The 144,179-nt window shown below is 38.1% G+C and overlaps 4 protein-coding genes, 1 long non-coding RNA gene and 1 pseudogene across 7 annotated transcripts; 4 read left to right on the top strand and 2 right to left on the bottom strand.

Moving 5' to 3' along the window:
• Positions 1–26,836: 26,836 nt before the first annotated feature.
• On the bottom strand, positions 26,837–27,388 carry LOC149811572 (benzyl alcohol O-benzoyltransferase pseudogene; annotated as a pseudogene).
• A 12,332-nt stretch (positions 27,389–39,720) lies between these two features.
• Positions 39,721–41,399, top strand: LOC149811571 (uncharacterized). Its single transcript, XM_089992876.1, has 4 exons — positions 39,721–39,744; positions 40,084–40,181; positions 40,539–40,742; positions 40,858–41,399. Exons 2-4 carry the CDS (start codon positions 40,151–40,153, stop codon positions 41,397–41,399), a joined length of 777 nt encoding a protein of 258 aa, XP_089849002.1. The 5' UTR covers positions 39,721–39,744; positions 40,084–40,150.
• Positions 41,400–42,858: 1,459 nt separating this feature from the next.
• Positions 42,859–58,954, top strand: LOC149811570 (uncharacterized). Of its 2 annotated transcripts, none has more exons than XM_089993931.1 (2): positions 42,859–47,775; positions 58,105–58,954. In XM_089993931.1, exons 1-2 carry the CDS (start codon positions 44,811–44,813, stop codon positions 58,764–58,766), a joined length of 3,627 nt encoding a protein of 1,208 aa, XP_089850057.1. In that variant the 5' UTR covers positions 42,859–44,810; the 3' UTR covers positions 58,767–58,954. The 2 variants fall into 2 exon arrangements, with proteins under 2 accessions (XP_089850057.1, XP_089850056.1); XM_089993930.1 differs by having other exon boundaries at positions 58,084–58,954.
• Positions 58,955–63,515: 4,561 nt separating this feature from the next.
• On the top strand, positions 63,516–67,275 carry LOC149811569 (uncharacterized). The gene is made up of 6 exons (XR_016428623.1): positions 63,516–63,638; positions 63,719–63,768; positions 64,427–64,461; positions 66,168–66,258; positions 66,601–66,702; positions 67,025–67,275. It is a non-coding gene; the product is annotated as an uncharacterized LOC149811569 (long non-coding RNA).
• A 12,070-nt stretch (positions 67,276–79,345) lies between these two features.
• Positions 79,346–91,541, bottom strand: LOC149811568 (conserved oligomeric Golgi complex subunit 1-like). Of its 2 annotated transcripts, XM_089993928.1 has the most exons (6): positions 89,322–91,538; positions 86,556–86,762; positions 83,982–84,274; positions 83,559–83,738; positions 80,673–80,853; positions 79,698–80,008 (listed from the first exon to the last, which is right to left on the bottom strand). In XM_089993928.1, exons 1-6 carry the CDS (start codon positions 91,494–91,496, stop codon positions 79,829–79,831), a joined length of 3,216 nt encoding a protein of 1,071 aa, XP_089850054.1. In that variant the 5' UTR covers positions 91,497–91,538; the 3' UTR covers positions 79,698–79,828. The 2 variants fall into 2 exon arrangements, with proteins under 2 accessions (XP_089850055.1, XP_089850054.1); XM_089993929.1 differs by lacking the exon at positions 80,673–80,853 and having other exon boundaries at positions 79,346–80,008; positions 89,322–91,541.
• Positions 91,542–117,259: 25,718 nt separating this feature from the next.
• On the top strand, positions 117,260–120,255 carry LOC149811567 (70 kDa peptidyl-prolyl isomerase-like). The gene is made up of 11 exons (XM_089992875.1): positions 117,260–117,482; positions 117,573–117,650; positions 117,742–117,822; positions 118,384–118,578; positions 118,715–118,831; positions 118,875–119,047; positions 119,137–119,259; positions 119,360–119,506; positions 119,724–119,851; positions 119,906–120,095; positions 120,199–120,255. Exons 1-11 carry the CDS (start codon positions 117,260–117,262, stop codon positions 120,253–120,255), a joined length of 1,512 nt encoding a protein of 503 aa, XP_089849001.1.
• The last annotated feature ends 23,924 nt before the right edge of the window (positions 120,256–144,179 follow it).

Below are 144,179 nucleotides of genomic sequence, written 5' to 3'. Positions count from 1 at the left end.
CCTTCAATGATGGCAAGTCCAAGAAGGAAACCTCTAGAGAGAGCAAGTCCAACACGAAAACCCAAAACCATATATAAGACTCCTGTTGGAAGTAGTTCTGTAATCAAAAGGGACTCCTTGTCCTCATGGAGAAAACAAGTTAACCTCTGTTTGTACCTAAATCTATAAATGGAGGACCGCAGTCTCACGTTGAGTGTGTGAGAGACAGAGGCATCGTGGACGTAGGTTGTTCTGGCCGAACCACGTTAGAAACGCGTTCCTGGTGTGTGTGTGTGTGTGTGTGTGTGAGAGAGAGTCTATTCAGGCGTGTGTTTGTTTTCTCATCCTCACGTGAGTATCATAACTAGAACAAAGCATCCATATATATCACAACCTGCTCATTTAGCCTGCATTGTTTCATCTTTATAAGTTCACATCACAACAAGAGGACAGACCAGGCCGTATTGAACATAGATAAATTGGTATATTGAATCCCCACCGCACATTTCACTTGATCAAGAGATGTCCATGGCGTTGAATATAACCGATGATATGACCAGGAATGATTTCTCCAAACACTTAGCCCGATCCACTTGTATGCTACTCTTTTTTTTATGAGACCTGTATGCTACTCTTATCACCTAAATGTTGGAGGATTCGAAGAACTAAAAGGTATAGTTTAAGAAAATAATTGCATCACCACCTTCATTCCAGTTTTAGATCAAGGCTTCAATGTTCGTTAGAATGTGTAAATGTGTAAGCCCTTTTGCCAAAAATATTCTATGGTTTTATTTAAACGCCTTCAAAGGTACATCCATAGTGACAAATATCGCGAGATTTATGAAAATCTCAGGAAAATATCATGAGAAATTGCCTGAAAGTTTAAAATGGCAATTTCTTGCATGATTTTCAAAATATTGCAAGATTTATGAAAAACACAAATACCGTGATTTAAATGTGATATTTATGTTTTAAACGGCTATTTATCATGAAAAACAGTGTATTTTATTTTTAAATAAATTTTATTAATATTTTCTTATAAAAATATATTTTTTATTTTTTAATTTATTCTTTTATTACCAAGATTTTGCCGAAAAAAATGTGACATTTATGAAAATTTTCAATTTCTCGTGAGCTTTTGAAAAACAAGATTTTGCCAAAAAAAATGTGTCACTATGGGTACATCACAAAGATTCATGGACTTGCGGATTCATCTCACAAGTTTGAATTTTTTTTCAAATGTGGGACAAGATGATACGGGGATTTTAAATTTGCTAATCAATAAATAACACATTTTTTACTGAAATATTATTAAAAAGTGTAGAAATTATTAAAAAAATCAAATAATGGTCATTCAAATCCCTGTCCAAATTAGCAATTCTGCTCATGTCATCAGAGAAACAAATGGTGTATCCCTTTGACATAGCTTCATACGGAAGATGAAACTGAAAAGTAAGATTCATGAAACTTTTGTTGTGGTTTAATGTTATTATTTCATATAAATGAATTTTTTTGAACAAATGATTTGTTACATCATTAAAGTTTTTATTGAATATGGATGTTGTAGCGTAATCTATTGAGTCCGGATCGGGTGCAATATGATTGCACAAATATTTGTGCATTAAGCACCTGATTGCCCTCCATCAGGCCTTGGTCCCCCACAACTGACAGGCCCTGTCCCCAAGATGGAGGGTGATCAGGTGCTTAATGCACAAATATTAGTGCAATCATATTGCAGCTGATCTTTTCACTAATCTATTGGCTTGGGAATCTGGTGAGTGACAAAATATCGTTGTGCTTTCTAAGTGAACTCTCTCTCTCATGCATTCACATGTGTTTGGTAATTGTGGAGCGTGTATGTGTATTCATAATTCATGCACACGCATATACAGATATCCAAAACTAACATGGTCAAGTTTGTTCTTTGGTTTGAGCTTTGGGTTGTTAGTTTAATGAGTTCAAACTTTTAACGAGACAACTGCAAGCTAACTGAAAATGGCCTCTGATCATTAGTATCAATTAAGAAAATATGAGAAGTAGCATAACATTCAAATGAAAACAACTAATGAAATAACTGACCGACATTACAATAAACAAATAGTAACATTAGAACGAGCATGTCAATGTAGATATTCTAATATAGTTTGCATGGTCAGATATGCATAAAATAATAATACTTTGTTTAAGCTAAGTAAAAAAATTTAAGGGATAACTTGTGCTCAAGTTTCTAATAATCCACAGAGAAATGTTCCTAAGAAAATCTGAATATTTATAATACTGAAACTGCAAGGATCAATTAGTTGTCAATTAGTTTATCGTGATATCCTTACACATGGCCACATGACATTTGCAATGCTTCAAGCAAGACTGATACTAGCATTAGCTCAACAACTTTTATCTTAAATGCATTAAGCAGTCATATATTCCAGGAAATGATAGCACAATTGCAGCCACCTTGGAAAGAAGTGGAAGATAATCTGCAGCAATGTATAAAGTTCTGATGATTTTTTCTTCAATTTTTTGGTAATAGGCTTGGGTATGAAGTATGGCCATTAAAATTCTGAAGTTAAATGTTTTTATGCTATTGATTGAAGATGTATACTTATTCAACTGTAATAGCACGATGATTCCTAAATCTCTTTCCCCCATGTACTTACTTTTCTTCTCTATGCTTTTCATTTGATTATCTTTATTACCATTATCCTTTTTTACAAGTGAACTATGTCATAGCACCTTGATGCAGATGACAATAATACGTTCCTCTAGATCAGGGGCAAAGCCAGGAATCTAAACTAGGATGGGCACAAATGCACCTAGATTTTACCTTTGTATACAAGCATATAGAGTAAAAACATAAAATTATACCGGCACACAAACATACATCAAGTAAAAAAAATCAAAACCCTAATTCTTGTATACATCATAAATTATGCATTTTTGCTAATTGATAAAAAACCTAATAATATAACCAAAATCAAATCACACAGTATTCATGGATTCATGCCTAATGGTAATAAAAAAACACATAAAAATACCCTAAAACCATAAACTAAACATTTGTGACACTCTAAAACAAACAAACAAAAACCCTAATTCCCACAAATGTCATAAGTTATGCATTTATTCTAATTGATAAAAAAAAACCTTTAATATTCCAATCAAAATTAAATCACACACTTGGATTCATGCCTAATGGTAATTAAGAAATGCACACACACACACACACACACACACACACACACACAACCCCTAAACCATAAGTAACCATTTATGTCATTTAAAAAAATCAAAACCCTAATTACTATAAACATCATACATTATGCATTTATGCTAATTGATAGAAAAAACTTATATTCTAACCAAAATTAAAGCACAAAATATTTATGGATGCATGCCTAATGGTAATTAAGAAAAAATCCTTAAAACCATAACTAAACATTTACGTCATTCTAAACAAACAAATAAAAACCTTAATTCCTATAAAGATCATAAATTATGCATTTATGTTCATTGATAAAAAATGCCTAATATTCTAACCAAAATAAAATCACACAATATTCATGGATTCGTGCCTAATAAAACACATACACACGCACACACACACACGCGCAAAAAAAACTAAAACTATAAACTAAACATTTATGTCATTCTAAAAAAACATATCAAAACCCTAAATCCTAATAAACATCATTCATAGATATGTTAATAAAAAAAACTAATTAAATATTTATGATATTTGAAAAACCAAAATAAAAAAACTTAAATCCTTACAAAAATCAAATATGGGGGCTTAATATCCAAAATCAAGTGGCCATTAATTTAATCATGCCTAAATGATAATTGAAAAGAAAATAGCACAAAAAAACTTAAAACCTTAATTACATATTCATGTCATTGGAAAAATCCAAACCAATACCCTAAATCATAAAAAAATCATAGATTTATGCTAATTAAAAAACAAATAAAACCCCTAATATTCTATCCAAAATCAAGCATTCATTATTCATGTCTAATGCTAATTAGAAAAACTAAAATCTTAATTAAAAATTTATGCTATTTCAAAAACAATGAAATAAAAAACCTAAACCTAATTCATTATTCTAATAGAAAAAAAAGCCCCTGCAGAACCCTATCAAAGCATTTTGAAAAAAGAAAAAGAGGAAAGAAGAAGACACAACTACTATTGCTAGGGCCGCCTACCAAGGAGGTCACTGGACTTTGCCAGATGTCGGGTGGCAGTGCAGACTTTGTCTAAGAGAGAGAGAGAGAGAGAGAGAGAAGGTCAGGTCTGGGTGTTCCCACCTCAACCTTACACAGGTTTAGGGTGGGCACTCCCCACTCTGACCCAAACACCACTATGGGGAAAATTTTCAGGTCAGGGTGGGCACTTGCCCACCCTAGCCTCAATGTGGCTCTGCCCCTGCTCTAGATTGCAAATATAATACCAGAATCTAACCTAACCTAGTGAAAAAGTAACCATCAATCTACACTTAATCAACCTAAACCTCTTCTCAGGATATGGTCATAGATAGAATCTAATTTGGGCTAGATTCAGAAAATATGATCAATAAGTTTTTAGATCAAAATTTGTCTTGAAACTGCATGGTACGTGAAAAATGTGGGAAAGGTCTTGTTTGGATTATTTTTGGAGCTGGTTTAGTTTGGCTCAACTTGGGAGAGCCACTCGATCCTTCAACTTTTTTTAACTTGGAAGAGGCACTCTATTGTCACAGGAAGATATTCCTGTGATAAAATTGGTTATCAGATGCCCTTGGCCAGTGAGATAGCTCAGACTAATGTCATCTAGCAGTTTATTAAATGAAAGTTATGTTCAATGGGATAACTCATCCAATTTGATTATCGACAGATTTAAAAATTTGCAAGATGTTAACTACCAATCATGCTTGTAACCTGCACATGAACCCAATTTTCATAGAATATTCTCAATATTGTGTCTCATATAGAAAATGAATGTAACACAGTACTTCAAGAAGTCAATTTTTCTTTAGTGGTCTCTCAATAGAGTCCACAATACCAAGACCCATAATGAAGTTTATCCAAATGGCCTCAGATGAAGTCTCGTATAGAGCAATAAATTATGCCTCCATTGTAATACTCACAAATTTTAATGATTCATAAATTCTGAAGAAAATTCAAGTTTTGATTCTGATTCATTCTAGATATGAATTAGAGTTTTAAACCCTAATATTTTTGGTAAGTATTGATTAAAATGAAAATTTGAATTCATAATTGGAATCTTGATAAAATTTTGTAGAGGCTTCTTCAAAAATTGAAATTCAAAGACATTCTTGTTATTAATCAAATCGTCGAGGGAAGCTTAGTAATTTGCCAATTTAGTGGCATTTTTCAGTAAAATACCCAACTATATAATATTAAAATAGTAATTTTTATTTTGGGGACATTTTCAAGAATTAATAGATTTGTTAGGGACAAAACGGTAATTTTCCACCCCAATGGCAGACCCAGTAATTGTTTGAACTACAAAAGGGTGATAAAGTAACTTCCAAATTCTCATATGACATTTCTGAAAGATGGGATTTGAATTAAGGCATAATATGTATAAAAATTAGCAATCAAATAAAATATAATATTTTATATTATTTTATTTCAGAGACCATGGTTTTGGAAAACCACTGGCTCAAAACAAAAAGCAGCCATGGTTTTTCCAAAACCATGAGCTGACATGTGTCACCTCATAGTGAGGAGGTGACACTCAAGCCTTTTCTCTCTTTCACACATGTCAGCAATAAATAATGTTTTAATAAAAAATAGACAAGTGTCTTTAAAAAAATAAATTTTTATTAAACTCAAGTGACAAATGTCACTTGAGTGGGACCCACAGGGGGGCGACACCTCCTCTCCCTCCTATAAATACCCCCTCACCCCTCTCTCTCTAAGCTCTCTTTTTCTCTCCTACTTTATCTCTCTAACCTTGAGTTTCTCTCTCTAGCTTTTAAGCCTAAACCTTCATTAAATCTTAGGTTTTTTCTTAGAAACCCCTTGTAGCCTCTTCCCTCTCTCTCTCTAGACAAGATTTGTTTCTTTGTAGAAGTTTCGATGAGCTAAATCCAGCCCTAGGAGTGTTGTCTGCAGGAGTTCTACTAAATTTAACAGAAAAAACAGATTTGGACCGCGGAAGCGCTGCCCAATTTTTCTAAATCAGGTTAGTACTCAAATTCTTCTTCTGAATTTAAATTTGACCTCCTATTCTTTTGCCTACTTCTCTTTTGAATTCAAATTTTGGTAATTTTGCCAAAATTTAATCCAACCCTGCCTCTAAGCAGGGAAAGTTTTGTTCAATTTTTTAAAATATTTTTAAGTATTCAGAACTACTATAGCAGTGGTTCTGACAAAAAAAATCTAAAAGATTTTTATAAAATAGAGTTTTTATAACATAAGTTTTGGCAAAATTATTTTAAATAATTTCTAAAAAGTAGAATTAATATAGTCGTAATTCTGGTAAAAGTTTTTCAGATACTTTTAAAATTTTGACTTTATTTAGTAGAAATTATATCAATTTTATAGCTATTTAGAAAAAAAATTGATTTTTATAAAAGAAATTCTATCAAAATTTTCAAAATCCTTTTTAAATACCTGAGTCAAATTTTTTAAAAACCCTTTATAAAAATATTTGTAACACAAAATCATGTTCAAATTTTTATAACTCGAATTCAAGTTCAACCCCTTTTTCGAACATTTAAGTTATTACAGAGGAAACTCTGTGACAATTTTTATAAAAAAAATTAAAGTCATTTCTAAATTTCTTAAAAAGATATTTCTTCAAATTTATAAGGAAAATACTGCCCAAAAATTTAATATAAAAACATTATCTAATAAAATAAATTTTATCAGATTAAATCCAAGCATGATCACTTTATCCTATTCTTTATCGATTTACCAAAAATTAAGGTAAGTTATTCTAGCAAAATCTTATAATTTTTATATTAGACATGTTTTTGATGCATGCATGATTATTTAAATCTAATTCATGGTCAAATGCATATTTTAATATATGCATGAATTAAATACCTGTTTTGAATGATAAGATTTCAAATGTTATGATTTTGAATCAAATTTTGATTAAGTACTATGGTTAAGACTTTGATGAATTTTGATTTTGATAAAAAGAAGATTTTTGTAGCATGTTGATTTTTGAAAAGGTGCAATAAGGCACCCATTTGCTTCATGAGTCATGTCTACACACAAACTTAATTTTCGCCTTCACAGGTGAGTACTCATTTTTATAGAGCAAAATTGTGGATGGGTTAGGTACATATGACCCTAGTGTTTATTTTAAAAAAATAATTTGGCTATTGAGCATAGTTTTGATAATATTAAAAGTCCTATAAAAGAATCCTTCAGGCCCATCTAGGTTTAGCCTGCCCTGAAAGGGATAGTGGTACAGCCAGGATTGACATTGTGAAAATGATGGTTTTTTAGAGCAATAGATTCCCTGGGGCCTTTTGTCACTCGGGTTAAGGAGGCCGAGGCCAACGGGTCTCAGACTGTCGCAGTCAATGGATGCATATGATTCATATGTTTGCTCGTCATTGTCGAGAATCTTTCTGGTTGTTGACCGCTCACTTGGGAGCCCGTTTAATTCAAGTATCCGGGTAATCCACAATAAAATAATATACCCCCGGAATACTTAGTCTGAGATTGGAGTGCCCTTCACCGTACCAGGAGGACGTTAATATCAAAACAATAACCTTTCTTTCACAGAATTTGATATGAAAATATGCCTTGTTGATATCACATATAATCATGTTTTGAATTATTTTTAAATTGCCATGTTATTAAATTATTTTAAATTATGTAATTGTTCTTAGATGTATGCATTTTTTATTTTTTATTTACTGAAATCATGCATAATATTTGAATTATATGATTTTGATTAATAGCTTACCTGGTTGTCACAAGTCTGACTCTGTTTTATGAGGATTTTAGGTTCGAATATGGAGTAGATAATATAACAGTGGATGTTGGACAAGAGCGGCATCGAAGAATCTAGATTCCTAAGATCCTGAGATTAATTTAGGATTTATTTTAAATTTCATCCTAAATATTTTAATTTCTGAACCTTAGGTTATATATATAATTTAGATGTAAATTTGTTTTTGCTTTTATTATGGTTTGTGAAATATGACGTGCCCGAGGTTTAAAACCAAAAGCCAAAAACCATTCCCATTGTTTATTAAAAAAAAAATATTTTTATAAGGTTTTAAAATCTTGGGGTGTTACATCCATAGTATGAGCAGCAGTTGTAGACTGCTTTCCGCTTCTTCATGAGACGTCACCACTTGGCAGTAGGAAGATGTATCAAGTAGTGAACTTTCTACTGTTGAGACATCCCCCCAAGTCCGCATTAGAGTATCCAATGACCAGGTGGTCAACCTTTTTATAGGTCAACATATAGTCTTTTGTTCCTTGCAAATAGTGCATGACCTTCTTCGTTGTCTTTCAGTGTGTAATGAGTGGATTAGATTGATATCTACCAAGCATTCCCACAACAAATATGATATTTGGTTAGGTGTAGGTTTGCGCATACTGTAAACTCCCAACCACTGAAGCATATATGACAGTTGTCATCTGAGTCTTTTCATTATCATCTTAAAGACAATCCTTTAGACTCAATGTATCCCCTTTCACTATAGGTGCCAAATCAGGAGAACAATTCTCTATCCCATATATTTTAAAAACCTTGAGGATATAGGATTTCTAAGAGAGGCTATGGATACCCTTAGTTTTATCATGATGGATCTCAATTCCAAAGATATATATGACCTCACCCATGTCTTTCATGTGAAAATGAGAGAAAAGAAAATATTTTGTCTCATGTAGTATGCTCAAATTATTAGTTGCAAGAAGAATAACATCAATATACAAAACCAGAATTATGAACTTACTCTCACTAGCCTTAAGGTATATGCACTGATCAACAATGTTTTCAGTGAATTCAAAGTTCAAAATTACCTTATTAAACTTTTATTACCACTGATGGGAGGCTTGTTTAAGTTCATAAACTAACTTCTTCAAATTGCAAACTAAATTATTCAAGTCATCTACATTGAAACCAGAAGGTTGTTGCATATATACCTCTTCTTCTATATCTCCATTAAGGAAAACAATAAGAGACATGTTATTGAGCAGTCAGTCTCTATTGAGACATCCCACGAAAGTGGGAGGGACCCTCTATCTGAGCCTTCCAGATCTTATATATCAAAGGTCCTCTTTCCTAAGGCTTTAGAGGAACCTAAAATCTTCAACAAGCAGGAAGCTCAAATACAGAGAATGCTTGAGACTTTTGAGCATACTCCTATAAACTTTCCCCTACTTGATATCATTCAACACATATATCATGTTGATTCATAATTAGATAATGGCATGATAAAATTCGGGGGTCGTAGCTCTACCCGTCATCCACACACACTACACACTGAATTACAATTAGGTGTGGACGTTGATTGGTTGTACTTTTTGCAATGATATTTTTAAAACATATTTTTCAATAAAAGTTTGGAAAATCGTTAACCCAAAATATAAAAATCGACTTTCTACTTTCGTGGCAAGTACGGGTCGAATCCTCAGGGAACGGGATAATATTCTAATTATCTCTAAAAAATTTAATTTATTAATATAACAATGTCTACACTGAATTAAAATAACTACAATTAAACTATAAAATAAAAATTAATCAAAGCAAATCCTAAATTAAGTTACTCAAGCCTTCTCCGGATTATAGGGGCATTTTTGTCATTTCATAAATTCAAGCTTTCTCGTGCTTGACGAAATTAACCTTTAACCTGTAGTTTACTTGTCAACCTAAACAACAGAAAATAAGAAGTGAGTAATGGAAATAACTATAATTAGTTCAAAATTATAATTAATTCTAACATTAACTACTAAAACTAAATTGCAATTAAAATAAAAATAAACTAAGTTATAACTGCTAGTTAAACTAACTAATCTATATTAAATCTAACTAAGCTAACTACTGTAATTACACTAACTATTATACAGAAAAATACAAAGAATTATAGAAAACTAACTAAATTAGTGAAATGTTTATTTTGCCCTCGCTATAGTGCATAAATTACCTTCTATCAGGTTTTCAAAAACAAACAATTTGAAGAGCCAAAACAGATCCAACAATTCTGAAATTTATTTTGCTCTATTTCTGACACGTGCAGAAATCAGACCCTTTTTACAGAATATAAAAATTCATCTGGAAACTCCAGATATAAGCGTTTCAAAACTGAGAAAATTCTGGAAATTAACCTTTCCCGAAATTTGAAATCCCGAAAAAACAATTTTTGAAAGATGTTTTAAAACTCAACCAAATCAACTCCGATTGTGTTGATTTTTGGTCTAATGACAGTCAACATATCAACGAAGAGAGTGGAAGTGATTTTTTAGAAAAAACTCTAAAAAAATTCACATAAAATGATGATTGCCACAGACTACAATTTAAGGTTTAAAAGTTCAATTCAAAAACTAATTACAAGTCCTTTCATTCTTGCACTACCAACTTAAGAACATTCAATAACAGAGCAAACCTAACCTACCTACCATTAGAATACAACCGGCAAGAGTTAATGACACTAAAAATCAAATCTAAAAATCAACTTACGTTAGCTTAAAGAAATGAACTTGCTTAACATTGATCGAACAACTAAACCAATAATTAGATTAACTTACCACTATATGTTAGTATGATTAACAGCTAATATGGATGCAGCCTGTTATAAATTGACTACACATGGGATCTACTCCTACATGAATAATAAAACAATTACAGGATGCAGGGACATACACATAAACACCATTTACCTAACTAAACACTAGAATTCAATCTCATATGAACCAACCCTTATTTGAGACATATTAAATACTTTAAGTAATGAACTGAGAATGAAAGAGTAATTGCAAATGACTAATTAACTTGACTAGTATGTAAAATGAATGAATACAAGAGCTACACTACATAAATCGACTAAGTCAATATTGTAAAACAAATTAATAACAATATGCAATGTATTATAACAAGTTAAAATGCTAATTAAAAAGGTCATTACTATATAAGATAGGCTGGCTTGGAATGAGGTGGGGTCCATAACATCTTGCCAAAAACAATTCTTTGACTTTTTTTAACATCAAAATCGTCAACCCATATGGACCCACACAGTTTTAGACTTGCCTTAAAATTTCAATCTTCCTTCTCAGGGCAAGTGTAAGCAAGAATTAAGAAGGTGATTCAAAAATTGAATCACCTTAATTAGATACTCAAAGGATTCTCCTAAGTTGGCATCCTCAAAGAGGACCCAATACCTTCCAATATGGGTTCCCGCGAATTTTAGAAACACCCACACATTGCCAAACTCGCCTCTTCTTGAAAGTTACAAGAATACCCTTTATTCAATTTTGAAATGTAGAATTTATACTAACTTACTTAACTATCTACTAACCTATTTATTGTCTAAATTACATGTAAGGCTAACATTAGAATGCATGGAAAATTTGACAATAGCTATTATTACTAAAATCAAATTACAAAATTAAATTAGCTAACTAAAACTTAGGACCTACCAAAACCGAAATACATTGAACCTAGACTATTCACAACACTTTCCTAACCTAACCTACAGTTCTAAGCTTCAGCCATGGCTGCCAGACCTGTGAGGAAGATGACAGCCACACCCCAAAAAAAAAAGCAAATTTCCTAAGACGCATACAAAAAAATTTTTACCAAACGAACAATTTTAACCACACTAAATCCAAAATTTAATCTACACTAATCTCTGATTAAAACCAGACCTTACTACTGATAAAACACCACTATAAATGCTGGAATCAAATCTAAAAAAAATACAAAACAGCAAAATGTTAACTTCAAAATCGACTAGACATCATCTAGCCAGTTTTGCTAATTTAACGTTTTTCACACACTAACACAAAATGACTTTTCAAATCACATTAAAACTCGATCTTAGAACTACAGAAAACATGATTTGCAGACATAGATTTGCTGTAAGAAAATTTTAGAAACTAAAAGAAATTGAATTTGGGTATGACATAACTCGATAATGGGAGACTCGATCTAACTAGAAGAAAGGGGTGAAGAAGACCAACATCAAGGGTCGTCCGACGATGAAGGGGGAAAGAGCGGTTAATGAAGTTGGTCTGCACACCTAGCACGTCCTTCAATGAGCTATAATCCTTCTTTGCACTGTTGCACCCACCTGGAAGCCGATTTAAGAAGAGGGGTCAAAGAAGGGAGGAAGGGGGTCGTATGGAGAGAGGCATGGCCAGCCCACGTTGGCGTAAGCAACACACCACCGAGGTGAGATTCCACACGGTCTTCAGCACCTATAAAAGAACAACAACAATGCATAAAAGAATACAAAAACAAGGCTTGAAATGAAGAAGGAGAAGGGAAGACACACGGACGATGGGGGGCGTGTGAGAGAGGAAGAGAGAGAGAGGGTTGGGCAGTTTTAAAAACTCCAAAAATGTCAACCCTAATTTTCTAAAACTATTTATATGTCCTAAGTTATACCTAATTCTAAAGTTAGTTCTAACTAAAGGCAAATCTCATTGTTATTTATAAGTAGGTACCTAAGTTCATTACAAAGAGGGGGTTTTCAGAAAATATTCATAGAAAACTCTTTAAGTCATGTGGGTTTATGGATATATACAATTTGGGTCTAGTCCAAGATCCAAGTTTAAGCTCTTGGGTCAGATCTAGATCCAATTGGTCTAAAAATTCGCTCTAAAACCCTAAAAAAGCATTATTTTCCTCAATTTAACTCCGCTTTGAGTGAAATTCAAATAGTGGCCTCTTTGTACCTAAATACATCAATACATGGGTTCTAAACCTTGAAAACACGTAAAAATGAATGAATATTCGATAGAAATGACATGCATTTTATGCGTCATCACTAACATTATTGAACATCAAAAGAAGGGTTACCATAGGGTGAGTCTGAGCCCAGTTGATGGTAATGTGGTTGAAAAAGCAAAAGATGAAACAACATATCTGAGACCTCCCAATTGAACAGGACCTTCAGTCCATTGATCTCATGGACGATTAAGGGTAACCAGATATCCGTCTGGCTGAAGATATAAAATTTAGCGCTTTATGGGAGGCAGCCAATATTGTTGTTGTAATTTTAGTAATCTAATAGTTTTATATTCTTTTTGTTTCATGAGCGTGTATAGGATAGATCATGTATACATTTCATGTTGTTTGGATATGGTTTATGAGTTACAGGTGATAGGGCAGATTCCATGGCATGGATCAAGTGACTTCTACTCTGTCTCTTGCATGTCTTTTGTTCCATAGTGTATATTCATCTAGTTTCATGTAAGCATGGGGGAGTGCCATTGAGGACAATGTCATTCAAGCATTGGGGAGGGTGTACCTTGCACACCCAATTTTTTTTCTTTTTGACCATGTATTTGCACTGATGAAAACTCATAAAAATTAGGCTTTTAAGGAATGAGTCTTAACATATATGAATGTTTTACACAATCTAACATTTTAGAGAATTTTTTTAAGCCCCACGAAAAATATTTTTTGACATAAATCTAGAAAAATGTAGTCATTTACGTGGATTTCAAAGAAAATATGATAGATGCATGTTAGAGTTTTATTTTGAATCACAAGTATGAATATGCACGGTTTATTTTTTAAAACTAAGCAAATTAACAATATTGAAAATAAGAGCTCAAAAGTGAAAATGAGCATACGTTTAGTTGTTTGATCTCTTTGTATTTCCTAATAGCTGGGTTCAAACACAAGTTAAAGTGTTTGATTCTCATGTCGAAAAGGATAATGAAGAAAATCACTTCTTTGTCTAAGTTGATATATGTGGCCTATTTGGTTCGAACGAGTAAAGCCTGAGAGGTATTTACACTTGGTGCCATAAAGCCATCTGGTTTGGAAGCCACCGGTCTGAAAGCCTGTTACACAGACTTTATAGAAAGCCTAATAGATGTTGGCATTGCACATGACAAGAAACAAGTTATACGTAAAACTATAAAAATTGAAGGTCTAGTGACTCGAGCAATTAAGTTTGAGGGATACTTTGTATTTGGTGCCCTAAGGTCGTCTAGCCTGGGGAGTCAGTGACCCAAAGCTCGTTACATGGGTCACAAAAACTGAAAATTTGAAATAGTGCTCAACAAAAAGAAAGAAAAAGTGTAGAAAAATTAAAAATCTAAAAAAAGGAAAAAGAAAGAAAATCAAGAGCATAAAGATAAAGTTCACTGCTTAGGAATATTTTTTTAGAAACATGTGCAGAAAATATATAAATAAGGATAAATAAACAATGATATGTGTGTATTCAATTTTTTAAGAATAAAGCATAAATTATTATGATATTTAGAAAAGTAAAAGAAAAAATTTTATTCTCTGGTGGCATGTAAAAGACTCTAAATATGTTTTGAAAGTATAGTGGCATGAAATATTCGTAAAAACAAACACCTTAGCAGCCTAATGCTTCTTGAATTTGAATCTTTATGCATACATGACAGAGATGTTTGTGGGTAGCATCACTGCAAATTCTCACAAGACCTTACTCATCCACTAGAGTAACCACGGGGTTTAAAGGGCTTGTTACATACGTTAAATGCAACTATAGTTCCTACAAAAGTGAGTTAGGCTTTTACTTTGTTAGTTTGCTTTTATTTTATGTCAGCTTGCTCGAGGACTAACAAATGATAAGCATGAGAAAATTAGATCATGCATATATTTTGCATCTTATACATATATTTTTATGCATGATCCATAGAAAAATTACATTAAAAACTTATTTTTATTAGTGTTTTTGAGAAATTGCTTTGAAGTTCAAAATAAAGATAAAATCACATTTTTAAACCTTTTCCTACATTTTTTAGTGTTTTGATTAGTTTAAGATTTTTTAATTATTAGTCTAATTAGTTTAAAAGTGTTCAATTAATGGTTTAGTCTGTTTAGAAGTGCTCTTTAGGGAAACACGTTTTTTAGAAGTAGGCTTTTCAAAATTTTTAAAAACTAATTGGACTTCTTCTAAAAAATTGTGTAACCTAATTTGTGCTATAAAATCTTATTTTTTAGAAGAGAGGGGTATCTCCCTCTTGAGAAAACATGCCAGCCTTTGCCTTCCTCCCTCTCTTCTCTTCCTCCTTCTCGTTCCCAACCGGTTCTCCCTTTTGCTCTTCATCTTTCTCTCTCATTCTCTTCTTGTTTCTAATCTCTTTTGCCGCAGGTTCTTTTTGTCTGCATTGTCGAAGGCACGTGCGACTCGAAGGAAAGACCATTTCTTCTTATCAACCCCTCTATCAGAGGTGAATCGTGAGGTTTGCTTCTTCTCTCCCCATCTCTCCATATATTATTATTTAGATTAGCTTTTATTTATCTCGTAGAATACATGCATTATATTTTTTCTTGGCATATAGCATAGTTTAATCTTCGTATACTTATTGCATTTAGTTTAGATTGCTTACTCTTATTCATTGTAAAAAGAAAAAGAAAAAGAATATATATATATATATATATATATATATATATATATATATATATATATATATATATATCATATCTAGCATTGCATATAGTGTAGTATAGTTTTTGTCATGTCATTGCATGCAAACTAACACAGATCATTAGGTTTAAAATAGTTTCTTTTTATGATTTTCACGATTTTAAGATAATTTAGGTTTAGAATTAGTGTAGATTTAATTTAGAATAGGGTTTTTACTTTTGGTATTTATTAGATTAAATTATTTAGAACAATAACGTAGCTGATTTTGGTTTTGATAATTTTTTGTATTCTTTTTAATTTATGTCAATTAGATCTGATTAGTTCTTGTTTATTTACAGTATTAAGTTAGTTTATTTAGTGTTTGATTCATGTTCATGACTTCCATTAATTGTTTTAGTTAGTTTTATTATTAGTTAAATTAGATAAATCGATGGAAAATAGATTAGTTTTTTAGTTTTTTTAATTCAGCCAAATAAATTAGTTTTATTTATCAGTTAGTTAATGTTAACTTTAATTCCAAAATCTTTGATTTTAGCACTTAGTTAGATATTTAATCAAGTTATTTCTTAATTATCATTTTTAATCAATAGAATTAGTTAGCCCATTTATGCTTTTTATCATTTTTTGTTTAAATAATAAAGTAGTAGTCATTTTCTTCATAGAATAATCATAGAGTTCTGTAATTTATTTTCATTCAATTTATTAGTTAGTAGAAGTTTAATGCATGTTGGTTTGCTTAGCTTTAATTTCAATTTGGTAGTCACAATAACTTTAGTTTTATTAAATACATAATAGCCATTTTTGTATTCATTTATGTGCATTGATAATCAATTAGTTAAATATTTTAATTCAGTTCATTATTATTTCTAGCATTCATTAGTAGTTAGATTTAGATTTAATTCATTAGTTTACTTCAGCTTTTGATTTCAATCTTGCATGTAAATCGGGTAGGTTAGTCAATTAGCATAGCTGATTCTTTATTTTATTTATTGATTAGTTAATTAGAATAGCTAGCATAGGTTAGTTCTTATTATTCTTTGGTTTCAGATTTGTTAAAGTTAGTTTTACAATCCGTGCAGTAGCTTAGTTAGTTTATTATTAGGTTATTACTTAGTTATTTTATCAAATTCTTGAATTAGTAGTTAGCCGGTTAGAGTGTTTCTTGTTTAGTAAATTAAATTTCTTGAATTAGTTAGTTGTTTGTTAGTTTGACTTCTTGAAAATAAATTTAGTTAGTCTTTATTTATTTCTTATTTGTTAGTTCATTAATTAGTTGAGTTTCTTGAATTCGGTTAGCTTGTTTGCTTGCTTTCTTAGTTAGTTTGTTTTGATTCATTTCAAAATTACATAGTTTGTTATCTAGTTTTTTATTTAATTAGTTTCTTAGTTGTTACATGTTAGTTAATTGTTATTAGTTTGTTATAGTTTGTTAGATTAGTTTCTTGCTTTTTTTTATTGAAATATTAGATTTTGATGTTGTTTCTTTGCTTGGTTATGCTCGTTTTATGTTTTTGTTTTGTAGGAAAGCAGTTGGGCGTGTGATAGGCCCTCAAAAGTACCTTTAAAGAGCTCTCTGAGGTCCCCAAAAGATCTCCTTAAAAGACCCTTCAAGCCCTCAGAGAGTCCTCAGATTGATTAAAACAATTTAAGAGTAAAACACTAAAAGCCTTTTGTAGCATCTTGAGGTCAAAGGGAAGCAGTGAAGATCAAAGGAACTAAAACTCAAGCAACTGAAGACCCTTTTTCTCTTTTCTTTTAGATTAGGTTTATTTAATTCATTAATTTTGAGTTTGTATAAGGCCATTTATTATTCTTTTTGAGCCCTCTTAAAGAGAGTAATTCATTGTAATAGCAAACTACTTTTACGTATTTTTTATTTTAAAGACAATAAAGCTTGCAATTTGTGTGGAATACAAAGTTTTCTTTCGTTCTCAGATTTCAACCCAGATCTCACCCTATTGTGAGCTGGTTTTTATTATTTGGTGTACGGCTTTCACAAAACATTTTTATCAAAAATATCTTTTTAAAAATCTATTTCATTAAACTCACACCAATTAATATTAAAAATATTTTTGGTATTTTTTATATTTATTAAAAATCAACTGAATTGGCTATGAATAGTATCAAAATTATGCTGATACAATGTGTATCCGCCTATATGCACCCATACTGATAACATTGCTTTTTAGTGTATTAAATGAAAAAACATGATTATTGAACTTGGTGTCTTTATGACATAGGCAATAGGGCCATGAAGTATTGGCAAGAATAATTACATGAGCTCATGGTGGACCAGAACAGTGGTAGGGTAGATCAATGGCTGGTAAATGAGCTTAGTTTGTGTTGTTCAGGCTCGGCTCGTGTCAATAGCTGAGCAGAGCCAAGCCTAAGCTAGTTTAATTACAAGTTGACCATGAGGTGACTCATTTAAAAAATATATATGTTTTAAAGTGTTTTTTAAAGTTTGATAATGTATAAATTTTATGCATAATACATTTATAAAATATATGTAATATGCATTTAAAATATATATATATATATATAATATGTAAGATGAGCATATATGAGTTGAGCCGAGCTGAGCATACCATGTTCGCTTGGCTAGCCAAGCTTCAATTTCTGAGTTGAGCCAAATGGCGAGCTGCTCGTCTTGTTTCCCATCCCTAGGTAGATCTAAGATTTTTTTTGAGAAAAAATAATCAATGAAAAATTTTGTTTTACAAAGAAATAATGGGAAAATATATAGAAAATATGTAAAGAAAATAAAAATGCAAAAACATTAAAAATATTAAAAAATTTATTGCATTAATATCATTATATTTTCAAGATATGTAACATTTTGAAAATATCAAGATATTTTCAGGATTATATTGGCTTTTGAAAATATAAGAATAAAATCATGATATTTTCAAAATATTCACGATATTTGTTACATAGAGATCTTCCATATTGAAATGTGGGCCATTAGATTGTCTGATTCAAGAGTCAAGACTATTTGGGTTAATATGTTGCATTAGCACGGTCACATTCTGACCTGCAGGGATAAGACTCTTAAGAACTGCAGGGATACGGATCCAGGTCTGTTGGGTCTACCCAGTTTGCACTGCTACCAAAACATCATCTCAGTAAAATACTACAAATTGAGCTTCACTATGCTTATTTTTCTAATTATTTGAACTTTTGACCAATTAATGGATCAATATATATATAGGGAAATGAAAACCTTCCCAATGGAAACCCTCTCAAACCTCCTCAATGCAAACTTTTTGTTATTTTTTTCAAAATTCTGACCGTACAGGTGTCTTCAACGTGATTGATTTATTATAAATCAACACTTGTATTATGAATTTTAGATAGAAAAATGATATTTGGAGCTTCAAAATTTATGAAAATTGTACGCCATTGATTTTGAAACTTATAAACATATATCCATGAATCAGAATCAAAGGCTCCAAGAACCGTTTCCTATGAAAACAAACATATAGATCACATCTGTGTGGTCAGAATTTTGAAAAAAAAAAAACACAAATCCAATAAAACATCCATTGAGAAGGTTTGGGTTAGTTTTTCATTGGAGAGGTTTTCATTCTCCATATATATGGGTTCATGCTAATCCGTGTGCTAAATGAGTATTTTGGGCATTTCCGTTGCTTTTTATGCGGTTTTGGCCCCATAAATGTGTTGGTTATGGTCAATTTACTAAGAATCCACACCTAGATCGTGTTTTTTTTTATGAAAAAATGATGTTTGGAGCCTCAAAAATTTACAAAGATTTTGGGACGTCGATTTTTCAAACTTTATAAAAACCCACCCATGTATTGGAATCAAAAGCTTCAAAGAGTTGATCCCTCTAAAATCAAGTACATAGATCACATCTGTACGGTCAAAATTTGATAATAAAATGAAAAAAGCCCGAAAAGCCCATTTAGCATGTTGTTTAGCACCAAATGGGTTTAGCACGGACCCATTATATATATAATGTGTTGGGTCCGTGCTAAACCCATTTGGTGCTGATCATGAGTTTTTGATGAAAAAGATGATGTTTAGAGCGTCGAAAATTTATAGAGATTTTGGACCATTGATTTTTCAAAGTTTATAAAAACCCACCCATGTGTTGGAATCAAACTCTTCAAGAGCTGATTCCTATAAAATCAAGTACATACATCACATCTGTATGGTCAGAATTTAAAAATAAAATAAAATAAGCCTAAAAAAACATATTTAACACGCAGTTTAGCATCGACTCATTACTCTCTCTCTCTCTCTCTCTCTCTCTCTCTATATATATATATATATATATATATATATATATATATATATATATATATATATATATATATATATATATATATAGAGAGAGAGAGAGAGAGAGAGAGAGAGAAATGGGTAGGTGATAAATGATAAGTGCTAAATGGTTTTTTCAGGTCATTTTATTTTATTTTTGAATTCTGATAACTCTTTCAATGTTGGATTCCAACATATGAGTGAATTTTTATAAGGTACGAAAAATCAATAGTCCAAAATATTTATAAATTTTCAAGGCTCCAAATATCATTTTTTCATTGAAAATACATGATCCAGGTGTGGATTCCTTGTAAATCAACTATGCCCAACACATTTATGGGGTTAAAACTGCAAAAACATACTAGAAGAGCAGAAAACCCCATTTAGCATGTATCATTTAGCACCTACCCGTCTCTCTCTCTCTCTCTCTCTATATATATATATATATATATATATATATATGAGTGATTGGTAGTTGCTCACAAGTTAGGTGCTAAATGAGCGTGTTGCATGGATTTTTCAGTTGTTTTTTTATAAATTCTGACCATTAGGATGTGATCTATGTACTTGATTTTATAGGGATCAACTCTTGAAGAGTTTGATTCCGACACATGGGTGGGTTTTTATAAGGTTCAAAAAATTAATGGGCCGAAATCTTTATAAATTTTTTAGGCTTCAAATATCATTTTTTTCATCAAAAACACATGATTCACGTGTGCATTCCTCATAAATCAACCATGCCCAACACATTTATGGTGTCAGAACTGTGAAAAGAACAACAAAAGGGCAAAAAAACCCATTTAGCTTGTATTATTTAGCACATATCATTTAGCACCTAACTTGTGAGCAGCAACCAATTTCTCTCTCTATATATATATATAGGCTGCTAATTAAGGTATGAAACAAATGAGTTAGATTCATAGGTGCAAGTTGTATAGACTCAATCTAACCACACATATGTGTCCAACATGGTTTGTTTGCTGAGGATCAAGCCTTGGATCATGTTTTTCTGATGTAAAAATGTGATCTTTTGAGTTATTAAATTTTGATACATTGTTGGCTATTGATTTTTGGATCACTTTAAAAACCCAATTACTTGTTATAATCACAATTCAAAATAAGTTTTCTACTAAACAAACCATGTAGATCACATCAGTAACATTTGATTTACAAAAAATAAAAATAAAAATTGAAGAAAAAAATAATTTTTCTTTTTAGTTCTATACCTTTATTAGTAGCCAATATTTACCCATATATATATATATATATATATATATATATATATATATATATATATATATATGTGTGTGTGTGTGTGTGTGTGTGTGTGTGCTAGTTTTTATAGAAATAACTTCTTAGAGCATTTGATTCCCATGCATGGTATTTGAAGCCTCAAAATTTTATAAAAATTATAGTTGGTTGATATTTGTAATCTTATAAAAGCCTATCCATGCATAGGAATCAAATGCTCTAAGAAGTTATTTCTATAAAAACTAGCACACACACATACATATATATATGTATGTGTGTGTGCTAGTTTTTATAGAAATAACTTCTTAGAGCATTTGATTCCCATGCATGGATAGGCTTTTATAAGATTACAAATATCAACCAACTATAATTTTTATAAAATTTTGAGGCTTCAAATACCATTTTTTTCATCCAAATTGCATGATCCAAGTGTCGATTTCTAGTAAATCATTCATGTTGAGCACCATGCCCATTTTGTAGGTTTTCATTTATATATATATATATATATATATATAACAGCCATAGCAGGTCCAACTATATTTACATCTATTTAGAACGGATATATGTATGGCTAGAAAACACGATTCACAGATCGTGGCTCTGCTAGTGGCTCGGCTCATGCTCATAAAGAGCTCTTTTGAACTTCTAAAATAGGCTGGGTAAGCCAAACCTGAATAACAAGTGGCTCGGCTCACTGTCATAAGACCCTACCAACAGTACAAAGCTACTCTGTGAGTCTGTGACAAACATTGCACTAAAATTCTATATATTATAATGTTACGAGCTTAAGCGAGCTGCATCAAGCCAAACGCCCTTTGTTCATCCTCTGCTTTTTTTTTCGTTAACGAGCTGCTCGTAGCTCGGCTCGCCAGCTACATGAACTGATCGAACAACAAACGGCTTGGCTTGTTTCCCAGGTAATTCGGAAACAATCCTGTCACTTAAAATCTAATTTCTTTACCGCGGAAGGACACCCTGTCCTTCCTCACAGAGTGTCCTTCCTCGTTACACAAATGCAGCCTAAGTAGGGATGGCAGTGGGGTGGGGCGGGGGACAAGGTCTCCACCCCTGCCCCGCCTCAAGATTTTATCCTCCACCCCCGCCTCCATCCCCGGCGGGGATGGATTTTATCCTCTACCCCCGCCTTCATCCCTGTTTCATGTCCTCCATCCCCGGTTCAAACGGGGATGAGGCGAGGCGGGGCGGGTCGAGGATATTGCGGGGAAAAGTGGTCGGGGCGGGGATGAGGCGGGGATCGTGGCAGGGACGGGGCGGGGCGGGGAAAAGTGCACGTCCATCCCCGCCTCCACCCCCGGACGGGGATGGATTTTAACCTTCGTCCCCGCCTCCATCCCCGTTTCATACCCTTCATCCCCGGTCCAAACCACTACAACAAAGCAGTAGATTAGCGACGACCACCTTCCGTCGCTAATCCGTCGCTAACCATGTTAGCGACGGATTAGCGACAACGCGGCGACAGTATGCTTACGTCGCGAATATTTCGACGCTAACTGGCGACGGAATAATTCTGTCGCCAAGTCCGTCGCTAATTGCGACGGAATAACGAGCGCTACATTCCGTCGCCAATCCGCCGGTACTAAACGGCGACCACGGCGTGGCGACGGATTTAATTCCGTCGCTAGAATAATATGAATAGCGACGGAATCATCCGTCGCTAATCCGTCGCAAAAACGAAAAAAAATCAAAAAAAATTTATTTAAAAATTAATTACGGAGAACTGTACAATTTATATTTCCTGTACAATTTATATTTCCTGTAAATAAAAAACAAACCACACAAAAAAATTCATATAACAAGTATCTATAATAATTAATCGTTCCACCTTAAAACTAAGAAGTTTAATTATTTACAATTCAACAATTACAATTAGGAAAAATAAAAAAAATAGAACTTCTTCAACAAAGTCCTCTAATCATCGCCAAGATTTTGTGCGTCTTCTTGTTCATTGTTTTTATCTGTCCCTTCAGCTCCACTACCCTGATTATCGCTAGCAGCCTACACAAGAAAAGAACAGTCAGTATTGATAAACAAAATATAATGAAATAAATTACACACTATATGTGATTCTATCATGTGCTCATGTGTGATCTAAGGCAATAAAAAAACTCTATATGTGATTCTATCATGCTCATATGTGTGCTAAGGCAGTCAAAAAATTGAATATGTGATTATAGCATGTTCATATGTGTTCTAAGGCATCTAAAAAAACTCTATATGTGATTCTACCATGCTCAGATGTGCTTTAAGGCAGGCAAAAAACTATATATGTGATTCGATCATGCTCGTATGTGTGCTAAGGCAGTAAAAAAATTGAATATGTGAATATAGCATGCTCATATGTGCTCTAAGGCAGGCAAAGCCAAAAATTTTATATGTGATTCTATCATGCTCATATGTGTGCTAAGGCATTAAAAAAATTGAATATGTGATTATAGCATGTTCATATGTGTTCTAAGGCATCTAGAAAAACTCTATATGTGATTCTACCATGCTCAGATGTGCTTTAAGATAGTCAAAAAAACTATATATGTGATTATACCTGAGAGGGACCTGGAATCGAAGAAATACGGTAGTTCCCAAAAAATAGATTTTTTCGTCCAATTGTGTTCCTTCCCAAATCCACGGAAGGGTGTAGGACTGCGGGCATCTGTTAATACATCTGGAAAGTATCGCAATCTTCTTAAAATCTCTATGCCAGACAATCTTGAGGATGGACCTTCCATTTCAGTTGTGCTTGCTGTAAATGCATTCTTTTGACGTCGGAACGGATGATCGCTGGGTAGAAATCGACGATGACAATCAAACCAGCAAGGCTTCCTTCCATGCCTCAATCTAAAAGCTTTGGAATCCTCCATGCAGTACGGACAAGCCAACCTCCCATGTGTGCTCCAACCAGATAACATACCATATGCAGGGAAGTCACTGATTGTCCATAGAACAGCGGCCTTCATGTTGAAATTTTGTTTTTTGTGGGCATCATACGTGGTAACACCGTTATCCCACAGTACTTTTAATTCATCAATCAATGGCCTTAGATATACATCAAGATTTTGGCCAGGTGAGGTCGGACCAGGGATCAACAGAGACAAGAAAAGATTTGGACGTTTCATACACAAGCTTGGTGGAAGGTTGTATGGAGTTACAAATACTAGCCAGCATGAGTATGGAGTTGATCTACCCCCAAATGGATTAAATCCATCTGTACATAGACCGAGTCTAACATTTCGCACTTCCATTGCGAAGTTCTGATGAGTACGATCAAAGTGCTTCCAAGCTTCAGCGTCAACAGGATGCGTGATCTTGTTTTCATCGTGTCGAACTTTATTTGCATGCCATCTCATGTGTTTAGCTGTCTTTGAAGATATATACAATCGCTGCAATCTAGGAGTGATAGGAAAGTAGCGGAGCGACTTGTATGAAACTTCCTTTGATCTCGTGCTACCATTGCCTCTTGTCTTTGGCTTGAACCGAGGATGCCCACATGACGGGCATGATATGTCGTTTTCCTGCTCCTTGAAATACAACATGCAGTGATTTGGACAAGCATCAATCTTTTTGTAACCCATACCTAGAGCGTTGATCATAACTTTCGCACGATAGAAATTTTGTGGCAATTTCTCATCTTTAGGCAACATACTCTTCACAATCATGCACAAACGGTCAAAACATGATTGACTCAAATTATACTCGGACTTCAAATTCATTAGTTGAAGAACTGCAGACAAGATAGTGTGACTCTCACAACCGTTCCAAAGTGGCTCATCAGCATCTTTAAGTAAATCATAAAATCTACTAGCTGCATCGTTTGGTGATTCTTCATCTACGACAGTTCTTACATCACTAGAACTCATAGCAGAACCCAGTTCTGTTCCTGCAGCATCAAATATCAAATTCGTATATGGATTATCGTGCACCACATTCACCCGTGCATCAAAATCGTTTCTAAATTCTTCTCCATGAAACGCCCAGTTCTGATAATCACTCACAAAACCCTTCCTGTATAGGTGATGTCTAACGCCATGAGGTTCTACAAATCGATTATTCTTACAAATCTTGCAGGGGCACCTAATCCGACCTGTGGGATCTACCGTACTGACACTCGCCGTTGCAAATTCAATAAAACTATCGACACCATCCATATATTCATGCGATAACTCATTGTCCACTATCCTACGGTACATCCATTCACGGTTTGCAGTCATTCTGTCGTATGATGTTACGAATAGTATCCTAACGAATTAAGAAAAAAACAATCAGAATGCGACGATGAAGAAAATATCAAATTTATCATGCAATATACTATGTCAAACAATAACAAGAATTTTGATGCATGCATTGATAACTTAATATTTTCATGTGCAAACTATTAATGACATGATACAATCATTTGAAGCATGCTTTTATTATAAAATTTCACATGGAAGTCAAAATCAAATTGAAAGTAACTACATGCAAGCATGGATACAATTACATCAAACATTGCAATACATCATAATCATTCATATCAAATAAATGGCAAACATGTACCTGCAGCAAACACACTTCAATATCTCACTAACTACTACCATGCTTAGCATGGACTCCGTACTCCAAAAATAAGAACACTTCTATATTTCTACATTAAAATCATGCTCAGCATGATCTCCGAACTCCAACAAAGCAGTCCTAGATATCAACAACTAAGTGAGTGTGTGAACAATAAAGTGCTGCATTCAATAAATTAAATAACATGTGATACGTTTGCATCACTTACTCACCACGGGTATTTACCCGATTTGCATTGTTTTTGTCATTTACTTACCACAGGTGGCCGAGCACGAGTTGGTTCCGTTGAAAAATCTGCACAAAAACAAAACAAATTAAGTAACAAACTAACTAATCATGAAACAAGATGAAACACTAACTAAAAAAATTAAAACAAATTAAAACAACTCTAACTAATTGAAAGAAGAGAAAAGAAAAATAGTATATATGTTAAGCCAAATCTAACTAGAAGATGCTAATTTAACAAACCAGCTATAACATGTTGAACCAGTCGACTAACATAAAGTCATAGACAATTTCTAATCTGAACTACTTAGCAAAGGAATAGTAAATCAATCAATTAGTTTACTAGAAAAGATGTGAACTCCGTTTAACCACCACTATCATAAAGAATTCAAATAGCCCTAATCTAACTAACTGATTGTGAGAACATTAAATACCAATCTATCTAAGAAAAATATAATTATAAAAGACTAATAGATTGAAATACTCTAACTAACCAGATTTCAAGAAAACAAATTGAAGTAAAACTAACTACCAGTAGACATTAACAAACTAACAAATTGAACAACATGGACAACTTGTATATATACATTACAAAAAAAAATTCAACTTAAAATCCATATGGACAACATATATGCAAACTACACTTAAAACCATATGGACATCTTATATACACATATTACAAATTTTTTTTCAAGCTAATCACATGAACAACATAGGGATCACATAATAACTTTTTTTTTTTTTAAAAAGAGATCACATGGGCAGCATAGGTATCCATAACAAAAATTCTTTTCAAAACAGATCACATATGCAACGTAGGTATCTCATAACAAATTTTTTTTAAAAAGAGATCACATGGGCAGCATAGGTATCCATAACAAAAATTCTTTTCAAAACAGATCACATAGGCAACGTAGGTATCTCATAACAAATTTGTTTGGCAATGAATTGATCTTTATTCACAAAGCAGATAAGATAAAAACAGGTTATGTGGACTTTTGATCAGGGGCGGGTTCGTACAGCATCTTTTTGAGCTCCCGTTCAAAGATCTTCATAGCTGGAGCAGGCAAGGAAATCGGGATCACCATCCCTTCTCCCCCTTCGTTATTCTTGGAGTTGACGTAGAAGCTAACCAAGCCGGGGATTGGGCCGTCACTGCCCTTGGCTGGACCGCCGTACACCGGCATTCCCCAGCCGAGGTCCAGCTCGCTGAACCCGGCATGCCTGATGTCCGAGACCACGAAGGTGCGGACCACCGTGATGTTAGGCCGGCCCTTGAGCACCATGAGGTCCGCCACTGACCTCATGTACTCGTCTGTCACCTCCTCCTTGGCCTTCTTCACGAGCTCCACCGCATAACCTAGTGGGTTCGCACAGAGCTTCGCCGCTATCGAGACAGCTGCCGGGATTACTATCAGGCATTGCCGTAGTACCCCTGCGGCAGCGGCGGAATGTACCGGGACCGCGCGTTGAAGATGCACAACAGGCGAACCTCCTCCTCCGGATCGGGCTGGAGGCCGGCAGTGCGGCACCGCCATAGGCAGGGGGTCAACCCCCCTTGCCAGAAACGCAGGGGGTCGACCCCCCCTGCCGGAAAGCACGGCAGGGGGTTAAACCCCCTCCGTTTCCGGCAGGGAAGGGGCGTACCCCCTGCGTTTAGAAGAAGAAGAAGAAGAAGAAGAAGAAGAAGAAGAATATTACCTGCGCTTCGCCGGACGGTGGCGGGAGGTTGACGGGGAGCGGCAGCTGGCGAGCGGTGGACGGGGAGCGGCGGCTGGCGAGCGGCGGTGGCCGGACGGTGGCGAGAGCCGACGGGCGGGAGGGAGCAATACAGAGAAACAGGGAAAAGAGAAAGAGGGATGGGATTAGGGATTTACGCGATATTTAGCGACGGCTTAGCGACGAAAACATTCCGTCGCTAAACCGTCGCTAAATCAAAATACAAAAACCGCGACGAAATATATACTGTCGCTAATCCGTCGCTAATGAGCGACGGATTAGCGACGACAGAGTTCCCTCTCTAAATCCGTCGCTAAAATGGTGTTCTTGTAATCAAAAGTAGCGACAAAAACATGCAGTCGCTAATCCGTCGCTAAGTAGTGACAGATTAGCGATAAAAGTCGTTTCTTCGCTAATCCGTCGCAAATTAGCGACAGATTCTATCTCTAGCTAATCTGTCGCTAAGTAGCGACGGGAAAAATCCGTCGCTAATTTCCGTCGCTAATTAACAATTTTCTTGTAGTGAACGGGGCGGGGCCCTGCTTTCCCCCTGTCCACTGCCATCCCTAAGCCTAAGGGCACATTTGCATTGCATGGAAGTGAGCAGTTTTCTTAGGAAATACATAGACATAGGCGACCGTGCCTTTTTGGCAGGCCCCACAGTGCAAGGCAAATATGAGAGCTCCCAATTTACACGCTGGACCTCCTTTTCCACGGATTCATTTCCCACGGAGGTGGTCCGATTTATTTTCCGCGGAAGAAGGTGCCGCGGCAGGTGCGGACATGGCACCTTCTTCTACGGGGTGCAAGCACACCCTAAGGAATTTCTGCATGTAAATTAACCACACGCTAAGTTATTGTTTTAGTGCATGATCCTTTTCTATTTAGCAAGGACTCGGCACGCATATCATCATCAAAAGTGAGAGTAACTCAACCGTATAAACTGGAAATACGTCAACTTTTGTTTGAACGATGATTTTTATGAGTTTTTTTTTTTTAATCGACCATATATAGATGTGTTTTGCATGTTTGGTTTAATAAAAACCTGTCTCTTAGATTGTCAAGATTTTTTTAGGGCTTGAAAATTGAAGTTTGTGAATTTTAGCAATTAATATTCAATTCATGTTTTTTTATCAAAAAACACTATCCAAATTCCAATAGTCCAAATGGACCATGCCGAAACCAGGGTTACCGGAACCGCCTAGCTAAAAGGGGAAGCGCGCTTCCGAAGCGCGAAACATCGCGCTTCCGAAGCGTGGGGAAGCATCCTTTTTTTGGGAAGTGCGCTTCCCTTTAATGGGAAACACATTTTCCTTTAATGGGGGACGCACTTCTCTTTAATGGGAAGCGCGCTTCCCATCACGCTTCCCCCTCGCTTCCCCTGTTTTTTCAATTTTTTGTATTTTTTATTTTTTATTTTTATTTTTTTCGCTTTCCCCTCGCTTCCGAGACGCTTCCTAGGTCGCTTTCGAGACGCTTCCCGAATCGGTCCTAGGTGGTCCCACGCTTCCCCGCTTCCTAAAATTTTGAAAGTGCCTCGCTTCCCGCTCCCGCTTCCCGCTTCCCGCTCCCGCTTCCTCAACTGGCAACCATGGCCGAAACATTTGTAAGGTTGAATTTGCAAAAAAAAAAGTTATTTTTATCACAAAGTTCGCTGCCAAAACAGGTAATCTCCGGGTGGGGTCACCGAAACAAGTGTTGAAAATGCCCATATCACATTAAGTCTCATGGTTCGTGGTTTACATATGTTAAAATGTGCTGGTTCTGCCCCACTTTCTCGTTATGCCTTGTTAAGCTAGTTTTAAAATTGTAGTTTTTTGTGCTTTTTCTCACATCTAACACCATAGATGTGATCTATAGATTTTGTTTACTGAGAACCTGATTTTAGATCACTAGAATCTGACACTGGTGATCCAAAATCAATGGCTATGAAAGTATCAGTTTTTTTTTTCATAAAAATATATTTTTCATCAGAAAAACATGATTCAAGAGTCGATTCCCACTAAATCGAGCAAATTAAACACGTCTAACTATTCAAATCTGTCATAAAACACTTCAAACTATGAGGCCTAACGGGGGCCTAATATGTTCAGTTCTCATTTTAATTATCCTTATTAAAAGTGAACATAAGAGGAGGAAGCCAATTCCAATAAATCAGACCTTGTAGCTTGCTTCTTTTTTTAAGCACAAGCACCCTAAAAATCTCTAAATCGAATAATGATTTTTTATAGTGTTGAACTTAATGCTGACTTACTTCTAAGAATAGAAAATTGTCCAGTGGTTTTTTGCAGAAATTGTTCAACATAAAGGCGATTATTAGAAAATAAAAAAAGCATTGGTCTTTTCAACTATTTTTGTAAATTGATGCCATTAACCAAAAAAAGCGATGACGGGCCTTACATTTTAAGTGGTTAAGTACCAAACAGTGTGACAAATATCGCGAGATTTATGAAAATCTCGCGATAATATCCCGAGAAATTGCCTGAAAGTTTAAAATGGCAATTTCTCATGAGATTTATAAAAAAAAAAACATAAATACTGTGATTTAAACACGATATTTATGTTTTAAACAGCTATTTATCGCAAAAAAATCATGTATTTTTATTTTGAAATAATTTTTATTAATGTTTTTGTATAAAAAATTTTATTTTTTAATTATTATTTTTATTGCCAAGATTTTGCCGAAAAAAAAAACGCAAGATTTATGGATTTTTTCAATTTCTCACGAGTTTTTGAAAAAACGAGAAATCGCCGATAAAAACGTTTGTCACTATGGTACCAAAAAAAGCACACAAACCGAGAGCGATGTATTATAGCAATTCCCAATCGGCTGGTACCAAAGCAAAACTAATTGCACACTTTTATGTGTTGCTGCACCTCATCACCCTCCATCATACCACACAGCTGACAGGCTGTATCGGGTGAATCTGATCAGGTGCAGCAGCACACTAAAAGTGTGCAACCACATTGCACGTAATCGCCTTGTAAAATAGTTCTTGGATTTATCGTAAAAAAGCTGAAGGCAAGCAGGTAGACTAGTGGTCTTACTAGCACACGTTTGCGTGAAGCATGGGACAGTGAGTGAAGTTGGGGACAACTCAATCGTTTGCTTTAAGACCAAGTTACAGCTCCCTTGTCACAATCTCTTGTCACAATCTAGCAACCAAAAGCAATATCTCTACTTTTACCATATACATTTGGAGAATGTGGAAAGTGTCCAAGTTTGTGAACTTGGACCTTTTCTACTCTTAAGGGTGTTTGTTACATTCCTGCTAAAGGAAAGTGTCTTTATTGAGAAAGGGCAACTTTGGAGGAAAAGTACTATCCCATCATTCTAAATAGGATGGGTTCCATCCTACATTCAATCCTAGACATTCAATCAATGGTTAAGATTAGTTCACATTTTTTGTTTGGATGTGGATTGTTCTAGCCGTCCAGATAATTCCGTTGGATGGCTAGGATAGACATATGATGGAACTCGTCCTATGTCAAATGATGGGATCCACGTTACTTAAGGCATTGTTTGATGGAGCATCTTGCACCCAAGAAAGACCATAGTTTGTGGCAAACATTAGACATGGCAGACAAGCAAAATGCCATTCTCCGCGTCCATAAAATCGTTCCACAGTCACGCCTGTTACGAAAATAACAGGGAAGGGATGAACAGATTTAAAAAAAAAATCTAGATGGGTGCACCCGACCCTCTCTTTGTGTGCAGCGGGCGAAGGTGCTGAAGCCATGATGGTCAGAGGCGGAGCTGGGGAGGGGCAGGACTGGGCTGTAGCCCAGTCCTGCCTCCCGGAACAGTTTAAAAAAAAAAAATTTAAAGCCGAGTCCTAGCCCAGCCCTGATTCCATATGAAATAGATTTTTATCCATTTTTGTAGCCCAGTCCTAGCCCAGCCCTGACTGCAGCAAATAGTTTGATTTGTCCATATGAAATAGATTTTTATTAATAATTGCAGCCATTTTTTATTTTATCTCAAAAAACAAATTTTCGGGGCCGCTGCCCCCGAACCCCCGACTATCACACCAATTTTTTTTTTTTTGCTACACCCCTGTTCCCCCCCTCACATGAATCCTAGCTACACCACTGATGATGGTTGTGGTGGTTCATCACCGGCACCGAGCGGTGGTAGTGGCTTTGAGTAGCTACTAAGTTTCTGCCCACAGCAAGATACAAATCGCCCACAACAACTTTCAGTGCCCTTTTGGTCATCCTCCTAGCCGTCCATCTCTTCCACGACTTTCTGGTCTCTCCCTCTCCGAGCCATAGTGACAAAAGATTTTATCGGCAATTTCTCATTTTTCAAAAACTCGCAAGAAATTGAAAAAATTCCATAAATCTCGCATTTTTTTGGCAAAATCTCGACAATAAAAAATTCATTAAAATTTATAAATTTTATTTTTTATAAGAAAATATTAATAAAAAGTATTTAAAAATAAAAATATAAGATTTTTTCATGATAAATAGCCGTTTAAAACGTAAATCTCGTTTAAATCACGGTATTTATGTTTTTCCATAAATCTCGTGATATTTTGAAACTCTCGCAGGAAATTGCCATTTTAAACTTTCAGGCAATTTCTCACGATATCATCACGAGATTTTCATAAATCTCGCGATATTTGTCACACTGCTCCGAGCGAGCTCACCGGTCAGTTGTAGCAGACTTAGATCAATTTTCTTCTCTGGTTTTCTCCCTGTGAGAGTTCACACTTTGATTCCGCTGTTTGGGTTATTAGTTGAATCGATCAGTACGAGATCACATTGTTTTCTCCCAATATTTTTTCTTTCCTTCGTTTTCCGGCAAGTGTTTGATTATATGACCCAGCATCCCTACCAAGTGTTTGATTATATGATCAATGGGTTGTGCAATTCCGGCAAGATCGATAGAGCTAAGGAGTTGTTTGATGAGATGAAGAACAGGGACAGATGGAAGCAGCCTCTACAGTCCTTAGTGAGATGCAAAAGAAGGGCATTTATTCCAATCAAATTATACTTCACACAATGATAGTTGGGTATTGCAAGGATGGAAATATGGATGAGACTTTCACCTTGTAGACCATGAAAAAGAAAGGATACACACTGGATGTTTACACATATAGCACACTAATTGGGTCATAGGATCCAAAATGACATTAATAAACATGTAAAATGTTGGGTGAATCGCGGTTACACGATCTAAAATGATAATCCGATCCATTATTCAAGTCTGTCCAAGTTGTTCATACATCGTCATCAAACAACGGACATTTGAAATACAACATTCCAGTGTGGTCCAAACAAACGTTTGACATGATACAATTGTTTGGGAAAGAATTTTGTAAGCCATCAAACATACCCTAAAGGGTTAGGTATAAACCCATTTTGACAGTAAAGCTGCGTTTTTCATTTATTAAGTGGGTCCCATTATATACTTGGGGTCTCTTTTATAAGAAAGGTCGTGAAACAAAGGCTGTAAACTTGGTTATACTCGGAGGGTTTCCAATCATACCCATATTTATTTAGGTTTAACTTCAGCTTTTATGACTTATGATTTGGTAAATTCATGTTTACTTAGGGTTTCCAATCATATCCACATTTAAGTAAGTACAATTTCTAGTGTACTCATATATTTAGGTTTAACTTCCTCTTATATGACTTGTGAGTTGGTAAGCTCATTATTACTTCTTAGAGGGTGGGTCAGGTAGGGGTGGCAAAACCTGACCCGACCCGCCAACCCGCCTCTTAGGCGGATTTGGGTTTAGCTTAAACTAATCTGTTTAATAAACGGGGCGACTCGCCTAACCCGTTTATTAAACGGGTCAGGTTCGTGTTAGGGGTTTGTCAATCGGTCAACCCGGCTGACCCATTTAATAAACGGGTTAGGCGGATGGGTCGACCGCCAACCCGTTTACCCTACCCAACCTGTTTATAAACGGGTTGGCGGGTCGTGTTGGGTTACCCGTTTAATAAACGGGTCGGGTTCGTGTTTGCCACAGCTGATCCGTTTAATAAACATGTCAGGTTCGGGTTGAGGTATGCTGACCCGCCAACCGCCGGGTCAACCCGCCAATTACTCTTTCATGTCTAGAATGTGGGTGACATCATTTGTTTGGTGCCCTCCTTGTGAAAAAGGTCTCTTTTCAAAGGAAAGAGTGCTACTTTCCTAAAGAAGGCAAAATCAGACATCTCTAGAGATACGTGAAGTTTCACCTAATAAACACAAAAAAGCATCTTTCTTATCAAAATGTGTTCACACCTTTCATTTAGTGAAACACCATCTTTCAAGGGAAAGCCGCTTCCCTGAGTGAAGGCTTAAAAAAACTGTCCCTCAAGAGTGCACTACAGTTGGGCTGGTCTGACCCATATTCTGGCCGGATCCAGCTACAATGGGGCTCGGGCCGAACTCAGACAGGCCCTTTAGGCCTGACTTAGTTAACGGGATGGCCTTGTCAGGCCCTATGCATTTTGTGAATCTTAATTGGAACTAGGGTTAGAGCTGTGTATATGAAAATTTCATAAACCATTATCAATTCTAATGGGATACGAAGGGCAAGTTTGAAAGTGAGAAAGATGTAAGAAAAGTTATCTAAAATGAAAATTTTATTGCGGTTTTTTTTCGATCCTTTCAAACTAAAGAAAAAATCTCTCCAAAAGAGTTATTCTAATTGCACTTTTTGACAAGAAACATTCCTCTATGGGGAGAGGTGGATGAATGTATACTACCAAAAGGAAATAGTGAAGTTTACTTAGCACTACCCATCTCATCATCAGTACCACCACCCACCATCTCACCACCACCATCTATCTCACCACCAATCACCATGCATCACCACTCACCACCATCCATCTCACCGCTACCTCTACCACCCACCTCCTAAAAAATGCCGTTGGATAAGCTCAACCACCATCACTACCCACAAAGACTTTTTACAACCACCACCCACATCTAGGGATGGCAGTGGGGCGGGGCAGGGTGGGGTGGGGGACAAGGTCTCCACCCCCGCCTCCATCCCCGGCGGGGAATGGATTTTATCCTCCATCCCCGCCTCCATCCCCGTTTCATGTCCTCCATCCCCGGTTCAAACGGGGATGAGGGGGGGCGGGCGGGGATATTGTGGGGAAAAGTGGTCGGGGCGGGGTTGGGCGGGGAAAAGTGCATGTCCATCCCCGCCTCCACCCCCGGACAGGGATGGATTTTAATCTTCATCCTCGCCTCCATCATCGTTTCATACCCTTCATCCCCGGTCCAAACAGGGCGGGGCCCCGCTTTCCCCCGGTCCACTGCCATCCCTACCCACATCCCAAAAAACTGCCCTCCTCACCATCAATCGCCACCATCCATCACTCACATCTCAAAAAAAAGGTGGTAGAGAAGCTCCTCCAGCACCACAACATAATAATTTTTCACTATCATCACCTACCTTCAGGAAACTGTGCCCAAAAAAGTCCACCACCACCCTCTCCTCCTCTCTCATTTTTTTTTTAGTTTTTTATTTTATTTTAATTCTTTTTGGCCATGGCTTTGTTCTAGCCCAATTTAATATAAGTGTTTTTCTATGAATCACTATTTGTATTGCCCCTGTGGGACTTTTTCCTGTCAGGATACAGATCAAATGTGCTTTACCTGTTGAAAACTGTCTCAGTGCTAGTTAGATCCTATAGATCGGACTCAAATAGTTAATTGGACCTCTTTTTTAGTACCAAACCTGAAACCTATCAAATCACGTATGAGGTGGAGTTAGGTCATACCTAAAACCATTGACATACGCGTAGAGATATGTCATGTTTCAATGGGCACCATGGCATATCCATAGGTATATTACCGATAGCCTATGATGAAACCCGGGGTATGCCTCGTAGGAGCAGGGTGATCCTGTTCCCACTGCAAAAGACTATAAGTGTTTACGTGAAAGGGAAAACATTATATATATATATATATATATATATATATATATATATATATATATATATAAAGAGAGAGAGAGAGAGAGAGAGAGAGAGAAATGGGTAAGTGCTTACCCATTGTTGCTTACTATTTGGTGGTTTGTTTGGATGGCAGGCAATGATGTCACTTTCTCTCAAATTTCGGTCATTTTTAGTAATCTTGTTCATAAAATTCTGGTTGATGTATATGTGATTCTACTTATGCATCTTAGAGACCTCTCCTTCTGTTTGAACAGCGTTCACACTCATCGGTGGTTTCTTCTAATCCAGCGGATCTTGGTTGAGCTTGGTTTTGTTGTTTGTTGCTGGCTGTCTGTAGTTTCTTTTTCTTTAGCTTTTGTTTTTTATATTTTAGTTTTGTTTTTTATATTGTTCGGTTCATGGGTTCAACATTTTGTTGATCTTCATGAGTGGTAATCTCTCTCTCTCTCTCTCTCTCTCTCTCTCTCTCTCTCTCTCTCTATATATATATATATATATATAGCAAAAGTGCAAAAGCAAGAATAATATAGGTTTACACCAACTTTACTTTTTAATTAATATTATGATAAATAATAAGATTTAGTATTTTTTCCAACTCAGACATCCCAAATTGATATCTTCTCTACACTCACAGATGTCCAAACCACACAGGATCTTCTCTTGGAGAATCAAGCATCATTACAGGCAACCTTTCAGTCCTTCAAGACTGAACAAAGAGTCCTCAAGAAACTACGCTCTTTGTCCTCCTCAGACTGAATCTTTATTCATTCGACTGTATTATTTAACGTACCTACTTTGATCCCTCCTTTTTGTCAATGACAAAGGGGGGGGAAACCTACCTCTCCTATTGTAGGAGAAAAATGATTTTCTGAACTTAAACTTTTTATTAATTATATTTTTTTAATACTATCGTCTTATGCATTTTTCATGTATGATATCATATTTAAATCATCATTATACATATGGCTTATTGACAGGGGGAGCATATATTGTCATTATCAAAAAGGGGGAGAATGTTGAGAAACTATATTTTGATGATACATGATATATATGATATGCTTTCATAATGCATATATATATATATATATGATAACTGATAAATACATGATATGCTTTCATGAGATATGATAAATATGATATGCTTTCATACTTGAAAGTGAATATGTTATATTATGATGAGATATGATGTGCTATGTATTTAACGTGTATTTGATGCAAGGTTATTTCACTTAAGAAGAGTGAAGACAACTTGATCAAGTACAACAATTTAATGCAATCATACTACTCTGAAGAAAAAGCTTGATGGGTCATACATTCATAAAGACTATCCATGAATATTAGCTACTTCAAGATGAAGATTTTTTTCTTCTTTAGAGTCATATGTAACAGAACCTTCAGAAGCATGCATATTTCATATTAGACTATATGCTTTAAAATCATACAAGTCATTCATATACAAAAAGTCAAGCTTTCATAAAAAGATACGTTATGTATATGTAGTATTTCAAAAACACCTTTTTGAAATAAATCATTGTACTTCCTTACAAGCATTTATGAAAAAGACATTTTTGATAAGATATAATAGCTCATGATTTCAAAAGCATTAATTGTACTTCCTACAAGCATTTATGAAAAAGACAACTTGAAAAGATATAAAAGCTCTTGATTTCAAAAGCATTTATGTAAGAAAAAAAAGGCAAAATGCATTGATTCAAAATACACAATCGTTCAATTTGAATTGACGATTTGAGAAAATAAATATTATTTTATACACAACTACTTATTGTTGAACAAGACAATTAATTTAAGATATGACAATTTATTTATTTTAATTTAAGCATTAAATATAATTTCAAAAACACTCATTCAAAAAGTGACGACTTATATTTAAAGTCATCATTCTTTTAGTAAGCATTAAATGGTACTTCAAAAGCATTTACTCAAGAAATGACCATTTATAAAATAAAGCACTATGCATGAGAACATGTTTTCATATAAAGCAAATAGGTTTCTCATGTGATGTAAAACAGGTTTATCACTTGATGGAAAATGGGTTTCTCACGCATTTATAGAAGTTTCTCACAAGTTCTAGAAACTTAAGTATTTTTGGTTTTGAAAACGGTTTCTCAAGAATAAAGGAGTTTCTCACATGTAAGTGGAGTTCGGGTAACCTTGCTCCCACCCATCCCAAGACGGCTCACCTAATTGCATGGGTTAACTAAGGGCTAGGGGATAATAATAAGGGAAGAGCCTATCCAGGAACCTAGTCAAGGGAGTGAAATAGTAAGAGGAGGGCAGGTCCATTGAGTGGTTTGTTCTTGATGAGGGCTCCTCGTTAAAAACCAAAAATAGCTATTCACTGGACAAACTAGATTATTTGTAGGGATGGCAGTGGACCGAGGTGGAGGTGGGGGACAAGGACTCCACCCTCGCCCCGTCCCAAAATTCTACCCTTCATCCCCACATGGGTTTTGATTTTAACTTTCACCCCGGTTTCATGTCCTCCATTTCCATTCCAAACAGGGTGAGGCAGAGCGGGGCCTTGTTTCTCTTCAATCTACTACCATCCCTAAAGGTATTTTACTTATTTTACTAACAGAGATCGTGGACGGGATGGGGCAGGGCGGGGCAGAGGAAAGCATATAAGTCCATCCCTGCCTCCATCTCCGCACGGGTTTTGATTTTAACCTTCATCCCCGCCTCCATCCCTGCACGGGTTTTGATTTTAACCTTCATTCATGCCTTCAGACACATTTCATGTCCTCTATTCTTGGTACAAACGGGGCAAGACGGGGCGGAGCCCAGTTTTCCCCTGATCCACTGTCATCTCTAATTATCTGATGTGTATGCCTGAGTTAATGTGTGATGTAGTGACTTGAATGACATTTATTTTACTCCCTCGTTTACCTAGTCAGAATATAGATGCAAATGGGTTAGATCTAGGATGAAGGTTTTTCATTTTTTTGCTGTTTGTACTTCTTGTTGTTTTTTTAATCCTCATGTATTTAGCTATTCTAAATTCAGGCTGTTTCCATCTGGGTATTTTTCCTAAAAAAAAAAAATTGGTTTTCTTTGTTTTCACCTTTTCTTCTTTGTTATAGAATCACGAAAAGGCCAGAATAGGTCGTGCCTAGGAATGTCAATCCCAACCTGAACCAAACCCTATAGGGTCCAGCTATAGTGATAAATAAGAAGACCTAATTAAGACTTGGGTCCAGACCCGAAGGACTGATTAATACATGGACCTGTATAAAGTTTGTGAAATTTTATATCAGACCCGGACCTAACCCAAGTTTCGATTAAGACCCTCAAGTTTTTATTGTAAAAATGATAAAAAATATGGTTTTACCAGGTATGATTCGGGATTGGTTCATGTAGTTCTTATCGGATCTGGGTATGGTTTTTCTTATAGTGGACTTGATTAGACTTGGGTCCTACCAATACCATACCCAAAAATTTGGTCTGGTTTCACCTGAGTCCGAACCAAACCCAACCCATTGACATTGACACCCCTAGCTGTGCCCAATTACTTCCACTTGGTGAACTTCCCAAATTTTTGCTTTGAGAGGAAATGAAATTTATTAGAATCAGAAATCAGAACAAATGCTAGACTTAGCAGTTACAAACATAAAACAAAATGAATTTAGACAATAGAAAATGGAGGCCCAAATCTCTGACCACCCATCCAATGTATATCCGATTTGGGTCAGAATATCAAAGCAGTAGTATTGATAGTAGTATATGGTTCGGGGGAGGATCTCAAAATTCGACACACCCTCCCATTTCTTTATTCCCAAGTTCTCCACCATTGGGGGCTCCGTGTTGTTGGTAGGAGCTGTCACTGCAAGTCTCTTTGTCGTGGGGACGTTGCAGGTTCAAAACCTCAATGGTACATTGAATATTTACTGGTGGGGTCTGCCTAACCTCAGCTTGTAATACTAACGTAAATTGAGAGAGTTCGATTTACTATAAAATTAAGTTACACTACTCTTAGGCACAGAAATCAAGAAAGACAAAAAAAATTGAAAATTGTGTAAACTCAAGAAAAATAATAATTTTTATTCGTCAACTCTTTAAACCCCCTCAAAAACCTATAATGAGTATTTAAAGAAAAACACAATAAAAATAGAGGGCGAAGCTAATCGTCAGTCAAGATTGTGGGACCCACGCGCTGCAGCGTGCTGCTTATTATGATTGACTGGTTGCAGCAATTGACGGAGTCTCTGTTTTCGTTTTAGCCATTTAGTCTTGGTTGGTCGCTCCGGTGAGAATTCTACTCTCTCTCTCTCTTTATAGATATACAGAACTCGTCTTGTCATAGCAAACAGTCTCCTGCTTCGTTCTGATTTTGTTTTCGTCTTTATACCTCTAAGCCCAACTCGTTTTTCCACAGAAGTTTGTCTTTTTTTGTCTTAGTCTATGAGCAGTTTCGATTTGTGTTCTCGATTAGTTTAACCGAATCTTTTGCTGTTTTTATTTCCCATTAAATACACGCCTCTTTGTGTTCCCAACGTCTGTCGTGCTCTGCTTGGTGTCTGCTGCAGACTATAACAAGTCCATTTTCATACACAAATCTCTTGGGTTTTTTTTCTTCTTTCTCCAGAGAAATAGAAAGGGTGTGTTGAATTTGGGGGGTTTCTAAATTTTGGTCCTGAGTGGTAGTGTTACAAATGCAGGAAGACAAACAGAGGACAGCATCAGGCATGTGCTTTCCCCCCACCCTCTTTTCTTATGTAGTTTTTTACTGCCTCTGGTTTCTACTCATTGCGTGCATACAACAGAAAAGTTTAGAGTCTTTTGGTACTTGCTTTTTTCTTCTTTTTTCCAACAACTAAGCTTTTTCTTCCACTTAGCAATCAAAAGCATGGAAATCAGAAGGTGGGTTAGTGGCTTGTAACTTCACCAGAAATCAGGTTCCTTTCAGGGGAGAGGGTGGTGGTGTTCTGGTTCTTTATTCATTTGTTTTTGTGGGTAGTGGTGATAATTGTATGATTGCTTCCCTACCCATCATGCTATACTCTGATTGAATGGCTTGATCTGTGTTAAATGTATGTGCAGAAAGCGACAATCATGGAGTTTGGGTGTGTCACAAGTGTGGCTGGAAGTATCCAAACCCTCATCCCAATGCCAAACACCGGCGGAACCATAAGAAGCACTGCAGAAAGCTTGGTGATTCGAAGAAGAGCGGTTTGGGAGAGCGAGGGCGATCGAGTTCGCCGGATTCCGACCAGGATTTGCCTGAAGAAGAACATGGTTCCCTTGGTGCCATCTTCTGCTCTTCCAATTATAATTGAGAAAAGTGATTGTTGAATCCAAGTTGAATTGCTCATTGACGTGTTTCTTTTTTCTTTTCCTCTTCCTTTCTCATTTTACGTAGTTAAACCCGATGTTGGTGCTGTTAAAAGTAGTGGTTCACAAGAATTTGGGGTGGCGAAAAGCGTGGTAGCAGAAGTTGGTGGGACATCAAGCAGTTTTGAAGAAGAAGAGTTTGCAGATGCAGTTACGGAATTCTCAGAGTTGGCACCAAGTCCCAAGAGTGGATTGATTAAAGTTAGTGACATTGTTATTCCTGATTCTGAGAACAGATCTAGACCAGGATCTGTAGTGCATGACCATGGATCTGTAGCTGTTGAAACAGATGTTGGTGCTACAAGTGCTGAAGGCCAGGTCGAACAGAAACCGGTGTTCGTATCTGATTCTGTTGAAGTTTCCAGGTCGCAGATTAGTTCAAATGAATCGTTACTGACCGAGAGACATGAAGATTTTGTTGGTTTGATGGGGAAACCAATTCATGGGCATATACCGAATATTGTTGGTCTGAGAAAGGATGGGTTAGCTTGCATCCTAGAACAAGATTTATCCAAGACTGAAGCTTTAGACACTGCTGAAGGCGATGTTTCAGGTACTAGTGAAACTTGAAACTGTCCTTTCTGATATCCAATTAAGCTGCATCGTATATCTGGATAAAAAAAAAAAATTGGACAATCATATGTCCAGAGAATTCTTAAGACCCAATTTTTCTGATAACTCATCTTGTATGGAAATGAAAACTGATTTCCATATGCTCTCATTACATATCTCTTCTGGGAAAAAATCTTAAATTTAAATTTTTTTGGAAAGTATTGTCACATGTAAAATTTAAAGTTATAAAAATATTATAACTGTAAAAATCATAAATAAGTGTTGATATCGTGACAATGTGTAGCATAGGTCCCGGGGTCAGGGGTCCTAGCCTCCAAGTTTTACGCTTCCAGCAGGATGATCGTAGGTATGAGTGGCTGAGCCAGCGCGACCAGGTCTTGGTGCCAGGTGCGGTTTCTTCGGGTTATAAATTCAAAAAAAAGTGTTGATATCGTGATAATATTGAAATAGATTTGGGATATTTTAAAATAGATGATATTTTGAAAAGGACGTTTTTTCAGGGTCATAATGGTTTTTAAAAATATAACGTTAAAAACGATATTTTAAAAAATATCACTGAGATTTGCGACTATGCTATGAAATAAGAGCAGAATTTGGAGGTTTCATAGTCTACACAGGAACCTCTTAAAAAACAAGGGAAGATTAAGTTTGCTGAATCCTTGCTATATTATACCAATTGTTGGTCAAAGAAACAGTAAACCAAGATCTTGAAAAGATCCAAGGAGATTTTGTTCTCTTAGTTAAGAAGAAGATGCATGGAAGAATGAAAACCGCATATCCGTCTTTCTATTACAGTAATATATATCTACAATCTACATTCTTTGGATCCCTGAGTCTAGGGATTTTATAAGGTACTTCTATACACAGTTTACAAACAAATAATTCCCATTATGAGCTGGGATCTCTAAGCTGGTAATCACTCTTAGTGAATGATATATTCACAAGATTGACAGCTTCCTAGGTCAGATTTCCCAATATAAGCTGATACTCTTTCTTAATGGTTGCACCATGTGTAACTTCTTTCCCAATATGATCCACTATTGCCCCCAACATTACTTGGCAAAATGTCAGAGATGGAAAATCTCGCTATATTTTGAAAAATCTGGTTTTTCTTGGGAAATTCTGAGGACAATATGAAAAGTTTCTTACAAAATGTTTTCATCATGCCAGACTTGCCAATATTGTGATAAAAACACGATGTTTTCAAAAGTAGGTGCCATTTTGAAAATATCGTACTCCTTGGGTATTACATTGGCATTTGAAAATATTGTAACAAAATTGTTACATTTAAAAATACTATCAATATTCGTGTACATCAGTTGCCACCCAAGTTATGGAAAGAATTGCTTGGAAAACTAATAGTCATCAGCCCATCACTTATATTGAGGGTTAATGAGGTGTATATAAAGGTTTTGGCTTTCGATTGAAACTAAATGTTGTTTCACTCCACGCGTAAAAAGAAATCTCTCTCTTGTGATCATGAAAGTCTGCAGCCGTATAAATCCCAAAAGGATATGGTAGCCTTTACAAGGATGGGCTGAATCAGATTGTTTTTTGTAATGTAAAAAAATGATTAAAATTTTTAAAAAGATTATTAAAATATTAAAAATCGACTAAGGGTTGAATCACCCTTATCTAATCGATTTTGGGCCGATACGATACGATAGGAATCAGCCGATTCAGGTTGATTTGCATTGATACTGACCACTGTGGATAAGCCATAGATTGTCATTTCTTATTCTCACATATCCTCCAAATGGAAATAGTTAGGCCACCTACACTGTTCTTGTCAAACATGTATTTTATAAAAACTTCGCACGTGCCTAACTTCGTTATGTGTTTAAAAATAAGTAATTCCTTTATTAAAGTTAATAGACCAGTTTCTTTTTCCGTATTGTTCTTCTAATGTTCAACTGTCGCTGGCAGTTTTTCTTCTAATTCATTGTTGTTATGATGGATGCCTTTTATGTAAAGCTTAGGCAGCTACGTATAGCTGGTGATGCTGTAAGGTTGACGAGGTCATGGATTTTGGCATTCTGCATTTAGTTTTGGACAAAGATAAGTTAAGCACAAGGTTTAGCAAGGTTTAGCAAGAGGCTGTACAGCTTTGTGGTTTGTGTGGCTTAGAGACTCCACTATGCATAATGAAATCCTGGTAACATATGATTTGTGTGTTACACCTCATATGTGCTTTGACGGTTCTGCCTCCAGGCATGATAAAACTATGCTTAATGAAATCCTGTTAAAATATGATTTGTGTATCGCACCTCATATGTTCTTTAACGGTTCTGCCTCGAGGCATGGTTTTCTTACTAGCTTATGTAGAATAGTGTCTCTTATGTTTGATCGAATTGTCCTTTTAGGAATGTCCAGGGGTCTAAGTTTATGGAATAGCCTATGAATTTTGGTGTGGCTTAAGAAACCACTCCAATGGTGGCATTAGTGCAGCCCTATCAGTAGCAGGTCTGTTTCTCTGTTACACAATCTCACAGCTGTTACCTGTTTCTAGTATACACTAGTTTCCATTGGATCTGGAAATGTTCTTAGCACTAAATCTGCTAAACTGAGAACAAACAGGGTTTGAACTAGACCAGATTCTTCGATAATCTTATCTATTTGATGACTGGTACTCCATATTTGCTTTGGTTATTATCTCTTCAACCGGTTTTGTGAAAAGCATATGGTATGCGGTTGTAAACATGAGAGGATACTGCTTGCTTTCATTGGTTAATTAGGCTAAGTTTCTTACTGTAAATAGTAGATTGAATAAGATGATCAGCTATGAATCTGTCCTCGAGGTATTGAGGAGGAAATACTGTTTAAAAAGGCTAGGGACGAATGGCTACTTTTCTTGATCTTTTAAACTTTTATTTTCTATCATGGAATTTTGTATGATTCATTCAGCAACCTTGCCGCCATTATGGTTGATTCTGCAAGTTTAGCATATGGATTTTTCTAAATAATGTATCTGGTTTTTTGGATTTATGTGCAAATTTGAGGAACATGTTATCATTTGTAATTGGTGATGAAAGATTTCTTTCTTGGATTACTCAGCATGTATCTTTGTGAAGATTCATGTTTACTTCTAGTTCCATATTGATGGTCAAGGTTCATGACTGCATATTTCTGATATTTTCTCATAAAGAAGCACTTGTTTTCCATTTATAGAAATTCCCTCAAGAATGAACACGTGTTTGTGGGTATAACACCAAAGCTTTTTTTCATCAAAATGATGGATGTTATAGATTTCATACTTCAGTCCCTTGGGTGGAAGTTATTAATCTAACATGAGATAGCTATGTGCCTTCACCTGCAGCTGGTGCTCTGAACAAGAAGAACCAATGGCATGTTACACAGCAACAGAGTGATCAAACTTTGGAAGCCAAAGTGGAGCTGCTGGAGGGGAAGATGCCATTGTCTGATGATGCAGTTTGTTTAACAACAGATTCCATGGAAATTAAAGATAGAAGCAGTTCATTTTTATCATCATATGATGCAGCTGAGGCGCAATCTGGGAATTTACTGGGTGGTTCTCTGAGGGATACAAGTATTAAAGTTTGTGAGAATGAGAAAGAATATGCACAAAGTGAAATTCAGTTTGATATGTGTCATGATTATCAGGAGAGAACAAATGAGAATGGAAGTTCTGGAGACCATACCTATGAAAAAATAGAAGGTCCTACAGAGCTTGAAGGCTCTTTGAAGGATAATGTTGACCATTTAGAGGCACCTGGCTCTGAAACCTACTCTGGTACAGAAATTCATGTTGTTGCTCCAGTGATGCAGATCTCTCCAAACGAACTGCCACTTGGTATCACTTCAGGATCTGGGACAGTCAAATCTGGTGTTGTGGATGCTTTATCCTTGGATACTCAAGTTACAGACAAAAGCATGCTTATTGAATCAGAAGTTGGGAAAACTGGAACTGAAAGTGAGCAGGGTGATAAAGCTAATGTGATGCAGGTCTCTCCAAATGAACTATCACTTGATGCTACTTCTGGATCTGGGACAGTAAAATCTGGTGTTGTGGATGCTTTATCCCCGGTTACTCAATTTACGGACAAAAGCATTCTTATTGAATCAGAAGTTGGGAAAATTGGATCTGAAAGTGGTCAGAGTGATGGAATCAAAGATGATGACAGATCAGTTTCCATACTTCCCACAAATCAACCTCTAGGACATGTTGCTAACACAAGTTCTGATGTTTATGAAGATCTGAGTTCAGTGAGACAGGTAATTCCTTCATTTCATACAGTTAGTGAGGAATCGACAAGGACAATTCAGGGTGCCACCAACCTTTGTTGTGATTGTCATGGAAACATGGACAAAAGTGCACCATATCCAGCACTTCCCACATCTATACATCCTGGAACCTTATTGGAGGCTTCTTCTGATGTTCATGAAGAACTTCATGTTGTGAAACAAGAAGTTTCTTTGTTCCCTACTGGTACTGAAGCATCAACAGATACAGGTGACTATCCAGAAGTTGCAATTGCTTATTCAAATGAAGCACATATCACGAGCAGTTCTCCACCAGAAAAAGTGCAACACATAACCCCTGAACAAAAAACCAAAATTGGAGAGGTGGTAGACAGAGAACATGGAGAATGTGTAACAATGCTTTCTCCTACACAAGCTCATGCAGACAATCTCCATGCATGGGCAAGCTCTATGAATAATGTTGTTAGTGGTCATGATGAATCAAATGACCAGAGCAATGCATGTGTGGCAAGCAAGGAAAATTCACCACTGAGCACTTCATCAGAAGGTAAATGTGGAGGTGATGTTTCTCAATTGATCTGTAGTGATTATGCTGGCCAATTGAGTGAACTCAACACCTGCTCATCTTCAGCATCAGGGGATGCAACAGCAGCAACACCAATAATGTCACGGACTGCTGAGTATGTGGTCATAGATCCATGTCAATCAGATAATGGGATAAGCTGTCCAACTGAAAATAGGTTGCAACAAGAAGATCTTCCGAAAATTCATGTTTCAACTTCTGTCACTGATGGGGTTTCAGCAGCATCTGTAGACTCTGAAGGACAAGTAGAGCTTGTACAAGCAGATTTTATTCAAGAGGTGGTAGACAGAGAACATGGTGAATGTATGACTACCATTCCTACTACACAAGCTCATGCAGACAATCTCCATGCATGGACAAGCTCTATGAATAATGTTGTTACTGGTCATGATAAATCAATTGACCAGAGCAATGTATGGGCAGAGCGCAAGGAAAATTCCCCACCGACCATTTTATCAGAAGGTAAATGTGGAAATGATGTTTCTGAATTGGTCTGTATTGATTATGCTGGACAATTGAGTAGACTCAATACCTGCTCATCTGTGGCGCCAGGAGATGCAACACCAATAATGCCACTGACTGCTGAGGATGTGGTCATAGATCCATGTAAATCGGATAATGGGATAAGCTATCCAACTGAAAATAGGTTGCAACAGGAAGATCTTCCAAATACTCATGTTTCAATTTCTGGCACTGATGGGGTTTTAGCATCATCTGTAGACTCTGAAGGTCAATTAGAGCTTGCACAAGCAGATTTTATTGATAAAGAGATTGCCCATGATAACTCTAGAATTGGGATGACTGGTGACCCTAACATCAGGATTAGTGATAAAACTATTGATTTTAACAAAAAGGAAAGCAGTGAGGAACATTCACCAACCATGTCAGAGTTTCTTGATGCATCATCCACCAGTGATCGACCAGACTCAATGCCATACATTCATTCAGATATTGGTATGAAGGAATGTAAACTCTCACCTACTGTTGCTGATGCCAGGGTTATTGATACAAGAGACTACAATGTCCAGAGTGGAGATGCAAATGCCAGCTATTCAGATGAAAAAACTGTACTAGCTTATGGGGAGAAGGACGATCAGAGCATGGATATGAGAGGAATCCCAAAAAAACATGTTGATGTTTCCAGCACTGGACATGCTCCTTTGGCAAAAGAACTTAAGAAAGATCAACTTCCATTGGACTCTAAGGTTGAAGAGAAACTTCCTGAGGAATTAAGATCAAGCCAGAACCATGAGGATGGATCTCAGACTGATGTAAAAGTTCCTGACACAGCATCACAAATCTCCGATGATGAAAAGTCATCCTTAGCATACCTTGCAATATCTGATGGTCCAAGATCTGTTAGTCCCCGTGAAGACAGTAGTGTAAAAGACAGCATAAAAGAATTGATTGAAATGGCCTCTTCTGACAGTTTGAAGATTAATTGTGTACAAGGTGAGGACTGTCTTACTGCCTCCAGATCAAGTCTTGAAACAACTGCAGGAGTCAGTGATACACAGACTTCAATTGGCCAAACAGGCAGGATGGAAGGTTATACTGTTTCTGGTTCAGGTATGCTTTTGATCTTTTATGTTATATTTATTCTCATCCACTGTATAAGGATTGTCCTATTTGGTCTCATATTTTTGCTTCAAGTATCTCTTCAATGACCAAAAATTGCTTTCATATGTTTTGCACTATTTAAGTTACTGCTGGTTTGATATGAGCCTTAGTCCTTAATTTGTTGCTGAAAGAGGTATCAGCATGTGCTTTTGTCCTTAATGGCTTATACTTGTTCTAGGCCCATATTGTGTTGTTTGATAATGGAACCTGAAGGCTAAGAAAGTCGCTAAGCTATTGCATCAACTTTGTAGTTTGGAAAAGCATTTCCAATTATTGTTATTCTTATTATTCATTGCAATGGTGGTTCAGAATGACAACAATGTTGTGGGATGACGTATAGAAAATGGGGCATACCTTTCTTTGGCATGTAATCTTTGCTTGCTTCATTTTCATCTACTTTATATGCTTTGTCATCTAAGCAATATCTCTTCAGTCTTTCACTCTTGACCTCTTTAATCTTTTCTTCTTTTTTCTTGTCTTTTTTTTTATTATATTGATCCACCCTTCAACTCTGTAAGCCCTTGCTCTCATGTTTGATAGAAGACCTGCAGGCTTAGGGAAGAATCTAGATTGCTGCTCTAGATTTAGCTTGAGAGAAAGAGGCTAAGTGGTCTTATTTTGTTTACAAGTTTACAGTGGCAGCAGGACATTACAATCACGATGAGGGGTGGCAATGTGACTGAACCAAAGAAAATCATGTAATATTGGGTTGCTAGAAAGGATCCATTTTTTGTCTTGATCACGATCTGGGGTGTTAAATATTAATAACAACAAAAGACTGCAATATTGAGAGATAACGTTTGTTGGGTCTGGGTTTTGAATCCAGATCCAATATGTAAATTGGTCAGACGTTACCTTCTGTTTCTTCATTTATTTTATTCTTTCCCATACAGCCCTTTTGTATTTAGTCTCTTGTATTGTATTAGATATGGGCAAATATGTAAAACTGCATGTAAGTTAAGTTTTCAATATATGGCAATGCTCTCACACGATATCCCTATTGGGAATCGTTATTTAGCAGAAAAACGCCTTTTCGTCTCTCCCTATTCTTCCTTGTGGCTACTCTGGACATCAATAGATACCAAAATTAACATGTTATTAGAGAAAGAGATCGACTGATCGGATCTATTGATGTATGTTCTAAGAGATCTTGGGTATTTTTCTTTGCTTCTTCTCCAAGTTTCCTCCTCTTTTCCCTTCTTTTTCTTCTCTATTTCTTTTATAAGTCTTAAATCCATTTGTTCCCAATCGTTTCTGGTGCTGCTATTATTTGATTGCATAAGCTTTCTCATCTTAACATGTTTTTTCAATCTTTGCCTAGTCCTTTCTTGGTTGACGTCAATTTCTCAACCTATTTTCTTCTTCTCTTCTTCTATTTTGATGTCACACTTTCTTTCATTTGTTTTTCTTTTGTCGATATTATCTTCCTTCTTGAATCTTGTTCTTCCTTCTTCAGACTTGCAGATTTGAATTCAGATTTATAGTTAAATCCAAGGTTGCTAGACTAGGAAGAGGATGCGGAAAACGATAGAGGAAGTGGATTGGAGGTGAGAAGCGATGCATTTTAAATTTTTAAAATGCATAGGAAGTGAGAAGCGATGAATAAAAAAAGCAATATAAGAATTGAATGGAAATAGAAATGGAATGCAAATAAAAACTAAAATAAAAGTGACTATTCTTAAATTTCATGATTTTTTAGTGTAAAAATTAAATTTTTAACAAAATCTAAAAATGATTTGCCAATTTAGAAAAAGCACATGGAAGTGAGTGAGAAACATGAGAGGAAACACATAAAAAATATGAAAAGTACAGAAAATATATAAAAAGAATAGATGAAGTGTGTAGAAAGCATATAAGTGTGGGAGAATCGAGATTCCCATCAAGTTTCGGAAGCGAGGAGTATCGCGCTTCCGAAGCAAGTTTTCGGGAAGCAGGCTTCCCACCTATCTAAGAAGCCTCCAGTAACTTTGGTTAAATCTTATTTTTTTGTGATTCTTCACCATCACGTCACTTTATCCCATTAGCACATAAATATATTTTTTCATATCCGAAACTGTGAGTTTCTGATGAGACTTTGATCTTTTCCTGTCTATAGTGGTATACCGACCAAAAAAAAAAGGCGGTCAAGTTTTGGGTTATTTAGTTTTTTATATTGACGTGATTGGTCGAGTACTATTGTTCTGGTTTATATTCTTTATTATCTTGGTTCACCTTGCTCTACTTATGGATTCAAATCCTCAATTGTCCCTGTCTTCTACCTTTTTACCTCAATTGGTTTCTGAAAATTTGAACAATGCCAACTTTCTAACTTGGAAGAAGCAAATAACTCCTTTTATTAAGAGTCAAGATCTCTCTGGGCAACTTGATGGGTTCATCATCCCTCCACCATAGTATATCATCAAGGAGGATACAAAGGAGTTGTAATTTCATTTTATTTCATGAATGAAAAAGGATCAGGCTTTGGTTGTGTACATCATTTCCACATTATCACAGAAGGTTCTTATTAAAGTGTCGATGATTGCTTGGCTCTATAATTTTGGACTAAATTAGTCGAGACATATTCTTAGACATCAAAATCTAGGATTATGTTTTTAAAGAAAGAATTTTAAAATCTGAAGAAAGGTTTCATGTCTATTATGGAATACCTTAATAAGATTAAAAATATCACTGATCAACTTGTCATGGTTGGTTACGAAGTATCAGATAAGGATATGGTCTAGCAGATTCTCAGTAGTCTTGGCCTTGATTATCATGTCATCTCTACTACCTTGCAGTATTCAGAGATGTTTCTTACATTTGAAAATCTAAAGGCCAAATTGTTACATTACGAGATGACTCTCACTGTTTATACAGATGCCACTAGTGATACTGAGGAAATTCTGGTCATTAATGTGTCACGTGGTCATGGAAGAGGTAGATATTTTAGAGGCAGAGGATATGGTCGTGGAGGTAATCAGGGATGTCGAGGTATACTTCCCATACCAAATATTTCCCCTAACATTACATCACAAGGGTGACACCTTATTCCTACTTGTTTTATATGGAAGAAACTAGGACATGTTAAAGAAAATTGTTGATTTAAAGATAATCCCAGGTATAATAAAGGGATAACACAATACAAAAATCAAGGCAAGATCCAATTTGGGGGTCAAACAAGTGGACAAAGTAGTGGTAAAGGACAATTACCTATAAATAAGTAGTTATTACTTGTTGCCCTTGTAGGACTCAATTTGAAGCAGAATAAGAAAGGGGGTGTGGTATCTTGATTTTGGGGCTGCTAAATCACATCAAGGGTGATGAGGTTAAGTTCTTGACGTTGATTTCTTATCATAGCAAAGATAATATTGTTACTGTAGATGGGACTAGTCATCCCATCACGTACATTTAGGGATGGCAGTGGGGCGGGGCGGGGGACAAGGTTTCCACCCCCGCCCCGCCTCAAAATTTTATCCTCCACCCCCGCCCCGCCTCCGCGGCGGGGATGGATTTTATCCTCCACCCCCGCCTCCATCCCCGTTTCATACCCTTCATCCTCGGTCCAAACGGGGATGAGGTGGGGCGGGGCGGGGATATTGCCTGGAAAAGTGGTTGGGGCGGGGTTGGGGCGGGGATTAGGCGGGGATCGTGGCGGGGACGGGGCGGGGCGGGGAAAAGTGCACGTCCACCCCCGCCCCGCCTCCGCGGCGGGGATGGATTTTATCCTCCACCCCCGCCTCCATCCCCGTTTCATATCCTTCATCCCTGGTCCAAACGGGGTGAGGCGGGGTGGGGCCCCGCTTTCCCCCAGTCCACTGCCATCCCTACGTACATTAGAAATATGTCAATTCTTTTGTCTTACATTGTAAAGTTGCGTCTAGAGTCTGTTTTGCTTTTGTTGAGTCTGATGTAAGTTGCCCGGTTCAGGTGAATCAATACCCCGAAGGGGCAGCCCGTATACTTGAACTGTAACGCGCCTACGGGCAAAATTGTGAATGAATCAAGCGTGTTGAGCTTTCTTTTGTTCACCTTCATTGTGATTGCTTCTTGTGATTACAATTCTTCTCCCTCTATTCTCTCTTGCTCTCTTGCACTCTGATTACAAGCTTCCGCGACTGGCAAGCGAGCGATAAGTAGGCTTGCGGCGGTAAGGAAGGGTCATCGTGCCGCGCTGGCCTATTGAAGGAAATAGGCCCGTGACAAGTGGTACCAGAGCCCGTTCTCGTGTCGAGGAAGGGACTCCGAAGTCGGTGTCGACAGATGCGTCAACAGGCTACGATTTGTGAGCAAGACATCGTGACACCTTATCAAAACTTGTGTAGCACCAAAGGCAAGGCAGTTGCCAAAGCTGAGGAGATGGGTTCACCTCGGGGCCAAGAGCAAATGGCTGCAACTGTCAACAGGCTGGTGGAAGATATGACTTCGCACGAAAAAATGATTTCATGTACAGTTGAATCATTCGGTGGACTGAATGATGTGGTGGCGAGCCTGCAAGAGCAGGTGATCTTACTGATGGAACAGGTCACTTCATTGATGACAACAGTGGCTGACTTGCAGACTGAAGTAGGGGAACTTCAGTTGAAAAACCGCACATTGCAGTGGACAGTGACCCTAAATGGGGAAAATTGTGAGAGGCTATCAATGATTGATATGCCAAGACCAGCAAAGTTCAATGGTTCTTGCGACAGTAAGGCCATTGAGAACTTCTTGTTCCAAGTAGAAGACTACTTAGATATTCAGAATGTGATGCTTAAAGATCTCAGGATCAAGGCTGAAGCAGCCCTACTGGATGGAGATGCTATCGCTTGGTGGAGGCGAAAGCGCAGTGACATAGAGAGGGGTCAATGCGTGATAGGCACCTTTGACGACTTCGAAATGAAACTGTGTCACTACTTTATATCGAAGAATGCACAAAGACAGGCTTACAGGATGGTAGTGGATCTTAAACATACTGGTTCATTACAAGAGTATGTCAGAACGTTCCAGAAACTTATGCTTGAGGTATGGTTCATTGTGGGACTTCAGCCATGGGCACAGTTCAAAGTGGAAAGGAGTAACCCCAGTACTTTGGAAGATGCATACGTAACAGCCAAGCGCTTAGATGACACTCAGCGTAAGCCCTTCACCCCATCAACCAAAGTCGGGAAGAAGCCTGACCACGGAGGCAAAAAGGATGAGCAACGCGACAGCAAATGTGAGGCGTCGACACGCCACCAATCCGACAAGAAACGGAACTACACAAAGTATAACAACAACAATAAGGGTGTGGTTGTGACATGCTGGTTCTGTGGTGATAGGCATATTGTCAGACAGTGTCCAAAGCATCTTGTAAAGGACTATGGGCAAGCCAATGCAGCGCAGGCAGAATGCAGCGGCACTGAGACTATGCAACTGCGGATGGGAGCCATGTGGTTGATCAATGCAGCTAGAAGTTGCGCATTTGAGAACATGCAGGTTAGCAAAGAACTGATGTATCTCGAAGTTATTATGAATGGAAAGTCTACTTCAGCAATGATAGACTCCAGGGCCACACACAACTTCGTCTCACGGGAAGAGACAAAGCGGTTGGGCTTGAAGCCCGGGCCAAAGCAGAAGACCTTCAAAACAGTGAACTCTGAGGCCAAGCTCATCCTTGGTAAAGCAAGAGATGTGGCTATCCAAGTGGGGAGTTGGGTCGGCAAAGCCAACTTCTTTGTGGTGCCCCTGGACGATTTTAAGATGATTTTGGGTATGGAGTTTCTGCGGAGCCAGAATGTTATGATGTTGTCCAAGTTTAACACGTTGACGATCATGGGGCCAAACTTGTCCCACACAGTGCAGTGCCTTATACAGAAACGCAAGACTTCAGTGTTGTCGGCAATGCAGTTGAAGGTGCCAAGCGTGGGGAACATACATTCTTAGTTGTCATGCGCGCAGAAGAAAAGAAGGTGCAAGCAGCAGTGTCGCCAACCCTAGCCCCACTGTTGGCGAAGTTTCAGGGGGTGATGCCTCCAGAATTGTCGAAGCGTCTACCACCAAGATGCGAGGTCGACCATAAGATTGAGTTGACTCCGAGAGCGAAGCCTCCCGCAATAGTTCTATACTTCATGGGGCCAGCTGAGTTGAAAGAGCTGCGCAGGCAGCTGGACAAGATGTTGGATACAGGCATCGTTTGTCCATCGAAAGGCCCATTTGGCGCATCAGTCCTATTTCAGATGAAACATTATGGCTCCAAGCGATTGTGTGTGGATTATCGTGCTTTGAACAAGGTCATGGTGAAGAACAAGTACTAGTTACCACTGATAGCAAACTTGTTCGATCAGTTAGGCAGTGCCCATATCTTTTCTAAGCTAAATCTGTGATCAGGTTACTGGCAGGTGAGGATTGCTGAAGGTGATGAGCCGAAGACAACTTGTGTCACCTGCTATGGTGCTTATGAATTTTTAGTAATGTCATTCAGGTTGACGAATACTCCAGCCACGTTCACGACTTTAATAAACCAGATTTTCTACCCTTACTTAGACAAGTTCGTGGTAGTCTACCTGGATGATATCGTGATCTACAACAACAATATGGAGGAACATGTCGGGCACTTGCGAATAGTGTTTCAAGTGCTGAAGGAGAATAACCTTTGTGTTAAATAAGAGAAGTATCTCTTCGGGCAGGAGGAGATCAGCTTTTTTGGCCACGTTGTGGGGCGTGGTGTGCTGTGTATAAATGGGCAAAAGGTAAGGGTCATCTAGGAATGGGTTCCACCAAGCAAAGTGCCAGAGTTGCGGTCATTCTTTATTTTGGCAAACTACTATCGGCATTTCATCGAAGGCTACTCCCTCATTGTTGCACCCCTCACAGATTTGTTAAAGAAGAATCGGGTATGACTCTGGACAAGAGTGTGTCAAGATGCCTTTGATGATATGAAGAAAGGTTTAGTGAGGGAGTCAGTGTTGCGACTGCCTGATCACTCAAAACCCTTCGAGGTCCACACAGACGCCTCGAACTTTACCATCGGCTAAGTTATTATGTAGGATGGCCATCCGATCGCATATAAGAGACATAAGCTAAAAGATGCAGAGAGGCGTTACATGGTGCATGAACGTGAGATGACCACCATCGTGTATTGCCTTAGAACTTGGCGGCACTACCTTCTGGGTGTCCAGTTCATCGTCAAGACGGACAATGTTGCCACGAGCTATTTTCATACACAAAAGAAGCTAACACTTAAGTAAGCTTGGTGGCAGATGTTTTTGGCTGAGTTCGACTTTGCCTTAGAGTACAAGGTTGGGAAGACCAATGTTGTGGTGGACGCCTTTAGCAGCAGGGCTGAACTGGCTATTGCCCGTGCGGAGCCTTTCGAAGTGCATTTGGAGGGCGCTTTGCTGAGCTGCATCCGCGAAGGTACGTAGCAGGATTCGACGACACAACACCTTGTTTCTTTGGCACAAGCAGGGAAGACTCAGCGATTTTGGCTACAGGACGACTTCCTCGTGACAAAAGGGGGATGCATCTTCGTACCGCGGTGAGGAAGCCTCTGCCGATAATTGCTCAAGGAGTGCCATGATACATTATGGGCCGGCCATCATGGTCAGGAGTGGACCTTAGCACTCTTTGAGTGCGGCTACTATTGGCCGCAGATGAGAGATGATGTGGAGGGATATGTGCGAACATGCCTCGTCTACCAGCAAGACAAGGGGATCAACCAGAAGACTGTCGGCCTCCTTGAGCCTCTATCGATTTCGGAATGTCCTTGGGAAAGCATATCCATGGACTTCATCGTTAGTCTGCCGAAGGTAGATGGCACCAGCTCAATCCTAGTGGTGGTTGATTTTTTCTCAAAGTATGCCATTTTCATCCCAGCTTCGAAGTAGTGCCCTGCAAAGTTGTTTATAAGGCATGTGGTGAAGCATTGGGGCATACCAAAGAGCATTGTGAGTGATCACGATGCTCGCTTTACGGGCAAGTTCTGACGTGAGATATTTTGGCTACTTGGCTTTGATTTGCTGTTTTCAACAAGCTTTCATCCGCAGACAGATGGGCAAACAGAGCGCATCAACGGGATACTCGAACAGTACCTTAGGCACTTTGTTAGTGCCAATCAGAAAAATTGGGTGAAACCCCTTGACGTGGTACAATTCTGTTACAATTTACGGAAGAGCGAGTCTTTAGGCCACAACCTATTTGAAATAGCCATTGAGCAGCAACCGCTGACCCCGCACACTCTTGCCGCACAAGAAAAGGAAAGGTCATCCTTCGCCTATCAGTTTGTTCGAGACTGACATGAGCAAAATGAGTTGGCGAAGGCATTCCTACATAAGGCGGAAAAGAGAATGAAGAAGTGGGTGGACAAGCATCGTTGGCCCGCTGGGTTCCAAGTTGGGGACCAAGTGTTTGTGAAGCTTTATCCTGGTCGCACAGGCATCTTCCACAGACGGCACCGCGGACTGATCAGAAAGTATGAAGGACCATTCACCATCACAAAGAAGGTGGGCAAACTGGAGTTGCCTCTAGATTTCAAGGTGCACTCGGTGTTCCACGTGTGTAACCTCAAACAGTTCCATACAGATGATGGAGACCCGAAACGTAGCGTGCCACAACGCGCTCCCATCATGCAGAGGGCCCCGACAACACAACGGGCCGAGAAGCACCTCAGTCAGATCCTTCGCCACAAGGTCAACTACTTGGGTGAAGCGAAGAAATACCTAGTGCAGTGGGAGGAAACAACGAAATCTACGTGGAAGCCAACTTTTCGGATGAACATCCGGTACCCGACTGAAGTCAGGGCTTACCATGAAACAGGTGGCGTCGAGGACGGCGCATGATTTGAAGGGGGGAGCATGTTCCCTTGTGACTTACATTGTAAAGTTGCGTCTAGAGGCTGTTTTGCTTTTGTTAAGTTTGATGTAAGCTGCCCGGTTCAGTGAATCAATACCCCAAAGGGGCAGCCCGTATACTTGAACTGTAATGCGTCTGTGGGCAAAATTGTGAATGAATCAAACGCGTTGAGTTTTCTTTTGTTCACCCTCGTTGTGATTGCTTCTTGTGATTGCAATTCTTCTCCCTCTATTCTCTCTTGCTCTTGCACTCTGATTACAAGCTTGTGCGATCGGCAAGCAAGCGATAAGTAGGCTTGCGGCTGTAAGGAAGGATCGTCGCGTCACGCTGGTCTATTGAAGGAAATAGGCCCGTGACAGCTGGAATCATGGCTGAATATGCATTGGGACAGCAGTGCATCATGAGGTTGGCTCTCTGCACCTTTTCATCTTCGATTAGTCTTGCCTGGTGCTTGATGTCAGCATCGGCAAATTCATGGATATGCTACTGTTTAGAGGATCTTTGGATATAGTAGTCACGGGAACTGTTCTTCCTCTTGGTAAGCTCCCCTTGAGTAGAATCATTTAGGTCAAATATGAGGACTGATCAAGGGTGACATGCCCTGATTATCAACATTCCTCATTTTTATCCATATCCTGATTGAAGGCTACTACTTCAAGTTTATCAAGTTGGTTAAAGTGAACCTGTTTCCTAGATCCATTAGGGCCATGGTACTGGTAGTCAGATTCTTCAGGTGGGCTTCCACGTCTGTCTTGTCACAAACTAAATGGATCTTCCCACTCACGCATTTCATATGTTCTTTCTATACAAAATGTCACTTCAAATGCTCTTGATTGGCTCTGACAGTTGCTTCAAGTTTATAGTGATAAAATTGCTTCCTTGATGTTTGGATTTTTCTTCTGTTGTAAAATCTCTATCCTCTTCTTCTATTTAACTTCTACAAAATTTCTACTAACTGTAAATTTTATGGGTCTCCAGTCCAAGTATGTTGGCACTAAAACTTTGTGACGCTGTCAACAGCCATTCTAAAACTTTGTAGGGTCACAAATCTTGCTTTTGTTTTATTCTTTTTTTTTAAGGCAAGCTGGGGTTAGGCAGACCCCTAGCAGTTATACAAAGATACCATTGGGATTCGAACTTGCAACGTCCCAACACAAGGTGACTGGCACTAGCTGCTCCTACCAGACAAGCGGAGCCCCTGTTGGTACTTTTATTATGTTCTTATCGCACACCAACTTTCTAATTTTCTTCACATGTTTCTATTTTAGCCTTCCTAGATCGATTTATGCTAATAAAATATTTGGTTTAGGGGGGAATTTATGTATCTTGCAAAATGTGCAAGAGTTATAACAGTCGCTTCATTTTATATGTATGGGGGTTTAATCAATGTATCTACTTTGACAATCACTAACAATTATTCTGATTGCTATAGTGCTTACCAAACTAGTTTATATGATGTCACTGATGGAACAGGTTGCTCTACTGGAGATGCAGATGCACCATTGAATAGTGATCAGGCAGAGAGTAAAATTCAAATAATAAAGGAAGTAACTGGTAGTGATAATTTGAAGATTAATGTGGTTTCTGAGCCACATCAAAATGCGCATACTGCCGACATTTTTGAGCCACCTTCTTTCATGACCCTGGTGGAGCCCAAGAGAGAAAATACCAAAAACACCAACCCTGCTGAGATGAAACCAGCAGATGCTGCCCAAAATCCAGCCTCTACTGTCACTGAAGCTGCATGGTTTCCTTCTCTGCCTCCATTGGTAAATGACTCACAAGGAAGAAAGAAAAATGAAGAGATCATTGCGAAAGTGGTGACCTCAGGGAAAACGCATAGCCCTTTAAAAAGCCTTCTTGTGGAAAGTACAGAGAAAGGCATGCACCTTGAAGACCATAAGGAAACATCTAAAGGCTATCTTAAATCAGAGGGTGACACCATTCAGCCAAAGTCAAGCTCAGAAACAAAAGCTCCTGAATTGGCATCAGAGAAAGTTTATCCATCAAAAACCAAAGCAAACCCTTCAGCAACAAATGATGGTAGGATGAAGATCAATTCTCCTGCAAGGAACCTCGGCAATAAGAAAGTGAAGCGGAAGAACAGAGGAATACATTCATGGATTACATATGTATGTTGCTCATCTGTGAATTAGCATCAACTAAACAAAGCAGAGAGATTCGTCTCTCTCTCTCTCTCTCTCTCTCTCTCTCTCTCTCTCTCTCTCTCTCTCTCTCTCAGTGTGTTATCTTTCGAAAAGGCTGTTGATATTTTTAGCAAGTTTTGGATATTTTGTAGAATTTAGTGGTACTATTAATAAATTTATGGAACAATTGTATATTTTACCAGGAAAGAGTAGTGATTTTAAGCCTGCGGATTGTTTTCTGTGATCTTTGGTAGACATGGTATGGGAAATATGAAGCTCAATTTTTCTTTATTGCATGTTCTTTCACATTTATTTCTTTATTTTTTCCTTCCCTTGTGAGATAAGCACCATAGGGGCATAATTCAATGCCCTCTAAAAGATTTCAACTATAAGTTCTCCATATGAAGGCTCAACAAATTGAAATGGAGAAATATTCTTTTGGTATAAATAATTTTTCCTTCATGTTCCACTAACACCAAATCCCCCAATCGAGAGCCATTTTGCGTTCCAACCCGATTCCATCAATACCTTTTTTTGACGGAGAAAGCGGAAATGCTTGCTTGACACTGCATATTAGAACTCTTTAAAGCCTGATGTTTATCATTATGCTCAATAAAAGGAATGAGGAAGGCCAACATGAAATGGTTGGAAGATATTAGAACTCATTAAAGCCTGACGTGGATCATTATGCTCAATAAAAAGAACGAGGAAGGTGAACACAGTGAAATTTGGAAGATGTTAGAACTCATTAAACCTGATGTGCATCTTTATGCTCAACAAAAGGAACGAGGAAAATGTTCCCATGCAATAATCATTATTGAAGGTATTCAACCAACTTTTTCATCATTTTGTCCCTGATTCAACGCCAAAGAATTTCTCTTCGGAGCTCAATATAGGTTTCGTAAGAAAACACTCTATGATAGCTCAAGTACTTCGAGTTACAAGCGAGAAATGAATACTGTAATGGATGTATGCACAGGGGCGGAGGCACGTTTACAGGAGGGTGGGCACGTGCCTACCCTGACCCATAAATTTTCCTTAAGAGGGATATGGGTCAGGGTGGGCAGTTGACCAGCGTTTCACACTGGGGAGTGCCCACGCACTCTGACCCACGTTTCACAAGGGCAGTGCCTGGGTCAGGGTGGGCACTGGTGGTGCCCGATGGATATTTGTTTTTTTTGTTTCAATTTGCATGTATTTCTTTCAATTAATTCAGTTCTTATTCACTTATTAATTAGGGTTTAAATTTTTTTTTTGTTTAAATGACATGAATTTGGACTATGCATGTAGGGTGTCATGTATTTTTTTTAATTCTTGATTTTGGTTAGAAATTAAATAATAGAATTTAAGGTTTTTTTTTTGTTTCAATTAGCATAGATGAGAATTTTAGTTTTTTTTTCAATTAGCAAATTAATTCAGATCTTATTCACTTATCAATTAGGGTTTCAATTTTTTATTTGTTTAAATGACATGAATTTGGATTATCGTTTTAGGGTGTCATGTATTTTTTTTTTAATTCTTGATTTTGGTTAGAACTTAGAATAATGGAATTTTTTATTTTTTATTTTAATTAGCATAGATGAGAATTTTAATTTTTTTTCAATTAGCATGTATTTGTTTTTCAATTAATTATGTTCTTATTCACTTATTAATTAAGGTTTCAATTATTTATTTATTTAAATGACATGAATTTGGATTATGCTTTTAGGGTGCATGTATTTTTTTAAAAATTCTTGATTTTGGTTAGAACTTAGAATAATAGAATTTAAGTTTTTTTTTGTTTCAATTAGCATAGATTAGAATTTTAGGTTTTTTCTCAATTAACATGTATTTATTTTTTTGTTTCAACTAACATGTATGTGTTTCAATTAATTCAGTTCTTATTCACTTATTAATTAGGGTTTCAATTTTTTATTTGTTTAAATGACATGAATTTGGATTATGCTTTTAAGGTGTCATGTATTTTTCTTTTTTAATACTTGACTTTGGCTAGAACTTAGAGTAATAGAATTTTAAATACTTACTACTTGTTAGTAATCATTATTATATAATTTTTTAAGAGGTTATTTAAAAAAATTGGTTGGTTAATGATTTGATTAGAAAAATAATTAAATGGGTTTCATTTAATTATATTAATAAAATATGCACATTAATGTTTTTTTTTTGCCATAGGGATAGATAAATTCATTATAACATAGCCCATTTCCCATCAATCTTATTTAATTGATGAGGGAAAATCATGTGAGAAGCGAAGCCGAAAATCATGTGAGAAACGAAGCCTCAATGCAACAATTACCGTAATCAGATATTTATTGAGGTAATGATTGTCATTTCATAGGCACAATGAATATGAAGAATTTGTTAATGGAGAAAACTTTTTTGAGTTGTTGAAGGTTTTTGCATATATTAATGATGATTTAAAAAATATTATATTACAAAATGCTATAGAAAATCTGAAGTTGATATCACCTGAAATATACAAAGATGTTGTGAGAGCTGCTACCGTAGAAGCAACAAATATCATTATTAAGGAACTTAGAGATGCATTTTTTCTATGTTAATTGATGAATCTTGAGGTATATGAGTTAAATAACAAATAGTTATTGATTTGTGTTTTGTTAATCAACAATGTTAAGTAGTCAAGCAATTTTTAGAGCTTGTATGTGTTCATGAGACAAGTGCTACTTCTCTTAAAGCAACAACTGATTATGTATTCTCTAAACATGAGCTAAGCATAGCAAGATTAAATGGACAAGGTTATGATGGAGCAAGTAATATGCAAAAAGAGTTTAATTAACTCAAGACACTCATATTGAGATAAAATGAATCAGTTGTTTATATTCATTGCTTTGCACATTAACTGCAATTAACATTAGTTACTCTTGCAGGAAATCACTTGCAAATCGATTCATTTTTAATGCAGTTTCTAGTGTATTAAATGTTTTCTTAGCCTCATGCAAATGACTTAATCGTCTTTGACAGACATAAGAGATTCAAATTGTCGAAGCAATTGAGTTTTGTGAAATTAAAACTAGGCGAGGATTAAATCAATAAAAGACTCTCAGACGACCTGGTGATACATGTTGGAGCTCTCATTATAATACATTATCAATTTAATCAACATGCATTCTATTGTGATCGAAGTATAAGAAGTTAGTGAAGGAACTTTAAGTTCAAGAAAAATAGGAGAAGCACTTAACTTATTAGGTATTTTACAAAACTTTGATTTTATATTTTGTTTACATTTGATGTGTAATATTTTGGGAATCACTCATGAGCTTTCATAAATACTTCAGCGAAAAGATTCAGATATTGTCAATGCTATGAGTTTAGTTGCAGTATCAAAGGAAAAACTTCAAAAAATGAGAGATAGGGGATGAGATTCTCTCTTGAATAAAATCTATGTTTTTTGTAATAAATGTGATATTGTCATTCCTAATATGACTGATTTATATAAACCTCAAGGGTGATCAAAACGTAGGGCTGAAGATGTTACAATGTTGCATCATTATTGTGTTGAATTATTTTATACAATTATTGATATGTAAATTCAAGAGTTGAACAACCATTTTATAGAAGCAAATACAAAGATAAGATGTTTAAGTACGAGGAATTTATTTTCTGCATTTGATAAAAACAAATTGATAAATCTTGCTAAATGTTATCCTAGGGACTTTTCTACGTCAGAGTTATTAATGCTTGATAATCAACTACAAATATATATCATTGATGTGAGACACAGTATGAAGTTTTCAAATTTAAAATGCTCAACTAAAAAACTTGTAAAAATGATGATAAAGACTGAAAAGCATAATATATTTCTTCTGGTTTATTTGCTTATCACATTAGCTTTAGCTTTACCAGTTGCGATGACCAGTATTGAGAGAGCATTTTTAACTATGAATATTATCAAGACTCGATTGCATACTCGAATGGGAGATGAATGGATAAATAATGCTTCAATTACCTACATTGAGAATAACATATTCGACATTGTTAGCAATGAATAAATTATGAATGGTTTTCAAAATATGAAAATCAATGATTATAAAAGGTATCATTAGAGTAATTATTTGATCTTTTTTAAAACATATTAATATATTCTAATTTCTTATTAGTTTTACTATCTTTTGTTCTTTAAGTTTGTGCTTTCATTTATCGACCTTATCATAAAGATAAATTGGTGAAAGACATAAAAATTACTAAATATGTTTTATGTTCTTATTTGTTTTAAGTGGTTTGTACTTTTTAAATTATTTAAAAAATATTTATGATGTTCTTTGTAAATTTTTTAGAAGATTAACTAATTAGATTATTATTTATTTGTAGAATGTTTGTGTTTCTTTATCACGTCTTGCTGAATGTATTTCAAGATTGAGGCTTGAGCTTAGTTAAAGTATATTATTCATCGAAAGTACTTTCTTTAAATGAATATGTTTGTGTTTGAATGATATATGTTTGTATTTTAACTTTGAATATTTGAAAGAATTTATGAGAAATAAATAAATTTATATTTTTGAATGAATTGATAGACATGTTAGAATGTATTTAAATGAATTTATGTTTGTATTTAAATGCTATTAAAAAGAATTTGTGTTTGAATGATAGAAGTTTATGTTTGAATTTTAAATTTTTTGAAGAAATTTATGATCATAGAATAAATTTATAATTTTGAATGAATTGATTTGCAATTTAAGCAAAACTAAGTTAGAATGACTTACGTCACGGCTTACAAACTATATTATCTAATTTAGCAGCCGAACAAATCACCATTTCCGCTCGATTCCCTCGTCACTAGTGAACGAGCCTATGCATTTATGTGCACCCTGACTTAGATTCTTGGCTGTGCAGTCTGCCCGTGTACATCACAGCTGCCAGACTGTGAGTAGAAAGTCTATCTGAACTCTCATTTTTTGAATTTGATGGTTCACGCCACCTAATTTCGACCTTGCAATCTACAGGAAGAGAGAGATTTTTATTTCTCTGGTGGTCGTGTTTGCTCTGACGGCAGGTATTTTCAGTTAACCGATTCATTCGTTCGTTCATGTTTTCCGTTCATCGTTTGGTTGAGAAAGTTGGAGATCTGAATTTCTCTATCTGTTGATCACAAGAAGGGAAAATTTCGTCATTGATCTTGTTATCCCTTTTATTTTGAGAACATTGCTTATGTTTTCCCTTTTAGAATCTGTTTTAAAACGATTCCAACGGGGGGAAACCGTTTACCGATCACCTATCCGACGTCACATTTGATCGGAAAACGGGAAAACCTAGAATTCCCATTTTTCTCACCAGGAGATATGAAACCTTTGGGAAATCATGCATAGGGGGCGTTTGTTTCATTTCCTTATGAAAGAGGCCCTCTTTCATAGGAATTAGAGCCTCTTTCCTAGAAAAGGTGAAACAAACATGTCCATGGTAAATAGCAGTTTTCCTGTCAAAATGGGTTCATACCTCCCCCATGGGGAAGCTGTTTCCCTCTAAAGTGGCCCTTTCAAATGTAAGAGGCTTCCTTTGGGTAGAGTGTAATAAAGCGATTCGAAAATCTCAGCTTGTCCAGTTCTTGTATCATTTTTTTTTCAAAGTAGTTCTTCTTCTTGTATCATTATTGAAACGTTACCCGAACATCGTTCTCATAATTTTCTCCTCTTTTGTGTTTTTTGATGTATCAGTTGTTGCTAAAAGATCTGGCGATGTCACGGAACTGGTGGAGAACTCACATTTCCTTTTCATAGATGTTCCCTTTTTTCCTTTTTTTTTAATCTGGCATTCTATTGCATTTGGGCTTTTTTGTTGTAATTTGGAATTTTAGTGACATGAGTTCAACGCCTAGTTCAGATTTTTTATTACGATTTTTTCCTTTTGTTGTCCTCTGATTGATGGCTGCTTGGTGCTCGTGCCGAATCAGGGTGTTGCTTCACACAAAGTTAAAACAGAGATGAGTGCGAGACAATGGTTCTTGTTTGATCAAACGATTGCTCATTGTATATGGGTTTATATTGTATTATTATGCATATTTACATGATAAAAAAGGGGATACTCGAGATTGACGTAGATGGCACTAATTTTTTGGCACAACATAACTGGCCACAAACTGCAAAATATGACAAACATGGCCAATTTGCTTTTTTCTTTACAGTATTGCTCTTTTGTTTAGTCAAAATCATGGCACCTGGTTTTTTCAAGCGACAACTTACGTGGTGCCTGATTTTTTCAAGCGACAACTTAAGTGGCCATTTTTTCAGGCGACAAAAGCTTGCCTATATGTGATGGGGCTTAGATAAGTGACCATTATTATTTTGTTTCAAATTCTTTTACAATAAATAGTTGTGAGACAGATTAGATCTCTCTCTTGTTAAAATGATTGTTTTCAAGATGAAGTTATATTGAAATGATGGTCAGAAAAGTATAGATGCATAGATGATTAGATATCAATGACATGATACTCTACTCCTGTCTTGGTTTGTTGCTGTATCCTTTTCATATAATACTTTAATTATGCTGATTTTTTTTTCTTATCTCTAATTGCAATATAAACCAGAGCCTTGTGATATCCAGGCTCACAAAGGTGACAAAATCAAGTGCATTATCGGGTAGGTCTTGTTGCTGTTCCCTTTTTATTGATGGGAGAAACTGCTAGTCCTTGCTCTGTTCTAGAGCAGTTTGCTCCGTAGATGTGTGATTTGGTTAAATTTCTATGCTTCATGTTTTTTCTCCATAATTTTCCTGTCTAACTTACAGCAACTAAAAATAACATTTTGAGTTGTTTTTTTATAGATGATGTCGGTTTATCTACAACCTTGACATGGAGTATAGTTTTCTCAGGAATTTATGTTCTCTTTTTTTAATGCTTAGATATGTCTTGAATAATTTTTATGTAGCCATTTTAGGTGTCTTTCCTCCTTAATGTTCACTTTAGTTTTTGAGGCTTTAATGTAAGCTGTCTGAGATTGATAAAAGCCATATGCAATTTTTTCCTCCATGTTGTAGTTTGTCAATAAGTTGTGCTTGAAAAAGTATGCATAGCAGTTGCTTCTTTTATATCTTTTTGTTTCCTTTCTTATATGGAAGTACCGTTTAGCCTTTGGGCTGAGCTTGGTGTCCAATATCTGTTGCTTCTTCCATCTGCTAAATTTTTATTGCATCACTTAATCTTTGTTCTGGAAGCTTCTGTGAAAATTTTAAAGCTAATTTTCTCTTGGTTCTTAAAAACTTGCTGTCAAGTGAGTTTTCTGCTTGACATCTGAGTTTGTCTATATGAGGTTTTAAGTTCTAGAATGCATTCACTTGTTCTTTTCTTTACCTGTTTTATATGCTACTCAATTAACACCATTTGAAGTTCCTCTGCTTGATTAGGTGATTTTTCTTTTGGTATTTTAATTCAATATAAACAAATTGATTTTTGTGTTGCAGGGTGCACTTACTGATGGAACTGTCTTTGATTCTAGCTATGAAAGAGGTGACCTGATTGAGTTTGACCTTGGCAGTGGTCAAGTAATCAAAGGTTTGTGATGATCCCGCTCTATTAGATGATTTATAATACATATCAAATAGCCTTTATTTAATATTTCTGTTAAAGTTCTATAACTCGGTCTGTGGAGTAGCTCACTGGTAGGATTCAGTCCAGTACCTTCGCTAGTTGCTGCTGCTTGGCATATATGACAATTTCAGCCAGCGAAAACTGTATAAACATGTTCTATCTGAAGTTGTATATCAGTACTTCTGTTTATCTTGTATTTGGCCTCAAAGTTTATTGTTTCCTTTTGACATGAGCAGATTCTCCTATCAATTGTTGGGCAGCTGTGTTATAGCTGTATTTATAATCTTTGCATGCACCTGGCTGCAGATGGGACCAAGGTTTACTTGGAATGTGTGGGCGAGAAAAGAAGGTTGAAAATACCTTCTAAACTTGGTGATGGAGCTCAGGGATCACCACCAAAGATTCCTGGTATGTCCCATGCTTTATACAAACTCAGATTTAAACCTCTGCATAAATCTTTTCTCTTTCGGTTATGTTTTGCAAGGTTGATGGTAGATTTCTGATGGCTTTATCAAAGATATTTTGGTTCTTTTTGTTCTCATCCATGAACCTCCATTTTTTTGTATCTGACATTTGCACATTACATGCATTGTTTCTTACAAACTGCTCATTCTGTATAGCTTTGCTCAATCATATATGTGTGCATTCATCTGCATGCAGAATGCTTTCAGGGTACATTGTCCACGATATGTAATGCCCTTTTGGTGTTAACGTTGATTGGCACTGGCAGGCGGGGCTACTCTGTTTTTTTTATACGGAGCTCCTTGCTGTCAATGGGAAAGGCTCAAGCAGAGGTGCTGGAGATGGCGAGTTATAGCTGATGTAGTTCTCGAAATGGTTACAATGTGTTTTCTGTTTCTCATTTTATTGATTTGAATTTAGTAAGCTTCCTATTCGCTCATGTCCTCTAGGTTCATGACTATAATGGGGTTTATCATTGACTTTGGCAAGAGGAAAACAAACATGGTTCTTAACTTTCTGAAAAAATTCTTCCTGAACAAAGGAAGTTTTGTTGCTGAACAATCTTGCTAAAATACTTGTATCCTGAATTCGTGGTCAAGGCCTGGAAAATCTGAAAGAAACATTAGCTGTTGCTTCCTCATAAATGACCCAAACTACTTGCTGTACTTTTGGGTTTAACTTTTTTTTTTTTTTTTGAAGATGAGAATTCATAGATTTGTCTTTTCTTATGCTTAGCATTAAATGAAAAAACAGACAAAAAAATGGTCGATGCCAGGTCCTGTTTTCTAGAGACTCATTTTCATAAGAGATTTGGGAGGCAAATTGGCTCTTACTTTACAAGTGGTTGCAGGCATCTGTTAAAGCCTGCTTTTAAAATTAAGCATCAAGCTAAGGATCCCAATTTCATATGCTTTGAGCTGGTGCAGGATTCATATAGGATTCTGTCTTTTACCCTACATTAAAAAATTGACGTATATTTTCAAAAATGATGCTTAAGAACTTTTTTTTTATACTTTTAAAGAGATAAACAAAAGATATCTGAAAATTTTACCATTGGGATGTATATGAAATACCAACTTTTTGGCTTTCTTTGAGAAAAGAAAAAGAGGATGTATTGTTAGTTAGTGGTGTATATGTGGAGGTTCGTTTAGTAAATTATTATAGGCAAGTCATGTTAAAATATAATTGACTAATTTATCATCTTAGGTCATATTTATATCGAATTTTTAAACATAGGTTTGTTTTTGAAATATAAGGCAAAAGATGGGACCTTATCTGACAATTTCGTCTGAAAAGGTAATTTATAATTTATCACCTCAGATGCAGCTTGTACTTCGAAAATTTTAATCATGCACTTGTTTTAGTTAATAAAAAAATATGGATCGATATTACATTAAAATTATGATAAAATCTCAAATATGCCCTTAAAAAAATTAATTATTAATGCTCCTTTTCTTTTCCAAGGATAAAAGCCTGATCGCCTTTTTCTTTCACCACTTTGTTGTTGGCATGGTGATGATGTCAGCATATTTTAAGGCTGATTCAGAGATAATGAGATCCAAAACCAAAGTAAGAGGAAATCAAATCGAAACCCCTCTAATTCATAAGCTTCTCAAGCTTGACTTGGCATTTGAGATCAATAAGTGATTGGTAAAAGGTGAAAAATAATATCCTTGTATTAGCATATGGTGTGGTTTGTTAGTCATCATCATTAAGTTTTAAAAAAGTTTCTTTTTTATCAACATAAACAAAATTTGGTCCTTTTTAACAATGTTCAAAGAGAAGCAGCCTTTTAAATTATGACAAATTGTTAAGTGCATTTGAAAAAAAAATCATATGTAAGTTTGTGGTTTTTTATAATTTATACTAGAAAACTTTCCAAATGCCAATCTTTTTCCCTATTCCAAAAGCAACCCATGTTTTCAAAAATGATTTCTCATGTGTTTTTTTCCAAAAATAAGTTAAAGAGGGACTTGAAGTTAATTCATGGCCAAGCTGCCTGTGGCATTGCCCTTTTCTCGACCTTATTTTGATCCAAAAAAAGAAAAATCTTTATCTTGATATGCAAAAGGAGAAATTTAGTAAATTTATTAGAAGTAACAAGTAATCAACCTAGGTCCCTATTCAGTGGCAGATCCAGGATTTTGCTTAAAGGAGGGCAACAAAAAAATTTATAATAAAATAGTCCAAAATGAGGTTATTTTTTGGGCCTCATCCCATATAAATACATCAAATTTGAACACCCAACATCAGAGATTCAGAAATAAAGATAAAAAGAAATTTGACCAAATTAATGAAATACTAAAAGAATAGGTGAAATGGGTAAGCACAAAATATCAAAAAACTCAAATTCTAAATAAATTAACTAATAAACCAAGCAATCAAGCAAGTATTTTGTTGCTTACCTGATTTTTGTGCTTGTTGCAGGGAGAAAGATAGATGCGCACAAAGAGAGACGGAGACAATCAACTATTCAAGAGAGAGGCCCAAGAAAATAGGGCAGCTTGGGGAGGAGAAAGAGAGAGATGGAGGTAGGGAGACAAAGAGAACCAAAAAAATAAGGGCAAAAAACTTGAGGACTATGTCCTTCGTTCTTCACTTTTTACCTTAGAAAATAGCTTTTTCTTTTGCTCAAGGTTGTTTTGCTTTTTTCAGTTTTTGCTTTTCTTAGTTTTTGCTTTTTCAAATTACATTTTTGTCCCGTTTATTTATTACTTTTGACAAAAATAACCATTTTTTACTAGAAAGATTTGCTTTTTCAAATTACATTTTTGTCCCGTTTATTTATTACTTTTGACAAAAATAACCATTTTTTACTAGAAAGACCGACATACTTTGGGGTGTGTTACTGTTGTGATTCCTGCCAAACGGATTATCAAAAGAAATCATTTTATATCTCGTAAAAAAACAAATTTGGCAATAGAAAAAGTACTCGAAAAGAGATATCTAAGGCAAAGAAAATCGATCCAGTCTAGATTTCATACATCCACCAAAGGTATTCCGATGGACAAAAAGTTCAAAATTCCATGTTATCTGGCATCTGACATTTCATCGAGTGCTGTGTCAAGTACCCATATACCAGAAAACCAAGAGTTTGAGCATTGTAGTCGTGTAATGCCGAAGATTTCATGTAGGTTTCAGGAGGCTTTCCGCCGATCAGCAATAGCCAAACACTCCAATCGAGTATGGCTTCAAAGAAAACACTAGACTTTGGGGTTGTTGGTACTGAAAAACTTAACTGAAAAATAAGTTTTTTAAACTAACTAGGATTCCCTAACTGGCTTTTCGAATAAGGGCTTTCTGCCACCAGAAAAACTTCTGGTACTCGAGAACCCAAAAAACAGGTTTTCAAGAACTCAAGAGCCCCATGTATCTAGTTTTTCTACTACCCATTAGAGAGAGAGAGAGAGCCGAATCAAAGATATCAACATTACGACCGGTTCAACAGCCGTTGAAACCGACAAACAAGACAAACAAGACAAAGAACACATAAGCCAAAAATAGATATAAAATACAGATAAAAACCGAGGCGATCAGTCTGGATCCGGGGGAGGCCTTAGCGGCAAGTGGCGTTGAAGATCCGGAAGGCATATGCGTAACGATGCGTATACATCTGCCAAAATATAATTTACTAACTTGTTGAAATTAACCGGGGTCTGCCTGAAAATAGCATTGTTGCGCGACATCCAAACGGCCCACCAGGAAGAGAGCAACCAAGTTCTCCAAATGATCCGCCAACTTTTACATCTACGAACTGGTTGGGGTCCCCACAAGAGGTCTGCAGCGAAAGACTCCTGGCGCACGGACACGACTGGTTTATTCCAGATAACCTTAAAGATATCTTGAAAGACCTGACATTCCCAGAATAGGTGCAACGCAGATTCCTCGGCCCTCTCGCAGAGAACACATTTACTCACAATACAGAAACCTATAGACTTAAGGAAGCTATCCGTCTGCACCCGATCATGCAAAATAAGCCAAGCAAGGAAGCGCGTTCTCGGAGGAGGACCTTTGCCCCAGATAATTCTCATATGAAACCGATTCACACCTGCCGGAAGGAGAGAAAGGTAGGTATCTTTAGTGCGGACGGAGCCATTCGGGGTGATCGCTCTACAAAGGAACTGGCTCTGAGCGACATCATCGCCCTCACCACCCCACACAGCAGACCAAGCTTGAATCCACGATCTCCGCAGATGCGAAATGGGCGACCTAATTGCGTGCTGACCCCCAAACAAAGACTCCACTGATCCATATTTAGCCTGAAGGAAATTCGCACAAGGGGACCCCGATTGATGTGCAAGCCAACTTTGCTTAACAACCAGAACAATACTTCTTAACCTAGGGTCTGAAATCCCCAAACCCCCTCTATTCTGCGGTAGCCTTATCGTTTCCCAACCCACAAGGTGACGTTTTTTATTGTTACCTTGCCCAGACCACAGAAACCTGGTCAATACTCTAGAGAGCTTCTTATTTATCCCCACAGGCATAAGGAACATAGACATAATAAATTCTGGCATCGCATTTAAAACATGCTTGATGAGAGTAAGTCTGCCGGCAATCGAGAGGTAGGAGGCTTGCCAAGTCGAAATTTTAGTCTGAACCTTTTGGAGAGTGGCGTTCCAAGCAACTGATGGAATCCGTGAGAGCTGAAGCGGCAGACCAAGGTAGGAGAAGAAATTATCCGAAGTGGCACACTGAAAGATCTTCTGCCCAATGGCCTGCATATGCGGAGGAACATTGATCATGGACATGCAACACTTATCATTGTTTAGCGAGAGGCCCGACATCGATAGGAAGAAGAGGATGATGAGCCTGACTCTTAACATCTGTTCGATGGATCCAACGCCGAACACAATCATATCATCTGCGTAAGTAAGAATATTGCTCTGAAACTCCTGAACTCCTAGTGGCTTAATAAAACCACACCCCACAGCCCTCTTGAGCAAGACTACAATGCCTTCAGAAACGACGTTAAAAAGCAGAGGGGACAAGGGGCATCCTTGCCGAATACCACGCCCAACCTTGAATTGCTTACCACAGGCCCCATTAATCTGAATTTGGGATTGTGCATTAGTGACCAACTCACGCACCCAGCTAGAGAAGCGCCGACCAAATCCAAAGTTCTCCAACATGTGAAAGAGAAAAGGCCAGTGCACCGAGTCATACGCTTTGTGGAAGTCAAGTTTAAGAGTAAAGAACGGCCTCCCACTGGACTTCATAGAGTGAACCACCTCTGTGGCCAAAATAAATGAATGTTGCAGCCGTCTATGGGGAATGAAGGCAAATTGAGCATCTGAAAAGATCTGATTAGCGACAGATCGCATCCTGGTAGCCAATACCTTGGCGATGATCCGATAGATTCCCCCTAAGACCGAGATAGGACGGTACCGCGCTATGTCCACTAGCGTAGCATCTTTCGGAATAAGAGATACAATGGCCAGATGATAGATAGATGGTAACCGACTGTTGCGGTGGAACTCAGCGAACATACTCAGAATATCACCCTTAACACACGTCCAAAAGGTGCGATAGAAGTCCACAGGATAACCATCAAAACCAGAGGCTTTCCACCCGGACAAAGTTGTAACTGCCGCAAATATTTTCTCTTCTGAAAAGGGCACTTGCAAAGACTTGGATAATGCATGGTCGAAGCAACGAATGAAGTCCGTACCCATCGACCCACCAGCCGAGGGGTTTCTGGCATAAAGCTTGATGAAGAAATCAGTCACCGCTGGTAGAACCTGATCCCCATAGTGGTAAACACCTTCAATGCATATGGAAGGGATGGCATGCCTCCGATGCCTATGAGAGGCAACAGAGTGAAAAAAGCGAGTATTTTCGTCACCCGCTTTAAGCCAAATAGCACGAGACCGCTGCCTCCACCGGATCTCCTCTTTTATGCGCCACGACCGTAAAAGCAGAGTCAGCTCTGCAGATCTAGCATTCAGGCAGGCAATACCTGAGTTCGACATGGAGGCTGAGTCTGAGAGAGACTGGTGGATCGACGACAGCTCACGCTCCCAATCCTCTATATGCTGAAATTTACTGATATGCCTCGAGATAAGCCATGATTTAATTGCTCGAGCCATGCGGCGACACTTAACCACACAACGAGTAGCCGCCCTAGCTGCGGTGCACGAGCCACACCAAGATAGACGGACTACAGACTCAAAATCTGGCTCCGTGATCCACCATTGCTCAAATCTGAATTTGATGTGACAGGAAAAACCATGCCCCCATCGGATGACCAACTGACTATGGTCAGAGACAGATGGAGGGAGAAGACAACAAGAGAGGTCATGTAGCGAGGCCAGCAGAACAGGAGAGACGAGAACACGGTCAAGCAAGCGGTAGCATGGGCGAGCGCGACGATTGGACCAAGAGAAAGCTTCACCATGATGCGGAACAGAATACAGTTGGTTCGATTGAATGAAACTTTGGAACCCAAGCATAGAAGCCGAGCAGGAGATGGGATTACTCGAGTCGGAGGAGGACAACAGACAGTTGAAATCACCCATGATGAGGTGCTGGTCCCCGAAAGACAGAAGGATCCTATTCAGGTCCTCCCAAAACTCCTCTCGATGGCTCGGGCGGTGCGGACCGTACACCATGGTGACCACTGCTGGCATCGGCTTAGCTGGAAGGGGAATGGCGACGGATAGAGAAAACGTGCCTTCATCCAGCTGGTAGACTCCAAGGGACGGCCTCCCAAGGACAAGGATACCACCTGCAAATAGCAACGATGGCTTGAAGAAAGAAATTGCGTCACGCCAGATCTCAGATACTACTGAGCGACAAACCTCTGCCATCTTGGTTTCACAAATAGCGACAAGATCAGGGTTTTCCTGTCGGATCCAACTAGCAAGGAACATGCGTTTTTGGGGGCAATTCAAGCCCCTGATATTCCAGCATAGAATCTTCATGTCAAGAAATCAGGAAATCCCCGCGGAGAGCGGATCCGCGCCGAACGCCTTGGAGATACCCCAACCTGAGATGCAGAGACCTTCGAAGACCGTCGCCTACCCCTAAGTGAGGCGCCCTCTCGCCCCGACCGAGAGCTCTCTCCGATCGTCGACGAGGACAGCGCGGAGACTGGAGGAGGATCAGAAGCACCAACGTCCACCAACGGCAAATCCTCGAAGATAGCAGCGAACGACTCCTCCATCATGACAGAGATGTTGTGTAATTGCAACTGAGAGAGCGATAGATGAAGACGTTGAGCTGCTACGTCCACTGAACAACCCAAAAAAGAATATAGGTGGTTGCATTGAGAATACTGATCGACCACTGAAGACGCTTGCTGAACGGAAGGAACATCTTGCCCACCGAAACCTGACTCCCTGAGTGGATGTAGCACGATAGGAGATGAGTGTGGTCCAACTGCTGCGAAGGAAGGGGGTGTAGGGATGAAACTGCATGGAATTCGACATAACGGATAGGGGCAGCAACGATCACCGATAGCCGACACCACGAACGAGGACCCCTGTACGAGCAAGCAACGTATACTAGGCGGGGCCAGATCACCATGCAGACGCCGATAGGAAATCCCCACAGATACTACACATGTCGAGACCTGAGTCGATGACCGAGGCAAGCACACCCGACCAGAGCAAACCTCGATAGAAGGAGAGACGCCAAAGCCCCTAGCCCTAGAAGCCACCGAGACGCCAAGGCCCAGAGCTCTCGTTGCCACTAAAAGCAAGGATGCATCGCACCAATCAACCAGTCTCGGATCCCTCAAAAACCAGTTGGGGGGCAATCGAAGCCTAACAGACTTGATAACATCGCCATACCCCCCGCAAACGAGCCCACTGCCTCGAGACAACTCATCAATAGGGAGTGAAGCAAAAGGATGATAGTCGCAAACACCACCCCCCAGACATGCCCCAGCTGCCCAAGCACCTCGGGGCGGCCCCCAAAGGCACCAATCCATACCGGCTCTCGAGTCCCTCAAAAGATAGGCGACGAAATCTGACAACAACATGGGAACTGAACGGGGCAGATAAAAACTGCATGCAGGCCCCAAGAAAGGCCGGATAGTACGCTGCAACATATAAGCCGGCACACGAAACAGAGGACCATCATGGAAAAGACCCACGGGCGATATAGCCTTGAAAGACGAGCGGATAGCGTTCCGCGACCCCTCAGAGATCTCAGCTTGGCACGAGAGCCTAGCAACGACCGAAGACGGCGCCGCCAAGGCCAAAGATAGCAACGACCCTCGAGCGACGCTAAACCCCCGCACCCTCCCATTGCAAGAACACCTAGCACGAGGGCGAGGGAAAGCGAAGGGGCAACCCACCATTCTCCTGGCCATAAAGATGCCTCGGGTAACAGAGAAAGGGTTAGCAAAGGAAAAAAGACGCCTGCTAGGAGAGCTCATAACACCCTCAAATCCCACTGAGCACCTAGGCGACCTCCCAAACTTGCAAGAAACACAGAAAGGAGATCCCGAACATCCGGCGGCGTCACACGATGGCGCAAAGACATGCAAAGTATCGCATGATCCAGGGGGGGCGAATTGTGCTAGATGATCACCTTGCCGGACCCGACTCGAACCAAGCATAAATCGCTTACCCGTGAACGACATCGGGCATGACAACGGCATACGCGTTGGCACCCAAAAAACCCGATCTTGATGGCCAGGACGGAAGATGAGGGGTTCTGCAGTTCGGCAACTCTCACCCAAAGCGAGAAGGAGGCCTTGCACCGTGAGCTCTTAACCTTGGACGGAACCCGATCGCAAGGAGGAGGCTGGCTGATAGCACTAGAGCGCCTGCATACCGGGTGACGCCTGGAGCGAAAGGGCGAGGCACAATGAAGGCATGTGTGACGCTTACGAAAATTTAGCGCCAAACAAGCGGCACACCACCAGTCACCCGGCTTAGCCTGAAGGAGACGCGAACCAGAAATGCTTCTTGAGAAGGACCGTTGCCAAGGCGAAACCTCCTGCCAACCGTGGGAGCTGCCTGAACACGGAGAGCAACGGTAGAAAAAAGGAGCTCGAAGACGAGCACCAATGGAGCAAGCCCTTAGTGCTTCAACCCTGACGGCCCGCATGAAGCTACGAACGTCTCGAGGAAACAACGACCCGGAGGCCAGACAAGACGCCAACACCTCCGAAAGCGAAATAAACAAACGGAACGATAGGCGGAATGGGAGGGCAACAAGGACGCCTCGACGACGCAAGGCAAAAGCGAGCCCCCATTCGTTCAAGGCCTCTAGGATTGAAGACAGGGCTAGCTGGTTGGACCGCAGAGAGAGTGAGGGGCATAAGCCCCAGACGAAGGGGGAAGGTGATGGCATTGAGCCAGGCACAGAAAGTTCACGCGAACCTCATCCCAGAAGAGATGAGAGAGAGAGCGGACAAAGATAGAAATGTAGCAAAGATTGAAAGAGAGAGGTCGAGATGTAAAAAAAATCTTACATAGAGGGTCTCTGTGGTTGTGGCTGGTGGGAAACCTCAGCGAGACACAGATCGATGGCACTGCACGAGTGGCTGCGGCCTGGTGGGCGACGGCTTCGGAAGACCAAAACCTCGACCGATGGTACGAGAGGCGAGGGGGAGGTCTGTCTGAAGGAAGATCAAGCAATCGGTCCTTACGTCTGGGAGGGAGATGAAGCCTCCAGGGCCCGTTGGACAGAATCAAAATCAGCCCCCGTTGGAAAGAATCAAAATCAGCAAATGGGAGCAGGATACGAACAAAACTGGCAGAGGACTATTAGAGGAGCAGCAGAGAGAGAGGATGGAGGCCGCAGCAGAGGACTATTTGATGAGCAACAGACCAAATGGAGGAGGGGTGTTTAGGGGTTCAGGGACAAACAGGGAATGGATTGGTCAGGTAGCTAGGGTTGCAGTGGCGGAGGGGTGGGGGTTATCGGTGGGTAGCGAGGGTTTGAGTGGCGGAGGATGTTGGTGGGTAGCGGGAGTTTCAGTGGCGGGAGTTTTAGAGAGAGAGAGAGAGGCAAAGCTAGTGATATCAATGTACATAATACAGGAAATATAGATGCTAATAATGTTCTTTCAACATCATGGCAACAATGTCTATCCTATTTCCATCTTAAACAAATTGATGAAGATGCCTACAGTTCACCGTCATATCCTATTTGACGTGCATGCAATGGTGGGCCGAAGATGGGGTTGCCTGTTGCCAAGCAGGATACAAGCTTTGGACTTGCTGAAGCCGAAGATGGAGTTTTAGAGAGAGAGAGAGAGAGAGAGAGAGAGAGAGAGAGAGTACCAGAAGACTGGTATGGGCACAACCTTTATGAACCTAGATTGAGTTAGTTGCATCCCTCATTTCTAGGTGAATGTTACTATTCAGGACATGTAACACATGAATTTTGCATGAGTATGTGCCTCTTATACGCCACGAAAATGTCATTTTTTAACCTGTGTTTTGTGTTAGCAACCTTGGAATTTATTTTTATTCAAAATTATAAACTTTAATAGCCTTTGTCAAATGTTTTGAACATTCAACTCAGGCGTTGTTCATGTCGATTTTGCCTTGTCCAAAACAATGGTTTTAGACTAACCTGGCTTGTTGGTTCAAAGTTTGAGAGAGAGAGCCGACTGGTCTAAGACCCAACCAGCACACTTGATTTCTCAGATATCCATCTCACAGTATACACTGCTGGCCCAGTTGCCATTGGCCACAGTTGATATGTAACATCCATATATGGCCCATAAGACCTATAAGAAGAGATGGTATATAAGTCCATCAATGTAGCGTGTGGACCATGACCATGTAGAAAGATGTCATCGTTTTGTTTCCTTGATCTCATGTCCGGGCCCCACATAACAAACTGTGAGTTCCCTTACTATCTAGTAGTGAAGTATTTCACAGAGCTCTCCAGTAGCTGCTGATTTGTTCCAGCAATGTCCTTGACTTTGTTGCCATCCTTGTATATCTTGAATGTTGGCACTGAGCTAACACATTCCAACTTTGCTAGGAATGAGCTATCCAAAAAATAAATATCAAGATTATGAGAGAGAGAGGGAGGGGAATGTGGTTTAAGGGTTAGTTATGTGTAGTTTTTGAAAGGTTTAACCTGGCATTTGATACATACATGAAAAGTTAGGTGCTTTTTTGTAAATTATTCTAATCATAAGCAAGCCGTGATCAACCTGGGCCATGGTCACAAATCTCAGTTTTGGGATTTTCTCAGCAAGATAATCTCGCAATATTTCAAACCATTTGTTTTATATATTAAATAGTTTTTGAGGAAAAAAGCAGGTTAGTGCAGGAAGCCTTTACTAAACAGCTATCAGGGTCAAGTTTTGATCCTAGGACCTGTAGGTTATGGATCCACCACGCTGATGAGTTGTTTTATGTATTAAATAGTTATAGAATAAGTAGGTTGCTGCTTTAGATTGGTCCATATCCAAGGCTAACATTTGAAGATATTACTCAGGTTAAGTGACTGAGTTTAATAGTAAGTTACAACATGTCACTTTTTGAAGATTGTCCCGAAAGTTTGGTATGTATCAAGAATTTCAGAAAATGTGGTATCTGACATGGAATGTCAGATAAAGGATGGGTGTGTATCAGGAAATTACCCTAAACTTTTCATTTGTCATTAAGGTATGTTTGGTAACGTTTTACGTGACTCAGACTCTCAAACAATTGAAGGAATGAATCTCATTTGTACAGCTAACCAAACATCAGAAAATCAGCCATGAGAAAAGAATAGTAATATGAAATCACATTTGGGGTAAACTTACTCACATCTCATATGATTCCAAATCACATATTCCACCTTGTCATTTGAAATCATATTACTCCAAATCACATGTGATTCCAAATCATAGTTGTGTGCTTGCTTGCACTGTCCTTCATGAGTCCTGATCGGGTGCAATCACATGGCACAAAATTTGTGGATTAAGCACCTGATCATCCATCAGGCCTTGGGCCCCACAACTGACAGGCCTGTTCCTAAGATGGAGGGTGATCAGGTGCTTAATGCACAAATATTTGTGCAATCATATTCCACCTGATCTTTTCACGTCCTTCATGTGTTCATGTGCAGTCTGTCTCTTTTTGAACTAGCATCTGGCTTGGTTTTGACAAGCAAAAAGTCTCGACTCACTGGGAGGATTGAGTCATACTTGTTATACCTGACAATCGAGTTGGGCTATATTTCTTGGAAAAGAAAAAGGCTGCCTATATTTAGAGATGTAAATGGATTGGACTCAAGTCGGATCTAGGCATTACCAAGCAGGACGTAAGCAGATCCAGACTGAATGGAATTAGATTAGCTAAAACCAAATCTGGATCAAGCTATCTTAAATATATACATTCACACATTTGGATTTGGACTTTCTCAGATTCAGACTTGGATTAAAATACCAAATCAGGATCTGATTATAATCTAATATAATTTTGGATACCAAGTCTGACTAAATGGATCTGGATTCAGGTCAAATATCAGATTACATCCAACCCGTTTGATAACCTATTATTTTTCTTTTTCTTGCTTTTGATTGTCTTTTATTTCAATTTTCTGAAAATCACAACCGTGGTTTAACCTCAAATTTAGGATTTGCTATTAACCATAGACAAACAACTCCCCTGGTCATGTTGGAAGCATTTTTGTTTAAGGGGGCATTTCTTAGATGAGGATTCAGAAAGAAGATGATGGATGTGATATTTCTCTCATTAAAAAATTTTGCCAGTAAGGGGGCAAAAACAACAGAGAAGCGTGATGACAAAGGATACAACAGGGCCCAATAAGTACAAAAACATGCAACAGAAGAATTATATGAGATGCCTTTAACTACTATCTAGGGGCCAGCCTAGAGCAACATTTTGAATGAACACATCAACACCAAAAACCTGGGGAGCTAAATACCTTCATCCTAAAACAAGTAAAAGAACTCCATCGAGTGATCTCTTTCCTTGGCTTCCCACTCTTGTTGAGGTGATGATTATGGCGCTCACAGCTTTTAGAATTTTTTTTCTTTCCAAAACAGCAATATCCTGCCATTCAGTACATTTGCGCTCCTGAACTACCTTGTTCCCAAGAATATTTACATTCAGAGCACACTTTAAGTAGATGATGCATTGCACAATCAAGAATCCGATCTGGCCGCTCCAGCAGTAAGAGATGAAAGAAGGCCAGCTGCCTGAACAGGAAGCATATCTCCAAATCCAAATGTAGACATAGCGGAGGCTGATTTGTCTTTAAATCTGCCTCCATCTGACAGCATAGAACCAAGTTTAAGAGTGCTCTCTCCAAATTTGCTACCAACCTGAGCATCAACACAAATATGAAGTGAACAAGTAGTCCCGCAGTCCGGTAATATATAAGGAAAAAAAAGCAACTCTGACAAAAGAATGACCAAAATTATAAGAGGGAGAATCTTGATAAAGGAAAATTTCCTCTAGGCAAAAGGCCAATAGTGCTGACAGTCAGCTAAAAGAGGGCAACTAGATGGCCAGGATGCTCAGATGACAACCAAATTTATTGGATATTAATTTGGATGAGTTGTCCAAGGAGACATCTCTTACGGTTCCTGATTCATATATTAGGCATCTACCATCTGGTTTCATGGCCAAGCACACTATAACCAAGCCTTGATTGGGGAAGATAGTTGGATTGGTAAGAGTTGCACTATCTGAACCAAGGGATCTTGGGTTTAAGTCCCATTGGGGTCAACCCCAACCTTGCCTATAAAATAAAACAAAAAACAAAAAAAAGAGAGGCCAAATTATTATTAAAGAGGAAAACAGTGCATTTCAACTTCCATAGAGAACCTTGAATTTCATCAATGATGTTGACCCACCTCGTCTAATGCACACTTAGTAATTTCAAGGTGCATTTCAACATCACAGTAATTCAAGGCGATAATTGCAAAATGTCTTTGTAGTCCATCACAGTGGCAGATTAAAAGGGAAAGGATTTTAACCATGCACCTGAGTCATAAAGGACTTGAACAGAGGAGTTGCTGCGGCAAAACTGGAGGAATCATCAAACTCATGTTTTGGGGAATGCTCTCCATTTGAATAAGCTTTCCATGAGCTTCTTGAGGATAACTCATCCGACGAAGATGTAAAGGTTGGAGTGGACGTACCTCTAGATGATAATACTGGAGCACTGATGGATGTTTCAAAGAGAAGGTTAAACAGCTTAAAAGAGCAAAGTGGTCCATCTTCTATACTCTTTGCAACGTGTGGAAAGCAGGTTGCAGATACATAACAAAGTTTACTAACACCAATAAATGATACAAGATAACAGAAAGAAGCAGTAATCTTTGAGCACAAAATAATCATCCCTTACGGTGAGTAAAGGTTGTTTTTATCCACTCTTCTGTGTTTATATATATATATATATATATATATATATATATATATATATATATATATATGTGTGTGTGTGTGTGTGTGTGTGTGTGTGTGTGTGTGTGGAAAATGAAAACCTACAAAATGGGCATGGTGCTAGATGAAACATGCTATTAGATTGGATTTCCGGTGTTTTTCACAATTTTGACCATACATATGTGATCTATATGCTTGTTTTTATAGGAATCACTTCTTGGAGCATTTGATTCCAATGAATGGATAGTTTTTTATAAGGTTTCAAAAATCAACAGCCTACAAATTTTATAAATTTTCAAGGCTCCAAATACCATTTCTTCGTCCAAAATGCATGATCCAAGTGTCGATTTCTAGTAAATCAATCATGCTGAACACATCTATGGGGTCGGAATTTCGAAAAAAACACTGGATCCAATATCATATTTCAATTAACACAGTGCCCATTTTGTGTGTGTGTGTGTATATATATATATATATATATATATATATATATATATATATATATATATGACCTCACAAATGTGATTTACATTTTGTTTTTAGAAGGAACCAGCTTTTGGATTGCCAGAATTCAACCTATGTACAGGTTTCTCTGGCAACACAAAAAACAATGGTTGTAAATGCACCGATTTTTCTCTGACGCAAAAATACTTTTTTTCATCGAAAAAACATGATCTAAGGATTGATTTCCACTAAATCAACCACGCTGAACACATCTACTAGGTTAGATTGAGTCAATACATGTATCATGAGATTCCAACTAGATTGTAGGTACAATCGACTGTATTATATATATACTCTCTCTCTCTCTTTTCCCAAAAAAAAAATGCAGCTTTAGCATCATCAACAGACCCAACTTAATATCTAGATTTCAGCTTAGCATCTGGATAATGGCCATGGCAAAAAGTTGGTGAAACTCTCATGCGAGTAGAATCCTAGAATTAGAGATTAGGACTTTAAATAAAAAAAAGAACGAACTTATGAAGCTAGGCAACTTTAGAATTAATATAGGGATCTGATTTATATCAAAATTATCAGATGATAATCTCATTTTGACAGATTTCTACAACCTCCTTGTATGAAGATTTCCACCCATTGTTGTACACAAGCAACAAGAACAAAATTTCTAACGGGTTAAGCTTTTAGCATTCATAAATAGATCAAACTTAATATCTGGATTTTTTTTTAGGCGAAAAAATGGATCAAGACATATTCTCAACCTCTCCCTCTCTGTGTAACTTATTATGGACCTGCCTATAATTGAATGCTTGAAGACTTTGTCTATGCACATAAATGACAGCATTGTCCTATGAATTAGTGATGATGCCCATAGATAACCTAAACAACAGTAGATGAGTTCAAAGATAATATGAATGTATAAAAACCTTAATACAGTTAAAATGCTACAAATCCAAAATAGAGTTCCTCATAAAACATGATCAATGCATAAGCCCTACAAATAAAGTTGAAGCGGTAAAATGTCCTGAGTGATTTCTCATGTACTAAGGTACCAGGACACACCATTTTACCCTCCGAAAACATGTCAACATGCGTGTCCCCATGTTGACACACGTCGACACCGGGACACACCATTTTACCCTCCATACATACCAGTTTGTATTCAATTTATAATTTATAATTATATTTTCAGTTTATAACTTTATATTTTCAATATATAATATATACTTTAGATATAGCATATATATTTAGATTATATTCAATTTATTTTGTATTTATGTGATATATATACATATATATAGCCGTGTCCCTGTACCCACATTTTTTGGAATTTCTGTGTCCTACCCTCCCCTCCGTACCCGTACCCAGGTGACATAGCTCATGTATTAATGCATAAACCACTGTCACAAAACTATCACAAATATCTTAAATTAGAATATTATCAGTGGATTTCCACAGAAAAATACTAAAAGCTTGAAAATATCAGCAATTTTCTGCATATCATGAATTTGTAGAAATTTCCTACTTTCAATGAATCATTATTTTAGGTACTTGGGCATTCTATAACTTGACCAATTCCTGCTTTTTGAACTATTACAAATTCAACAAAAAAAACTTTTTCCTTCAAAATTCTTGAGAACTTCCTGAGATTTTGCCAAAAATAATTATTTCTGATCTCCTAAGAAACTGCCTCATCAAGAAATTACCAAACTGGTGGCCATGATATGAATAATACATGACTAAAATAATAGACATAAACATATCAAATAACAGAAAAAGTACATCTGGAACTAATAATATCAAGTGATAGAATAAACTAAACTATGCAAGAACACAAATAACTATCAATTCAGCTGATCTTACATCCCCTCAAACTCGAACTATCCAGGTTGCTTCATCAAATACAAGCAATATGAAAAATAAATACTATTTACTTCACAATAGAAGTCAATCAGGCTAGTTCAGCTCAATGCTTTCACTGACAGGAAGATGACATGTTCATGGAAGGTACATGTAAAGACAAACCTGATAGGGAGGTATTTGAATCGTGGAACCGCTGCAGATCTAAAAATATTCGATTCAGCATTTGCAGGCAACTTTTGAACTGTATCAGTATAGAGGCGATTGAGTTGCACCAAGAACCCAAATAAAACTGCATTTCGCTGGTACCATTGCTTTTCATTCTCCCAAAGGTAAGCCTCATATCTGGCCAATCAAGGAATAGAACAGCAGAATGAAAAACATGCAACAAATAGAATTTTGTTGAAAGAAACTGCTTGTATAAAGCTCAAAGACATGATTTGGCGTGACAAAACACACTTGAACAGAATCTGCATCCATAAGCTCCATTGCAGAATCTTGAAGATCAAATTCCAATACCTTAAACTAGTTTCATTTCTGAATTTTGCAGGAAACAGCGACTGCTAAAATAAATTTAGAGAAACTTACGTAGCCCAATCTATTGGATCTATTCTCTGAGAAAATGCACGTATCAACCACTGGACAGTGTTTCCACCAGCAGAGACAGGCTGGATTGAGCTGTGCTTCCTCCGGTAAGGAATCCTTTTCATCAATTCTATGTCTTTTGCACTAGCATTATTTCTCAGGGATGATTCAGTCCCACCAGATAGTACATCAGAAATAAACTGCAAGTCAAATAAAATCTGAAGAATTCCTTTTTCAGACACCTGAATTGTATGGGTCTCTATGTTTGAGATGAAGTTCCCATAAGTAGTCACTGCCTATATACATGGAATCAAGAAAACAATAATAAAAGTGTCAGTACATAAATTCAAGAAAATGCTCAGCAAATTCCTTTATTAGAGAAAGGCCATTCTGATAAAACATCAGAAGAAGCCTAATGGGTAGATAATAATAACAATCAAATTTCCAGAGGGAACTAAGCTAACTAGAACATAGATATGACATCTAACCAGCAAATCTCTTCCAGATAAAATTTTTGGTATATTGAATTGTTTGCAGAAAATGACTATAGAGGCACAAATCAGCTTCCAGATTTGCAGTTTGCTGGTCAAACAGATTGGACTTGATTCACAAACTCTGAAGACATACATGCACGTTTTACCATTATTAACAGTAAACTTCATAGTACTCCTGCACATGTACTATAGTGCAACAAGACCATGGATGTTAGGCACCAGCACAGCCATCCTAGAACTTTGCAAAAAATGCCAAACTCCTTCAATTCTTGGACAAAATGAGTCCGATACTTAGACAAATCTTGTCTATTTTCACTGATTTCTTTGGGGATTTTGGAAGTGTTTCAGTCGTTTTTGGCACAGATGAGTATTAGAAGTGATTGTGTAGTGTTGGCAACTTGGCATTATGAAGAGAATTTGAAGTGAACCGAAGGAGAGGACACAGTTTTGGGCTGTTTTACTCTTTTTTTCTAGTTACTTGAAGTGTGGTTTTGCTTAGAAGGGCATTAAAACACTTGTTCTGGAGTTTCATGGTACTTGATGCATCCTAGTGGCTGGTCCAAAGGTTTGTGTGTATGTGCGGGTGGTGAATGGTGAAGTTATTTGCTAGTGGAGGCTGATTCCATTTTGACTTGGTGTGGGTCTTGGTGGGCATAGATATTCAAGTTTGGGTGCTGACATGACTTTTGCTGAGAGAAGAAACTTGTTTGGAGGTAGGGGTGCACAACGAGCCAAGCCAGCTAGGGCTCGACTCGAGTAAGCTCGGCTCAGACTCATCCGGTAAGTAAACGAGCCGAGCTTGAACAAAAGCTCGGGCTCATTAAACATAAACGAGCCGAGCTTGATCAAGCTTTAAAACTCGATTAAGCTCGTTATGCCCGGTTAATGCAGTTGTCATGAAAAGTTTTACCATATACACAATTTTTATTCCATTTGAATCACAAAAGTTTGCTTTACCCAAGTGGTTAGGGCGTTAAATGTGTTATTCTGTGAGGAGCGGAGTTCAACTCCCACCGTTTACACAGGCTTATTTCAATTTTTTTACAACAAATCAACTCAGCTCGAGCCGAGACGAGCCAGGCTCGAACTTGAGCGGGGCCACGTTCGTAACCAAGGTGGTCAAGCTCAGCTCGAGCTCGAGCTGAGCTTGAACATACCTTTTTTTAAACAAGACGAGCTTTTTGAGCCTAAGCTCAGCTCGAGCCCGGCTCGTGTGCACCCCTATTTGGAGGTGTATGAACAGCCTTTGTAAGAGGATTATTGTGGTTGCTGAGATCCTCTGTTGGTGAGGGTGAATATTATGTGCATGTTTAGAATAGGAAACGATCAAGGTAGCTACCAGGATTATGCATAGAATTAACAATAAGATAATATGGCACTTCCACGAATGGATGTTTAATTACCTATTACAGATAGAATCCTATGTGATAAATAGTATACTATATGCACAAAGCCCCACGATGACCAATTAAGATTAGCTAGAAACAAACTTTAGGTGTACATACCGAATTGATTACAAATATTTAAAAAAATTCATATACATGAATTTCCTGCTTCTTATTCTAATAGAACTTCTGGACACTTGATTGGATGATTTTGGCCATCATGTTGAGGTAGGTTTATCTTGATTACACTCCACGTTATGCAAGTTCTTTTCTTTTTTAATCTAGAATGATACTTTATTTTTTCCAAAATAGTCTTGACACCACCAAGGCTATTGTGAAAAATTCAAAAAATAATATGTATTCATCCTTTTTATTCTCACGAATCATTTCAGAGAGTTGATCACAACTTTTTAAATGTCTAAGACATCCTTATCGTGCCAACCAACAAAAGGCATGAACATGGTATTTCCAACTTGACAGAAAAAAGAATTTCAAATGTGGTAAACATCCAATAAAAGCTAAGTTCACCAAGTTTTTTCCCTTAACAATTTTTGAGATGTCAAGGTGATGCTTTGACCTTGTATATCTTAGTATTTTATGAGTATAGAATATTATCATACATAGCTTAGAAGTCAATGATAGAATATTATAATACATAGATTGCAAAATAGAAAAATCCAGAACAGAATTTTATATACCTTTTCCAGTAGTGTCTGAGTAAAATTGTGCAAAATAACTTTGTCAAGTACATGGCCTCCAACTCTATGAATCTCCTGGCATGCTTGAAACAAGAAGGCAGTGACATACAGTGAAGGCATTGAAGGAAGGGCAATTTTCAACTCCTCCAAAGGCTCATCTTTAGACTCTTTAGACTGATCTTGTTTGATGATAGTTTCTTCCCAGCCCTGAACGAAAGGTTAAAAATAGATAAGTACCTATATAAGGACAAGTAGATTGCACAAACAGAAGAAAATGAGAACTATAATGTGCTTCAACTAGTGATTTAACTTGAAAATGGGAAATGCCCATTGGGAATTCAAACATCTCCATATCCTCCAGAAAGCTAGCAACATGTACCTATAACAACAGCACTGGGAGTGCAGACATTGGACAGTCTACAACTTTAGGAGATCACGCAGGTAACAACAGATTTATATACACCACCAATCATCCTTTCATAAAATTAAAATCCACATAATGATGAGTATATAGCACAAATGGTGTAATATTGGCCCTTGACTTCCAATGAATATTAGATGAAATTATGAGTCTATCTTGACTAATTGGTCAAGCATACCGAGATCACATCAAGCTCCATTGTACCTAAGATGTCAAAAGGCTGAACTAGGATGTCAGAAGCACATGAAATGTATGTTCATCAGCAATAGTTTCTCAATAGGTCCCTTTCTGATCTCCATATGTACATGCACCCACACATAATCAACCTTGTTGCTGCCTCTTTATATCAAAGGGTTCAGCTTTGCTAGGTATTCAATGATATCAACAGGTCATGTCTTGTATGTGGGAAATATATGCCCTTGCAATCATGAAATATTTTGATACATTACCGCCCACATTCTGTGAAGAAGAATAAAGGCATTCTTTTTCCTTTTCAGATTCTTAATAAAGACATAAGGAATATCTTTCCTTAACCTTGTGGGACATGGATCACAACATACTTTGCAAATCAAAATTCTCAGTTCCCATGGGATGGACTTTTATGTTCCACCATCAAACATGTTACATAGGTAAAGCCTGGTATACAGAATAATCTTCAGAAGTCTTTAGTGGTTGCCCCTTCTAGTTCCTTTTGACAACTAAAAGAAGTAGCTCGAATAAATAACACTTTGCCTAATGCCTTAAACAAACAAAATACAGTATATAAAATTAACAGAATAACATATGAAACAAAATACACTTTGTCTAATGCTTATTTAGTTTCAATTTTAAGAGCATAACCTTTTCATTTCATACCACAAGAATAACATGGATCATATGTTTTAAACTATGTTACTTTGGACAATCTGACATGGGTGTCAGTGTGGGATCCAGGTACGAAGTGTCAAATACAGCAGGTCTTGAAAAAATAGAAACTTGAACATGGCTATATATAGATATTTATTTGTTTATATTTATATTTATAAAGAGAGAAGAAAAGAACTAACAAAAAACTAAGTGTTAAAATAAATCATAAAATACACATCCATTTTTCCGTTGAGTTTTGATCATTGATGATCTATATGAAATATAAATATGTAAGTACAAAAATTGGTCATTTTGTTTCCAATACTGGATACTTTGTGTCCAAGACACTAAAAGTGTCAGACATGTGACACACATATTTACTTTTTCTGGACTCTTACACCTTAAAAACACATATGTCTGTGGTGTGTCGAGCCATGTCTGTGTCCAACACTGACACCACAAGCATCCAGAAGTGTCCACATAACATAGGTTTTAATAAGTTAATGAAACATAGTACATATTTTTCCCATTTGATTTGATTTTTCACTAGTTTTTTTTTTGTTTAATTTCTGGTTCAATTCTGATTTTGTTTCTCACTCAATTTCCCTTTCACCTTCTATTAGATTGCTGTTTTATCACTTCCAACATGATTCCCATTTCACTTCCTGTTTGATTCCTGTTTAACTGCCAAGTCGATTCTCTGTGGCTTGCTTCCTATAAATTTAAAATGTCCCATTTCTTGCTTTGGATTCTCAGTCTGGCAACCTTGGAATGGTGTGTGCACACGCACATGTACATGTATGAGAGAGAGAGAGAGAGAGAGAGAGATCATCACTTGGTACATATGGGAGTGAAAGTAGCTTGTTGAATATCACCTAGAAGGGACTAGGGATTGATAAGCCAATTGAGTTTTGCATTAGACTTAGTTTACACATCTAGATATATAAGTTTAAAGTTATGCTACAATTTGAAATCTACAACCCAATGGCAGCCAAAAGAATTTTCCCAAATTCATCAATAACTTTCCTATTTCCATATGACGATAGTGATAAATTCTATTTTAGGTGAATAGCATCAATGCTAGTTCCAAGTACCATTTTATGAAATAGTGTAATGGGACATTAGTCAAATAAGAAATGGAGTTTAAATTCTGCCCTTAATATTTTGAAGAAAAATAATAAAATTCAGAACATCCTCCTATACAAGCAACATGGGATCAAATATGAAGAAGAACTTGCACAATCTGAACATATATGGATCAAATTTCAAACTAGAAAGTTAGACTGATTAAAATACAATCAGTTCCATCTTTAATGAGGACGGCAAAAAGAATAGTCTACATAAGTTTAAATTCTACATAATAGATAAACAAAATACGAAAACAAACATTACAAACTGCAGAATGAAACATCATTGAAAAAAAAATATAAAGTACAATTGTTGCATTTTCTAACCCAGAAATCACAAATCAATATAAAAAAAAAATAACTGCAACGTACCTTCAAAGCGGTAGTTGTGGATAATGCATCATCTGTTTCAAGATCCTTGGCAAGAGACACAGACAACTCATCCGAGACCCATAATATCCAAAGCTTATGTGCCTTGACGCAAAGATCCCTCAAGGTCTTGCTGAGTTCTTCGAGTCTCGGATTTGCATTTTCATCCAATCCAAAAGCTCTAAGACCAGCATGAGGTGATGAAAGGCTTTGCTTTCTAGGACTCTCGAGTATGGATTGCTCAAGAATCCCTCTGGACTGCCTTAAATTTGAAGATCCCTTGATAAAGATCTTAGCTTTTCCTTGACTCGCCCACAATGTTGGGGACCCTAGAATCAATGGAATGTAACTCGAATGATTGCGGAGAGCAAAGCAGAGCCGTCCAATGAGAAAAGATTTCTCAACAATAGTAGACAATTGTTCCTTGTCCTTTACTTGGTCACCTACCTTATTGCCATATTTCTCATTCAAAGCAACAGAAAGGTGTCCAAGCTCCTCTTCAAGTTCTCTAACAATCGCCGCTAGAGCATTGTAGCACTTCTCCTGAATAAAAGGTCCCAGCTCCTTCAATCTAGAAGCAGGTTTCTGCACGTCAGTGAAGCGCAAGAGATCTTCCAAGATGTTCATGCATCTATTATCCACTATATCTCTAATTTGGCTAACTTCCGATCCAAAGTATGCATCAAGGCAAGCATGAAAGTCATTTTCGTCGTCCATCATCTTCATGGTACTCAATCCCAACTTCTTATTACTGGTCCTGTCAGCAAACCAAACACTGAAAGATGGCGAGTATTTGTTCAAACAATTCGGAGTCCCAACCACTCCGCAAAGAGCGTCCTTGATCTTAACATTCCTACCCAAATCCTCAAAAGCCAAATTAATAATTCGCTTCATCCTTCCAACAAATACTCGTTCAAACAGCTCATCCCACAGATTCTTGGGTTGCCCCAGAACAAGTTGGCAGATGCCTTCCCAAGGAGACTCGATCACCAGGCCGTAGTAACTTCTGAGCCACTCCAAGCTCCCCTCCAAGACTTCTTTGCCATCCAATTTCGCTTTCACGTCCTTCTCGGTCGATGCCAAACCATCTCCGCTTCCGAAAGCCTCCACCAACCGACTTCGGCGATCGCTCAAAACAGCGGAATTCACATCCTCAGACACCGATCTGATCCACGACAAGCAACTCTCCGAGATGAACGGTGGATCAAGCATGCCCATCACGGACTCAAGCCCCTCCCAATGCTGCTTCCAAGCCTTCGCCTCCTCCTCCGGATCCGGAATCCCCCCGAACAACTGCGAGCCCGGCGGGGCGCTCAAAACTTTCTTGTAAAACAACGGCAGATCGTTCGACGTGCGAAGAAAGAGCTCCCCGACCTGCCCGATCGTGACCTGAATTATGCCCACCACCTCGCAGAAAACCCTAGAAACAGCGGATTGGGAATCGCCATCAACTGATTGCAAGCGCAGCGCTTGGGCGATCCATGACCTGCGCGAATCAAGGAACAGGGCAAGCACTTGCTCTGGACCAAGCTCATCGACGATGGAAATTGCAGAAAGCGCGTCGGCCAAGAATCCGGCGTTGCTGCCCGCGCAACCGGCGGGATCGAACAGCCTCTCCCTGCTCCTCTGAGAAATCTGCCCTTTGAAGCTCTCGACCAACTGGAACTGAGGCCGAAGCAGCGGGAAATTCGCGAGGAACTCCCTGGCGGGCGATCGATCGATCTGGACGAGCAGGCCGTGGACCTTCCTGGCGCGGAGGTACCGGCCGGCGGCATCGAGGAACATGGATTCATCAAGAAATCCCCAAATGTTCTCCGGCGTGTCCACCAGGTACTTTATCCTGCAACCGATCCCGTATAGCTTCTTCCTCCGCTCCTTGTAACCGATCTGGACGGGATTGGGGGCCGCGCTGGGGTTTCCCTGATCTCCGGCGGAGAGGAAGCGGATGGCGTCGTCGATGCGGCCGAGATTGGCGGAGATGGACTGGGAAGAGGCCTTCATGAGGAGGATAGAGTCGGCGGAGTGGATGAGGTCGCGGTAGCTCCGGCCGACGAGTTGCCGGAGATCCTCCTGCTTGTTCTCGATCTCCTTCCTCGTCGACGCCTCGACCGACCGGATCTCGGAGATCGGCCTCCTCCGGAACAGCGTCTCGGCGTCATCGTCGACGTGCGCTCTCATGATCACGATGATCTGACGAGGGCGCGTGAGGGGGAAGGGAGGGAGCCAGCATAAAAGTGTGGTTTCCAAATTCTAAGTTGATGTTCTTTTTTTGTCACAAGGACACGGATAAAAGGACATAAGACACGCTATTTTGTGTAATTTTCTATTAAAAATAATGTACAAAAAGACACGACACGAAAGCATGCTGAAGTATCCATGTGACAGTCACTCTCTGCCGATACGAATTCGGCGATGAATCGAACTGAATCAACCTTGTACCATTTCGATTTTTGGCCGATTCACACTCATACTAACAAACAATGTTGGCAGGGGTGACCGGATCTGACCCTGACGCCTTGGTACTAGGTCCAGACCAGGGTCCATCGAACCCACCATAAGAAAAAACATACCACAGTCTTATAAAGACTAGATGAACCAGACCCAAACCATACATGGTAAAATAATAATTTTTAATTTCTTTATATTGAAAATTTGTGAATCTTAATCAGAACTCTGATCAAACCCAGGTCTAGTATGAAATCTCATGAACCATACTCAGATCCATAAACTAATTGGACCCCTTGGGTCTGACACGGGTTTTAATCGGACCCTGACCCCATAGTGTTTGGTATGGGTCAAATCTGACCCTAACCCACCATAAGAGAAAAAATGTGCCCAGATAACGTGAACCAGATGTAACGCCCCCAAATTTGTAACTCCTAAATTTTAGGAAAAATTAAAATCTTTTTATGATTAATCTTTTATCAGAGTTTAAAATGATAGTACCAAGATCAAGTTAGCAAACTCTAGGCATGTTACAGGCGAAGTATCCAGCAAATGAAATAGGTCTTCTAATATTTTGGATTTAGGTTAGCATCACCATATAAGTCATTAAAACCCATAACAATTCAAACTAAAGATTTTTTATTGAAATTGTTTATACAAAGGTCTATAAACAAAACACTGAAATGTGCCAAGAGGGAACACACAAAGAGTGGATTCATGACGTCATCGTGTAGTCATTTGTCAATAATGTTCATCGGAGTTTGTACCTCATATCCTCGCCTGATAGGCCGTAAATGTGAATAGGTTAATGAGTCATCTATTATTAAGAGGTTTTACTATATTTGCATATGTCTTACCGTAAAAACCCGGCATATTTCAAACCAAAAAAAAAAGCAAAACACCATCTTTTATATGAGAATTTTATACCAGACCTAAGCCCTACCCTAGTTTTGATTAAGACCCACAAAATTTCAATGTAACAGTGATAAAAAAATATTATTTTACTGGGTATGGCAAGGGTCTGGTTTACGTAGTTCTTATCTAATCTGGATATGGTTTTTCTTATGGTAGATTCGATTAGACCTAGGTCCAGAGCCGACACCACGCCCGAAAATCAAGACCAGGTTTGTTTTCACTTGGATCCAAACCAAACCCGACCCTTGACACCCTTATATATATATATATATATATATATATATATATATATATATATATATATATATATATATATATATATATATATATATATATATATATATATATATCCTACAGCCCATGGGCTGCTGCTGCACTTTAAGAGCAAAGTAAGTTCTACTTTATTAGGTTTCTTAATGTATTGTTTGATATAAATTTCCCACCAATATCTGAATGTATAGCCGATTCAATTGATTTACATATTTAAGAATTCTTTTTAAAAATGCACATAAAGTTTGCTTATTAATAAAAAAAAGTTTCAAAATAAAAACGGCACCTAAATTTTTACACCATTAATCCCTTTAAAAACTGCTTCCCTATTTTTTAGGTGTATTTTTGAAAATATGGTGTTGAGAGTAAAATGGTAATTCCACATAACATTTAACAGCAACCTGGTCATTCCAGGTGATGGTAGTAAACATCTGGGACTTTTTAGTTAATCACGATATTTTTTAGGTGCATTTTTATTTTTATTTTAAAAAGTTAGGTGCCTTTCTTTATTAATCCCAAACTTTAGGTGCATTTATGAAAATTTCCCACATATTTGAATTTTGACTAGGGGTGGCAAGTCTGAAATACCAATCATATAAAGACTCAAGCTAAAACCCGAATCCATAATACACCAACCCATCATACCCGGACCGGTTAGCCCATATGGTTCGTTATTTTTTGAACCCAGCCATGAATAAAAATGGGTAGGTTTGGTTCTAAATCTTAAACCTGATTAAAGAACTGGTCTATTCAAAACTCGACCCAATTATACCTGACCCAATATGTACCAGAACCGTTAACATATATGGATCCATATTTTTCAGCTATACCCGTACCAGACCTGAAACCAAATTAGAATGTGTCAGGTCTAGGTCTAAGTTTTAAACCTGATTTAGAATCGGTTCTTATAGGATCTGACCCGAACAGTACCGACCCATGACACATTTTTTTGGTATAATTTTCCATTCAAAATAGTATGCTAGTAGACACGACACGAGCATAAGTTGGGTATCCCTGTCACATAGCCTGGAATTGCATAACCCAAAAAGAAAAAAAAAATTGAAATTGCAAGGCAATGACCCAGACATCATACATATCTTGTCAATGACTATGCAACGAGAGAATAAGAGCACTTGTGGGTATTAACAGAGAGGGTTGTGTATGTTCGCCCCCGATGATTCACTGAATCCCACGTCCGTGTTCGGGGGATCGAATGAGCGCCACTTATTCATGCACATGGGGCTCGTATTCCCGTGTATGTTGACATAACTTTGCATCGGACTCTGGTGCTGTTGCAAAGACTTAATCACCCTTACTTGCTTTTCTTGCCCTGAAATGACGGTTCGAGGAAATGACAAAAATATCCTTCATTCAAAAGTTGTGAAACGACGGGTGGGGAAAAGGACAAAAAAGCAGAAATTCCAGAAAGTTTGATGTTAACCATTTAAAGTGGAGACGTTCGCCTGCGCCATCTGCTGTAACAGTGCTCCCATTATCAACGTTCCAGTGTTACAAAACATTCCAGTGTCTTCTCTTCATTACTGCTGTCGTTAGGCATCATGGAAGAAAGCAATGATTCACAAACATTCCAACCAGTGCCATCAAGGCACAATGAGTAGCTTTTCATCTCATCATGCTATCGATGAAGAAGGCACGTCGTCTTGTGTGCCATTAAGGCATTGTTTGGTTATTGCAGGTAGATCTTGTTATTACGAAGGTTGGAAACTTATCGATATTTGTAAGACGCTGGGACCTGTTGACAAGAACGCTTGTTTGCAGATTCTAGGAAGGGCCTCTACCCCATCAGGTATCCTACAGTCACTCATCATATGCATTGTATCTCAAACCGCTGTATTAGTAACAGACTCTCGTTTTTGTGAGATACATTTTTGTTAGTTAATATCGATTTGTTTGCTATTATGTTCAAGTTCTTCCTTATCGATTTGTAATTTATTGTGCGATATATTTATCGACCTTTTAGATAGTATGTTTTTGTATCGTCGAGTTATAAGTTATAAAAATTGAACTGCCGTATCGATTTTCAATATCTGACAAATCGCTATACATATCGTTTTGTAAGATATTATATGTTTTGTAATATGTATTTGTAAGATATTTGTACACAGACTTTGAAAACGTTTGGGTGCAGAAACACATCTTGACACGCATGGCGGGACGATTTTCGCATGCATATCGTTGCTCTCTCAGCGACTTCTATTGAACTCGCTTTAGAGTCTCGTGGATATTATAAGAGCATTATCGTCAACACACATGTACGACATGTTTATTTTATTGGCATGGTAAGCGACACGTCGATGCTCAGCACAAGCAAACATCAAACCGCACTTGCTTTGATACTTTCATTCATTAAATCGTTGCTTTGACTTGCGTAACCCTAGTGGTATCCGTTCTTATATGCATCCTGATTAAATCGTAGTAAACCTATGCCGCTTGCTAACGGAAATTGATATATTGCTTACAAAACATTCCACTGTCTTCTTTTATTTGTCGTTGTTGTTAGGCATTAAGGAAGAAAGCAATGATGCACAAACATTCCAACCAGTTCCATCAAGGCGGCGTGAGTAGCTTCCCAGCATCATGCTATCGATGAAGAAGGCATGTCGTCTTGTGTGTCATTAAGGCTTTGTTTGGTTATTGCAGGTAGATCTTGTTCTTACGAAGGTTGAAAACTTATCGATATTTGTAAGACGCTGGGACCTGTTGACAGGAATGCTTGTTTGCAGATGCTAGGAAGGGCCTCTACCCCATCAGGTATCCTACATTCACTCATCATATGCATTGTATCTCAAATCGCTATATTAGTAACATACTCTCGTTTTTGTGAGATAATATCGACTTGTTTGCCATGTTACTGCAAACACAAATTGATATATTGCTTAAAACATTATTGAGCTTATCATCAGGTTGTAATAAAGACGATGTAGCTCAATCAATAGAAAGATCTGGAGAATTGAATATCTATACTTATGACCCAACTGAAGAATTGAACATTTGCACTAACGATGCACATGAAAAGAAAGGTGCAGGCATTAGACCCACTATTGACTTGAATGTTCCAGTGGAAGAAATGCAATTCAATGATGAGGTAGACTACCATGACAGCGCACATAATAAAAGTGTATGCACCGGGAATGTACACGGAAGTACACCTGACTTCAATGTTCCAGGAGAAGAAATGCAATTCAGTAATGATCCTGATTTTGATGTCAGTACACTTAATAAAACCGTAGGAACTGGGAATGTACATGGAATTGCACTTGACTATGTTCTTGTAGAAGGAATGCATTTTAATAACGAAGAAGATGCATATAAATTTTACAATGATTATGCCTTAAAAGTTGGCTTCAGTGTGAGAAGGTTTTCTTGGTCAAAAAATGCACAGGGTGTCTTGGTTAGAAAGACATATGTCTGTTCCAAGCAAGGTTGGAAGAAATCAATGGGAAATCCAACTAGGAGCACGCCAGAATCAAGATGTGGATGTCAGGCGAGATTGGTTTTGAGAAGACATCCGAATGGGAAATTTGTCGTGCGTACTTTAATCAGTGATCATAATCATGATTTATCTGCATCATTTATGACTCCTATGCTAAGGTCACATCGTAAAGTAACTATAGCTCATGCTGCAATGGCTGAAATAGTCGATAGCGCCGGCATTGCACCAAGGAAGACATACAATTTGTTTACCCACATAGATGGTGGTCGCGAAAATGTGTCATTCACACCTTTGGATCTTAGAAACCACTTGAGCAGGAAGAGGACAGATAACATGAAGAACGGAGAAATATGTTGTTTGGTTCGTTACTTACAGAATAAATCAAGCAATGAACATGGTTTCTTTAGTGCAATGCAAGTGGACGCAGATGGATATGCCGTGAATATGTTTTGGTCAGATTCAAGGTCTAGATTAGATTATGAATGCTTCAATGATGTGCTTGTGTTTGATACTACAGTAAAGATTAACATTGAACAGTGGCCATTTGTGCAGTTTGTGGGAGTGAACCATCACGCACAGAGTTGTATATTAGGCGGTGCTTTTGTGTATGACCAGACCAAGGAAACCTTTGAGTGGTTGTTCAGAGTATTTACACAGGCAATGAACGGGAAGCATCCTGAAACTGTACTCACAGATGGTGATCACGCAATTGCGGCTGCAGGGCTTCATGTGTGGCCAGATGCACATCATCGCCTGTGTTTGTGGCATATCTTTCAAAATGCAGCAAAGAACATAGGACACATATTTAATCAGAATACAGGTTTTGACAAACATTTTACAAGGTGTGTACTTCATAGCGTAGACGAGGTCACCTTTAAGTCAGATTGGGACAAAATGATTAAGACATATGACCTTGCTGACTGTCTGTGGTTACAAAATTTATATACAGAAAAAGAGAAGTGAGCATTGGCATATGGAAGACAATACTTTTGTGCAGGTATGATAAGCACACAAAGAGCCGAATCTATGCATGCCACGCTGAAGAAAACCCTGTATTCATGTTTAACAATGTTTCATTTCATGGAACAATATGAATTATTTGTAGACGGTCTAAGACAGAATGAGCTTAAACAAGACGTGAAATGCTTCAATACACGACCTCTAACTTTTGGCATGAAAATATTGATGCGACCTGCAGCTCTGTATACACTAACTGTATTTGAATGGATCAAGAAAGAGGTGTTGCATGTCATGAATTGCAGAATAGAAGAACTGGTGCAAACCGAGAATATGCACAAATACCATATTTTTTGTCAGGGCGAAAAGCATCAGGAAAGGCAAGAAGCGCATGTCACGTATAATGTCGACAACGGAAGGGTAGAATGTTCGTGCAAAATGTATGAATTCAAAGGTATCCTATGTTGTCATGCATTAAAGGCACTCAATCAAGAGAAGATACAAGAAATACCTGAGTCTTACGTAATGCGAAGATGGACGAGACGCGCGAAGATTGAAATGCTCGTTATGGACAATGCGAGTAAATCTGGTGTTGACGAGAAGTGCCACATAGCCTCCCGTTACCAACAACTGTGTAGGTCATTCATGCATGTTGCTGATTTGGCATCGAGAAGCGAAGAAGGCTATGCATGTGCGAGAAAAGCTGCAACGGAGTTACTTGAAAACGTGGAGTTAATTCACATTAAGTCTTTTGCAGCGAATGAATACCAGCCGAAGATAATGGGATCGAACAACGTAGGTCAAAATCATGTCTCGCTTGACACTCCCGAGAAGTTGCGCCGAAGCGTAAACATTATCTTCAACAAGTCAGTAGTGAACGTTGTTGATTATGATGGACATATTCATAAAGCAAAGGGTATCAAAAGAAAACCTGCCTCTGATCGCAGTCGTCGGAGGGCAAAGGGTGCACTAGAATTGGTTGGCAAGAAAAGGACTAAGAAACAACCAACCTGTAATAAAAAACAACAAAGCCCTTCGAATGTACAGGTATGTAAAATATTATATTGCTCCCCATTGCATGAAGCTTGTCAAATAGCTAACTCGTGTAATGTCCATCATGCAGCAATACCCTACAGAAGTACCGGCAAACGTTCAAACCTACATTCCTCCCGACCAGATTTCCGGCAACGATCGCTACAGTTTTACAAGGCTTTTGGTATGTTATCGATGTTGCGAGGAGGTAGGCATTTCTTGTGAAACTTAATTCAGTGTCTAATATTTTCTCTTTCATGACAGGCTACGATGCAGTCGACAGATAGGTTTGGGACACAGGAATCTCGTGTGGGCTATTAACTTAGTTGGCATGCCTCTTTGCATGACCCGATCTCCACAATGCCGGGTTTTTGAAGAGTTTATAGTCGTTTGTCATTAATGACTTGCGGTTCGTGGTTGAATTTGTTCAAATCGATAGATAGCGGGTTTTTGCTTCTAGTTGTTCTAGTTGTTTCAATAATATACCTATGTTTTCTTTCAGCTAGACTGTTTTGTTGTGGTGTTTTTGGACAAGATCTATGATGAACTATTCTATGGTTTTCAAGATAGTTTTTAAAATCATTTGAAAGATACTCTCCTCCGGAATCAACTCTAAAGATTTTTAAATTATCATTAAATTGATTTTTAATCATCATATGATATGTCTTAAACGATGCAAAGACTTCATGCTTATGTTTAAGGTAGTATATCCAACAAAATCTTGAATAATCATAAAAAAAATAACATAGTAAGCAAATCCTCCCTTAGATACTACGGGTGTCTTCGCCTCGAAAGAATAGCGCGCAAAGTATTGGCGAAGACAAATACAGCGATTGTTTGCCATCGCTGATTACAGCGATGCAAATAATCAATAGATAAGGAAAGGATTTGTTGTCATCGTTGGATACTTCGTGCTTTGAGTCGGAGAGCGATCTGTGGCATCGCAGCATAAATCCGAGTGCACAAGTTCAAAAGATTTGTTTGTAAACGTAGATCTTTGTTCGAAAGTCAAGCTTCTCATTTTTCCAAAAATGCAATGATTACAATTGAAATTACTATTACAGAGATCTTTGTCTTCGCAATCGTTGTATTTGTCTTCGCCTCGAAAGAATAGCGCGCAAAGTATTGGCGAAGACAAATACAACGATTGTTTGCCATCGCTAATTACAACGATGCAAATAATCAATAGATAAGGAAAGGATTTGTTGTCATCGCTGGATACTTCGTGCTAATGCAATGATTATAATTGAAATTACTATTACAGAGATCTTTGTCTTCGTAATCGCTGTATTTGTCTTCACCTAGAAAGAATAGCGCGCAAAGTATTGGCGAAGACAAATACAGCAATTACAGCGATGCAAATTATCAATAGATAAGGAAAGGATTTGTTGCCATCGCTGGATACTTCGTGCTTTGAGTCGGAGAGCGATCTGTGGCATCGCAGCATAGTGATTTGTGGGTATTGTTCGAATGTCAAATCACACGTGGAAAACGTATTTTTGAATATTTAAAACTTAATGAGCGGCATGGAAAGACGTATTTTTGAATGCTTCGAACGCAAGCATTTAATTTGGCGGCGTTTATCAAAAAAAGGCGGCATGCGAAAAGCCGTATTTATATTTTTTTTAAACGCAAACAATTAATTAGCTTCGTGCTTTGAGTCGGAGAGCGATCTGTGGCATCGCAGCATGGTGATTTTTGGGTATTGTTCGAATGTCTAATCACACGTGGATAGCGATATGTGGCATCGCAGCGTAGAACGTTGTTGATTATTGTTGGACTGTCAATCTTAGCGTGATGCGAAGGATTGTTCAAGTGTGCTGCGATGTGTGGCATCGCAGCGTAGGACTGTCAATCACTGTGCTGTGATGCCACAGATCGCTATTCAACGATAACCACAAATCGCCATACACCTCCAGTGAACTTCTTCTCCAGCAAATCTTTCGCGTTCCCGACACCTCCACTTGCCTTTTGAAATCATTATTGTCAGTTCTCTTGTGAAAAGTTGTATCCATATATTATAAATAAAAGGCTACTCAATGTGTATTTTCCAACGGACACCCATAAATGTTTGAGTTGTCGTACAGTAGTCATTGATCATGTTGGTTGAGCAGTACATCTTTTAGGTCATAAATAGTCGCACAAGCACTGGAAGGTGTGTTTTTCTTCTACTTCGTGAACCAGCAACAACCAAACCGACAGTTCCTTCATAAACCTGGAGATCCGCCCTCGAACATAGAAAATTATAGTCGGTGAGGCAGACGAATACAGCTACACGACCAACAATGGCGAATCATGGGTATATTGTCTACACATAATCTACATGTTCAGCAAAATCCGTCTCTTTCATGCATTTTTTGCGATTTGTTTTTGTGTACTATATAATGTAATTTAAATATCGGTCGTTGCAATGTCCGCATTCATTTCAGTCGAACATCCACCGACGAAGTTGGGCGAAAACTTAGTCAATCACTCCTGGAGGACATCAACCGAATGCGCAGTGAATTCGCACAATGCAACATGATCAGTAATTTTGTTAGTATTAAACTAGAAGTAGTTGTCTATAAACGTAAGCCATGTGTACGTATGATCAATACAACACCATATTTGCTGCAAACAGACTATATCTGATTTCGTAAATTATATTAAAAGCAACGCACCAAGCCAGACTGTGAGCGTTGTCAGCCCATATTTCATGGTATATCGGTTGTATTTTATGTTGCTTTTCATTATTGATTTAGTCCAATTGATTCGTATGTTAACGTTGGTGTTAGCAATGTTTCTTTCGGTTTGCAGACTATATTACGCCGTTTGCCATACTCCAGTGGATTTCAAGACGGCAAACCTTATTGGGTTAACGGTAATCACTGCAGAGACCTTATGACAAGTGAAAAGGTAAGCAAACAAACCTACAGTACAATATTACAGCTTGACAGTGGTAACAACATTTTTTTGATCTATTTGCAGATACTGATTCCTACACTGTGGCAGTCTGAAAAGCATTGGGTCTTATACGTGATGGATTTACGCGAAAAACAACTATGGTGTTACAATTCGTTGGAAGTTGACAGTGGTTTACGGCTAGACATTTCCCATCTCGTAAGATTCCATCTATATGAGTATCGTGTAGTGTACTGGGGTCATGAATTTACTTTCGGTCGCATTATTCTCAGATCGGTTTCCTCATAGCCATTTTGGGAGTCGATGTCAGCGAGTGGATCTATCGCACGGCATACCATGCTCCTTTACAAGATAATGGCGTTGATTGCGGCGTATTTGTAATGAAGTACATTTAAGCGATATACAATGGTGCAGAACCCTGTTTCAACGCTGTATGTCATTCCTTGGCCTTTGTTATTGGCAATTAAGCGCATGTCTATTGCTTCTAGTTTACAATCTGTTTATGCAGGTTGATATACTCGGATTCCGCGAAGAACTCTGCAAAAAGTTGACATCCTTTCTAATTTCGGAGGAGAAACTGACGGAGGTGAGGTCTAAAAGGCTTGTAATTGATAAATGATGTGCGCTCAACCCGCGTGATTGACAGTCACAGGGTGAGACTGCGATGTGTGCAATGAACAAAGACTTCTAATGTTCGAAATGATAATATTCAACATCGCTATGAAATGTTGTATGCTTAAACATCGCTTTAATGTCGCGTTCTTATTTTACGAATAGTACAAAGCGATACGCTTGGTGGTCTAACGTCAAACTACACTGCTACGACCATGAAAACCTGTGCCAGCATTTGAAAATTGCTTGAATTTTAAACGACGGTTTCTTCAATTATGATCTTACAGACCTATGAAAAAGGTATAGACGGATACGACAACTGCGTCGAAGCCGCCTATGCACTCGATTGAAGAATAAGTCATGTATGCAGGAATTGTCGATTATGTCGGTTCCTTATTCGTGAAGCAAAGTGGAACTGTGTGTTGTGTCATTCAAATATTAATGAAACGTCCTATCACCCTCCGTCAGTTTTCCAGTATATACGTCAGTTTCATTAAACCAAAAGCAAATCTTAAATAAAAAAGCACTCTGCATTAAAGAAAACAATGTCATGCCAGAGGCCTATTCTGAATGGTAGTCAATGCGATTGGACCGAATCTTTGGGTCTCAAATAAATCCACAAGTACGTCTAAAGAAATCGCCTTAGGTGTACATTACCGTCGGTTCATCAATACAGCGATTGCTAAGAACAAACCTTTCTTATTGATAAGTTCACGTAATGCGATATTTAGAAATATCTTTCGCCAGAGAAAAATATGCTGGTCGTACTTGTGCTGGTCGAAAGCACCAGCAACCCAACACAATATGCTGGTCGAAACAGAGAAAAACTACAGAAAATGGGTTACCGCCTGAACTAGGAACCCAAATCTATCATCAAAATTGCACCCAAACACCCAAATAGCCCTTCAAATCAGTCCCAATCTATCACACACCAAAAAATGACCAGATTACAATTGATTTGGGCAAACAAAACCCACCGATAGCATCACAATCACAAACTTTTTGCATTCAGGGTACTGTTCATCAGTTTTTTCAGAAAATACAATTAAATCCACTAAAAATTGAGATTTCATCCGACCATTAAAATTCTTGATTCATTCAATCACAAAAATCAAGAGCTAATGGAATCCAACATCAATCAACCAAAAGTTCAAGACTTCAAGGTTGGTACGGACGTCAGCTGTGGAGAACACAAGCTGAGGTGGGTCCCAGCACGACCGATGCAGATGAAGCTTCTTCCTCTCACCGATCTTCAACAAAGCACCCTTTTATTTTCAATAGAGCTCTGATACCATATTGAAATCGGGAAACCAGCAAGAACAAAAGGAGAAGAGAGGAGAATAGAGAGGGAAGACAACTTAAGCTTCATTAGCGCAAAACTCTGAAAAGGTTACAACATATAGGGGTCGACCCTCTTTTACACTACATGACAAAAATTTAGATACCCACTAATACCTTGAAACATTACAGTTATACACTACATGACTTGGCGGAGCTCCTGCTGGCCACCCTCAGCGCGACTGCACCACTGGGTTACTGTCGAGGAGGACGACGAGAACGGTGATGGAGGGCCTCGTTAGGTTGTACAGACAGAGCAATCGATAGGTTTCACTTTATACTATTTTGTCTGCCGTTCGTTTTAAACTCAATCAATTTTCTGCATATTTCGTCGCGTATTACCGGAATATGTTCCTGCAACAAAACAGGTAATGTGAAATCCAATATATAACAGGAATACCCAATAACATCGGATACGAAGCTCATACAGCGTGAAAACAAGGTTGTTCTCCATTGTATATTGCTTCAATATGCTTCATTACGAATATGCCACAATCGACCCCATTACTTTGTAACGGAGCATCGTTAGCACAGAGCAACATCCACTCACCAATGTCGACACCCATTTGCCCGTTAAGGAATCCCGCCTGTGAAAAAGGGATAATATATTACAGTCCGGTCCACCTCGAATAGCTACTTCACTTTTGGGTACAAGCTTACAAAATGCATAGCATCGCGTTCTACGCCACTGTGGCAGTCCAATGAGTTGTAGCACCATAGTTGTTTTAGCTGAAAATTCATCTCGTATAGGACCCAATGGTCTGGATGTTGCCAGAGTGTAGGGAGTAAAATCTGCGAATCGATAAAATCATTTTTCGGTCCAGAGACTTATCGTGATGGAGATGTTACGAATAAAACTTGAATAAGAGGTTTGTTCACTTACCTTTCCAAATTTTGAAATGTCTATGCACTCATCATCGCTGTTCCAACAAGGTACTGTTGCACGAAATAGCAAGGTTTAACCACCAAGAAACGTGAGTACGTCATGAAAGCAAACAGAACAACAGCGGCACAAACATACCATGAAATACAGACTGATGATGCGTACTGTATTGCTCGTTGGGTTGCTCTGAATGTAATTGACAAAATCATACATTGTCTGGTTGCACAAAGTTACGAACTTCAGAACATGTAAACCGATGACCTAGAAATTGATAGTGGATAAATACTTACAAAATTACTGATAGTGTTCCCATCTGCAAATTCATCTTGCATCTGCTCGATGTCATCTACGAACTCGTCAGGGCGTTGCCGCCCACCCGAGACTGTGGATGTTGCACTGAGTGCACCATGAGCGTGGTATTCAGGATTGGACATTGAAATTATTGTCTACAGTAAACAACACTAGTCCAAATACGACATGAAAAGCCAAATGTTTACTAAACTGCTCAGGCGTTTCAAAGAATATACCTCTTAAGCGCTAGTCCTGGTACTGTGGATGTGGTTGTCTTCTTGTTTAGAGCCGTGCGTGGCCGTTTTGCTGCCATCGTCCACTCCATTGGCAACGTGCCTGGTCGTTTAGCTCCCATCTTCCTATCCGTTTGCTCCGTGCCTGATCGTTTTTCTCCCCTCGTCCACTCCTCTGGCGCCGTGCCTGGTCGTTTTGCTACCATCGTCCTCTCCGTTGGCGCCGTGCTCGGTCGTAGGGCTCCCATCGTCTTTGGCGTCGTGCCGGGTCGTATTGCTCCACTAGTCCTCTTCTTGTCCGCCATGGCTGGTCGTACTACTCTGATTGTCCCCTTCTTCGGCGCCATGCCTGGACAGAGATATCGATGGCACCTTTGCAACGGAGATACTGAAACGTCGTCCAAAGGTAAAGTCCTTTAACGTGCAGCCATTTGTTGAAAACAACCCGCTAATTAATTGATTGCGTTTAAAAAAAATATAAATACGGCTTTTTGCATGCCGCATTTTTTTGATAACCGCGCCAAATTAAATGCTTTCGTTCGAAGTATTCAAAAATACGTCTTTTCATGCCGCTCATTAGGTTTTAAATATTTAAGAATACGTTTTCCACGTTTGATTAGACATTCGAACAATACCCACAAATCACTATGCTGCGATGCCACAGATCGCTCTCCGACTCAAAGCACGAAGCTAATTAATTGATTGCGTTTAAAAAAAATATAAATACGACTTTTTTGTAAAAAAAATGTAGTTATTCAATCATACATATATGTGTTCTAAGGCTGTCAAAAAAAAATTTATAGTGACACAATCATGCATATTTGTGTTCTAAGATTGTGATTTTTTTTTATAGTGATTCAATCATGCATATATGTGTTCTAAGGTTGCCAAAAAAAATTATAGTGATTCAATCATGCATATATGTGTTATAATGCTATAAAAAAAATTCATGGTGATTCAATCATGCATATATGTGTTCTAAGGTTGTCAAAAAAAAAATCATAGTGATTCAATCATGCATATATGTGTTCTAAGGCTGTCAAAAAAATTTCAATCTGCCATATATATGTTCTAAGGCTGTCAACAAAACTTCATAGTGATTCAATCACTCATATATGTGTTGTAAGGTTGTCCAAAAAATTATAGTGATTCAATCATGCATATATGTTTCCTAAGGTTGTAAAAAAAAATTCATAGTGATCCAATCATGCATATATTTTTTCAAAGGCTATCAAAAAAAATTCAATCATGCATACATATGTTCTAAGGCTGCCCAAAAAAAATCACAGTGATGCAATGAAGCATATATGTGTTATAAGGCTCTAAAAAAAAATTCACTATGATTCAATCATGCATATGTGTTCTGAGGTTATAAAAAAAAGTTCATTAAGAATCAAACATGCATATATGTGTTCTAAGTTTGACAAAAAATTCATAGTGATTCAATCATGCATATGTGTTCTAAGGCTGTAAAAAAAAGTTCATTTAGAATCAATCATGCATATATGTGTTTTAAGTTTGACAAAAAATTCATAGTGATTCAATCATGCATATGTGTTCCAAGGCTGTAAAAAAAAGTTCATTTAGAATCAATCATGCATATATGTGTTCTAAGTTTGACAAAAAATTCATAGTGATTCAATCATGCATATGTGCTCTAAGGCTGTAAAAAAAAGTTCATTTAGAATCAATCATGCATATATGTGTTCTAAGTTTGACAAAAAATTTTCATAGTGATTTAATCATGCATATATGTGTTCTAAGGCTGTTAAAATTTTTTTTAGTGATTCGATCATGCATATATGTGTTCCAAGGCTTTCAAAAAAATTTCAAACTTGCACATATGTATTCTAAGGCCCTAAAAAAAATCATAGTGATTCAATCTTGCATATATATGTTCGTAGGTTGTAAAAAAAAACTCATAGTGATTCAATCATGCATATATGTGTTGTAAGTCGGTCAAAAAAAAAATTATGTTGATTCAATCATGCATATATGGGTTGTAATGTTGCCAAATAATTTTATAGTGACTCAATCATGCATATATGTGTTCTAACGCTGTCAATATTTTTTTATATTGATTCAATCATGAATATATGTGTTTTAAGCTTGTCAAAAAACATTATAGTGATTCACTCATGCATATATGTGTTCTATTGCTGTAAAAAAAAATATCTTAGACATTGAATCATGCATATATTTGTGATTAAATATATGTGTTCTAAGGTTGTGAAAAAAAATCATAGTGATTCAATCATGCATATATGTGTTCTAAGGCTACCAAAAAAAATTCATAGTGACTCAATCTTGCATATATGTATTCTAAGGCTCTCATAAAAAAAATCATAGTGATTCAATCATGCAAAAAAGTGTTATAAGGCTGTCAAAAAAATATCATAGTGGTTCAATATTGAATATATGTGTTCTGAGGTTGTAAAAAAAAAAATAATAGTGATTCAATCATGCATAAATATGTTCTAAGCTTTTGAAAAAAAAATTATAGTGATTCAATCATGCATATATGTGTTTTACCGCTGTAGAAAAATGTTATAGTGATTTAATTATGCATATATGTGTTCTAAGTTTGTAAAAAAAAATTATAGTGATTGAATCATGCATATATGTGTTCTACGGTTGTCAAAAAAATTCTAGTGATTCAATCTTGCATATATTTGTTCTAATGTTGTAAAAAAAAAATCATAGTGATTCAATCAAGCATATATGTCTTCTAAGGTTGTCAAAAAAACTTCATAGTGATTTAATCAAGCATATATATGTTCTAAGTTTGTCAAAAAAACTTCATAGTGATTCAATCATGCATATATGTGAGCTAATGCTTTCAAATAGAGAACTGACAATAATGATTTCAAAAGGCAAGTGGAGGTGTCGGGAACGCGAAAGATTTGCTGGAGAAGAAGTTCACTGGAGGTGTATGGCGATTTGTGGTTATCGTTGAATAGCGATCTGTGGCATCGCAGCACAGTGATTGACAGTCCTACGCTGCGATGCCACACATCGCAACACACTTGAACAATCCTTGCGTTCGGCTTTTCGCATGCCGCCTTTTTTTTATAACCGCCGCCAAATTAAATGCTTGCGTTCGAAGCATTAAAAAATACGTCTTTCCATGCCGCTCATTAAGTTTTAAATATTCAAAAATATGTTTTCCACGTGTGATTTGACATTCGAACAATACCCACAAATCACTATGCTGCGATGCCACAGATCGCTCTCCGACTCAAAGCACAAAGTATCCAGCGATTGCAACAAATCCTTTCCTTATCTATTGATAATTTGCATCGCTGTAATCAGCGATGGCAAACAATCGTTGTATTTGTCTTCGCCAATACTTTGCGCGCTATTCTTTTGAGGCGAAGACAAATACAGCGATTGCGAAGACAAAGATCTCTGTAATAGTAATTTCAATTGTAATCATTGCATTTTTGGAAAAATGAGAAGCTTGACTTTTGAACAAAGATCTACGTTTACAAACAAATCTTTTGAACTTGTGCACTCGGATTTATATTGTGATGCCACAGATCGCTCTCCGACTCAAAGCACGAAGTATCTGGCGATGGCAACAAATCCTTTCCTTATCTATTGATTATTTGCATCGCTGTAATCAGCGATGACAAACAATCGTTGTATTTGTCTTCGCCAATACTTTGTGCGCTATTCTTTCGAGGCGAAGACACCCGTAGTATCTAAGGGAGGATTAGCTTACTATGTTATTTTTTTTATGATTATTCAAGATTTTGTTGGATATAATACCTTAAACATAAGCATGAAGTCTTTGCATCGTTTAAGGCATATCATATAATGATTAAAAATCAATTTAATGATAATTTAAAAATCTTTAGAGTTGATTCCGGAGGAGAGTATCTTTCAAATGATTTTAAAAACTATCTTAAAAACCATAGAATAGTTCATCATAGATCTTGTCCAAAAACATCACAACAAAACAGTCTAGCTGAAAGAAAACACAGGTATATTATTGAAACAACTAGAACTTTACTCATTTCTCAAAACATTCCAAAAAGTTTTTGGGCCGAGGCGGCTCTTACATCCGTTTATCTTATAAATCACTTTTCTTCAAAAAATCTAAACAAAACTTCAGCTTTTAAAATTTTATACCAAAAGGAACCCGACTAAAATAGGTTAAGAATCTTTGGATGTAAATGTTTTGTCCTTACCGACAAAAATGACAAACTCTCACCAAAAGTCATTCCTAATGCATTTCTTGGATATTCTGAAACTCAAAAAAGATTTAGATGCTATGATGTTAAGAACGACAAACTATACGTTTCTAGGAATGTGACTTTCTTAGATAACGTTAGTGGTTTTGAGAAGGATGAATCCCATAAAGAGAATATGGATTACTCTTTCTTGTTTAAGTTACTATCTAGAAATGATGATATTTTTATTGATGATGAACTCAATTAGTTTAGTAAAAAAGAAAATATAGATGAAGACAACCATCCTTCTTATCAACCTACTAATCCTCCCATAGAGGAAAGTTTATTTATTACCGAGACCCAAAGTCGGAAAGATGTAATAATAAAGAATTAAAAAGTAAAAGAATTTCACGTTACCGCAACTCATTATACAATTACAACAAATGTATAGCGTGATAAAAAATAAAATCTAGGATTTATTCTGAGTCACTGGACGAATCTGATGAAATTTCATAGACTTGTCTCTCACTTTTTATTGGTGGACCGTCTATCCTGGGTGGCCTCCACGTTGCGAAACCTTGCCTAAGAAGACTGGTCATCATGTCCACCACTGCATTCAATTGGGTCCCCATAGTGCTTACTTCTGTCCTTAATTTCTTATTCTCCCTCTCAATAAGTTCAAACCTTGCGGCAGAAACAATCTTCTTTTTTGGAGCAAGAGTTCGGTCTTCCTCGTGATTTGTTACTGATGGACTAGTCGTATTAACCTGATCGAGGCGACATTTTGGTTGTAGAGGCTGGGCTACAACATGAGAAGGGACAGTTGGGAGGCATGGGTTGACAATTTTCTCAATCTTCCGATTTCGCCGCATTGGTTCCCAATAGCTTTCGAAATAGAAGGGATCAAATTATCGTCCTTCATGATCATACGGTACGGCACAGACACCACCTGAGTTCCAATTAAATAATTCATCCCTGTACCGATCGCTCTAATTCACGTGCCTGCCCCCACCATTATTCATCTTCCTTCTCACCTCCAGATTGTAGGAGAACTCGACTACCTTGCTGTATCTCGGCTTCAAAATTGCAGAATAGCCACAAATCGCGGCCAAACAATCTGGCAGCCTCCGCAACAACGTCTTCATCATCGTCCTCCCCATCTCCATAAGGTCTCCACAAAACCTGTACATTGGTAATTCTTTTTAATAACGAATGACAAATATATTAAAATTTATTTACGCATGATATGGAAACAACGATATGCACTACGGAAGACAATCCTGCAGCGATGTATACTTAAGAATGCTGAACATTACAACGACTTATAATACTCAATGGTAAATGCTGACGCGATTGTAAACAATTTTAGAACATTTACCTCGTTTAATTGCAGCCCATCTAAAATGGACTTAGCATTATAAACTGCGACGTTTATTCTGGCCCAGCGACCGATCTTTGGAAAACCACAAATCGGAGGGCCACACCGTGGACGCAATGGGATAATATGTTCCAATGCCCAGGCCTAACAAAAAAAATATTATTAGCAACGCCACAGACTGCAATGAGATTTGTCTACAAATACCTGAACAAATGGCCAAAATCTGCCAACTGTTTTCGTACCATTACTCGCACGGTGGAGTTGACTGTACAGGTGTGCGAGCATAGCGGCACCCCAGGCATAGTTGTCGACTTCGTCTAAGTCTGCCAGGTACTGCAGCCACATGGAACTTATTCTCGAACCAGAACAATCGAAAAATAATGTAAGAGCAAAAAAATATAGAAGGAAGTCGCGCAACTCTTAGTCAGCTGTTTCAGATGCACAAGTAGCGGAGTGGCCTTCCCATTTATTACGGAAAACTGAGACCTTCATTGATGTGGAATTGCTTCCACCAGAAATACATTGACTCCATTCGTCCATCGACATTCCTAGAAGGGCAGTGCAGTTTTCCCTTGCATTATAGTTTGAATGCCGTAATAGGACAGCACTGCCAGCGCACTTAAGGCCAGTGATCCTCGCCACATCTTCTAGAGTCATGGTGATCTCAAAAGAATCAAACTGGAATGTGTTAGTCTTATCATTCCACTTATTTACCAGGTGAGTCATGGTATTCCAGCAAGTTTCAAAATATTGCTGGTCCAAAAGGCCACCGAAGTGCATATTTCGTAGTCGGTCCTTCTGATATGCACTCAGTTGACCATACCAAGACAGAACTACAGGCCATTGACAGCGACCTCCGAGCTTTTCACCTGGTGCTCTACTTCTCCTGTGACCTCCCTGTAACACAAAATAACATATTATTCCTACAAATTATAAATTACTTCTATTTGTACTTATAAATACTATTCTACTAACCGCTATAAATAATATCGGTTGCAGACATACTATCGCAGTAATCGCTATAAATATCAATACCTAACACAGTAATCGCTATACCAAAATCGCTAAACATATTATTAAATCTTCGCAGACAGGACGAATATATTTACCTTGGTCGCTATTTTCTGCTGTTCTCGCTCCAACCTGGGACTTTCTGGTGGGTCCATTGCCTCGAACTGGCTTTCAATCTCCATCTCTACCGGCTCCACCGTCGCCTTCCTTTCTCTCGCCTTCTTTTTCTCATCCTCCTTCTGCTTCCTTTCTCTGTCCCTATTCTCCTCCTCCTCCTCCTTCTGCTTCCTTTCTCTCTCCTTTTCTGCCTGCTCCTTCTGATTCCTTTCTCTCTCGCGTTTCTCCTTCTCCTTCTCCTTCCTTTCTCTCTCCCTTTTCTCCTCCTCCTCCTCCTTCCTTTCTCTCTCCCTTTTGTCCTCCTCCTCCTCTGCTTCCTTTCTCTCTCCCTTTTGTCCTCCTCCTCCTTCTCCTTCCTTTCTCTCTGCCTTTTCTCCTCCTCCTCCTTCTCCTTCCTTTCTCTCTGCCTTTTCTCCTCCTCCTTCCTTTTTCTCTCCCTTTTCTCCTCCTGCATCCTTTCTCTCTCCTTTTTCGCATCCTTCTCCTTCTCCTTCCTTTCTCTCTCATTTATCTCCTCCTCCTTCTCCTTCCTTTCTCTCTCCCTTTTCTCCTCCTCCTCCTTCTTCTTCCTTTCTCTCTCCATTTTCTCCTCCTCCTCCTTCTGCTTCCTTTCTCTCTGCCTTTTCTCCTCCTCCTTCTCCTTCCTTTCTCTCTCCCTTTTCTCCTCCTCTTCCTTCTGCTTCCTTTCTCTCTGCCTTTTCTCCTCCTTCTCCTTCCTTTCTCTCTCCCTTTTCTCCTCCTGCATCCTTTCTCTCTCCTTTTTCGCATCCTCCTCCTTCTTCTTCCTTTCTCTCTCCTTTATCTCCTCCTTCCTTTCTCTCTGCCTTTTCTCCTGCTCCTTCTGCTTCCTTTGTCTCTCCCTTTTCGCCTCTTCCTCCTGCTTCTTCCTTTCCCTTTTCTTTTCTTCCTCCTCCTCCTTCAGCCGCCTTTCTTTCTCCTCGATTTCTTGTTTCCTTCTTTGCAGCAGTTCTTCCACCTGCTTCTTCCTTTCCCTTTCCTTTTCTTCCTCCTTCTCCTTCTGCCGCCTTTCTTTCTCTTGCAGTTGTTGTTTCCTTCTTTCCTGTAATTCTTCCTCCTGCTTCTTCCTTTCTCTTTCCTTCTCTACCTCCTCCTCCATCTCCTTCCGTTGCCTTTCCTTCTTTTCCTCATTCTCCTTCTGCTGCCTTTGCATTTTCTTAGCTTCCTCGAACTCCAACTCCCTCCTTCGCCTTTCCTTTTCTTCCTCAAACTGAGGAATATTCTGTTCCTTCTCTTCCTCCTTATTCATTTGCCTTTGCCTCTCCTCCGCCTCCTTCTGTCGCATTGCTCTACTCTCCAAGTTTCTCCTATGAGCCTCCGCCATCATATTGCTAACATCCCTTTCCCACTCCTCCGCATTCTTCTTCCTCTTTTCCCTCGCCTGTGCGTCAATCCTCAGCCTTCTTCTCAAATTCTCAGCAATATTTCTTGCCTTTGCCTTCTCTTCGTCATCCTTGTTCTGCATCTTTCGTTCTTCAGAGTTCTTCCTTTGGTCCGCAGCCTCAATATCTGATGGATAATCCTCCGCAAAATACGATTCCAAGGCTTTTTCCCTGTCTTCATCGTTCTCAATCTTAAGTATATTTTGGTATCTTTCAAAAACTTTAGATAGATGGGACTGGCGGATCACTTCTCTAATAGACAACCCATAGAACGACGGAGTATCTCTAATCTGATGAGGCGCAGACATTGCTAACCTGCACAACACAATACACGATCATCATCATTAGAAATCGTCGGAATATTTGGGTTCATAATACAAATCCTTGTATAAGAACCAATCTTCAGATTGAAGAAAGAAAACTTACACGAAACTCACCGAAACGATTGGAATTTGGATATTCTAACTGTAGAGTAAGCAACAGTAACAACTAATACGCAACAGAAGGTGGCAATGATGCTGCGACTGCGCGTAAGACGGAAACAGATGCTCTGGTAAAAAGGAAAGGATGCTCCGGCAACTCGAGATGAAAGCAAAGAATCTCCGGTAGAGTGCTTAGAGCGGAAAAGGATTTTTTTGAACTATTTGTATCATACAACATAACGCTTGCTACATACGCAAACTCTGCGGAACGTTTTCCCGCGATATCGATGGAGGGCAGTTTTGTCATTTTCACGAACCGACGATTTAGTTTTCTAGAAGGAGGGCATTTATGTCCATCCGAGGAAGAGGAACCGACGATTCAGTTTTCTAGAAGGAGGGCATTTATTTCTGTAAATTTTCAGTGATATCTATTGTCATTTCATTCCCCATTTTAACTTCAACGATACATTACAACCACCTGCGGAACGTTTTCCCGCGATATCGATGGAGGGCAGTTTTGTCATTTTCACGAACCGACGATTCAGTTTTCTAGAAGGAGGGCATTTATGTCCGTCCGAGGAAGAGGAAGCGAATGGCGGTAAAGGTTACTTGAGTCTTTGCTGCGGCACCAAATTACGATGCAATATGATGGCGACCCACATGGGGATACATGCCGGTCTGCATCTTATACGTGGTGCGGTTTGGAACCCCCGAACATGAGATCTCAGTACCGGCTCTGTAAATAATTCCGCAAATCGCTATAGCGATTTGTAGTGTCTTCCGCAAATCGCTATAGCAATTTGTAGTGTTATTCAGTAAGCAAATCGCTGTAAATCCTAACCCGAATTAAGACCAACTTGTCAGGGTCATATCTCCCTAACCGGAGGTCATATTCCAAATCCGTAAAAAGTGGTGTCTTCGTTATTGAGTCTAGTTTATTTCTGTAAATTTTCAGCGATTTCTATTGTCAGTTCATTCCCCATTTTAACTTCAATGATACATTACAATCACAATCATCAAAAGAAAGATTGCCCAAGCCTTGCCGGATTCTGCACTGTTGCTTTAGAAATTGTTGGGGTTCTCTCGAGCGAGCTCTCCAAGCAATGGGAGTCCCATCATCGCCAAATCTTCCAAGGTGATCGTCATCTCTCCCCACGGAAACACAAAGGTGTTGGTCTCCCAGCACCATGCTTCAAACAGAGCCCTTATCACGTTGGCCTGTCACTTTATGTTCCCTAAGGATGCCTTCAAAGCCCCGTAGATCCCAACCTTGTTCCAACCTCCTCCGAACTTGGGTTCCAGTCGCCGGAACCAGTCGGACAGCCCGGGCAGCGGCCTCATTGAACCTTCTAACCTGCAATTTCCGGACCAATCTGCCCTGCCGGACTTGATTTCGGCTTCGAGGGGTGGCATTTCCATCGACGTCTCAAACGCCGCAACCTCCTCTTCTTCTTCCACCTCTCAAACGATTGGCTGCAACCGTTGGGCTTCACCCTTCCAAACAACTATGCTCAGAGCAACATGTCAACGTCCCACTGATAGGCAAAACAACATTTCAAAGGTTATTTATCATAATGCCAGCTTTAGTTGAATCTGTTTTGATTGCAATGTTTGAAGCATCTCTTTCTTGCTTTGATTGTTTATGTTTGTTGCTTGCTGCTTAAGTGCTTCTCAGTAAGCAGAATCTGACCCTCATGCTCATCTCGATTGGATTACTGAGATTCCACCAGTAAGATCTGTAGTCCTTTTTGCTGCTAACTCTTTACATTTGCAGGTTGTTTCTTCAAATGATTATAATAATGACAAATATGTGAAGGAGTTCAGTATCAGTGTTTCTAATGCGCTTGCTACTTGTCCTGATCGGGTTTTGCCAACTCCTCGTGTGAGTTGATCATATGTAATTTATTGTTTTGTTCATTATTCTGATCAACTCACACGAGGAGTTGGCAAAACCCGAGCAGGACAAGTAGCAAGCGCATTAGAAACACTGATACTGAACTCCTTCGCATATTTATCATTATTATAATCATTTGAAGAAACAACCTGCAAATGTAAAGAGTTAGCAGCAAGAAGGACTACGGATCTTACTGGTGGAATCTCAACCCTCTAACTCTCCCTCTCTCCCTTCTATTTCTGCTTCTGTACACATCCATCAGAAGATCCTACATTGCTCCATCAAGTACCGACTGACCTGCACATTGACTGTTGTGGGTCCTTACTGATGAGCTGCCTCTAAATTTATTCGACTCTGGGTCCTTACTGCACTTGAAGTTGAGTCGTTGTATTTTTTGTTATTCGGTGGGTGGTGAGGCCCTCCTCTACTCTCTCAAGACTCTTAGCTTGGGCAATCTTTCTTTTGATGATTACAACCACAATCATCAAAAGAAAGATTGCCCAAGCTAAGAGTCTTGAGAGAGTAGAGGAGGGCCTCACCACCCACCGAATAAAAAAAAATACAACGACTCAACTTCAAGTGCAGTAAGGACCTAGAGTCGAATAAATTTAGAGGCAGCTCATCAGTAAGGACCCACAACAGTCAATGTGCAGGTCAGTCGGTGCTTGATGGAGCAATGTAGGATCTTCTGATGGATGTGCACAGAAGCAGAAATAGAAGGGAGAGAGAGAGAGAGTTAGAGGGTTGATGAGCCCCCGGACCCCCCTCCTGTAAGGGCAAAAGGCCATGAACACGCTGGGAGGAGCCCTCAGACCCCCTTCTGTAAGGGTAAAAGCTCTGAATCAGACTTCATAACTCTTCAAGTTGAATGATGCTACCCACACTGGGAAGAGCTCTCAGACCCCCCTTTCTGTAAGGGTAAAAACTCTAAATCAGACTCCACAACTCTTCAAGTTGAATGATGCTACCCATGCTGGGATGAGCCCCCAAACCCTCCTCTTGTAAGGGTAAAAACTTTGAATCAGGCTCCACAACAGTCAATGTGCAGGTCAGTCGGTGCTTGATGGAGCAATGTATGATCTTCTAATGCATGTGCACAGAAGCAGAAATAGAAGGGAGAGAGAGAGTAAGAGGGTTGATGTTCATGGCCTCCTCCAGGGGAGATTTCTTTCTCGGATAATCCTGCAGTGCAGAGACTGGGTCTTAAATAATCATCTTCGGGGCACTTAAGTCTTTACAACCACTCCTTTTCAAGAACCGTCATTTTTTTTTTGCACCAATGGAGGAGAGGGTACTTAAGTCTTTGCAATCGCATCAAACTCCAACGCTAATTAATGGTGACAAACATGGGGATACGAGACGCACATGCTTACATACGTGGTGCTCTTTGGGACCCGATCATGAGATGTAGCTAACTGCCCTGTTCGGGGGGAAACATATAACCTGCTTCGGTATTAACATGACCCCCTTAATTATTATATTGTGTATATAAAATAATAACATACCCAATCAAGAGAATAAACAAGGTGGCATTAGTAAATAGCAGTTTAACCATTTAAGCATCAAAGAATCCATATCATTTTCCCTTGGCATGAACCAATGACAAATTTTACAATACCAGCTGCTAAAATCATTAAAATAATTGTTCAGCTGAATCTTAAACTATTTTCCAATGATGCAGTATCTGGCGTGCCCTGAATATATATATATATATATCCTCCCCGCACCCCCACCCGCACCTATGTGACATAGGTCGAGAGTTTGTCATTTTTAAAAGGATGGCTTAATTGACTTCTTTTAGTATAGGATCACTGCAACCATTTTTTTTATTGTGTAGCTCTTGTGATCTGTGAAGATAATAGTTGGCAAACCAGTTTTGAGTTGGTGGGTTTTGTGGTGATGTATAGAAATCAGCAGTTGACACATTCATCGTTTTAGAAGGCAACGCCTTCACACATGAAGCTTTTATGCTGGGTTTGTCGGCTCGCTTGCTTGTTCCTCGTTTTAGTTACTGTTTCACATACCTAATCATCTTAAGGGTTTCGGCCATTTATCCTTTGTCACATAGCGCACCTCCTGTTTGGAAGCTTTACTGTTTTCTTTCCTTCAATGCTTTATGTGAGTTGTATTTGCACGTAGGGTTCCTGACTGGGGTTTCCGTGGGTCCTTTTACAGGCCAAGTGATCAAGGGATGGGATATTGGTATCAAGACCATGAAGAAGGGAGAGAATGCCATCTTCACCATCCCTGCTGAGCTTGCGTACGGAGAATCCGGTTCGTCTCCGACCATCCCTCCCAATGCCACCCTCCAATTTGACGTTGAGCTGCTCTCCTGGGTCAGTGTGAAAGACATATGCAAGGATGGTGGTATCTTTAAGAAGATCCTCAAAGAAGGAGAGAAATGGGAGAACCCAAAAGATGCTGACGAAGTGTTGGGTAAGCTTGTGCCTGCAACTATCTTGCGATGCTCTATTTCTCTTATGATTGGTTTTCTGTATATTTGTAACTATTGTTCTGTGTTTGCAGTAAAATATGAAGCCAAGCTTGAAAACGGAACTGTGGTGTCCAAATCTGATGAGGGAGTTGAATTCACTGTTAAAGATGGTTAGTGCACATATTGCAGACTATTGTCCGTCAATTGTCTTATGAACAAATTCTTGTTGTTATCACTGTGATCACGTGGCTTTTGAATCAGGATACTTCTGTCCTGCATTGTCTAAGGCCGTGAAGACGATGAACAAGGGAGAAAAAGTGCTTCTCACTGTCAAGCCTCAGTGTAAGCTTTCTTAGTTCCTTTCTTGAAGCTTGTACAATTTCATAGTGAAGTCATGTAGAACTTTGAAGCTGAGGGAAGCCTTAAGGTTTACTGGGTTGTGCGCAGTAATAGTTTGACCAGCTTGTGGTTTTGAGAAAGGACACCATATTTGGAGGTGCAACACCTCGAGCTTGAGCTCATCCTGCATTGCAAGCATGATTAGTTTGGGGTCGTGCAGTAATGCTCTTAAGATTGATTAGCCTCAGCTTTACCTCGACTTTCCCTGGCATTACTGCAAAAGTCGGCTCATCATTGACTAGGTTGATCTTGGTTCTGTTGTTATCGTAACAGTAGAGGCGTGAGATTGATTCCATATGTTTGCAATTATTCTTTTTTGAATTCGACTCTTTTGAGATCAGCGCTGATATTAAGCGAGGGTCTCATGGAGGTACGAAGTTTCCTGCGTCTGTAGGTCTGTGTTGTCTGAAAGGCAGGTTTAGTTTGATTCCCTAGATGTTAGGCCTATGGAGTTGGGCTTCTTGATGGGTAGCCATGATTACTTTATCTGTTTGTGAACTGTAGATGCATTCGGGGAGAAAGGAAGGCCTGCTGCTGGTGAAGAAGGTGTTGTTCCTCCCAATGCTATGCTGAACATTGAGCTTGAACTGGTTTCATGGAAGACTGTCACTGAAGTTACTGAAGATAAGAAAGTGCTAAAGAGGATTCTCGTGGAAGGTGAAGGTTTTGAGCGTCCCAATGAGGGTGCAGTAGTGAAAGGTAAATCTCTGTATTCACAAAAGTCGTGTGCTCGAGGCATGCATGTTCCTTCTTCTTTTTTTGTTAAAAGAGAACTTTTTGTTTGCATGGTTTGGGCTGACGCTGATCCTATTTCTATTCTCATTGAATTTAACAGTCAGGCTAACGGGGAAGCTATCTGATGGTACTGTGTTCATTAAGAAGGGACATGAAGAACTGCTCTGCTTTACGAGATTGAGCACAAATAACTGTAGAACAGTTACTATGATTAATGGTGAACTATCATTGACTGATGGTGAAACCTGTGTTCCGAACAGAGCAAGTTATTGAGGGTTTAGACAGAGCTGTGATGACCATGAAGAAGGGGGAGGTTGGTCTCGTAACAATCCCTCCTGAGTATGCCTTCGGATCTGAATCAAAGCAGGAATTGGCCACTCTACCTGCCAACTCCACAGTATATTATGAAGTCGAGCTTGTATCCTTTGTCAAGGTTGGTAGAATCTTATGTTGTTTGTCATCTGTTTATTTGCTAATTCTCATATAAAAGATGGTGTTTTATCTCGGTTCTTGTCTTCTCAGGGAAAAGAGTCGTGGGATATGAGTACACCAGAGAAGATTGAAGCTGCTCGGCAGAAGAAGGAAGAAGGCAATGTATTGTTCAAGCAGGGTAAATACCTGAGAGCATCAACGAAATATGAGAAGGTATGGATATTCCTTTTTACAGTTTCTTTTCTTTCCACAATATTAGGCTTCACTTTCTATGTGCTTGGCTTGCGTAGGCTAATTTGCATAATTTATGCAGGCTAACAAATATATTGAGTATGATTCCTCATTCGGTGAGGAAGAGAAAAAACAAACCAAGGTTCTCAAGGTCTCTTGCAATCTCAACAATGCAGCGTGCAAGCTCAAGTTGAAGGACTACAAGCAAGCTGAGAAGCTATGCACCAAGGTTGGTGAAACTTGATCTTTCTTTCTTGGGTGGATAGTATTTCACAAATGGGCTATAGCCCTTCTTGTTTGTTGGTCTGCGGCCTTTGGCGTTGGCTGCACTAGTTATGCTTACCACCGTTGAGCCTTCCCTTCAGATGGAAGGCCTATATGGTTTAGTAGTGGTTTGATCCACACTTTGTGATAGTCAAGATGTTAAGGAGAATGAAATGTTGCAGGTCCTAGAGCTTGAGAGCAGGAATGTGAAAGCTTTGTATAGGAGGTCGCAGGCTTACATTAACATGACAGATCTTGATTTGGTAGAGATTGATATCAAGAAGGCACTGGAGATCGATCCTGATACCAGGTAAAAAAAATACTTTTATGAGCTGTTTTCTGTCTGTTTTGTGGCATATTACAGGGCATGCTACGGGTGGGGTGACCTTGGTAAATTCTCAGTTTCCTATTCAAATGTGATTGTCTTCTTTAGGGATGTGAAGTTGGAATACAGAACACTGAAGGAAAAGATGAAGGAATACAAGAAGAAGGAGGCCAAGTTTTACGGGAACATGTTTGCGAGGATGAGCAAACTTGAAGAAATTGAGGCCAATGTATGGATGTCGAACCAATTACGTTATTCTCTTTACTGGTTTTATGTTGTTTGCATTCAGAACTCTAATCTCCCACTTAATGTTGATGCTGATTTTGTTGCAGAAATCTGCAAAACAACAAGGGGCTGAACAAATGAGCGTCGATGCACCTGCTGTGTAACAAAGTCGGTGGGAGCGAAATCTGCCACACCATGGAGGGTTGGTCCATTTCCTGTCTCTAACGTATTTCAGTTTCTAACGTGGGGCCTTATTTCGAGGAGAACTGTGTGACCATAATGTGTTTGAGGTAGTGGTCATGTAAAAGTTCTTGTGGAAAATAATGGAGGCGACATATATTAGATGGTGCCAAATCTAAGTAGATTTTATCCTAGAACTTAATTGGAAGTTAAAAAGATGCCTTAGCTTGATCAATACATAGTTCTTGTATTGAAAAACCGATGATGTTTGACATTAGATAGATTTTATCCTAGAACTTAATTGGAAGTTAAAAAGATGCCTTTACCACTATAGCTTGATCATACATAGTTAATTCTTGTATTGAAAAACTGATGGTGATTGTTTTGTGATTTTGGTTGATAGCCTTGTTCGCCATCTTTGCTTGATTATACATCTTCAATCCGTATTCTGAGTCAGAGCAGATGGTGTTTGTTGTATGATGAGTTGATAATCGATTCATGATTACGTCCCTTGATGAGCTTTTAAGGCTGTGTTTCATGTTTGGATTTCTTGGTCATGATCTAAGGCAATAGGAAAATGGCAAACCGGGAATGGGAAAATGAAGGAGACTGACTATTGGCAGATTCGGTTAGACCCCTTCAAGATTCATTTTATTTGGTTTTGGTTTTTCCAAGATCTCATATGGTTGCAAATAAATGCAGGGCTGGACAGGAAAATGGTAAACCGTGGATTTTTTTTTTGAAGGAAATGTGAGAAAATAGCATTGAAGTTATTAATAACCCAACTAAGGCCAGGGTTGATAAGAAATCAACCCGCAGAGAGATCAATAGATCTAGATAAGCCACAAAGAGAGGGTCAATCTAGTTGTCAACAGATATGCCTCGTCGAGATGAGGCCATGATGACTACTGTGAGAAATGAGCTAGGCGATCTCTATCAAGTTAGATTGTTCAGTGGATGCATTTTAATGTGAAGTCTAATGGACATGAGCTACCTGAAATTGCTTCAATGGACTCAGATTTGGAGTCAGATGGAAAAAGGTAATATCGATTAAAATTTGATTAGCTAATCAGATATGTGCTATACCTAATCTTGTTGGTTTATCTTGGAGATTCAGATGCAGTTGGGACTTTGAATTAGCATGCAAACCTACATTCTGAATCTGAATTTTGAATCTGATCAGATTTGGATTTGGCTAGGTATTCCACCCAAACCTGATTTGTTGATCGATAGATATTCCTATCGATCCTGACATTTATGAAATTGTTCCCTAAAGACCGATTTGCATTGGGGAACTCTTTTATCCTGGACACACTCATTTGAATGAGTGTTTAGGATGCAATTGTTTCACACCTTGGTCCGCATTTGGTGAGATGCATAGGGATGACAATGGAACCGGGCGGGGGCGGAGGACAAGGTTTCCACCCCCACCCCGTCTCAAAATCTTGCCCTCCATCTTCGCACAAGTCTTGATTTTAACCTTCATCCCCATTTTATGTCCTCCATCTCCGGTCCAAACTAGGTGAGGTGGGTCAGGGCTCCATTTTCCCTTGGGTCCACTGCCATCACTAAAGAAGGATCAGGGATGTGGTGGGGTGGGGTAAGGCCGGGATTGGAGACGGGGTGGGGTGGGGTAAGTCCATCCCCGCCTCCATCCTCGCACAGGTTTTGATTTTAACCTCCATCCCGGCTTCATGTCCTCCATGATCCATCCCTTGTCCAAAAGAGGTGAGGCAGGGCGGAGCCCCGTTTTCCCTTGGGTCCACTGCCATCCCTAAGGACACACTGGAATGCGGGGACAAGTGCATCCCGCCATTGGTGGCTTCCACATCCTGCCTCAAATGTGAAACGTGAGAGTCCTGCCAAACCAGGACGCTTTTATAACTTGTCCTCTTTTCGATGTCGGCAATTGTCGCACCCCAAGATAAAGTTTGCTTATAAGTGCACTAATTACCCATCAATATCTAAATGCCAAAAATTTGCTTTAAAAAAAGAAAAAAGAAAAGAGGTACGTACAGGTAGGGGTGGCAAAATCTGACACGACCCGCCAACCCGCTTCTTAGCCGGGTTCGGGTTTGGCTTAAACGGGTTCATGTCTTAAACGGGTCGACCCGCCTAACCCGTTTATTAAACGGGTCGGGTTCGTGTTAGGGGTATGCCAACCCGCCTGACCCGTTTAATAAACGGGTTAGGAGGGACGGATCAACATGTTTACCCGAACCCGACCCGCCCACCAACCCGTTTACCCAACCCTAACCTGCCCGTTTACCCAAACCTGACCCGCCAACCCGTTTACCCGAACCTGACCCGCCAACCCGTTTATTAAACGAGTTACCCGTGTCGTGTCGGGTTACCCGTTTAATAAATGGGCCAGGTTCGTGTTTGCCACAACCGACCCGTTTAATAAACGGGTCGGGTTCGTGTTGAGGTATGCTGACCCGCCAACCCGACACGATTGCCACCCCTACTTACAGGTGATCTTAAAAAACTAAAAAATAAAATAAATTCTAAGAAAAGTTGATTTTGAAAACCACCAATCGATATATCAATGTTTTTCTAATCCCAATTCAAGTAATTAAAGCAACCACTAATGTAATTCAAGCATTTATTACACTCAAATGGTCATAAAAAAGATAAATTGGAAGTGCAATACGAGCAGAAATCCTAACATTTTGATGCAAATTTGTTAGATGCGACCTGGCTGAACTATATTCAATTTTTAGGAAGCATTTGATTGCATTGAATACAAGGTGATTTGTGATGCTAGGATTTATAATACATAGAACTCTAGCTTAACCTCTCCCTCTCCTTCCTTCTAGGGCCCTTTGATGATCTAGAACCAAGCACATGAGATCATCTATCTGCAAAACTAAAGGTTCTAGCTCGTCCCATGCCAGATCTGACCCTCAGTTCTCAAATTCTAAGTAACCGAATGTACCCTGTTTGGAAACTGCCTCTTGGGGATAAAAATAAAAAAGTGGATTTATAATGATCATGGATTAGCAAATCCTTAATGTTGTTTGAGAGCACTCTTTAGAATCCACTAGTAGGGATGAGCAACGGGCCCGGGTCGGGCCGGGCCAATCCTGCTAATGTTGTTTGAATTACTTGCTGTGGAGAACCCAACTCCTCAGTCTGATCGAGAGTCAGACCCTCCAAGGCTTCATAGATGGCAAAATTCCTACACCACAGAAGCAAATCGTGGATAATAATGGCAATCAGATTCAAATTTTGGACTTCGTGGGATATAGAAAATCTGATCAATTGTTGTACGGATGGATCACCGGTACCTTGTCTGAAGAAGAATTTGGATTTATTGTTGGTAATTTGGATTTATTTCAAACCAAATCACGCTGCTCTTAAGTGTTATCACAAGTTCAATTAGATGTATCAGTCCGAAGACACCCCTCAGGCATTGACGGCCATGTCAATATCCGACAATCAGGACAACTGGTGGTTCCTTGACACGGGTGCAAGTTCTCACATAACAGCGGATCCAGGTAATCTCAATCATACTATTTCTTATTATGGGCCCGAAAAGATCATGGTTGGAGATGAAAATAAACTCAAAATAACCCATGTTGGATCGATGTCAATAGATAGAGGGAATGAAAAGTTGAATCTTGACAATGTCTTAATTATTCTAGGAATTAAGAAAAATCTTATCTCAATAAGTCAGTTCATCGTAGACCAAGATCTAACATTTGAATTTTGTGTTGACCATTTCGTGATAAAGGACAGGAGAACTTGGAAACTGATAGCATCAAGTCATAGAAAAGACAATTTATGTCTTGGATCAAATGAATAAAGAGGTGTTCTTCTCAAATCGTCAAAAGGAAGTGGACTTGGATACTTGGCATCGATACTTGGTACATCCTAGAAGCAGTTGATTTTTTGCGCAAACAAAATTTTATTTCAAGTTCAATTAATAAGCACAAAAGCATATCCCTTGAAAAATAAATCTGTTTTTTTTTTGCTCAATTTCGTGATTTTCACAAAATGGTTATCAATTGTTTCCAGAAAAATCTCAAAGATTTTCAATCAGATGATGGTGGCGAGTTTATTGGTGATAATATTTAGACATATCTTAGAGAACATGTGATTATTCATAAAATGTCTTGCCGGAAAACTCTTGAACAAAATGGCCTGGTGGAAAGAAAGAGAGAAGCATTATTTGAATTACGCCTCTCCATGATGTTCTCTACTGAAGTTCCTTATAAATTTTGGGTAGAAGCATTTTTTATGGCTTTTAAATAGACTTCTTTCAACAGCTCTAGACATGGTTTCATCTTTTCAGAAAAAATTCAATATGCAGCCTGACTATTCATATGTGCCAGTTTTTTTGGTTCTCGATGCTACCCACATCTCTGCAAAACATAAATTTGAACCATGGTTCTTGCATTTTTATGGGATGTAGTGAGGTTTATAAGGGTTATCGTTACCTCCATATGGGAACTGATTGCATTTTCATAAGTCGACATGTTCTTTTTTTATGAGTTAGTTTTACCATTTCATAAAGATAATCAGGGATTAAGCAGTCACAGAGAGTTAGCTAAATTCTCAAATTGGGTTTCAAGCTTTGTAGATGAAAAATGTAAAGATTCTCAGCCAAGTTCAGCCTAATCTCCTCCTTTACATGCTGATTACTGTAGCCAATCGCCTGTTGAACCTGAGTTCATGTGAATCACGGACACTAATCAAGATGATTGTCCCACAAGCAACTCAAAGCATGTTGGTGCTGATCAAGATAATCCTACACGTCCATCAACCAGTTGATAAGAATACTAATGCTGCTGATGGTAACCATGCATGTTCCCACTTTAAATACTCATAATATGGTGACTCGTGGGAAAGATGAGATCGTGAGGCCCAATCCCAAATACTTTTTAGCCAAGCTTGACATTACAACTAAACCTAAGAGCATCAAAATTGCTCTAAAACATCTTGGATGGCGTCGAGCAATGGAGGATGAGACGTGTATATTACATTAAATGCATACTTGGGATCTTGTACCAAAAAATTTAGATATGAACATTGTGGGATGTAAATGGGTTTTTAAAGCCAAGTTACAAGCAAATGGATACCTCGATCATCTGAAAGCCCGTTTAGTGGCTAAAGGGTTCATGAAAGTGCCTAAAATTGATTTTCTTGAAACATTGTCATAGCCCAAGGATGACAAATTCAACAACTTGATATAAAAAATGCCTAGATGAACCTATTTTCATGGAACAACCACTTGGATTTCGTGTTCCTAGTCGTTCCAATCATGTTTGCAAACTGAATTGAACACTTTATGGTCTTCAACAATCTTCTCGTGCGTGGTTTGATAGGTTGAGTATTTATATCTTAGCCATGGGATTTTATTGCAGTGTTGTTGACTCATCTCTTTTCATTTGCAATAATAACCATGGTGTCAAATATCTTTCATTGTACGTAGATGATATCATAATCACTAGCAATAACTCCACATTTCTTAAGTAAGCTATTGATACTTTAAGTCGTGAATTTGCAATGAAGGATTTAGGTAATGTACATCATGATCATGCATATATTTTACATTTTATTCATCTTATTTTATGCATGATCTATAAAAAATTTGTATTAAAAACCTGTTTTTATCGTTAGTTTCGAGAAACCGCATTGAAATTAAAAATATCAAAAAATCACCCATTTCAAAGCTTGCACTGCATTTTTCAATATTTTAATTAATTTAAGAGTTTTTAATTTGTAGTTTAATTAGATTAGGAGAGTAGTTAATAATTTTTAATTAGTTTAGGAAAAAACTTTTTTGAAAAACTTGTTTTTCAGGAAGACTTGTTTTGGTATTTTTGAAAAAAAATGGGCTTTCATAAAAAATTGTGTTTTGACCTATTTTTTTTTATAAATAGATTTTTTCCAGCACATCACCATGTTTTTTCTTTTATGTAGCTTGCACTCCCCCCCCCCCTCTCTCTCTCTCTCTCTCTTCTCTGCCTCCCTTTGTTTCTTTCCCCCCTTTTTCGATCGACCGGTTGCCTACTTGTTCTTTTTGCTTTTCAATCTTTCTTCTAAACCCCATCATCGTCGGTTCCTCGCATTTCCTCTGTTGAAGAGAGAGTTGAGTTCGGTTGATTGCAGTGAGAAAGACCATCTTTTTTTTTTCCAACCCATCTGTCTAAGATAAATCGTATGGTTTGCTTCTTCTCCCCCTTTTCTGTAGTTTTTAGGACCATACCATTGCATGCATCATATTTGATTTTTCGCATCCTCATTGCATATAACCTGATCTGATTTTTTATTCATGGTTTTACATAGTAGAATAGAAATACTTACATCATAGAAATTGATTAGCAACTCGTTTTATCTTATCAGCAAATATTTTTGTCGGAACATGCATAACGTGAAACACGACCTGCAGATTCATGTGGTTGCACGAATTGTGCGTGGTTGCGCATTCACTTGTTCAGACTGATCCCATGGTCAACAATAAATAGTGTGTGTTGCAGATGCTCCATCCAGCATGAACACGGGCCAGCGTTCCATGCTGCTTAGTAATCCTTTGAAGAAGGTAACATCAACCACGGTTCTGTGTGATTGACAGTAATTTCAACCTAAACCCCAGCGTGATTCACTCTGATTTGCTGCTATTATTAATTTTTCTTAGATCACTGATTAGATAGGCTTTGTTAGTTTCACAATTGTTGCATGTCGTTTCATGGGTTTTTTGTTAAATAATTACATATTTTAGCATTAATGTGTTTTATTGTTTCTTGGCAGGGATTTATTGATTCAGCGTATAGTGTTTCATTAGGTTGATTTAAATGGATGTTGATCGTTTAGTAGTAGGTAATGTTATTGTTTTTACTTAACATTAATTAAAATATGTAGGTGCAGCAAATAGATTTTGGGTAGATAGCGGTACGTAATCAAATTGGTTTAGCATCTTAGGTTTTATTAGGTAATGTTAGATAAACTTTACGTGATTCAATTGAGTTAGGTGTGTTTATTTTAATTTCATTAAGTACTTTAGATGTACATGCTGAATTGAGGTTAGCTAGGTTAGAAATACATGGGTTGATTAGTTAGGTTAGTAATTCAAGCACTTTGTCTTTTAGCTTCATGATAAGTTGTCTTTTTTACTAATTGCTTCATTAGTTGTTTTTGTGTGTTGCACAACGTTATATCAATTCGGTTGTTTAATTTAGATGTTTTTAATTAATCTTAGTTAATTAACCTTGGTTGCAGTATAGTTTTTCTTTGTTGGTTACCGGTTTTGGTTTTACGTAAAAGTTAGTATAGGATAATTCATTACTAGTTCAATTAAATCTTTTATGTTTCAAATTAGCATGTCAGTTAGTCAGTTGATTAATTTGGTATTAGGCTAATCGGTTGGCTTGTTTTGTTTGTCCCAGATTTATTTAGTGCATGTCTTCCATAATTTAGATAGCTTAGTTCACGTGTTTCTTGAATTAGAATTAATAATTCATGTTAGCATAGTTCATGCTTAATTAGATTTTCTTAATATAGTGCTGCTCACATTTTCTTTACTTTCTCATGTTATTAGATTGTTAGGAGATAGTTAGTTCTATAGTTGATGCAAGTAGTAGTTTGTTCTTAAAGTTGTTCATAATTTGTTAGTTAGTTTTACTATTTTGTCTTTTAGTCAGTTTGTTAGATTAATTCTTGTTTAGGTTGTTTTGTTGATTTTTTAGTGAATTAGTTCTTAGATTTTGTTTAGTTGTTTTGTTTCTGCTGCCTTTTGTGTTTGTGATTTTTGCAGGGAAGCATTTAGATGTGTGGTGAGCCCTCAAAAGTACTTTCGAAGAGCTCTCTGAGGTCCCGAAAAGGTTTCCTTAAAAGACCCTTCAAGCCCCTCTGGGAGCCCTCAGACATAAGGATCAGTAAAAGAAAAGTAAAAAGATCACAAGAACTATCATTCAAAGGACAAAGCTCAAGCACTGAAGACTTTTCTCTTATTTTTGGATTAGGATTTCATTTATTTATTCACTTGGGTCTGTAATAAAATCACTTAATTATTTTTTAAGCCCTCTGCAGGGGCAACACCCTTAGTTTATTTATTTATTTATTTATTTTATTTTCAAGGCAATAAAGAGTAGCTTAGTTATTTGTAGAATAAAAAATATTTTTCCCATTCCCTGAGTTCAACCCAGACTTCACCACTAGTGTAGGCCGGTTTTTATTATTTGATGCATGGTTTGCACAAACATTTTTATTGAAAATGTATTTTTAAAATACTCTATTAAAAAAGTTGCATCACATCACTTCCTTGGCATCAAAGTTCAGCAGAGTAATGGTGGTCTGTTCTTGGACCAATCTCGATATGCTTATGAGATCTTAGAGAAAGCTTAGGCGACCAATTGTAAAACCATCTCAATGCCAATGGTTGGATGGCCGCAACCACCTCCTCAAGATGAAGCATTTGAAGATATTCATTTTTATCAAAGCATTGTTAGAAGCCTTCAGTAGCTAACATTCACTCACCAGAATATCTCTTATAGCGTTAATTTTATTTGCCAATTCATGCATGCGCCTACCAAATATCATTTTCAGTTGGTTAAAAGAATTTTGTGATATATCAAAGGAACGATCTACCTTGGAATCTGATTCATTGCCAACAATCCTTTGATCCTATATGGCTTTTTTATGAAGATTGGGTTGGGTGCCATCTCACTCATCGATCCACCACTGGGTATTGTATTTACCTTGGAGGAAAATGTATCTCATGGAGTGCAAAGAAGCAGCCTACAATGGATCGGTCGAGTTCTAAAGCTAAATATCGTGCACTAGCATCCACTACAACTAAAATTATTTAGATCACATTCATTTTGCGGGATCTTGGACTTTTTTTTTGTAATGCCCCAAAATCCAGGACTTGTAACTTTTTATGAAAAGTTTGAAAGTTTTGTAATCATTTGTTTATTAGAGTTTTTAAATAATAATTCAGCGGAAAATGGTGTTTGAAATGGCTAGTCAATGGACCTTAGGCACATTACAGTGCAAACTTTTCTTGACAAATAGATTTGAAACTCCGTACATTTTAAGAAAACCAAAGAGATTATGCAATTTTTTTATAGTTTAAGACTTGTACAAATGAAAGATTTTCAAGAAAACTTTTATGTAAATTTATCGAAATGTCCTCAGAAGCGAAATGTCAGGAAAATAGTCTCATCTTGATCTCATCATGCCATCGTGACATTGCAGTTCAAAACATCACTTGCCCATAAAATTGGTCAATTTCACAAAAAACTGGTAGGTGCACATACAGGATAATGTAGAACAAAATTAAGCAAAATAATTTAATACAACAAGCATATAAGCAAATAAATAACTGAATCTAGAATAAGCAGTTTATCATTACAAGTGTCCTATTGCAGACTATCATGAACATAATGCTATAATTATTACAAACATTTAACTAGCTCGAGTAAGCTAGTTGCCACAAACAAAGAGTTGCGTAAGCAGTTAAACTAGCAAGAGCAATGTTACCACAGACACACACCGTTCAATAAGTAGTAAAGCAAGTCACACACTATAGTTATCACACGTGCATAACTCAATAATTTTTGTGATCAGATTTAACTTATGTTTTGATATTAGCTGGCCAAGCGGGTACGCATAAGGCACAACTCTAGAAACAGTCAAGACTGATCCAGGGGTTTATTATGCTATGTATTTTATGATACCCCGAATAGTTGACTGAGTTCGCTTCGAAGGGGACGATCAGTGACTAAGAGAGAATTCTCCAAAGCATGCGTAAACAATAAATGCATCCTGATCATGGGGAGCTACCACCTAAGATAATTATGGTAGTTATTTTCTCCTAACTCCGATGATTGAGAAAGTTGAGTCTTTTGCCCATGGGTGGTTATTAACAACCTGTCCAATGAAGTTTTTTTACCTTCTCATCCTCGCTCTTGACGAGAGACAACGGGTCGAATGGGTGTGTCAGGGGTTAGTTAACTGAAGACCCATTTTGCATGATCTGGTCTTTCAACCCAACTTGAGCATCTTGCCTGTAAAGGCGAAATCATCACTATTTTAGGTGATCTCAACATTATGCCATTTGCACGCATCGAGGTTGCCATAACTTCCTCATCCAATCATCATAACACACACATGATGTACATGTCTAAAGGTACAACCATACACGTCTACAAGTACGACTACGATGAAAGGGTAACATAAAGCAATGCAATCATTTTAGTTTAAATTTGCCATGTATGTTATTTGTACATTTCGAGGTTGCCACAACCTCATCATCCGATCATCGCAACACCAATGTGACATACATATCCAAAGGTACAACCATACCTATCAGAAGGTATGACTACGATAAAAGGGTAATAGTTTCTCAAAAGAAACCCTAACATTTATCTTTCATAAAAGAAGTGATACATAATTACTCTGTTTGACAAGATCAAGTCTTTTAAATTATATTAACAACAATAGCATATTGCACTATACGAGATCGCCTTGGATCCCTCATCGGATCATCATAGTACTACCATGTCATGCATGTCTACAAGTACATTACGATGAAAGGGATAAAGGTTTCCCAACATAAATCCCAACATAAAAGTTACGCTAAGATTCAATGCAAATCAGAAAATGCTCAGATGTCGTATTCTCTCTTTCGGAGTGACGATACAATATTGCATGCAGGAAATTGCTATGGATATTGCTTCCATTTTCCAAAGACACGACAATTTGGGAGACTTGATTGTTATATCGAAACTCGCAAAACCTTTCAGCTTGCTTTGCAAGACTGCACACTCGATAAGTTGTAACCTTTTTCGACTTTTTGAGTCATATCAAAATATCAAATTATAGTTGTAAAACCTTCTTTTCAAAAATGCCGACTTGGGAAGACTTAATTGCACTTTAGCAACCGGCGAGACTTTCAATCTTTGCTTTTGTAAAACAGTGCATTTGAATACTAGATTCACATAAGGAATCTTTTTAAAGAGAACTGTTGTGCACAAGCGCAACTCACATCCTTTAATGATGAGCGAAAACATGATATATAAAAGACTACATTTACTTGTATAGCACAACTGTGAGCATGTATATATTATAGCATGACAACAAAGTACTAAACAATACTCGATGTGCGAAATCGCATATTGAGTGAAAAATACATAAGCAAAATGCATGAGATACATAACCATACCTTGGTCAAAAAGATTGGCAAGCAAATAAATGTGTAAGCAATGCACAAGGTATGAAACCGTACCTCAGCCAAATATCTGAGCAAGCAAGTAAACGTGCAAATAATACACGAAGTACGAAACGGTACCTCAACCAATAAGCATGCAGGCAAGTAAATACGCAAAGCAAATAAGTACAGGAAAAATAAAGTAAATCTAGGCATATCTAGCATGGCCATTTTAATTATTTTAGCTTAATTCGGTTCATCTACTACTCTTTTTGCGCAACTTTCCCCTACCTTGAGAAGTTGCGATCATCTCTAAGCGTAGGTGAAGATGGCTTGAGTCGAGTCGAGTCGTGGAGCGTGAGCGAGCTCTATTTTGCAAGCTACGAAAAATAAACTGTTAGCATAGTAAAAACAAAATAAAAGGAAGATAAGGGGCATGGGATATTGCAAAAATCTGGAAACAGTAGGGGCTTCGCCTCTGCCTGATGAAACCTGGGAACGGTAGGGGCTTCACCCCTGCTTGACGAGGCCCAAGAGGCAGGGCGACTGCCCTGCTCGATAGAAGGTTCAAACGATAGAGGTGAGGCCCCTACATAAGCAAACTACGAGGAGGCAGGGGCGAAGGCCCTGCCTGACACATTCGAAGAGGGGGAAAAGGGCAAAAACAGGGGTCAAACCCTTGTCTATCGAGAAAAAAAAAAGGAGGAGTAGGGACAAAGCCCATGCCGAAGAAATCCCAACGATGGCAGGGGCATCGATCCTGCCGGCCGAAACAAAAGAGAGAGACAGAGAGGGGCAGGGGCATCACCCCTGCCGACCAAACCAAAGGCGGCAAAGGCCTTGCCCCTGCTTGCCGAGAAAGACACAAACGGTAGGGGCGAAGCCCCTTACCGAGAAGGTAAAGGCGGCAGGGGCTCGCTCCCTGCTGTCCTACAAGGACCCAGGCAGCAGGGGCTTGGCCCCTACCAGAAAGAGGTGGCAGGGCCATAGCCTAGTCGGTCTGTCAGAGAAACCGAATGTGGCAGGGGCTCGTCCCTACTGATCTATCGGAAGAAGGCCCATGAGGCAGAGACTCGGCCCCTGCCGAAGGACGAGCAGCATGGGTAAAGCCCCTGCCGGAAAGGAAATCGGCAGGGGCAAAGACCTCGCCTGACCAAGGGGCTGAAAATCTCAGGCGGCAAGGGTGTCACCACTGTCTGGAAGAAGAAGAAGAAGAAGAAGAAGAAGAAGCAAACAACAAAGGGAGAGAGGGAAAGAGAAAGAGGAAGAAGACAACGTGGAAGGAGAGAGAGAGAGTTACCTAAGAAGGGGTCGGTGAGGTCGGCGTCGCCGGTGAGGGATCTGATGAGGTACAGGCCGGAGCTCGAAGGTCGAACAGAAGGGGTGAGCAGGCAAACACACAAAGAGAGTGAGCGGGGCACCGGAGGGTGTCGGCTGAGGCCACCGGCACGCGAGGGTGGAGAGGAATCGAGAGGGAGGAGGACGAGAGGGAAGTGCAAGTCGTGAGAAGCCTCCCTCCCCTCTGCATTATTTAAAGAGGGGTCGAGGGAGAGCCAATCGGGAAACCCCTAAGGGGTTTCACTTTTCAATAGAGGGGGAAAGCGGAGTCGAGCGGCACGTGGAGGGGAAAGGGTTTTAAAAGAAAACGCTCGCTCTCCCTCTGTTTATAACCCTAGTGGGTTAACGGGTTCGGGTCCAGTTCCAACCCGGGTTCGATTTTTTTTTCTTCTAAAAAACTTGGGTTTTACATTTTTTCTCAACCACCTACCATTTTTTATGATAACATGTTTGCACGTTACACGATTGTTAACCTGGTCTTTCATAATTGATCTAAACATATTAGATCGATTATCACTTCATATGCGAAAAGGTCGCACAAAGACAATTAGAGACTCAGTTTATTCCCTCTCATGGTCAAGTTGCTAATATTCTTACCAAGCCTCTAACAAAGTCTCTATTCTCTATCTTAGACACAAGCTAGGGTTATGGATTTCACCCATACCCAGCTTGATGGGGGTATTATCGGATCTATCATGAATAGCAAGCCATTAGACAATAAGGATAAGACTTGTGAAGATTATGTTACTCGCATGAGCAAAGTTAATAATAGCAATAGTTTGGGAGATCTCAGAAATGGTCCAAATGCTCGTGATAATGCTTACTTCATCAAGGATACTTACCTTATTGATAAGAGCCCAGATTGTGCAAATCAGATATATGAACATTTGGAAACAGTTAGACAAAATAAAAAAGATGATAACATTCATTATCATCAATCCTGTATAAGTTGAATAATCAGCCAACTGGCTATTGACAAGAAAAATACTTGTGATTCTAGACCCATGGACGTAGGCTAATCAAGCCGAACCACGTTATCCTCATGTTCATCGTCTCTTTGCCTGTTTTGTTTTTCCTTTAAAGCCAAGCCTAGCTTGATCATGGATGCTTAGCCCATGACCTGCTTATTAGGAACAAAGGCTTGGTTAGGTCAAGTTGGCTTGCAAATAAATAAATAAACAAATATTATTAATATATATTTATATACAAATATAAGATTATATTAATATTTTTATATACACAAACAAGCATGCATATATAGAGAGAGAGTAGTTGCTTATACTTATTTGTGCCTATCGTTGTTTTTGTGGCTTTTGGATGGTTCTTTTGCATGTTTTTCTCGAATATGTAAGTACTAAAGTGTTTTACATGTTTGATTTTATAGAAATGGACTGTTGCATCATTTGATTATGATGCACAAGTAGGTTTTTATAAGGTTTGAAAATCGATGCTGTAAAATTTTATAAATATCATAAATATTCAAGGCTTAAAAAATCATATTGTTTTTATCTAAAAACATGATCCAAGTGTTGCTTCTTAACAAATTGATCATGTTGAACGTATCTATGCAGTCAAATTTATGAAGCTGAATTTCATGCACTAGCTTCCACTACAACTGAAATTACTTGGATCACATTCATTTTGTAGGATCTTGGACTTTTTTTTCTCAACCACCTACCATTTTTTGTGATAACATGTTTGCACTTTACACGATTGTTAACCCGATCTTTCATAACTGATCTAAACATATTAGATCTATTATGGCTTTATATGCAAAAAGGTCGCTCAAGGACAATTAGAGACTCGGTTTGTTCCCTCTTGTGGCCAAGTTGCTAATATTCTAACCAATCCTTTAACAAAGTCTCTATTCTCTGTCTTAGACCCAAGCTAGGGTTATGGATTTCACTCATACTCAGCTTGATGGGGGGTATTATCGGATCTATAGTGAATAGCAAGCCACCGAATGATAAGCATATGACTCGTGAAGATTACGTTACTCGCATGAGCAAAGATAATAATAGCAACAGTTTTGGAGATCTCAGAAACTGTTCAAATGCTTGTGATAATGCTTACTTCATCAAGGATACTTACCTTATCGAGAAGAGCCCAAATTGCGCAAATCAGATATATTAACATTTGGAAACAATTAGAAAACAAAAAAGATGATAACATTCATTATCATTAATCTTGTATAGTGTAATAATCAGTCGACTGGCTATAGATAAGAAAAATACTTGTGATTCTTGACCCGTGGACGTAGGTTAATCAAGCCGAACCACGTTATCCTCGTGTTCATCATCTCTTTGCTTGTTTTGTTTTTCGTTTACAGCCAAGCTTAGCTCGATCATTGATGCTTAGCCCATGACTTGCTTATTAGGAACAAATGCTTAGTTGGGTCGAGCTGGCTTGCAAATAAATAAATAAACAAATATTATTAATATATACTTATATACAAATATATGATTATGTTAATGTTTTTATATACACAAACATGCATGCATATATATATATATATATAGAGAGAGAGAGAGAGAGTAGTTGCTTATACTTATTTGTGCCTATCGTTGTTTTTTAGGTTTTTAAATGGTTTTTTTGCATGCTTTTCTCGAATATGTAAGTACTAATGTCTTTTACATGTTTGATTTTATAGAAATGGACTGTTGCATCATTTGATTATGATGCACAAGTAGGTTTTTATAAGGTTTGAAAATCGATGGTGTAAAATTTTATAAATATCATAAATATTCAAGGCTTAAAAAATCATATTTTTTTTTATCAAAAAACATGATACAAATGTTGCTTCTTAACAAATTGATCATGTCGAACGTATCTATGGAGTCAGATTTTTGAAGCGAATATCATGCAGTAGCATCCACTACAACTGAAATTACTTGGATCACTTTCATTTTGCGGGATCTTGGACTTTTTGTCTCACCCACCTACCATTTTTTGTGACATGTTTGCACTTTACACGATTGTTAACCTAGTTTTTCATAACCAATCTAAACATATTAAGATCAATTATCACTTCATTTGTGAAAAGGTCGCTCAAGGACAATTAGAGACTCAATTTGTTCCCTCTTATGGTCAAGTTGCTCATATTCTTACCAAGCTCCTAACAAAGTCTCTCATCTCCACCCTTAGACCCAAGCTACGGTTATGGATTTCAGCCATACCAAGCTTTATGGGGAGTATTATCGGATCTATCGTGAATAGCAAGCCACCAGACGATAAGGATAAGACTCGTGAAGATTACGTTACTTGCATGAGCAAAGATAATAATAGCAAGAGTTTTGGAGATCTCAGAAATGGTCCAAATGTTCATGATAATGCTTACTTCATCAAGAATACTTACCTTATCGAGAAGAGCCCACATTCTGTAAATCTGATAGATGAACATTTGGAAGTAGTTAGACAAAATAAAAAAGATGATGACATTCATTATAATCAATCCTGTATATAGTGTAATAATCAACCAACTGGCTACAGATAAGAAAAATACTTATGATTCTTGACCCGTGGATGTAGGTTGATCAAGCCGAACCATGTTATCCTCATGTTCATCGTCTCTTTGCTTGTTTTGTTTTTCGTTTACAACCAAGCCTAACTCGATCATGGATGCTTAGCCCACGACCTGCTTATTAGGGACGAAGGCTTTGTTGCGTCAAGCTGACTTGCAAATAAATAAATAAACAAATACTATTAATATATATTTATATACAAATATATGATTATATTAATATTTTTATATACACAAACAAGCATGCACATATATATATATATATAGAGAGAGAGAGAGAGTAGTTGCTTATACTTATTTGTGCCTATCGCTGTTTTTGTGGCTTTTGGATGGTTCTTTTGCATGTTTTTATTGAATATGTAAGTACTAATGTATTTTACATGTTTGATTTTATAGAAATGGACAGTTGCATCATTTGATTATGATGCACAAGTAGGTTTTTATAAGGTTTGAAAATTGATGGTGTAAAATTTTATAAATATCATAAATATTCAAGGCTTAAAAAATCATATTGTTTTTATCAAAAAACATGATCCAAGTGTTGCTTCTTAACAAATTGATCATGTCAAATGTATCTCTACAATTGGATTTCTGAAGCTGATTATCATGCACTAGCATCCACTACAACTGAAATTACTTAGATCACTTTCATTTTGTGGCATCTTGGACTTTTTGTCTCACTCACTTACCATTTTTTGTGATAACATGTCTGCACTTTACACGATTGTTAACCTGGTTTTTCATAACTGATCTAAACATATTGAGATTGATTATCACTTCATTTGTGAAAAGGTCGCTCAAGGACAATTAGAGGCTTAGTGTGTTCCCTCTTATTGTCAAGTTGCTCATATTCTTACCAAGCTTCTAACAAAGTCTCTTGTCTCCATCCTTAGACCCAAGCTAGGGTTATGGATTTCACCCATACCCAACTTGATGGGGGGTATTATCGGATCTATCATGAATAGCAAGCCACAAGACAATAAGGACAAGACTCGTGAAGATTGAGTTACTTGCATGAATAAAGATAATAATAGAAAGAGTTTTGGAGATCTCAGAAATGGTCCAAATGCTCATAATAATGCTTACTTCATCAAGGGTACTTACCTTATCAAGAAGAGCCCATATTGCATAAATCTGATGGATGGACATTTGGAAATAGTTAGACAAAATAAAGAAGATGATAACATTCATTATCATCAATCCTGTATATAGTGTAATAATCAGCCAACTTGCTACAAATAAGAAAAATACTTGTGATTCTTGACCTGTAGACGTAGGCTAATCAAGTTGAACAACACTATCCTCATGTTAATCGTCTCTTTGATTGTTTTGTTTTTCATTTACAATCATGGATGCTTAGCCCACGACCTGCTTATTAGGAACAAAGACTTTGTTGGGTCAATCTGGCTTGCAAATAAATAAATAAACAAATATTATTAATATATATTTATATACAAATATATGATTATATTTATATTTTTATATACACAAACAAGCATGCATATATATATAGAGAGAGAGTAGTTGCTTATACTTAATGTGTGCCTATTGCTATTTTTGTGGCTTTTGGATGGTTCTTTTGTATGTTTTTCTCAAATATGTAAGTACTAATGTCTTTTACATGTCTGATTTTATAGAAATGGACAATTGCATCATTTGATTATGATGCACAAGTAGATTTTTATAAGGTTTGAAAATCGATGGTGTAAAATTTTATAAATATCATAAATATTCTAGGCTTAAAAAATCATATTGTTTTTATCAAAAAACATGATCCAAGTGTTGCTTCTTAACAAATTGATCATGTCGAACGTATCTATGCAGTCGAATTTCTGAAGCTGAATATCGTGCACTAGCGTCCACTACAACTGAAATTACTTGGATCACATTCATTTTGTGGGATCTTGGACTTTTTGTTTCACCCACCTACCATTTTTTGTGATAATATGTCTGCACTTTACACGATTGTTAACCTGGTTTTTCATAACCAATCTAAACATATTAAGATCCATTATCCCTTCATTTGTGAAAAGGTCGCTCAAGGACAATTAGAGACTCAATTTGTTCCCTCTTATGGTCAAGTTGCTCATATTCTTACCAAGCTCCTAACAAAGTCTTTCATCTCCATCCTTAGACCCAAGCTAGGGTTATGGATTTCACCCATACCCAACTTTATAGGGGGTATTACGGATCTATCGTGAATAGCAAGCCACCAGACAATAAGGACAAGACTTGTAAAGATTGAATTACTTGCATGAACAAAGATAATAATAGAAAGAGTTTTGGAGATCTTAGAAATGGTCCAAATGCTCGTGATAATGCTTACTTCATCAAGGGTACTTACCTTATCGAGAAGAGCCCATATTGCGTTAATCTGATGGATGAACATTTGGAAGTAGTTAGACAAAATAAAAAAGATGATAACATTCATTATCATCAATCCTGTATAAAGTGTAATAATCAGCCAACTGGCTATTGACAAGAAAAATACTTGTGATTCTTGACCCATGGATGTAGGCTAATCAAGCCGGACCATGTTATCCTCGTGTTCGTCGTCTCTTTGCCTTTTTTGTTTTTCGTTTAAAGCTAAGCCTAGCTCGATCATGGATGTTTAGCCCATGACCTGCTTATTAGGATCAAATGCTTAGTTGGGTCGAGCTAGCTTGCAAATAAGTAAATAAACAAATATTATTAATATATATTTATATACAAATTTATGATTATATTAATGTTTTTATATACACAAACAAGCATGCATATATATAGAGAGAGTAGTTGCTTATACTTATTTGTGCCTATCGTTGTTTTTGTGTCTTTTGAATGGTTCTTTTGCATGTTTTTCTTGAATATGTTAGTATTTATGTGTTTTACATGTTTAATTTTATAGAAATGGACAGTTGCATCATTTGATTCTGATGCACAAGTAGGTTTTTATAAGGTTGGAAAATCGATGGTGTAAAATTTTATAAATATCATAAATATTCAAGGCTTAAAAAATAAAAAAACATGATCCAAGTGTTGCTTCTTAATAAATTGATCATGTCAAATGTATCTATGCAGTCAGATTTGTGAAAAACAACTCAGATAGTCCCCTTCGATCATGGTGGCTACTCCCTTATATATATAGTGGTTCTGTACCATGATATCATACAATGATACACACTCTTATTTGCATAGATATGGTCACCAAATGATAAATCTAACCATACAGATATGCTTAACATGGTTTATTTAATATATTAAAAGGTTTTATCATGTTTAAGATGGTAAAAATTCTATTTTTAAGATGATAAAAATTAATGGTTCATAATTCATGAAAATAAGAGTGGTTTAAAAATGGTACAAAATATCATATTCAAGACAACTTTAACACAAGAAAATAATAAATAGAACATGCTAAACATGATCCAATCATTAGATTATGGTTTTAGAGCTCAGATCTATGTAAATCAAGTGTGTACCACCTTAAACTACCATCATAGAAGGGCTTCTATGGTGGTGGTACATACTTGATTTACATAGATTTAAGTGTTAACAGCAAAATGTAACAGTTGGATCATGTTTAGCATGTTGTATTTATTATTTTCATGTGTGAAAGTTTTCTCGAATATGATATTTTATACCATTTTTAAATCACCAATATTTTCATGAATTGGGAATCATTGATTTTTACCATCTTAAAAATAGATTCTTATGATGTATTAAAGATGATAAATCCTTCTAACGGTAGTAAATAAACTATGTTAAACACAGAAGTAAGGGTATCAAATGCAAAAAATTAGATGCTTTATAACTTTCTCTTAATTGACATTCTTGACATGTGAGTTGAGAATGCAATTAGAAATTTGTGAGGCATCTGCATGGAGTTTTCATAAAAAAGAAAGTGTTACATGTCACATTGAAATTTTTTCAAAAATTAATAAGTTATTATTTATAAGTATTCTCTCTATGCTCTTTCTCTCTCTCTAAGAGCAGGTTTGAAAGTGAGAAAATGGTAGGAATTCTTTTTTATTAGAGCAACCATTCACCCACAACACTTCTCATACCATGGGCTGTCACAAGAAGCACTTCAGCTATCTTCATCTTCCTTCCATTTACCACCATTTTTAGGTCTCTCTCTCTGATATGCTCTAACCACCTCTTTCTCTCTCTTTTGCTCTTGGGTGTGGTCGGCTACCCCTCTCTTTCTCTAGATCGACTCTCCCCCCTCTCTCATTTTTCTCACATTTTTCATTCCATTTTTTTCATGCTAAACGAACAAGTGAAAATTTTTCATTTAGAAAAGTTATCATAACTCAGGCAATTTTTTTTCTGTGAGAATTTTTCTAGATTCTTGATGCGGGTCAAGTTGTGAATGACCCAGATCTGGCTTCTTCGCTCCAAAGACTAGAGGCAGACCCAACAATGATAAGGTTGGATTCAGGATCCATGCTCCAGATGCTCTAAGCGATGGGACACCATCTCATCACTTCAGCCAAGTGTGACTCATGCCTAGGGTGTCCCTCCTTGAAGACATTTATTGGACATGGGACCCATATATGGACCTCATCTCTAGAATCATCTAAGGGAGAATATGTGGGCCTCACCAGCCTTAAAGTCTCTCAGGGAGCCATGTGACCCTCTTAAAGTGGGTTCTCTTAACGTGGACAATAAAGACCAGGGTTGAACCTAATTTTGAAAGAAGACTCCCCCAAGAATGAGTTCAATAGGCTCTATCTTAGCCCTAGTGTAGGTTCTACCTAAAATAAGGCTTTTCATATTTATTTGGGATTGATATTTGTGTAAGCCTTAATGAGGCCTCAAAAGCTTATATAAGAGGCTCATTTTGTAGTGTGGAGGATATGAGATAAAAAATTGAACTTTCCTCTAAAAAATATTCCTCTCTCTAGCTCACGTCTCCTATGGATGCCTCTCTCTTCTCTCTAAGTAGTCCTATCTCCTTGATTCGTCTATCTCTCTGTTGTGAGTACCTACTCCCTGGCTCGTCTCTCTCTCTCTAAGGGTTTAACCCTTCAGCATTGTGGTAAATTAGATCGCACTTGGGTCTAACTCATCCAAAGAACTAAGTTATTGCATCAACATAACTTAGTTGGTGCAATCTAGTACATCAACTTTGAGGACTCAAACTTTTAAGCTTAGTTGTGGAACCTTGGCCAACCCCAAACAACTCAACACTATAGCAGACCTCACCATATCTAGGCCAGCTCTTGTAACATTGAGCCAAAACCAATCATAAAACCCCTAACTAAATCTTGTATAGAACATGCTTTCTGACAAAGCCCATTTTTTGTCAGACTTATGCCAAACCGTGAATCCTATGGATCAAAAATTTTGACCCAACCCTCCTTAGGATATTTAATTGAACCCCTCTAAAAATCTCAATTTATTAAGATTCTTATGTAGAGATATTAATTTTTCAAACTGAGTCTGTTTTAACTAAACTCAGTCTAGCCTGCAGAAACCCTAACCTGACCTACCACTTGCCCGAGTTAGTTTCCCAAAATACTAAGACTTTGACATTAAAATTTTACCGTAATCCAAGGTGTTTGGAATAATTTCTTCAAATTTGAGATTTTTCTTCCATACTGTTTTAGTATACCATTTTTTCTATTGTAACCTATCAGTAAACCAGACCTCCTGTTACCCAATTTTGACTATTAACCTAGACCTAGACCTAACTGAGCTCACCTAAGCCCTCTAAAACCTAACCATAAGTCCCAACCACACATCACTTTTAAAGGTGTTTATTGATAAAAATATTTTGAGGTTGAGCATTTGAGCATCATAAATTTTTTGTGTCTATAGATGCCCCTCTTTTGTCATTAATTGATGTGATTTGGTTTATGACAAAGAAGTAGACACTCAAGGCTTGGAACACTAGGTCGTCAAGACTAAATTTAATCTTGCCGAATGAGGTCGGGCTAGTGTTTGAAGGAGTACTAGGTTACCAAGATCGTGATTGATCTCATTCAATGAGGTCAGTGTCAGCATTCAAAGGAAGGAGTTAGACTGTCGAGACTGTTATGGATCTCATCGAGCGAGGTCAGATAAGTCTGATAACAATTAGATTGCCAAGACCATTTGATGGTCTTGCAAAGCGAGGTTGGTGCCAGTGAAGGGACAACTGAATTGTCGAGACCATTTGGTGGTCCCATCGAACAAGGTCGGGCTAGTGTTAGGAGGTGAACCGGGTTTTCAAGACCATTTGTGCTCTCACCGAGCAAGGTCAAACCGATTTGTAGATGACTAGATTGCCACGACCATTTAGTGGTCTTGCAGAATGAGGTCAATGCTAGTGTCAGAATATGAACCGGGTTTTCAAGATCATTTGTAGTCTTGCTAAGCAAGGTTAGGTCGGTTCAAGAACCACTTTATTTGTAATAAAGAGAAAATGCATTTATAGTAGAGTGAGACTTACCCGGATTCATAAAATTCTTTTTGAATTTATGGGGACATCGTTTGCAAGCTCCGAGCATCCTTCGCCTGACGAGAAGGTAAAGATAATGCATGTTTCTCAATTTTCATAACTCGAATTGCACTGCCACATATTCCAATATGCAAATAAAAATAAGAAATGTGTATAAACACCTAATCAAAAGAATAAATAAAATTGGAATAAATAGATTAGGGATCTGGAAAATACTTTTTTCAGACTCGAGAGTCTTTTTTATCGTTCAAGTTCCTTTTTGTTCGTTAGCACCTCCACATATGTATGAATGTTCTTTAATGGCATTGGGACAGAGTGTCGGCAAGGCTGAAGTAGGCTTGATCTTACAGGGTCAGCACTTAGGTATCTAATTTTTAATTGATCAAAGTATAGGGGTGATCCCCTATTTATAGAATTCATAACAAGATATGGATCACTGGATTTTTTGGGTCCATACCTGATTTTCAATGGATCTAGGTCTATCCTTGATGAGGGTAAGACCTATTCAAGAGAGTCTTCTCGTACAAAAATTCATATAAGAAGAGTCATCCTGCCTTGAAAGATGTACAAGACGTTAAGATGAGATAGGGATAAGCCACGGCTTATCCACACGTTCAGTGCATCGAACGATGGAAGGACTATACTATCTCCCAGTGGGCGGCACTTCGTTTTGTCATCCCATAGCAGATGGCAGTCTATTCTGCCATCCAGTTTGAATGATAGTCCAGAGAGTTGTCCTCTAGATGGAAGGGTGCATGATTCCTACTTAACACCTATAAACACTTCTTGTGAAAGATATTAGCATTTGGGCATCATAAAATTTTGGTGTCTATAAATGCTCCTCTTTATTATTAATCGATGTGATTTTGTTTATGACAAAGAAGTAGACACTCAAGACTTAGAACATTAAGTTATTGCGACTAAATTTAGTCATGCTACTCTTTGAAAAAGAACTAAGTTGTCAAGACTGTAATTGATCTAATCAAACGAGGCTAGTGCCAACATCTAAAGGGAGGAGTTGGACTATCAAGACTGTTATGGGTTTCACTCAGCAAGGTCAAATTAGTCTGATGACAACTAGATTGCCATAACCATTTAGTGGTCCTGCCAAACGAGGTCGGTGTCAATGCATGAACCACTTTATTTGTAATAGAGAGAGAATATGTTGGGCTTCAGATAAGGGTAGCACAAGAGGAACGTAACTCTCTTTATGCTTTTTAGGCCTATTTTGATTTTTTGATGCCTTTTTAATGATTTTTTTTTAAAAATTTATGGAAAGCGAGCACTAGGAGTCTTACACCTCTTGTGAGTTCATAAATTTATTGAAATATGTTCATGTATATTGATTCAATTTACTTGTGTTGGTATTTTCTACTAGGCTTTTAGGACTCTAATTCATTTTATGAGTTTTTAGATAAAATATGATGTATAGTTGTAGAGTGGATATGAGATGATGGGGCAACCTCGA

Source organism: Nuphar pumila, chromosome 17, assembly GCF_984573655.1.
Source record: "Nuphar pumila chromosome 17, dmNupPumi1.hap1.1, whole genome shotgun sequence".
In the NCBI taxonomy this organism is placed as follows: domain Eukaryota; kingdom Viridiplantae; phylum Streptophyta; class Magnoliopsida; order Nymphaeales; family Nymphaeaceae; genus Nuphar; species Nuphar pumila.
The sequence above is the reverse complement of the archived record's forward strand: the minus strand, read 5'-3'. Positions and strand labels throughout refer to the sequence as shown.

Bases quoted from the DNA above. Each gene is read 5' to 3' on its own strand.
- LOC149811567 (XM_089992875.1), top strand. From the start codon at position 117,260: ATGAAGAAGGGAGAGAATGCCATCTTCACCATCCCTGCTGAGCTTGCG. The intron at 117,823-118,383 runs GTAAGCTTTCTT...TGTGAACTGTAG, and splicing joins TCTCACTGTCAAGCCTCAGT to ATGCATTCGGGGAGAAAGGA. The intron at 119,048-119,136 runs GTTGGTAGAATC...TTGTCTTCTCAG, and splicing joins AGCTTGTATCCTTTGTCAAG to GGAAAAGAGTCGTGGGATAT.
- LOC149811570 (XM_089993930.1), top strand. From the start codon at position 44,811: ATGCCATTGTCTGATGATGCAGTTTGTTTAACAACAGATTCCATGGAA. The intron at 47,776-58,083 runs GTATGCTTTTGA...CTGATGGAACAG, and splicing joins TTATACTGTTTCTGGTTCAG to GTTGCTCTACTGGAGATGCA.
- LOC149811571 (XM_089992876.1), top strand. From the start codon at position 40,151: ATGCAGGAAGACAAACAGAGGACAGCATCAG. The intron at 40,182-40,538 runs GCATGTGCTTTC...ATGTATGTGCAG, and splicing joins CAAACAGAGGACAGCATCAG to AAAGCGACAATCATGGAGTT. The intron at 40,743-40,857 runs GTGCCATCTTCT...CATTTTACGTAG, and splicing joins AGAAGAACATGGTTCCCTTG to TTAAACCCGATGTTGGTGCT.
- LOC149811568 (XM_089993928.1), bottom strand. From the start codon at position 91,496: ATGAGAGCGCACGTCGACGATGACGCCGAGACGCTGTTCCGGAGGAGG. The intron at 86,763-89,321 runs GTACGTTGCAGT...CCTTTCGTTCAG, and splicing joins CCACAACTACCGCTTTGAAG to GGCTGGGAAGAAACTATCAT. The intron at 80,854-83,558 runs GTTTGTCTTTAC...AACATCCATCAG, and splicing joins TTCAAATACCTCCCTATCAG to TGCTCCAGTATTATCATCTA.